The following is a 144,179-nucleotide window of genomic DNA, read 5'->3' as shown; positions in this document are numbered from 1 at the left end:
ATTTTAACGACATTTAGCATTCAATTATTTAAAAAATAAAAACCCATATAATTATCTGTAGAATATTGAGAATTAGAAGTGTGACATTATACATTTATTGCATGAATGTTCGGGAAATATGATTTTTCTTGGGGAATAAATTTTCCTATTTCCCGAACATTAATGCAATAAAAGTTTTGTTATACCGAACAATATAATTATGATTACAAAAACGTCGATTTCTTATTTTCTACTGATTTTTCGACTTAATGTCGAAAGCAATAACGTCGTGATTGTTTGTTGGGTTTTTTTTGTTGTTGTGTTATTGTCTCTCTTTTCTTTCATGAATTCGAATAAGATATTACATTGTATAAAATTGTTTTTTCTTGTGATATTAAAAAAAATTTAAATGATTAAATATTTTTGAATTGATTATGTTTGTCAACATCGTATGCTCATATTGGCTTTTTCATACCTTTGGAATGAAAAATCCCGGGATTTCCGAAAAGGTGAGACACAAAATTTACTCCCCGGGAGACACGACGTTTTGTTCGCCCTGTCACGTGACTCTCTAGACCAATCAGATGACGCGTCATATAGAATATCATACTGAGATATAATAATATATCAGGAACGATTAATATTTCATCAAGGGTATCGCTGAACAGCCGCTCTATTTCTATCAGTGTCATTGATATTGAATAGTTACCAGTTTCCGCAGATTTCGTTGAAATACGTGTATTCATCTATAATATCATAGTTACTGTATTGATAGTCATTGGCCACAATTTTTTGCATCCTTGCAACGTTAGGTGTCCTGAAAATTAAAATACCATAAATATCCTATAGCTAAGAGATGTCGTTCCTTAATTTGCCTCTAAATATCTTTTAAACACCCTCATCAGCCTTGTAAACTGAAACGATGTGGTGAATTTTTCGGTATTACTAGTAAGAGTTAAAAGTTTCAAAGAATACATTAGTATACTAAGTCTCAAACCGTGCGAAAAATTTTGTGCGCAATAAATCTAGTTCTCTATTATCCCTACCGCGAACCAAACGATACCGAACACTATTATGAGTAGCAATTTCAAAAATATTTAATGTCAAATTTTTATCTAGTAGCTGGATGTAACATTTCAAATCTATATAAAAAAATCTTACAGTTGTTTTCGATTTCTTTCTTCTGTTTTGGCATTTATTGGCATTTTTTCTTAATTGTTTGATATTTTATACCTTGAACTATAAAGAACAAGTCTGCAAGCATACTGAAATGTAAGTTAACGCATTGATTCTCCGCACTAAAGATAATAACATATAAAGAGCTCCGATATAGTGGCGTCTAGTTTTACAACAAGCCCTGTTGACGCCGTTCGAATAATTATATATTGGAAAAAAAGAGTTTAACTTTACGGAATAGAAAATGGCACAGTCTCCCCACGTTATTTAAAATTGTGATATATTTTTTTCCCCAAATTTTTCTTCGATTTTTGTTGTCTTTTAATCAAAACGATATCATAACAAACCAGAAAAAAAAAAATAAAAACTGATAAATTCCGCCCAGAAGTGCGTCTAGCAATTTCTCCTCTTGGCTGCCGCCGTTAAGATGGAATTATGGAATATTAAATAGTTGTGATAATTCTTCAAAATGTAAACCCGAAATCTCGCGCACTTACCATTTCCTTTTTTTTTTCCCTCCCCCCATTTTTAAGGCCAAGGTCGAAAGGAACAGCAAGTGCTTGGCATAATACTAGTGCACTCACCCCACGAGGCGAAAATCCATACAATTACAAAAATGTTACCCACCCCCAAATGTTCTGCCTCAAATGTGTACTTATGAACTAGAGTAACAAAATCATTTAATCAAGGATATTGTTTCCTATAGAACGACACATCGGAAAATACCAATTGCGAGGCATATTCATAAGCAGACTGAAATATTATACACGTGTAAACTATTAAAATAAATGCTTATTTAACGATCATATTTATAAATGACGTACTTCTCCCTTGTGTTAATAAACTTAATTTAAAACTTTTAATAAAAACTTGCTATTTCATTGTTAAAATGCTAATTAAACGAAGTTCGTACACTGAAATTTACCCCCCCCCCCCCCCACTCCAAAAAAAAAAATCGAAGGCCATAGACAATCAAGCCAGTATATATATATATATATATATATATATATATATATATATATATATATATATATATATATATATATATATATATATATATATATATATCACCTATTCTTTGAGTTTCCAGGATACACCAAAGCTTATCTTTGAGTCCGCAGCGTGAATACGGTAGATTCATTAGATTTCTTCTTCACCACAGGACTAAGTGCGCTCATTACAATATCGAATGCACAGATGCATAAGTGATTTAAGCGGCCTCACGGTGGAGCACAAATGAGAAGGAAAACTATCAATATTTTACGTAGCAATGGTAATTTACAGCATACTCAAATGTTCATGATTTCGTGTGATTTTTAAAGTGATTTTTTTTTTGTGGATTTTTTTTGCAGTAATGTTTATTTCTGCTTTTTCATTTTCTTAATCATTTTTGCATTGGAAATGAAGGGGGAGGGGGGCAGATAGGGACAGCTGGTTACTCTCTCTCTCTCTCTCTCTCTCTTCTCTCTCTCTCTCTCTCTCTCTCTCTCTCTCTCTCTCTCTCTCTCTCTCTCTCTCTCTCTCTCTCTCTCTCTCTCTCTCTCTCTCTCTCTCAAACCATACGTTCTGCTCTTTGAAGATTGCTTTCTTCAGATGTTTTTCATTTTAAACTGCACAGAAATTGCCACTTGAAATATATCTCCCAAAAACAACAACGATATTTCACTTATACAATCTGTTGTCGAGTTTAATAGCATTAACACACAAAAAAATAGAATCTAGTTATAGATAATAACAATAAAACGCAAAAGTTAATATTTTTGAAACATACAAGCATCATCAACCACTTGTTTGATGGCACAAATGCCGCTTATATATATATAAGAGTTTATCTAGTTTATTTATATGTGCAAAGTGATCATTTTGATAAATGTGTGTGATATATGAAGTCGAAGAAATTCGTATAGGATCGATTCCAAACGTAAAAGCTCATTCCTTTTGAACACATATTTTGAATAAATCAAAGAAATTGCGAAAGGGTTCTTACAAGTACAAGTACAAGTAACTGGTTGTTCTTTAAATCAATCGTATTTCTTATTATCTAACAATTGGGACATTCGATTGTTTAAGTTTTTGATCAACATTAAGTATTACATGTATTTAGGAATGAAAATTAAGCTTTTCAGTTTGAGTATATTTCTAAATCTGTGTACAGAACTCTTCTTCTAATGGAGATCAATATGGTCTATAAAATGGCCACGACCATCCAGCCCCTTTAAATGCTTGGTTAACTTTATAGTCTACGATTGTAAGGATTTGCACTACTTTCCAACGTTCGTATGTTGACTGTCATCGCTTCAAGCATTGAAATTCGTTGACTGAATTCAGCTGGGATTTTTTTTTGCTATCATACTAGCATGAATTAAATATTGACGAATATATGGAGCACAGACCCATTCCTTACAAAATAATCGGCATTCAAATCGTAATTTAAATTCACAAACAACGTTTTTTTAAAAAAAAAAACAAAAAAAAAAAACTTCTTTGTATTACTATGCATTAGTTTTCTTATCAATATATTTCAGGTACTAATCGTTTTTTACATGCTAACTAGGCATCGTTGACAACAATTGTTTGATAGAAATGTGTTTTTTTTTTTTTTTCATTTTCATTTTCTTATCTCTCCTATACTATAGGGATATAATGCGACATATTCTTTAAATTTTTTTAAAATTTTCGTACTTTTTTTATCCTTCCCCCCTTCATCCTCTAATAACAAGATAAAACACGATCCCTGGGGTTTTTGTGCTTAAGGATCGCCTCTGTCTTTAAGTTAGTGTTTACCACCACTTACATTTCCATTCTTCAACAAAGTACAAAAATCTCATATCCGAGACGTGTCAACTTATTTGAGGCGATGATTTCTGTGCGCAAATACATAACGTAGATCCATCGGTTGCAAGACAGGCAACGTTCTATAAATGCCATAAGATGATGGATGAGGCCTAACCCGCACATTGCTTTGTATTGCTTACAGTTTTAATATCATTGTAAAGCTTTCAGCAAGTAATTTTTTAACTGATTGCACAAGTCATTAGTTTCACGTCCTTTAAGTGATCTATACGCGCTTAAACTAAAAAAAAAAAAAATGAAGACGAAAGCATTACTAAAGGGGGCTTTCGTTTTTTACTTCCTGAACCAAATTTTATTTATTGTATGAAAACTACGATTGTAAGATTAAGATTAGTATTTATCTGACGATTTATTTTTGATGAACGTCGACGTCTGTTGCAATCTCAGAAAATACTCGCCCCCTTTATATTAAAAAAAAAAGCTCGAGGACAGGGCATATGACTTTCAGTGTTTATGTGTGTGCGAAGGAGAGAGGCTGAAGAGAATTAAAATTACATCTACCAAAAGCTAATAAATGTACCTATAGTCGAGATTTATATCTATACAAGTCAGGGCAGATATGTCGTAGATTTCTTTTTACACTTTCTTTGTTTTCACATAATTGTAATACCGTTTTTCAGCAACGGAATTAAAACATATATATATATATATATATATATATATATATATATATATATATATATATATATATATATATATATATATATATATATATATATATATATATATATATATATATATATATATATACACACAAGTCAATACAGATACATGTATGTCGTACATTTCTGTTTACACTTTCTGTGTTGTCAACATATTTGTAATACTGTTTCTCTGCAAAGGAATTAAAACATGTAAATACATAATTCCGATACTGAAATGATACGCTTTATTTTTCCCGGGTTACAATTGTAGGTCACACTACTGACCCCCCCCCCCCATATTCATTAATGTACATGTAAGTTTTAATTGCTTAATGTGTTAAATAGATCAAAGAGGGCAAGATTTACACGTAACGACCGCTATGTGTATGTAATGGATGGATGATATATATATATTTTTAAACTTTCTAAGATTGTGCAAATTATAACCTAAATAAATACATGTAAAATGATAGCTGCATGTCTGTAGCTCCAGCTCTGAAAAAATTCGGATGGACGACCTGGTCAACCATATTCATATTCTATCCCCAAACTGCGAATATTTTGCTAATTTGACATATGTACAGTTTATTTACCTTATATTTTTCATAATCAAACAATTTACTGTTATTTAAGTGACTTTTTTCAGGTGTGTTATTCCACCTAAATTTTCTCAGAGTCGAGTCATGCATGTTTTGAGAGCTTGTAGAGAGATGTGTTGGTCGTGATTTGGAGTGAGTCAATCTTTCCGTCCGCTAGATGTCGTCAAACCGGATACATATAATTTATAATTATAAAGTCTTAAAAAGGCTTGATCATGAAATCACTCAATAATTTTTGCCCGAATAAATCATAGCTGAATGAATTAAGTATTTTACGAACTTTAAATTACAGGTGGGAGTATGCATGAATGTAAACAACATAAACGTGACGATAAACCACTAATTAAGTAATCTACATTTACATGTAAAATGTCAATTCAGACATAAAATGTTGATCACAGTGAATACAAACATATCAAGAAATCACCACTTATATATAACCGTTCATTTAAGGAGTGCGCATGCGATAATTTATGTGTCAGGCGTGTTTAACCAAGATGACTAAATTTTCATTCATTATGTAAGATATTCTCAGTTAATATGGATTCACTAGCGCTAGGGTGATAAAAATAGCCCTATGTAATATTTTTTTCCTTAGAAATAATTGCACTTCCATATACATGTAAGCATATAGCTGCAGACAGTGGAAGAAAAATTGATTATGATAAACAAAGCACAACAATATTCACAGTATTGAATGGACACTAAATACATATATTTACATTCTACTGTGTTTTTCCATTAAATTCTGTGAGCTTCAAATGCCTCTAAATGCAACAAGTAGTCAAAGGTCAAATTGACGAGTTTTATTATGACGTCACAAACGTTGAACGCTGTAAACTGCAACGTCACAAGCGAAAATCAAAGTTCACGCTTGTGGCTGTTACTGTGGCTCTTCCATTAATATTAACTTACCCTTAGGATAAGATAGGAATTTTAAGGTATAAATCACATTTGCAGACAAGGCAAGAAGTTAAAAAAATGTAAATATAAGCATTAAATCATGATTTTTTGAAGTATACACTCTCATAACTGCAGCGGTGTGTGCATACAAATTTTCATAACGCACTAACGCGCGTTACTCAATTTGTATGCACACACAGCTGCAGTTATGAGAGTGTATACTTCAAAACATCATGATTCAATGCTATAGTATGTGAATAACAAGGGCGTGTATGATTGAAGTTAAAAAAATATCTGCATTGACGTTGAAAATAAAACATTAACATATTGTATTTTTCTGCTAAAACTCTTATTAGACCCCTGCTGGTTTTCACCGGAGGGGACTATAGCTTTCCTCTGCGTCCGTCAGTCCGTCCGTTTGTCTGTCCGTCCGTCTGTCCACACTTTCCACACTTTTTTTCTTTATGAGTTTGAGGAATAATATGAAATTTGCTGAACAGCTTCAAAATGTCAAACCAAACTACAGATCAAGATCAAGTTTACACTTTTGTAGCGTCTGGTTGACATATTTTCGAGAATATTATTTTTCTAAATTCCAATTTTTTAATGTTCGGGTTCGATATTCTGCATAACAGTATTTCCACAAACCGGTAGGGGACTTGTATTGCTTATGCAATACTCTCAGAATGCTTGTTAAGTTTTTATTTTCTCTTTATTTGACTGGAAGAGTTAACGGTCTTTCGGGGACATAAATTAATACATTTTTTTTCTTTTTCTTTGAAAGACAATGCATGTAATATACCATGCAGTGTCGTTGATAAATTTTCTGGACCAGTTATTTGACTCAATATAAATTTATAGCATTATATTTATTTTTATCTCCGTCAAGATAATATAATTAATATCAACTTTTATAACTCATATATCAGTAACAAGTTTTTCTTGTGCCATTAAAAGATTACTCCTTAATTCAGAGTTTCGTGACTTACTGGACCAGTTATCGGCTGTACGTCAAATAATACCAACTATTTTTTTTCCCTTGATTCATTAACCCATTATACATGTACATATTAATATACATGTAGTATCGTGTCGGATATTCGTACGCTATACCCTGTTCTATAAGCGTACGTGTAATTGTATTGATCAATTTCGGCCTGGTATTACATTGGTACTGTATTGCATATATTTTCCACACACAATAACATTTGTAATGTATACATGTTTCTGTGCTTTTCAGCTGCATCAAAGATCATTTTCTGTAGACTTTTGAGAATTTTCATTTTTCAGCCCCTGTTGATATTAAGTCATTGCAAGATAGAAATTCGTTGCTGAAGTCATCTTGTATTATAAAGTCATTTGATCACTGCTTGTAAATCAACATATTGTCATTTCTATACTTTAAATATTTTAATGCTTTAAAGTCAAACAACATCTTGATTTGCAGAGAAAGCGGCTTCTCTTACACAGAAATGAAATTGTTTCACCTGTTACTTTTATGCCATACAACCAGGACTTCAAATTTGTTGAGACATTGAGGACTTGTTGACCTATGGTTTTCCTATCATATCATAACCTGCTTATTCTAGGGCTGGTACGGCAGAGCGCCCCCCCCCCCCTCCAATAAAAAAAACCAAACAAACAAAACAAAAAACAAAAACGTAATAGACAAACAGAATATGCATGCGAAAGTTCTTCTCCATTTTACGCTAAATATTTTCCACTTTCTCTGTTTATTAGTGTATGTTTGTAACTGCTTCTAAATTATCTTTCAAAGACATTTTACTCTCAGGATTTAATCATGGAGACGCACAATGATCACAATGATTTTTAGACTTCAATCTTCACTGTATTGTGGAATATCGTCCGAGGGATTTTCTATGTCTTTACAAGTATTGCAACATGTGTTTTCTTCTTGCAGGATAGAAATACAATAGTTTTCCCCTCTCTATCTCTTTTTTTCGATAACTTCGTAATATATTTATGCTATGTGCACGAATCACAGGTATTACGTAACTTTGAATAGAAAACTCAAACAATTTTCTTGTGGGGAAAAAATACATCATATATACACAACGGCCGCTATGAGATAACCGATTCTTGAAAACGACATTTTTCTTTACCAAGTTCTGATTTAAGAAAAAAAATATAAAAATTTGCCATGGTTAACTAAAACCATATATTTTTTAATATACAATTGTAAAATTGTTCCAGAGAGTATAAAAAATGCCTTTTTAACGAAATGCATAACGTACATAACAGGCACTCCTCTCGGAAAGACGTGGGAAAATCGCCATGTTGATTTTACTTTAACCCTTAGACTAACACTTTTGCTCGAACTCTTCAATTTGCGATGTAGGGTTACTGCCAAAGGCTGGTTGTTACATCGTTGGATCTCAAAAAGTTTATAATCCACACCACTGATTTTCTACGATACAAATGTAAAGTCTTGAGAAAGTCCAAAGAGGTGCGTGCAGATAGTCTATTAGCAAGAATCATTTTTTTTTTACTATAAGAAAAGTTGTTTATATTATTAAGAAAGAGTTAGCAACAGCTGTTGACTTCTTGAAATAAAAATGTTTAAATGATTAATCGCGCAAAGTAGCGCCGTTGGACTAATAACATTTGTATAATGTAACAAAAAAAGAATTAATTTTTGATTTATAACAAAAACATTTATTCACAAATTCATGAAATATGCACAGGTGTTATATTCCGTTTTGGGTAAGTCCCTTGAGATGAATATTTTTTGGTGCTGAACGGAAGTGGCGAAGAAACCCGAGGTGATGCGAACCTCGGTGGCGAAGATAACCGACTACTTGGCGGAGGATGAATATGCAACGAAGGAACACGGGAAACGTTTGTCGTAAGGTGTAAATTGGTTCCATATTTCAGAGCCATGTAAATGGATGTTGTTGACCCAATCAATGAAAGACATGTCCCGACGCAACCAATGGTGAAAGACCACGATAGCTCCATGTCGTACAAGGCGGACCACTTTGGAATCATATCGTACGATATCGAGTCAAACGATCCTGCGTACAGGCAAAGTGCGAACAGATTGAACACAACTGCAAAATAAAATTGTACGTAGATTATTGCAAGCCAATGTGATCGGTAGAAATGCGAGAAAGAATGATACGCAAAAAAAAAAACTGTAGGAGGAGTTGTCTGTACAATGAGGGTACCCTATATACAATATTTTGCCAAAAAATGACTGCCGGTAAGTTAAAAAGCTGGTATTTTTTATCATAAATTATCAGAAATCAAACTCCTAGCAATATGCACATCTCTAATACATGTTCAATTGATCAGCAAAAGAACAATTTCCAATCTAGAAAACTGTAGGAGGAGTTGTCTGTACAATGAGGGTACCCTTTATGCAATATTTTGCCAAAAAAATGACTACCGGTAAGTTCAAAAGCTGGTATTTTTTTCATAAATTACTAGAAATCAAAATCCTAGCAATATGCACACCTCTGATATATGTACAACTGATCTGCAAAAGAACAATCTCCTATCTTGAAAACTGTAGGAAGAGTTATCCGTACAAAGAGGGTACCCGTTTGGCAGCCGCCCGCCCGCCATTTTCAACATTTTAATAACCGGATTTTTCCGTTGGAAAACCCGGTTAAAAATGTATTTTAAATGACTTTAAATCATGATTACAAATTAAATCCCAAACTGCTCTCTACAATACGCTCTTGTGTGATTTCATTATTCTATTTTACTTTACGAAAAGTATAATTTACAAAGCAAAGTCATTAGTTTCTTGTACTTCCCAACCTATAAATTTATTAATTTTAAAATTTGCAAATGTCATTGAAAAGCCATGGCTCTTATTATACTCATTAAAGGTAATGGCTTTTATAATGATATTTTAAAATATGGTTTGAGAAAAGTGTCTGCATTTAAGAAGCATATTTTTTTTTATATTCTGTGCTATGTTAGCGTACCCTCTGATAAGCAAACGATGTAACATTTAATTTTTATCAACAATTTCTTTTAAGTTACCTAAATGAAATTGCGCAACTTTTATATTATATACCGGTATATACTTCAGAGCTTGATGAGAATAAATCATGAATTCTTTATAAGAGAGCCAAGAGCTTAAAAAAAATGAGAGATATTCATTTAAAGCTTCGTGTATAGAACGCCTAGGGATCGCGACTTCATTAGAAACTTCATTATTTTGGCGTTTTATTATTCTTCTATTCAAACATTAGCACGCAATACATGTATAGCTCACAAAGGAACTTGTCCTTGGGATAGAAAAATGGAATTTTCAGTACAGATAAGATGCTTATTATACAAGATGCGAAACGTGTAAAATAATTAGCAATTCAATTAGAAATGGCTTTGGAGAGATTCTTTGCATTTTACATTTTTTAACGAAAGTGAATAGTTAAATACAACGATGAAAGCATTTGGAAGGAGTCGATTCCTAAGGGATTGAATGATTAAGCTTTAGCTATTTTTATTTAATTATGAAAAGCATTAAAAATTTCAACTGTTCTCAAAAATTGAACATTCTTTCTTCACCGGAAAACAACCATGCAGTAATCGCTTTTGATAACTTTTCTTTCACAAAATCAGATTGAGTTATCTCCCTTTTGTTAGAGCAACAATATTTACAGCTTGTTCTGGCAATTTGTTAACATTCCAGAAATTCGATGGAAAGAAAATTAAATCAATTCATTTTTTAAATTCAATTTTATGCTAGATATAATGGTTAATAAAACTATGCGGCTTGGAAAAAAATAAAAACGATGTTTGCCACCCATAAAACGGCCATAGATCACTCACGCTTTTTGGCTGTAGATATAATATGTATGCATGTATACAGTGAATTGATAGTGAACTTTAAGACCCAGGATATAAACTGTGCACATGGCGCCAAAAACTCGTTATATGCTGGTCTACGTATCTCGCCACTGGTGCATATTTAAGGGGAGGTTCGACGGGTGAATTTTTTAAAATTGACAAATAACCGAGTTTTGTGACCATTAGATAAAGTAAACAAACACACACTTCCCAATTCTAAATTACGAAGCAATGAAATGTCTACAAAATGGAGAGAATGGGGACGGAGTTTCATTACCTTTAGATTCGTGCTCGGTAGAACGCTATAATTATTTGAATGGAGTTGGAGTACTAGAATTTTCATACCTACATGTATATATCGGTATGTTAAATTTCATTTGTACACTTTAATTGTAGCGAGGCACTTACCAGATATCAAACACAGGGTCCCCGCTTTCTGGGTCCAGAGACGTGCTTTCTTTTTGCTCTGGAAGAGCGAGAGAATGGACCAGGCCACGGCAAGGATAAGTAAGGATAACCCCACGGTGAACAGAGAGCTACAGGCAAACGTCATTACTAAGGAGAGAGAGAGAGAGAAAAAAATCTTAGTCTTTGTAAAACTCAAATAAAAACTTAAATAATTTTCAATAGATAAATGTAAAATGCAATCTAATTGATAATTATAGCTTATCTCAGAGGAGCAAGTCTAATTTTAATTAGATTCACGGTATATATACATTTATATAAAAAAGGGTATCCTTAATTCAGTATTTATTCATTATCAAGAATTATTCAATTTGGTATGATCTTTAATCTTAAAATCTAAGTCTACTGATATCTAAAATATTAATGCCTTGCAAGCGCACAACCAAATATGCATTGATTTGTATGACAAATATAAAAAAAACTAGAGCAAAGCTCGTTGCAAAGCAACGAGTGGGTCTTCCGGTAATGTCAAAAGTAAAGCTAGAAGTTCCTGTAAGAAGCAGGGTTCTTAAACCAACAAACATAAGCAACTAAGACAAAAAAATCGAATTATTCTTGGTACGAGTTAACAAAATCCTAATTATTCCAAGTACGAATTACCAAACCTTATCGATTTCAAGAACAACTTAGCAAAAACAAATCCGAATGTGTAAAAGTACGATTTAACAATTATCGAATAATTTTAGGTACGAGTTAATTTAACTCTGAACATAAAACTATTTTCTTAACCAAGAATGTGGAATCAAAATTTCCGGAAAAATCAATTTTTAAACCCCTTTATCTCTGTATTGCATCGTCCGATATTAGAACGAATTTCAATTTTAAATTATGAATAATAAGCTCTTATTTTCTGCTTTATGATTAATAACAAATTATCGCTAAAAAAATAATTTATTATGAAAAGACTTTGTGGCCCTTTTGGCCCCTTATTTGAGGGGTCAGCCCCTTTTTCTTGATATCGAATGAAAGGTCTTGTAAATATAAACATATTTGTTCAACAAGTATTCACGAATTGTTGACTGTTCTAGAGATATCTGAACAATTGTGTTTTAGGGGCCGACCCTTAAACTCCTTACCAGGGCCACTAACATAAATGTTTTAGATACCATATCGTTAAGAACATTTTTGAGCAACTTTTCTTCTACAATGCTTTTCAAAATATGTCTCCCTCTCCCTATATTAAAGATCAAAGTTTTGGACAAATGGCCCCTTGAAACCCCTAATTACGTATCATATGACATAGGTATGGTACCGTATAGATAAACAGATCTACAATGAACATTTTTGGTTCTATAATTGATAACAAATTATTTTTCAGTAAAGAGTTATTGTAAAAAGACTTTACAGCCCTCTTGGCCCCTTATTTAAGGGCAAGCCCTTTTTTCTTGATATCAAATAAAAGGTCTTGTAAATATAAACACTATTTGTTCAACAAGTGTTCAGAAATTGTTGACCGTTCTAAAGATATCTAAACAAATGTGATTTAGGGGCCGACCCTTAAAATCCTTAATGGGGCTATCAACAAAAATTATTCAGGTAGCATATTGTTAAGAACACTATTCTAAGCAATTTTTGTTCTATAATGCTTGTCAAAATATTTCTCCTTTTCTAGATATTAAAGATCAAAGTTTCGGACTACTGGCCCCTTAAAACCCCTAGTTACGTAACATATAACTTAGGCATGGTACTGTTTAGATAAACAGATGTACAATGAACATTTTTGGTTCTATAATTGATAACAAAATATTTTTCAGTAAAGAGTTATTGCAAGAATACTTTAGAGCCCTCTTGGCCCCTTATTTGAGGGGCCAGTCCCTTTTTCTTGATATCAAACAAAAGATCCAAATAATCTGAACAACTTTTGCATTACATGTCTTAACAAAATATTTACACATTAAAAGCTAGGGCCGAAAATGTGCGAAAATTTCGTGAAAAAATTGGTGCCAATTTTTGAGCTCGGGCGAGCTTCGCCGCCTTGCGCATTTTTCAAAATATACAATAAAGCGGATCATCTACAGACATTCATCTATTATCCCTGAAAATTTCACGTTTCTATCGCAATTAGTTTTTGAGAAGCTACGTGGACAAATTGGTCTTTAAAAATTCACTAAATCCTCAAAATCTCAAACCCGAAGTGACGTCATCAGCGAGAATTTTTTTAATATCAAGTACTTTTAATGCTCAATACGTCCTGTAAATTTCATGCAAATCGGTCGAGTAGTTCACGAGAAATAGCGTTCGAAAAAAGTCAGAAAAAAAATAAAATAATAATAAGGACTAGAGCAAAGCTCGTTGCAAAGCAACGAGTGGGTCTTCCGTTGATGTTGAAAGTAAAGCTAAAAGTTCCTGTAAGAAGAAGTGTTTTAAACTTATAACAGGAGACACGAAAACAAAAAGATTACAAAAATCGAATAATTCTTGGTACGACTTAACATAATCCGAATGGTTTTAAGTACGAGTTAACAAAAACCATCATGATTTCATGAACAACAACAAAAAAATCCGAATATGTTAAAGTACGACTTAGCAGTTAATTTTTAGGTACGAGTTGATTTAACCAAGAATTTAACACTATTTTCTTAACCAAGAATTTGAGGGGCCAGCCCCTTTTATTTGGTATCAGTTAAAAGGTCTTGCAAATATAAACATATTTTGTTCAACAAGTGTTCAGGAATTGTTAACCTCTCTCGAGATATCTGAACAACTGTGTATTAGGGGCCGACCCTTAAACTCCCTACCGGGGCTACCAACAACAAAATTTTAGTTTTCGTATTGTTGAGAACATTATTTTGAACAACTTTTGTTCTACAATGCTATTCAAAATATTTCTCCTTTTTCTGATATTAATGATCAATTTTTTAAAATTCTGGCCCCTTGAAACCCCTAATTACGTAACATATGACTTAGCTATGGTACTGTATAGATAAACAGCTGTACAGTGAACATTTTTGCTTCTATAATTAATAACAAAATATTGTTCAGTAAAGAGTTATTGTAAGAAGACTTTAGAGCCCTCTTGGTTCCTTATTTGAGGGGTCAGACCCTTTTTCTTGATATCAAATTAAAGGTCTTGCAAATATAAACATATTTTGTTCAACAAGTGTTCACGAATTGTTAACTGTTCTCGAGATATCTGTATAAATGTGTTTTAGGGGCCGACCCTTTAACTCCTTACTGGGGCCACCAACAACAAAATTTTAGTTGTCATATTGTTTAGGACATTATTTTGAACAACTTTCGTTCTACGTTGCCTTTCAAAATATTTCTTCTTTTCCTGATATTAATGATCAATTTTTCGAACTTCTGGCCCCTTGAAACACTTTATTACGTAACATTTGATTTAGATATGGTACTGTATAGATAAACAGTTGTACAATAAACAATTTTTCTTCTATAATTAATAACAAAATATTTTTCAGTAAAGAGTTATTATAAAAAGACTTTAGAGCCCTCTTGGCCCCTAATATGAGGGGCCAGCCCCTTTTTCTTGATATCAAATTAAAAGGTCTTGTAAATATAAAAATATTTTGTTCAACAAGTGTTCACGAATTGTTAACTGTTCTCGAGACATCTGTATAAATGTGTTTTAGGGGCCGATCCTTTAACTCCTTACTGGGGCCACTAACAACAAAATTTTAGTTATCATATTATTTAGGACATTATTTTGAACGACTTTCGTTCTACATTGCCTTTCAAAATATTTCTCTTTTTTCCAATATTAATGATCAAAGTTTTGAACTTCTGGCCCCTTAAAACCCCTAATTACGTAACATATGACTTAAGTATGGTACTGTATAGATAAACAGTTGTACAATGAACATTTTTGCTTCTATAATTAATAACAAATTATTGTTACGTAAAGAGTTATTGTAAGAAGACATTAGAGCCCTCTTGGCACCTAATATGAGAAGCCAGTGCCTTTTTCTTGATATCACATGAAAGGTCTTGCAAATATAACCATCTTTTGCATTACATGTCTTAACAAAATATTTATACATCAAAAGATATTACAGAAAATGTGCGAAAATTTCATGGACAAAATTGGTGCTAATTTTCAGGTTCAGGCGATCTTCAAAGCCTTGCACAATTTCCATTAGTGAAGGCAATGGGGTACATTTACATACATTCATATACAATCCGTGAAAATTTCAAGCTTCTATCTTGATTAGTTTCATAGGAGATGCGTGGACAAAATGACCCTTAAAAATTTACAAAATCGTCAATTTCTGAAACCGGAAGTGAAGTCATAAGTTCAAAGTTTGATAACCTCGAGTATTTACGATACCAAAAAAGTTCTAAAAATTTCGTGAAAATCGGTTGAATACTTTTTGAGATATAAGCCACCAAAAAAGTCAGAGGAAGAATAATAATAATGAACTAGAGCAAAGCTCGTTGCAAAGCAACGAGTGGGTCTTCCGGTGGTGTCGAGAGTAAAGATAGAAGTTCCTGTAAGAAGCAGAGTTCTAAAACCAACTACAAAGAAAATTTAAAAAAAAGTATTTTTAAAAAATCGAATAATTCTTAGTACGACTTAACAATGTCTGAATGATTTCAAGAACGAATTAACAAAAACCTTTACAATTTCTAGAACGACTTAATAAAAAGAAGTCCCGAATGTCTTCAAGTACGAATTAACAATTTCCGAATTATTCTAGGTACGAGTTAATTTAACTTTTAACAGGACACTATTTTCTTAACCAAGAACGTGGAATTAAAATTTCCGGAAAACTCAATTTTTCAATCCCAATATTTTTGTAATGCATCATCCGATTTTAAAATGGATTTCAGCTTTAAATTAAGCTTAATAAAAGCTCATTTGTTGCTTTATGATTTATATCAGATTATTGGTCAGAAAAGAGCTATTTTGAAAAGACTTAATAGCCCGTCTGGCCCTAATTTTAGGGGTTGGCCCCTTTTCTTGATATCAAATAAAAGGTCTCGCTAATATAAACATATTTTGTTCTACAAATGTTCACGAATGGTTAACCGTTATCGAGATATCGAAACAACTGTATTTTAGGGGCCGACCCTTTAACTCTTTACCGACGCCACTAACAACAAAATTTATGGTATCATATTGTTCAGAACATTATTCTAAACAACTTTTGTTCTACGTTGCTTTTAAAAATTTTTCTCCTTTTTCAGATATCAATGGTCAAAGTTTTGAATTCTGGCCCCTTGAAACCCCTAATTACGTAATATATGACTTAGGTATGATACTGTATAGATAAACAGCCCAACAATGAACATTTTTGCTTCTATAATTAATAGCAAATTATTATTCAGTAAAGAGTTATTGTAAAAAGACTTTACAGCCCTCTTGGCCCCTAATTTGAGGGGCCTGCCCCTTTTTCTTGATTTTAAACGAAAGTCCGTGTAATTTCAAACAACTTTTGCATTACATGTTATAACAAATTATTTATACATCAAAAGATATCACAGAAAATGTGCAAAAATTTCGTGAAAAAATTTGGTGCCAATTTTCAGGTTCAGGCGAGCTTTGAGGCCTTTACAAATTTTCATCATTGGAAGCATGGGGGTACATCTACATACATTCATCTACAATCCCTGAAAATTTTAAGCTTCTATCTTGATTAGTTTCGGAGTAGATGCGTGGACAAAATGACCCTTAAAAATTTACAAAATCGTCAATATCTGAAACAGGAAGTGACGTCATCAAATGAAAAATTATCAATATGTAGCGCCGATCATGCTCTGTCCGTCCTGATAATTTTGTGCGAATCGGTTGGATAGTTTTTGAGAAATAGCGCTCCAAAAAAGTCAGAAAAAGAAAAAAAAGAATAACTAGAGCAAAGCTCGTTGCAAAGCAACGAGTGGGTCTTCCGTTAATGTCGGAAGTAAAGCTGGGAGTTCCTGTAAGAAGCAGAGCTCTTGAACCAATAACAAGAGTAACTAAAATAAGAAGATGAAAAAATCGAATTATTCCTGGTACGACTTAACAAAATCCGAATGATTTTAAGTACGACTTAACAAAACCCTTCCTGATTTCAAGAACGACTTAACAAAAAAAATCCGAATGTGTTCAAGTACGACTTAACAATTATTTTTGGTACGAGTTAACTTTACTTTGAACATTACGCTATTTTTTAAACCAAGGACGCGGAAACAAAATTTCCGGAAAAATCAATTTTTAAACCCCGATATCTCTTTAATGCATTGTCCGATTTTAAAACGGATTTCAGTGTTAGATTCAGCTTGATAGGCTCTATAAATCACATATTCATTTTTGATTTAATCAGAAAATTCATTTTTTCGAAAAATTTGTTTCACTTCCGGTTTCGACCGGAAGTGACAGATTTTTATTTCCAGTCTTATTGCACATGAAAATTGCCAAATTCATAACCACAGAAAATTTCAAGACTGTATCTTAAAGCGGTTTTGAGAAATGTCGCGGACAAAATGACTTTTTTTAAAGTTTAAAAATGACGTAACGTCAAAACGGAAGTGACGTTGTTATGGAAACTTTAACATCTTTGAGGCATTCTAATTGCACATAATCCCTGAAAGTTTCCTTTAAATACGTTGAATTATTTTTGAGTTATGAAGCCGAAAAGGAGTCAGAAAAAAAAGAAAAAGAAAAAAAATAATAATAAAAAGAAACCGAAGAATAACAAGAGGGTCTTCCGTTGGAAACGGAAGACCCTAATAAAGAAAAAGAAACCGTAGAATAACAAGAGGGTCTTCCGTTGGAAACGGAAGACCCTAAAAAGAATCCGAAAAAAACCAAAAGGGTCTTCCGTTGCAAACGGAAGACCCTAAAAAGAATCAATAGAATAACAAGAGGGTCTTCCGTCGGAAACGGAAGACCCTAATGAAAATAACTTTGATCGAAGCGACATCGTATTGATCGAAATGAAACATGATTTGGTTTCGGATTGTTCTCACTTCGTTCAGTTTATAATATACAGTTACCTTGATATGTAATGAATACTTAATATATAAGAATATAAATTACTCTTACATAAAAACAAAACATATAAAAAAATATTTACCAAAAAAACCCCCTGAAAAATAGCATGTAGTAAATGTGAATGATACTGTTGGCGTTTTATGGTAAATAAAATTTAAGGCATTTACAAAATATTCAGTTATTCATTTTGAATAAAAAAGGGCCAATGGACCCGAATGGTCACCCGAATATAATGTAGACAGCTCTGGGAAAAACCCATACTGATAGAATTCAATATCAAATGCCTTGTTTTATTGACTTTTGGGATGGAAATGCGTGGATTGTATTATAACCAGGACATTTATTTTTACATATTGAAAACACAGAATGTTACAAGCAACCAGAAAGCGTGTCTCTATAGAGAAACACCGAGGATCGTCACCCTTGGCTAGCGAAGATGCCTATCCACAAACCCAGTTTGCCACAATCATAGATATTCGGCAGTACTAGTAGACTAATTTTTAAAACCATTCATACAAAGAGTACAAACTATGACCAGTTGAGCCAAACAATCTTGTTCTTTAAATGTTGAGAAAAATGAAAGAAGCTTTTAAACAAGATTTTTTTTCTTCAATTTTTCCAGTATAAACCCAAAATTTATAAATAAAAGTCTTTTATGGGAGCGAGTGTTGAATCTCACAATTTATATTCCCTTTGAACACACATGGTAGTCATCAAATTTAGTCAAGATCGTCATACCGACTATTATTTGTTTACGAGAAGGATATGAAACTGGTAAAAAAAAAAAGGTTTAATAAAATTGAACGACGAGGAGGCAACAGATCACCTTTTACACCTGTTACACTGGACTGGGTTGCTCAAAACACGGGATAACTTTGACCAGTGGTTACCGTCTTCCAAGGTATGAAGCGTTGAAATTACTTACTGTTTCTGGGTTGTACATCATGTGAACATTTACATATGCATTTATTTTATAGGTTGAAATAGTCTTCCGCGCAAGGGAGATAATTTTCTGGTGATCGTTTTTACATACGGTACGACCTAAATCTTAAAAAAGTAAGAAAACGAAAAAAAAACCACAATTATAATGGCTATTAATGAAATTCGGGCTTATTTTTTCAGTACAACTAGTTGAGATCAATATTCTATGATATCTATTAAAATTGTTTCAATTTCTTCATTCTTTTTGTTTTGTTGAATATGCAAATGAAATAAAATGTGAAATTTTATACGGAATGGCTTATATCTGTAAACAAATTTGAATATTAGATACGGTAAAACTAATACATGTATCAGTATAAAACAGATGCAGAATGCAGTTGCATTAACTTTGATTTTATTAATATATAATAAACGACCCTTCCTAAGATCTCTCTTTACCTACTATAGTCGATCTCAACTAACAATGTTTTCACGTTGTACACATTTCTCAATTTTAGGCACGCACGCTTATAAAAGGCACACATTTTTAAAAATGTCCACAGGCCATGCATGGCATGTATAAGAAGGCGACATTTATGTAAAAAAAAAATTTAATTTTCTTTGATAACTTATTAGATTTAAAAGTTTGCTCCAAAGACGGTAAGCTTTTTTAAAAAAAAAAATTGCTAAACTTGTTAACTTTTAAGCAACAAAATTTAACGAGTGGTCAAACGTTAAACACTATATAAGAGATTTAAATGGAGAATAAATTTAACCAGTGGTTTGAGCAATCCGGCCCAGATGCCTTAAAAAACGAGAATACAAAATTTCTTAACCCCCTCCCCTTCCTCCTCCTCAATCAACTACTATCCCCCAACCCTCAAGCTACGTACAATGTAAGATAACATAGTCAACTAATTCAAATCCCAATTATCGAACTTTGGTCTTATTAGTATATATAGGGAGATTACCAACCAATACATTGAAATTTGGTTTAATATTCTCTAAAAGCTGAATTTCCACATCAATTAATTTTGCGTGAAATTTAATCCTAAACGAGATTTATGACTACAGATTATTTCTGGGTTTTTATATGTATGCACTTTCTCTTTTATAAACAAAAATATGTCTATCGGCACGCTTTATTGAATTTCTTTTTCATCAATGATGTCGATAACTGCTAAATGGGTGTCACTTTATATGTACTTTTAAAAAACGGGCGAATATATTAATTTTACATATCTTAAACTTTGTTATAGATTTAAATTCCAAAATCTATTGAAATTAATTGTATTGAAAAAATTTCCTTGTGCGTCGACAGTTTCACAAATATTAATTTATATATAATAATTTACTATCTTTTTTATACGAATACCAACAATCATATCATTAATACTTCATCTTTGAATTGAAAAGAAGCGCGCGCGCGCGCGCGCGCGCGCGAGAGAGAGAGAGAGAGAGAGATGTATCTTGTGGAGAGAGAGAGAGAGAGAGAGAGAGAGAGAGAGAGAGAGAGAGAGAGAGAGAGAGAGAGAGAGAGAAATAGGTGAATCTTGTGTTTGTGGAGAGAGAGAGAGAGAGAGAGAGAGAGAGAGAGAGAGAGAGAGAGAGAGAGAGAGAGAGTATTAACTCGTAATCAGTTCAAATACCAAATATTATATCAAACAAGAACTAGACAATTATATTTTTTAATTAGCATATGATTTCCTTTATACATGTTAGCATACGTGTATTGTATATTACATGTATCCAACTAATCAACTGCAAAATACCCGGCGCCCGTCATCAGAGATTATACTAGATCTAATAAAATGTTAGGGATTAACACTGGTCTCTGCAGGTTTGTCTCTATGCTTCTACAGATAGCTTGTACAGGCGATGCATAAGGAGGAGAGGGGTGGTAATAACTTGAATAACATGGACTAAAAAATGATTTTACTTTTTTAGATATGTAGATAGCGAAATAATAAGAATTAATTCGTTAATAATAATTATCTTTTGTCGGACTTCTTTTTATTTATTTTTTTATTTTTTTTTTTGGCTGTAGTGTACTGATTCGAATTACCCGAAAGTGATCCGCACTGCACAATGTCATAAGCTGTCACAGGAACGTTAACCCCTGTCAAAATAGCTTAATATTGCTTAAAGATAAAAATATTTTGTGATACAAATATCTTCCCTGACATAATCAACTTTTTGTTGATACCACCCCCCCCCCAAAAAAAAAAATTAAAATAATAATTAACATGTAATTCAACTACTTTGCAGCCAATTTGTAAAAAAGTGATTTGGAATACTCTTAATGGCAGCACAGCTGTGATTGGTTTGTTTTCTGTTTTTTTTTAAAATAATAAATCAAAATAGTATCTCTGTTTTTCAAGAAAGTTGTTGATGTAATCTTCGCGTGGTAGGTGGGGGCATTATATTACAGTGTAATTGGCCAGTAATAGATGCTAATTGTACATGTAACCATCGATTTCTGTTATGAAATGTTCATCCTTTTTTTTATATTAATAATATTGATTAAAGGTGCTAATTGTCATGATAAAATTTTGTTATGAAAAATACTTAATTAATTTTGTTATTACATGACATCCCAAATTAAAATTCTCTGTTTAGAATTTTGAAATCGTATTTAATCATGTTCATGAAGATCAATTCGTTTTTCAAGATGTACTAGATGTACCGATTATAGAAAATCGAAAACTTACTACATATTTGTAGCCATCTTTTTTACAAATGAAATTTAGTTTACCATCGGATAACAGAAATATAATTTATATGTTTTATATTTAAAAAAAAATGTTTGTAACTTAAAGAAAGAAAATGTAATTTTTAGCCCCATAAGCCACACTTGATGTGTTAGAAAATGTTTTTAAGAGCACCGGATGGTCGTAGCCATTTTAGACTATATTTCCCTCCTTTAGACGAAGAGCTCTGTATGAACAGATTCAGACTTCTGGGTTCATTAATTATTGCGCGAGTTACAAGTCTGCCGTAAATATTGTTAAAGGAGTGAGCTGTCATCGAAAATAGTACAATGGGTTGATTTTTTTTAAGGATGGATGGTCAACGAAGTAAGCACCATATCTATCGTTAGTTAGCCTTTTAAAAAATATGATAATTTTGGCCAGAAACTATTATATAGTAAAGAAAAAAACCAAATATTTTCGCTAACACGTTAAAACAATTTAATTTTGTCTGTGAGTTTCATCATGAAATTAGAAATATAATCAAGACTGTAAATTGAAAATTTCAAGCTTAAGAAGGTTGAAAGTCCACGAATATGATCCCGCAAAGGGGGGAGTGGAAAGGGGGGGAGGGGGGGGGACTACACAGTTTGTGGTATGGGCGGAACTTACATTAGCTCTATGCTTGACATCAGTTCTTTCACTCTAGATTGCTCTTGATCTTATCCTATATCCAGTATAAATACTTACACGGCAAATGACTGCGCCCGCTGAAGTGGAAACAGTTCCTATCGGTGTCCAAAGGACTGAGGCCCAGACACATTTTCCACAGGCCTACATTGCACACCTTATCCTTCGACCAATGAGCGGTGCTGAAACTGACCATGTTTATTACTAACCCAATCAACATGAATATCGGCCCCGGAAGAAAATAAATCAAGTTTTTAGTTTCCATCGAAATTGAATCCTTTCATATCTTTTCTCTTCTTCTTCTTCTTTAACCGTCACATTTTTCAGTCCCAAGTATTACACGGTTTATATTAATAACTCTCCATTATCCTTTTCCTTTAGACGAAATTAATTTCTCTCTCTCGATTCTTTGCGTGAAGCATGAAAATTCATATCTGCAATAGTGTTAGTATGTTGTCCCCTGAGTTGTATTATTAATTTTCCCTTGGACGCAAGCCGCTGTTTTTGTGTATTCACAATCAAGCACCTCTCCGTAATTAAAACTTCTTTTGATAAATGCCCAGGCGATGATAATTCTTATCTCATTTTTCAGATATTTAATCCTTTAAACTCTTGGCGTAATAGTCAACACAAAAGCATTCATAAAGACCCGGTAAAAGTGACATGGCTCGAACATTTGTGGTCTTATCAACTTTTCGCTCTAATATCGCAACTTCTTTTACAACATGTCGACAAGAGACAAGGTATCATTGCTGACATTTCCCAACTACAGAAAAGAAACTTTTCGCTTTAAAAATTACAACCTGGAAAATGGGGCCGCCACGGCAAAAGCGGGACATTAAATACTTATAAATTACATACCCCGCGAAACTGTTTAAAGCATTCTTGAGATCGAGAAGTCGAAAATGTGAATATTTGTTTTTTGTCTGTTGTGAACCTTGGCCCCGATACCCAGTATTTGTAGCTGGTTTTGTGATCCACGCTGAAGTGTTGTAGGTACAGTAGATAATATCCACAGGTAATAACATGTGATTCAACATACATAAAAAGAGGCGATTTATTTTTTTTTCCTTAAATTCGGTTACCAAAAAATTATGAAACTGATACATCGGGTGATTTTTAAATTGAGTCCCGTCTGACATTCTGTCAATTTAAATTTTGGTGGACTGGTTTTTTTAAATTATTATTTTAATGATGATTTTTTTTTTCTTCTCGCGGTGATTTCAAATAATTGTTTCTAACCTTACGTTTAGGAACGCTGGTCACGACAAAATCTACTCGAAGATAGACCAAGGCAAAAATCACGCAGTGGAGAAATGTAACTAAGTGCAATCTATGAGACACTGCACCAAATTAGAGATTTGAAACAAGATATTTTAACTTCTGATTTGTCACAAAACGTCAATGTTTACTGGAATGCAAAAAACCCAAACCTTGACTTGGATATACAGGAGGATAATCGACACACATACATTGACAGATCTTTAAGCAAATAGCACACAAAAAAACTTCAGATAAGATCCAATTGGCATTTTAACTTCATTCATGAGAATCGATGATAGCATTTGCAGGTCGGCCGATCCGTGAAAAAGCCACGCTGAATGGTCTAAACAATGATGGGGTGCAATCGTTGACAACGCGGTGTGTTGAATTCGAAAGAAGAGGGTGTCTCAAGCCGGCGCATACTTGTCAATTACTGCGATCGATATTTCATAGTTCAATTTAATAAAAATTGATAAAAATCAGTCACCATTTGTTTGTTTGGCTCCTACATGTGCAGGGACTCGAGGCGCATAGATTAGAGTTGGGTTGTTCGGTATAAAATATTACAGAAATGGTTTTAAAAGAAGTAAATTTAAGTTTTTGAGCAACATCTTCATAGAATACTTGCAATCCAGCGTATGAAATAACGTTCGTAGGTGTAAGAAGATTCGTAAATGGTCTTGCACTCGTAAAAATATTACACTATTGATATGTACATGTGCTTGTGAATTTATAGTTTTATAGAAAATATACGCGAATATTTTTTTTATTCATATTGAAGGAAAACAATGAGAAATTAAATTTTAAAATCAACAAAATTTGAAAGTCAAATCAAGAAGACATTTATATTGTTACAAGTACTTGTCTAAATTGTCAACAGAAAATCAAGTGACGGGGTGAATGGAAGGTAAACCTCAGCGTTGTGCCAATTTTATTTAATGTTGAGCTTTAATCGTTTATCTAACACTTCAGGGGATTAGGGCCGACTTTCTTTGAACAGTATGCAGTGTGATGTAGGTCGATGTTCATGCATTCTTGATTCATGACAGTGTGTGATTTTGTGATTTTTTTTTTTTTGGTTCTTTATACATTCGGCTATTTGATGAGTTTGAAGTGTACAAAATAGAAATAATAATGAGGGTTTTTTTTATAGCTCTGCTCAATCAGACTGTTTATAAATCTGCACAGTGCACGTATAACTTATAGAACTTGTAACTCTTGTTGATGTACATGTACCAGCTAGCTCTATGGAGTTTTGATTAAATAAAGATATTAAGTTGAGATATGCTTAAATTCTCTAGGCTTTGATGTTACTTTTTCCGGGGTGGAGGTGTACGTGTGTGATTCGTTTCAAAAATCAATTTAAGAATGTTTTATTGTTTTATTTATGGTTTTTATGGAAATATGATTGTATCAAAATTAGCATACGATATTTATATTTCATCTCAATTTTATTTCTTTTTTTATTCTTTTATACGCAAATACTAGTTCACGCGCTTATCTCTATAATATGCTATAATATTACCTTAAAGATAGCATGTAAATACGATACAATTCATTACCTGATTTAATCATTTATTTTAAAAAATTACCAAGAGGATATATATTCTACATGTAGATTTAGCATACTTCTGTATGCATTTTTGATCATCAAATCCAAATCAGGTTAATGCAAATCTTACAATTATATACTGGATTGATAACTTCCTGAAATTTGAACATTTTTCTGTTATAATTATGAAAGGCATTAAAATTCACTCTGAAACTAGGCGTCTCGTATATATAGAAATGTATTTATTGAAGGTATTACAACACGTGTTTCGATCGAACACGTGTTTAACTGGTGTTTGTTATGAAGACTAACCAATTTGATTGGTTATTATATTTATAGAAAACCTGTTCTACAGGTATTCTCGTAAGGTACGCACGATTTGGTAAAGAATTGAGTTTTAAGTCATTCGAAGGCTCTCTCTCAGTGCAAGCAGACGTTTCTTAGCATTTACCTATGGCTAATACAGACCACGAGGAAGATATATTAATGGAAGAAGATACTGCTCATAGGCCTCCAGAACAGAATACGGCTAACGCATTCGCTTTGACCGACGCAGTTAAGCTGCTTTCTACGGCCATTTCTACACAATTTCAACAATTAACGGAGAAGTTACAAGAAGATAACAAATCTTCAGCACAGCAACTTTCTAAGAAATTCAAAGAAAATATAGCTGGAAAACTGAAGTACGAAGGGAATAAGGTACAATATTTGTTCAATGAAGAAATATTAGATGAACTTGAAAAACTCAAAGATTTGTCTAAATACAATGAAAATGTTGTCAAAAGAATTAATGATAAACTTAAAACTAGACAAAAGTATATTAGGATGGCAGACGGGTCACCTGCAGGGTGGAAAACGGTTCAGGAATACCAATGCAATGATATCGCTGACGACTCGGACGACGAGAAAAAGATCAGGAGTGCCGAGAACAGAGCTCTCAGGAACAGTAAACAGAAAAAGTCACGCTTCCAACCGTACTTCAAACCCGTACCCTCTGCTGCTGCCGGTTCTGCTGCTCAGTTGTCTGCCCTTGCTCTACAACATACCAACACTCTGCAGACCAATGCTGGTGCCTCGAACTCGTTCAACCAGCCCTTTCGATCAGGTAGTAGACGTACCCCACAGCCCAGCGACGTCTGCTACAGGTGCTTCCAGACTGGGCATTGGAAGACCAGATGTCCCCTCAACATCTCCACAAGTTCAAATCCCAAGTGATCTTGATGATAAGTATATATTATCTGTAGATATGTTCGAACGAATAACAAATAATGAGATAATGAATGAGCATTGCAAGTTATTATCTATCATAGAATCAAATCAATCATGCACAGGTGTAAAAAATAGTTTACAAAATCATTATGAATTTTGGAGAAAGATAGGCGCATTTGAAGATATCTTGAGATTGATCAAAACTGGTTATAACATTCCTTTTGCAGTTAACCCACCGAGGATTTATTTGAAAAATAATAAGTCAGCTTTACAGAATTTTTCTTTTGTTACAGAAAGCATCGGAGACTTAGTAAAATCGGGTTGCGTCATACAAGTTCCTTTCAGACCATTTGTTGTAAGTCCATTGAGCGTTGCAGAAAACAGAGAAAAGAAGCGTTTGATTTTAGATTTGAGTATGTTAAATGGTTTTCTGAAAAAAGAAAAGATAAAGTTTGAGGATCACAAACTGGCTTTACAATATTTTGAGAACAATTGTTTCTGTATCAAATTTGATCTTAAATCTGGTTACCACCATATAGATATTTGTAAGGAATGTCAAACATTCCTTGGTTTTGAGTGGAAAGGGGAATACTATTGCTTTACAGTACTTCCATTTGGTTTGTCTACAGCCCCGTATATATTTACTAAGTGTCTAAGAGCTATGGTTAAGTATTGGAGATCTAACAATATAAAAATTGTTCTGTATTTAGATGACGGGCTAGCTATGGCAGAATCATTTGAGGAATGTCAGAGAATTTCCAGTTTTATCAAATCATCACTAGAGGATGCTGGATTATTAATTAATCAAGAAAAATCTATTTTCAGTCCAGTTCAAGATATTGAATGGTTAGGGATCAGATGGAATTCAGTAAGATTTAGCATTTCCATTCCAGAAAGAAGAATTCAAGATGTTGAGTCTACTATTGTTCAGTTTCTTTCAGATTTACCAAAAGTTTCAGCTAGGGCGCTGGCCAGAGTTGCTGGGAAAATAATTTCATTGCAACCTGTCTTTGGTAATATTTGTAGACTAATGACAAGATACTGCTATATGGAAATAGTTTTCAGAGTGTCATGGGATAATACACTGAATTTCAAGTTTGCTACAAAATCAATAAACGAATTAAAGTTCTGGTTAATACATTTTCGAAAATACAATAACAAAAAACTAACAGTAACGGAAAGAGAAAGTACGATAGTTTATTCAGATGCTAGCGCTGTAGGCGTTGGGGCATTTACTGTGGGTGTGGATGAAAAGTGTTTTCATCAAATGTGGAATGAAAATGAAATGAGCAAAAGTTCGACATGGCGAGAAATGAAAGCCATAGAATTGGCCTTGATATCATTTAACGAACTGTTATTTAACAAATGCGTCAAATGGTTTACAGATAACCAGAGCTGTGTGAATATTTTGCAGTCGGGCAGCATGAAAGCAGATTTACAAGAAATAGCATTTAATATATTCTTGTTTTGCAGGGAGCACAACATTTCAGTCGACATTCAGTGGATCCCCAGAGACAAAAATCAGAAAGCTGATTATTTAAGCAAACTTGTTGATTATGAAGACTGGGGAGTGTCTCAAGATTTTTTCAGTTTCATTGATTCTTTATATGGTCCACATTCCGTTGACAGATTTGCTAATTCAAAAAACAAAAAATTGCCTAGATTTAATTCGTTGTTTTGGAATCCGGCTACGGAAGCTGTAAATTCATTTACTCAAGACTGGAGAACAGAAAACAATTGGTTAGTTCCGCCCATTTATTTAGTGACAAAAACCATTAAATATCTCATTAATAGCAAAGCGTTGGGAACCCTGATTGTACCAAAATGGAGATCTGCTTCTTTTTGGCCTTACATTTATAAAGATAAATATTCTACTTATGAATATATCACAGATATCTTAGAGTTCAGTGACGCATCAGGAATTTACGTGCAAGGTCAGAACAAATCCACGGTTTTTGGTTCTAACCGATTTGTATCTCCAGTATTGGCTTTAAGACTTGATGCAAGGTTTTTGTGATATAATGATACATATATCATAGGACGTGTATATATACAGCAGGACCTGGTACTCTAAGAATGGTACTGCAGACGTTGATGTAAATATATAGTTTGAGGCCCTGGTACATATTTGTACTGCAGATGTTTGATATATTCTAATTTTAAGGCCCTGGTACATATTTGTATTGCAGATGTTTGATATATTCTAATTTAAGGTCCTGGTACATAATTGTACTGCAGATGTTTGTTTTATTTTATTTAAGATTCAGGTACATAATTGTATTGCAGTTGTTTAGTTAATGTGCATTAATTAGAATAACCTTGATATTCAAGATATTTTGATTGAACAGTTTCTTTTAACTGGTTATTTGTCTTGTACATTTTGCAGAATTATTTTCGGTCGGCAGGTGGACGTCTTTATTTGACAGCGCTCAGGATTCATCTCTTTTGAAGCTTGCGGAGTCCTTACCGAATTACTGCCTAAAATCAAAAGCCGAAAATACAGTAAAGAAATATAGGTACGCATTCAAAAACTTTTCCAAGTGGTGTAAAACATTTAAACCAACCATCGATCATTTACCAGCCTCCGATGTACATGTCGCATTATATTTAGCTCATCTCGCAAACACTTTTGATTCCTCTTCGAAGATAGAAGAAGCTACTCATGCAATCACATGGGCTCATGACATGGCTGGATTCCCTAATCCTTGTGATTCCACCTTTGTTAAGTTTGTGAAAGAAGGTTGTATCAGAGAACATAGTCACCCTGTCGTTAAGAAAGAACCGATTTCATCAGATATATTGTCTGCTGTTGTTGAAAAGTTTGGGAAGAGTGATGCAACACTATATGACCTTCGAACCTGTTGTATTTTTCTTTTAGGATATGCAGGTTTTATGCGTTTTTCAGAAATTGTAAACATAAGAAGGTCACAATTAGTTTTTAGTGACTCTCATCTAACATTGTTTATTACAAAAAGCAACACAGACGTTTACAAACAAGGTTCTTCTCTATGTATATCTAAAACGAATTCTTCTACTTGTCCTGTATCTATGCTTCTCCGATATTTACTTTTATCAGACATTGATGAAAGGTCGGAAGACTTTATTTTTAGGCAAGTTACATTTTGCAAGAAAAATAACTCATACAAGCTTAGAAATAATAAACAACCTTTGTCATATACAAGAGTACGAGAATTAGTGTTGTCTACATTGGACAGTCTAGGCTTAGATTCAAAGAAATATGGTGTTCATAGTTTGAGGTCGGGTGGGGCAACTGCTGCAGCCGCAGCAGGTGTCAGCGATCGTCTTTTTAAAAAACACGGGCGTTGGAAATCTGAAAATGCCAAAGATGGTTATGTGCACGAAAACTTACAAGTTAAACTGTCTGTTACCAAACAACTTGGGTTATAATTCAAATGTCTTTCTTTATCGTCGAACTGCACTTCTGAGAGCGCTTCTGCATCTATATACGTGTTGTTATTTATTTTATAAATTATTTATGTTCGTTTGAGTGTTAACGAATAAGAACATAAATGTATTTATTGAAGGTATTACAACACGTGTTTCGATCGAACACGTGTTTAACTGGTGTTTGTTATGAAGACTAACCAATTTGATTGGTTATTATATTTATAGAAAACCTGTTCTACAGGTATTCTCGTAAGGTACGCACGATTTGGTAAAGAATTGAGTTTTAAGTCATTCGAAGGCTCTCTCTCAGTGCAAGCAGACGTTTCCCCACCCACCCGCCCTCAAAGATAGTCATAAATGTTTGGTTTTATGAAAAATATATGCATAAATATTTTGCTAATATGTGTTGTTTTGTTTTTGTAGAGAAAAAGAACACAAGAAAATTGAATTATGTGATTGTATACATGTAATAATTAAACTGCACTTCTGAGAGCGCTTCTGCATCTATATACGTGTTGTTATTTATTTTATAAATTATTTATGTTCGTTTGAGTGTTAACGAATAAGAACATAACGGTTGTTTTGCTCTTCAGATTTATAACACTTCAAAATACGAACGATAATTCACGTTCAGTAAACGTAGAAGAATACAATTTGAGAGACTTATCTGCCCTTTGTTCTTGAAAAACTTAACATGTTATATAAACCAGAGAAGTTAATCAGCTCACGAGCGGCAACCATACATAACAGAGAGCGAGATGAAATGTCTAATTTTAATTAGATTGCCTGCAATGTATATCTGGTTTTGTTGGATGTAAAATGATATTTTGTTTATTGTGTCCGAAAATATTGATCTATCAATGTACTATATCATTTAAATCACTTTTGGGGGGTTTGGGGGGGGGGGGGGGTTGCCTCGCCTTCTTTGGACTTAACCGACCCCGCAAATTTATGTAAACAGTCAGTAACAAAATGTATCATTAAGTGTGTCGCTCATATCAATAACTATATATATATATATATATATATATATATATATATATATATATATATATATATATATATATATATATATATATATATATATTAATTTACCAGTTCCATAAACATGTAAATAATAATTTGCTGTCCTTTCTAGATTAAACAACACCTGCTGTCCTTTAACCAGCACACACATGTGCAGGCGCGCATGAGAATAAAATTGGTGAGTAGAACAGGTTTTAGACAGGTGTTAATCAGGTATTCACTTCTAGCCACCACGCGTCAGGAGTAAATAAAAATTTTATTTCTTATAGTATCTTTATGTAAAATATATACCATATATGTTGTGAGGTCTGTCCACAGCCTCCCTGCATCCAGCGGTACCTGCATGACAACAGACACAGGTTTTCTAGAGTTTTTATATTGCGATTTTTATCGTTATATCTCTATTTTTTCCTGGCCAGCCCTGATGCATTGTGTAAAGGGGGATATTTTTTATGACTGATATTTATTTTTGATGTTTATCGGTATATTTAATAAATCAAAGGCGTCCAGCAACCACGGCTGGCTGTCAGGCATTTTGATGTTTGTGTTTGTTTTTTAATGTAAGTAGTAAAGTTAATACAAAACGCATAATTATAGATGTACACGTTTTGTCATGTTATCTTTGCTTTAATACAGGCAGCAGTGTTGCTAGGGAACATGCTATAGAGTTTATCACAAATTGATGGAAGCTTATGGGTACTACAGTAGAAGCTGTGTATAACTTTTGATCATGAGGGGAGGGGTTTACATCGGCATAGTTTCACCTGTATTGTTTTCTCTCCCATTCCTTCCAAAGTAAAAGAGTTGGGACGCAAACTCAAATACAATGTATGTATGGGCAGTGCAGGTACGGTAGAGACATTGGCTTATATGGCTACTCTGTTGGTCCATATCCTGATGGTGAGTACGTATAATGGGACAGCAACAAATGCTACAACCTGTGGGGGAAAGACTAAAACCTTGGAATGCCAATCAGTCGTTTGTATAATGTACGTAATGTGGTTTCATCAATATTACAGTTGAATACCAATTTTCGAGGATTGTTAAGTTGATCGCCGAAATTAAATGTTCATTGAAGTGTAATTTTTGCTGACATTTGGTATTGATAGGATCATTTGCCACAAATTTACGTATCCTTGAAACTGTGATTTGCATTGAATCTACCAAAACTGAAACCCGCGAATATTAATGAAACCACAGTAACTGGCCTATTATACATGTAACTCTGATTCTTTTAAAAGTGTGTTGACCTTCGAGTGTATATAAGCAGTAGGCTTGTGTCACAGTGATCAGACAGGTTAGCTACTGAAAGACTAGTGCATATAGTATAATGTAGGTGGGCATTGTAGGCCCTGCAGACATCGTGTTGCCTGGATTTGAGTTCACATGTACATGTACTTAAGGAGTCAATCTAATAACTATGATTTCTACTGCCATGGGAATTGGGTACATGTAGGTGACTAAAATTAAGGTATCACCATTTGCAATCCAAACAAATTACATTTCGGGGGGGGGGGGGGGTGATAGATGAAAGTATCTTTAATTTGGTGATGATGGTAAAAATTCTAACTTTTATCAGAGCTTACAATTGTAATTTGATTTCATTGCTAAGTAACATTTCCTTATCCTGCTATACAGCATATCATCCATGTTCTGATCATGATCTGTTGGTTTGATTTCTCTGCTTTCCCTTCTTTCTTCCTGCCAAGTTGTGGGTTAGTCATGATCCTCTACCTCCTAAAAAAGAAGAATTGCACGCTAGTACCCCACGCCTTATGCATAATTTTTGTATCAAGATTACGAAATATGCCTGTTGCATATATGCCAAAATAAAATTAAATACCTCTATGTAATATGGATCCGAAGGCGACGTGCAACAGCATCAACAGCGCAGGTCCATCACGTTCACCTTAAATATGGTCCAGCTATTCTAAATACAAAACACAACAATGATGGATGCATGCATTATGCATAATTAACAGCAAAAGCAGCTAGTGACTGGTATATTTCTGACGACTTCTTTAATTTAATCTATAAATATGAGGTGTTTTTATCATAAGTTTTCTCCTCTGTAAAAACATGTGACACTTTAGTTTGCATCACTTGATTAGTTGGTACGAAGACCAAGTCTAGTCCAATTTTCTTGAGAACTTTTTGTTGAACAGGCATAAATGTATATCTATCTGTACATGTCGACTAATTGGAGAGGTTCAGTAGACCAACGGGTACGTGTTCTTGTACGTATAGGTCACAGGGGCCAAGCCCGTTTTGACATTAATTTCAATGTAACCATAAATGCACCTGCAGCCAATCAGCGGTAAAACACATCTATGACATTCAAAATTCAAACATAGTACACCTCTGATGTTACTTGATGAGAGACCCAGTCTCCATACCTGTCTGGGGATTTATCTGTCTCCGTGGTCGAACATAAGTACTATCAAATGATACATTCCTATTCAAGGATGATGGAGTACAAGTATCAGCTGGGCTGTATAAAGTACTTTTCTCAAAATTATTGGCTTTACCATGTATAACACTGGGAGTTGAGTTCTGAACAGTATCATGACCTACCCTACATGCATATTATATTTTGATATCGCAAAATATTTAATCCTGGTTTAAAATATAATGCAATTTTCTGAACCCGGATTCAATACTTATGTCTTTTACTAATTAGCAATTTTTCATGGACTCATTGACAACTAAAATTGTTAATTAGTAAAAGACACTTATAATATTTTGAACAACCCCCTCCAAAAACAAATAAATATGAGAGGGTGCCTTTTTTTGGCCTCAGGGTTCTATATTTTATTTGGGGGGGGGGGGGGGTGTCAATGTTACGCGGGATACAAAATATTGTTTGCCTCGGACTAGAATGTCTCGACGTCATTGGATGAATCGCGTCACGTGATTGCCTTATAAATTTCTTTACACAGCGGGCGTTAAAATTTATACGGCAACATGGCGGACGTAACGTTATTTGAGCTGATTTTTTACACAAACGTTCAACCATACCTTTAATTTTTAAGCCCCAAAATATTTTAGAGTGACTCCCCTTTTGCCCGTGACGTAATGAAACGATCCTATAATGGCATCCAGGTTTGCACAGACGACTGACGAGAAAGGTACAAAATTAGATCATAAGCCTATGAATTTAATTGGCATATATTATCTTTTGTTGTTTACATATCAAATTTAGGGTCCTCGACAAAACAAAACACTTATTAGGTTTGTTACTGACTGACTATTTACAGAAATTTGTGGGGTCGGTAGAGTCTCGGCGGAGCCTCGCCTTCTATGGACTCTACCGACCCCACAAATTTCTGTAAACAGTCAGTAACAAGCCTAATAAGTAATCATACACCGGTATGACTGCGGTATTACACCGACAGAGTTCAAACGTTTTTGTCAATGTCTCAAAAAGGGCTTTCTTCATTTATCTCCATTCCTGAAACACAAATATACACTCGTTAAACTATTAGGGTATAATAGGATTCTAAGAAAAAAGATCAAGCTGATGCAATCCCCCCAAAACTTCACATCGACTTTGATTAAGTGATGACCACTCTAAAAATGAATCTGATAAAAAAAAAAAAAGAGAGCCAGAAACTAATTCTCCTGGAAGAGAGCTGTTGGGGGACATAGAGGGCAGACTTCAAGAAGACATCGTAAGTGCCGACCACAACAGTCATTTCTTTAACTGCCTTAAAGATATTTTAATCAATTGAATTCTTTCGTTGTCTTCCTTTCATAATTAATTTTTTTTTAATTTTTTTTTTTTAATACAGAGGTTTACTCCTATAAAAAAAAAGGCGATCAACACAGATCGATTCTCTGTTAGACATCAGCAAAGCAGACGTCACCCACCGTGACAAAAACGGTAAATTAATTCCTAAAAAAGGTTAAGAAACTTCAAGACTTTCATAAATTTTATTAATCTAATGTTAAAAATCAGAAAAGAGATGAAATAACAGATCACAGTTATTCAAAACACCTCGATAAATTAGAAACAAAGAGGAAATTCATGAGGACTTTCTGGTGGCCAACTCGGAAACAAAAATATACAACAATAATGAATGCACATTGGGCCGTCGTGTCGTTGAAATTCAACATATGGCTGACCAAATGGTATGTCAACAGTGCGGCACATTGCTTCATATCCGGGACATAATTTCCGAAAAACTTTATGGATTGGCAAGCGTGTTTACGCTATTGTGCCGTTCTTGCAACACCACTAGAAAAATTTCAAGTGGAAAGAGAGATGGCTGTGGAGGATTCGAGATCAACTACAAAGTCACGATAGGTACGTCAATCAAGTACACGATAAACGTATATTTATAACTTACCCTCTGAAGACTAACCCTCTTTAATTATCTCATAATATATATTTTCCGTAATCTGTAGTAGGGGTTAGCCTACAGATCATTTTGTCCTTGGGCACATCCATTCCAGGTCCGTTTGACGGTTATGAGTACTCAAAAAAACAACAACATTGAATTAGAATATTGCCACTTTTCTTACATATTTTCTGCCAAGTCGATTCTCCATATGACCCACTCAGAATAATGAAAATATTAAAGCTTTCAAATTTTAAATTGCTGATAACGGTAATTTATGTATAAATATACGCTTATATACTGAGGTTTTTCTTGCCGGATAATTATGCCAGTGCCAAGGTGGCATTGTTCTACATATATATTTTTGCAAAAAAATATACACGTACATATTGCATTGAATATTTTCGTTAATTTAACAGTTCACATCACATTACAAAACGATTTAAATTATTAAATTATTTTCCTGTTTTATTTCTTTAACAGAGAAAAAAACCCGGATAAGCTCTCAGAGTTAAAGTTGAAACTTAGAGTTTATCAATAACTGGTATGTATGTTTTGTGCTATGTTTTTACCAGTTAACCCAACATATCAGAATTTTTTTTTTTGGCTCTTATCATTGTTCATGTTTTGTTAATATTCTCGTAAATGAATTGATACTAAATACAACAAAGCCGCCGTTCATCTTTTTTCTGTTCCAAGAATATGTTTAAAATGTGTATATTTAAAAAAACTGTTGACTATTTTTTCATTTTCAGGAGAACCTTCGCAAAGAAGTACTTGCCGACAACCTTTACAGAACAGAACAGTCGAATACCGCAATGTATAGTAATATTCATATTGTCATGAAGAAAAAAACATGCATGTAGCAAGTGAATTGAATGTACAAAGCCTGTAAAAATAGTCTATAAAAATTGTTTGTTGAAAACTCGCCAAAAAAAGCATGAATTTTCTGGCCCAACTTGCAATTATACCTTACTTTTAACATCTGAAAATGCTTCTAATTGTTTCATGCATTTATCTATCATTACCAGGTTATAAACAACATGAGTACGAGTGGATTTGAGCACAAATTGGTTGTTATCGGTTGACGAATAATGTACGAGTTAACTAAAAGTTATCTTTTTGACAACCAGAGGGCGTTGTGGTAGATTTTCCCGTAGATTATGAAAAACTCAAAAAGTCTATGTGAACTTGAGAATGGCCAATTTAAATCCAACTTTAGGAGACGCAATGATCCCGGTGATGTGTAAAAAGTAGTATGGCATCGTCTTCAGTGAACGAAGAAGAGGGGACACGTCTCTCTGAGAATATTTTGAAGTTCTCAAGAGACTCCGTTCAATTTGGGTTTTTGAGACTTGGAAAATATTGTAATGCCAGTGACAGTTATTCGTTTACGAATGCAACGTGCAACATTCGTTGTATAAAGGACGAAAGAGACGGTGTTGCGTTAGTTAGAAACTTTGACGACGTGTTCAGTCGTGGAGTAGAAGTATTGAAGAAGCTAAAGAGTGGGGATGGGACTGCCTTGAAACAACACGACAAAAATGCTGTTAAAATTTTGAATGCCTTTCTAAAAGAAAAAGGTAAATGTGTATTGTGTTTCTAAGCAATTTTGAAATCTCTCTCTCTCTCTCTCTCTCTCTCTCTCTCTCTCTCTCTCTCTCTCTCTCTCTCTCTATATATATATATTTTAGATCCAGACTGGCAGTGCCTCACAGTCCACCTTTCAAAAGAGAATAAGTGTTTTTTAGAACTCTCTAAATCTTATCACAGCAGGTTTCATTGAGACTGAAAAAATTTGACTGGGGACTGCTAGAGAAGCCAGTCAATTTTTTTTTATAGTCTTGATGAATCTTGCTGAGATTACAGAGCACTCCAGTAGAGTACATACAATTTTTTTTCAGTATTAGTTCTATATAACCCTGTGAATTTCTGAAACATTTTAAAAAATTAACAAGACTTAACAACATGGGTTGACATTGCATATGATATAGGACATTTACGAAATAGATCATCGACACACCGTATTGTGGACATTTACGTAACCAAGCTTTAAGCCTACAATAATGCTATTAATTTCACTACACTCTGCTTAGTTAGAATAATCTAACTGTGTCTTGGAACAGGCCTATACCACATGCAGTTAAAATGCATCTCATATACCTGTAATGTAGCAAAAAATTTGCAGAATCGTTCTAAAACGATTTTGGAGAAAATTAATGAAGCTGCGTTGAAAATAACAGTCAAATAATTCATAACAAACCATTTTGAAGCTGTTACAGTAAATCCCTTTAATCTAAAAATTCAATTCATATATAATTAAGGCTGTTTAAAATTAATTCTACGTTTAACGTAACCTGCGTGCGTAGGTTTCGGCAAAATTGTCGTTTTGAAAAAACAAATCCGGATTTGAAAAAATCTTATTCGAGATTGTTTAATGTCGTTTGTCAAGTCACAGAGCCGGAACCAACTTCCACCCAAAAAGGCAAAAACGAGGTTTGTTGTATATTTAAGTGATCCATCAACAACTGAAATGACTACCCATTTTATTTAACAAAAACTCAGAATGTGTTACTGTACGGTTAAGTTATTTTTGCATTTTTTAAGAAGGGGAAAGCTTAAGCAATTTCTTACCACCGCTGTACTGAAATATAAAAAGAGTTAAAAAATTATACCTTTCTCCATAGACTTCAATATTAGCTTGAAGATGTGAGAAATTTGTTCCTTTTTAACTTTTGTTCAATTTCAAAGGTGAATGACCCTATAAAATCATACAAAGATTTCAGTGTTCGAACTACCAATATTTGGTTTTAAAAATAATAATTGTGGATGTAATACCTTGAAGTGAAGCACTGCATTAAGTCAGCATAATTTACTGATGTAGATAAGAGTTTTGACATGATAGTGACTGCAAATCCCTTTCATTTGAAATGTATCTACATTTTTAATAACATGTTGTTCAGGAATAATAATTCATTCATTCACAATATATAAAAGGAAGAAACTAACAGGTGGCCCAGCTAAAGTGGAAGAATGGAGAGAAGTGGAATACACTTGTAGGGTGGCATTATTTCAAGAACCCTGTCTTGAGTTCTTAGAAGTAGGTACAGTGTATCTTACAACACAACTCTCAGTCTGATATATTACATGTAAATTTTAAAATGTTTCATTATGAAAATGTATGAAATAATATCATTATTTTGATTGTAGATAATCTGTGAACCACATGTGTTGTGCAACATTTTCCCTGAAAAGAAAAATTTTTCCTTTCGGTTGCTTTGTTGATGTAAATCCATTGGATGTACCACTTACTGTGCTTGCAAGTCACTCCACTTCTCGTCCAGTATACCGGTACATGATGTACCCACAGAAAGGATATAAACATAAATTACACTAAAGTATATGCTTTGAAAATGCAAAAATTAACATGGACTCAATCTTACCATATGTATTATATGACAGTGTTGATGTATTGAGAACTGAATGGGTGACTTTCAATAAATACACACTTGTTTGATATTTCTTTTTGTTTATTTTTTTCCTCCCTCCTTGTAGGTTTTAAATTTTCATGTTACGTTAAACGTAGAATTAATTTTAAACAGCCTAATGAAGATTTCAACACTTTTTTACTCGAATTTACACACCATTGTTGATATTTGAAACTCTCGTGAATTTTCATATTAAATGCAGTTAGAGTTATCTCCAATATTTTCTTTGATGAACAGCATATAAGACAAATTTTTAATGAAAATTTACCCATATTTGTAAAATCGTTTCTGAGTTTATCCATCCAAATGTAATATTGTGGAAACATAAACTAAAGAGCCACCCGTGATTTAGCATGAATGTAATGCGCATGCGCATGATTGTAAAATAAAAAAAATCCAGATGATTTCCAGATTTTTTAAAGGAATTTTCATTGATTATTAAAATAGCGAACCTTGATTGAAATTTTTTTTTTTTTAAATTGGTAATCTTCAAGTACCAATGATGTTTAAAATATATAAAACAAAAGACAGTACTCTTCCGAATTTCTCGGTATTAAAGCCCCAAAATTTGAGTCTATTATTTAGATAAAGAAGTATAGATTCAAAAGACCATTGGGGCCTAATCTGATTGAAATCAGATCCTTTGATCCACTCCTGATCTATGTGAGTGGATCAATATGATCAAAAGATCTGATTTTAATCAGATTGCATTGGGCCTAGCACAATTTATTTTTATTTTGGGTTTAAACAGAGAAAATAGGTTTTATTTTGTTGAAAGAGAATAAGTTCATTTGAAACTCACACATGTACAGTAGGACCCACCAGCCAACTCGGTACATAAGGCAAAGTTAAGCTAAATGTTGTGTGCTCAATCTAGTGGATCTACATAATCATGATAATCGGGGTGGGAAATTACAGTCTGCCTGACTGCCCAAGATGGTCTGTTTCTTAAACGGGCAGGGGCGAAACCTCAAAAGACAGCCCAGTAGTCAGGCTATTTTTTACAGCCAGTTCCTATTATTAAACTGACAATTTCTTCTTTTTTTAGTCAAATTACATGTAGTTAAGATATAGAAATTGTATTCTATTCCCTCATTGGTTCATATAAATGTTATTATAGCCAACCAGCGTCCGCAATACAAATTTTGTTTGGCAATATTTGTAACAAATGGAGCAACGTGCAAGGTGATTTGCAAGTTTCTGGGATTGTCTACTCCCAAAAGTGTCCCTTGATTGACGCTAAAGACATAAACAAAACTTATGACCAAAACAAAAGAAGAAAAATAGAATTTACATGGCTGATAAGAGGTGAAACACATATGGGAAGCTGTATTGTAAACAATGTTGTGGTGTATTATGTATAAACCATTAGCAGTTAAAAAAGAATAAATAAATAAATAATTTTTAATCACATTTATTATAATCACACTGATGTTTTTCGTATTCCGATCCCATTATTGTCCCTTTCCAATCTTTAAAATTGTTGGGGCCTGTACTTGTCATACAAATGTAAATAAGCATTACTTATAGTACATTCATCGAAATGAAACTTTTTAATATCAAGATTGGCAGATTTTGAGCAGGGCTGGTAATTTTTAAAAGTAGCCAGCCCTGTGGTTGACTGCTATTTTCAGTGAATTTTCAACCCTGTCATAATGACGTCTTGTTTCATATGTAAAGCAAGTTTTTATCCTTGGATATGGCTGAAGAAAGGTACATGTATATGATTTTAAGAAATTTTTATTTCTTCTTTCAATGCTAATCAGTATCATATATACATGTATATATATGTATGCTGATGAATTGAAATTTTTGCTACTTTATTCAACATCTGAAAAATTGATTCCTTGGTTTTGATATTTTTATTTTCCATTTATAAATGAAAGCTGGTTTCTTGTTTGAGATGATCTCTCATCAAGGTAAGTTTTATAAAGTTTAATTACACGTATTTTATGATATTTTAGAATTACATGAAAAAAGCCTGAAAAAAGTTTTGGATCGGAATCAGAGAGATGGAGAGAGTTCCAGTCCAAATAGTAGCAGAGAAATTGAGATGACAGTTGCACTTGCAGAACATTTGCTAGGACAACTCTCACCAGGGCAGTTGTATGTTATTGACTCAAGTTTTAAAAGCAACGGAAAATGTAGCTGTGGTGAGGATCATTGCAAATCAAGTCCAAAATATGGAAGCAATGGGATAGGTAAAAATATATATTATATATATTCAAAAATCTTATTCTTGGTATCAGATATAAAATTAATCAGTCCAAAACTAGTGCCAATTTTTTGTGCGCCATAGATTGCAAATTTTTTACATGTATGGAACTGCCACTTGCATGTCATTATACCAAATTTTTACAGACTGAGAGCTACAGTTCTATAAATTTGTCTAATGCTGTAAATTTCTTATTTTATGCTAGTACTTAATTCTGCGATTTGCTGTTTTGTATCATATAGCGAGAATGTAAAATTGTGATCACCGATTTTTGTTATAATTTTCTGTAGTTCAAAACAGTCTGAAAAATTAAAAGCGAGATTTTATATATGATGTTGTGAATTAAAACTTCCTGTCACCTTATCCTTTATTTAAATTGTTATACCCCCTTCCCCCCCCCCCCCCCCCCCACCCCCCCCCAAAAATGAAGTTTTTAGGGGTTATATTGGAATTACCCTATTGGTCTACCCATCTGTCTTTTTGTCTGTCCGTCTTGTCAGTTGCAACTGCTGTCCGGATTTTTTTGTACGAAACACTGGGTGTACTATTCTGAATTTTTTACAGATGTTAATTATAATTATTAGTTGTGAAACTGATTTTATATTTAAATCAGATAATTGTAGATTTTCTTCATCTTTCTGTTAGTAAATGCTAATAATACATTGTACTTATTATTTGAAATAAGAGTTACTGTTAGTGCTCAAGATTTATACCTTTGTGGGCAACAGTATTTGATTTGTGGAAGAGTTTAAAAACAAATATCATTCTAAGCACAGAATACTGTAAGTCGTTTTAATTCCACGGTGTTAAAATTTCATGATTTCTCAAAAATAACCAATCGCTATGGTTTTATTTTCACGCTTCAAGAAAACCAGTTGATCAAAGTAATAGCATTAACACATTTTAAATACTTAAGTTATTATTTACGATGGGTTTAATTTTGCGGAAAAACGATAAATCGCGAACATAGTGAAATTAAAACCATCGTTATTATTTGCCAATCTACAGTATTATATCAAATTAATAAAGATGTAACTGTACTCTCAATGATGGATTTCACAGGTCATGAAGAAGTTTGGCATGGGTCTGTTGACATAATTTTGGGGTCTGATGAGGGCATCACTCCAGAGAGCAGTATATCATCAACAGTTGAATTAGTCGTAACCACTGAAGATGAAGATGAATATGAATCGGATGAAGCCCAATATACAACACCAATTAAGAAGATAAAAGATGGTAAGGAATAAGTTTCTGTCTATAAAGCATACGTACCATCCATCAAAATGCAATTATATGAACAAAACTTTTTAAAAAAAAAACCACTCCTTTTTAGCTCATCCGAAACCGAAGGTTCAAATGTGTTTTTCTGATCACCTGTTGTCCCTAGTCCATCCATCTGTCCATCCACCTAAACTTAGTACAAAAGATCAATATGGAAAAGGAAATCTTTATTGTGAACATAAAGGGCAAAACTCTTTTTTTAAAAAGAGATAATTCTGAAAAGAAGGTGTGTGTCTTTTAAAAAATCTTTGCAAGAACTGCTGTACCAGAAATGCAAATATTTATACAAAAGCTTGTATAAATAGTGAAGATTCTTAATTGTAAAAATTGTGACCCCCTGAACTTATACTATGACCCCAAGAGGGATTCAAAGTTTAACATAGGCATTTATATGGGAAATGTTTAAAAATCTTCTTCTTAAGAACTACAATGCTTCAATTTGTGAGATTACCATGCAAGCGTCCGAAGGTGATGTAGACTCTAAATTGTAAAAATCATGACACCAACACTTATACTGATGCCCCAAGAGGGGTTCAAAATTTAAAATAGAAATGTATAGGGGAAATATTTAAAATTTTCTTCTCAAGAACTGCATTGCTACAATTTGTAATATTATTATGCAAGCATACAAAGATAGTGCAGATTCTAAATTGCTAAAACTGTGACCCAAGAACAAATACTGGAGCCCGCTGCAAAAGGTATTGAAGTTTAACATAGAAACATATACGGAAAATGTTTAAAAATCTCTTCCTCTCTCTTTCAAGAACTTCAATGCTTTAAATTATGATAGTATTATGCAATCATCCTCTATTCTTTAATTAATGATATTACTATGCAATCATCCTGAGATAGTGTAGATCCTAAATCTTAAAAAGTCATCTAAAAACAATTTGGTTAGAGAAGCTGTAAATAAAGGGAAAGCAATCTGAGATAGTGTAGATTCAAGATTGTTCAAAGTCACGATCTTTGTAGGTAGGTTGGGGCAACACTGGAGGCTCAATAATCTGTAATACTTATTTTCAAAAACTTGTTATTATGTTATGTTATAATTTGTAGTATGAAAAGTACTTATATGCAAGCATATGAAATAGGTATACACATATAAACAATTGTTTAAGATCTTCTATTTGTTGCTCAGGTGAGCAGTGTGGCCCATGGGTCTCTTGTTTACTCAATCACTTCACTCAGAAGAGGTGAGATTTGGTAAATGTAATAGGTTTGTTAATATGTTTTAATGACCAATAAGACATTTTATACTCCATGTAACAAGTTGCAGGGGTTAAAAGCTATTGACTTCTCCATCAACCTTAAGAAAAAAATCCAAAATTCAGATTTCATTTATTGGTTTATGCACAATATACAATAATATACATCAAATAACTTGCTTCAGATATGGAACCTGATCCTAATTATCCATTATCCAGGTGCAAAGCAAAAAAAAAACCCAAATACACCTTAGACTTTCATCACTGATGTTAATAAATATCGGTAAATAACATAGAGCTAGCTTTTGGTGCAAAGCTTGATCTTGATTATGATGAGATATGGTCATAATGAACTGTATGGAGGCTGGGTTGTCAACAAATTAACAATCATATCCTCATGCATATATCTTGGATTTTTATGTGTGATTTTTGAAGCTACAGTGTATTAGTATAAACTATCATTTAGAAAAGAAAAAAAATGACACACATTTATTTATGTTTTGAAATTTGAATATTTTCCCATATGTATAACTTTTTTTATAGAACTCTTCTTTTAAAGGAGTTTATGATAGTATAAAAATGGTCACGACCATCTAGCCCTCTTATTTTTAATTTAAAAAAAAAACCCACCACAACTCAGACTTTCTTGGCGATGTTGCTGTGAATGAATAACATAGAATTACAAAATATATAGCTTTGGATGCAGACCTTGATCTTTTTTCTTTAATTTTTTGTTGTTGATTTTTTTTAGTCTTTACATAACTAAAACTTCCTTAGGCCATTAGAAATTAATCACTTGGTTCTTAAGGCCAATTTTTTTAAAAACAGTTGCGGCCGGGCGTGGCACATTTTTCTTTTTATCTCATGAAAAAAGAATGCAGGTTTTATTTATTTTTATTTTAACAGACTACGATTCTTATGAAAATCCCGAAAAAGCAATGATTGAAAGCTAATAAATGTATTGGTTTTGCATGTAGATTTATAAGCTCAAACTAAATGAAGTAAAAAAATTATCATGTTCTTCAGGAAACACCACAGCTATGAGTCTTGAGAAAGCCCTATGATTAAGCATTATGAGATATTAAGTAAAGTACAAGCTGCAGAAACTCTCCTCCTACATGTATTCGAAGTTAAGAAATGTCCTTCCTCATATCTAAACTAAAGTCATCCATGTTGCGATAATAACTTGAACACAGTGTCTTGTAACTAGATTTGGAGGCCATTTGTAATAATTTAGTCTGGATCGATCATCACAATGTTTGCAATAATGTTCTTTATTAAAGTCAAGCGTTTTACTAACTTGAGTATCTAGAATGCGGTCCTAAATCTGGTATCAAATTTTCAGATTTTAAGTGCATTGTAGAGAAATTTTATTTTATTCATTTACTGATAAAAAAAAAAAAAGCAATGCACAATTGAATCAGATGTGAGCAAGCCTTTAAACCATGGAATTAATTTTTCATGGCCTTCGATCATTGACGTGGCCATTATTATATGATGCATCATACAATACTGATATTATATAAAATTATGTTAATAAAATGAGGTATTTGATCACTGATCATGAATATGAAATGTAATCAGTGTTTGGTTTTTGATATTTTTTGTAGACACCCATTTGGAAGATTCTGATGTATCACCTGGTGGAAGAATGAAGCAGACGGCTATAAGAGCGGTGAACCAATCTGTGGCAGAAACATTTGTCTTTGCAATGATTCAAGAAGCGTGTTATCCAAATTTTCAGAATCATTTAATACCCAATATTGCGATTGACTCTCAAAGTGGCCATTTTAGAATTTTGATGTATGATGCAAAAAATGATGTTTTTCTCTGTAGTGTGCTGGTGCCAATCTTTAATGGCAGCCGTCTACACATGACATCTGTGATCATTCTTTGGATGGTCCTCCATTATAGGATATTTTGTTCAGGAATTCAGGATGACCCAAATAAGCTTAAGCAAGTTAAATGCCAGTTCAAAGAAAAGGTTGCAGAAAAATGGGAGATCTATTCAAGGTCATTGAAGTTCTGTGTGAGTAGATTTCCACCAGTAAAAAAAGATTCAGATTTCTTTCCTACAAATGAGATGTTATATTTTGGCTATAAGTTTTAAGCACTATTATGCACTTGGAGCTATTATTTTGTTTATTTTGTAAAGGCCAAGTAATGCTTTTCAGAACAAATAATTTTTTGGTCATTCATTCCATTTCAACTCATAATGGATTGCTGCAAGATGTTTCATTTAAACCTACATGTATAACACACCAAGGCTGTGCAGACAAACTGAACACTATGCGTTAGTGTGGTAATCAGTTTGTCTGCACAGCCTTGGTGAGTCAGGGATATGAAACATACATTGAACAGCCATACTAACATGCTATTTAGTTCGCTTCTGCAACAAAGAAAAATATGTTTTATTAACAAATAGATATGAATTAATTAAAGATTATAGTTCAGAAGCACATTTCAAATTGGTTGTGCAAGTTTGAATGTTCATTTAATCTTGCAATAATAAATTATTCAAAACGTATGATGACATTTATATTTGTGCTCATTCACCATGAAAAGACTATGTGTGTTTACAGGAAATTGAAAATCACAGATTTTTGATGCAAACAGAAGGGGAAATATACACTGAATGTAAATATTGCTATTTGGCCCTTACTTGGTTACAAGTCAAGTTTAAATTTGCAAAAATGCACTTCATTATTCCATATGTGCATTGAGTTTAGGTTAAACTGAAAATCAAAATAGAAAGGAAAACACTTAAAATGGGATATTATCAATGTTATGTTTTAAACTTATAATGAAGTGCCTTATACTAAATTTCAGTTTGTCCTGTTAAGGTCAGACGACACGTTCCTCAAAAATCTTTTTTGTATCTCCTCGTAATAAAGAGTTCCAAGAAAACCCATTAATTTTATAATTACTTTAAAACTTGGATTTGGTGGTATGTCTAAATGGTCGAGTGGTTAGAACCTTGGTCGCTCACAGCCAAAAGCGTATAGGTTGTCGAGGTCGTGAGTTCAAAGCCCCGCCCCAGCGGAAATATTGTTCTAATATAGTGAATTTTGCTGTGCTGTAGATGTATTTATTTTTATATCAGCAATCCAAGTGTATTTTCAAGAAGATTATATAGGATATTGCATACTCTAGTATTTTGCAGAAATGCCTGGTAAGGTACCCTAATTTTTTGCAAGAAAGCTTGTCAAAGTAGTAGTAAACCATTAACAAATTCCTGGAAAAAGTTATCTAAAATTGAGGAACGTGTCGTCTCACCTAAACAGGATCATGATGACAAGTTTAAAAAATCAATACAGGGGCAGGATTGGGTTTAGAACAGGTCCTAAAAATTAAATGGTCATTACCAATTTGACTAGAACAGAGGAAAGACAACAGATGGAACCAACTCATTAAAAAAAATCATTTTAATTGGAGCCATAAATGTGTTTTTAGTAAATATCTTAAATTATAAAATATATTGTTGCATTTTTGACAGTAAATTCTGTCTGTAGGATGTTTTATACTCCTTTAAATGGAGGGGTGGAATCACCATGCCCATCTGTCTTCTGTCAGTTCACATGTGTGTGTTTAAGGACATTTTTAGCTCACCTGAGCTGTTCTGATTACTCTTTGTCCAGCATCCATCTGTCAGTCCGTCCATCTGTCTGTTGATCGAAAAACTTTTCACATTTTTTACCTCATCTTCAGAACCACTGGGAAGAAGTTGGTATTTTTCAAAAATCTTTTCAAAAACCATTTGTCCATAAAAGCTTTAACTTGTGTGGAAGGATCCTCAGGTAGTGTAGATTCAAGTTTGTTCAAATCATGATCCCCATGGGGGTAGGGTGGGGCCGCAATGAGGAGGGGGGGGGGGGTTCAAATTTTTTACATACTAGGAATACTGGTATATATAGAATTTTTTTTTTCAAAAACCATTTGAGCAGAAATTTTTAAAGATGTAACTGGTGTGGAAATCAATAATCCTCAGGTAGTGTAGTTTCAAGTTTATGATCCCTGGGGGTATGGTGGGGCTACAGTAGGGGGTTATAATTTTACAGAGGAATATACAGAGAAAAACATTTAAAAACCTTCCTCTCAAAAACCAATTGGCCAAAAAAGCTGAAACTTGTGTGAAAACATCATCAGATAGGTAGATTTAAGTTTAATCAAATCATGATCCTCAAGGGTACACGTAGGATGAAGCCGCAACATGGGAGGGGGGGGGGGGCAACTTTTACATTGTAATATATATAGAAAAATTTTCTCCTCAAAAACCATATGGCCAGAAAAGCTTAAATTTGTTTGGAAGCATCCTCAGGTAGTGTTTAAGAAAATTGAAGTTTGTTCAAATCATAAATCCCGGGGGTAGGTGGTGGGGGCACAATGGAGGGGGTAAAATTTTACATTGGGAAAAGTCCCCCCCCCCCCCAAAAAAAAATTCAACTCTAATAATACATGTATATGGTATTGCTCATATGCAAGCTTCTTGACATACTGTTGTTTCTCAGTTTTTTAGATTATGGCTCTGGACAATTAATGGTACCCACAAGGGCTCAAACTCTGATGTAGATTTATATATTTATAAGCAATTGTTTAAAATCTTCTTGAGAACTGCGGTGTCTGATATGTGATATGACTTTGAAATCATCCTCTTTCAAAAAGTGGCTCAATGCTTAACATAAGAATATTTGTAGAAAAAATTATCAAAAAAACCCTTTTATACAGTATCTATTCATAGACTATTACATTGCCGAGATATTTTTTATACGATTCCATTGTTGCTCAGGTGAGTAATGTAGCCCATGGGCCACTTGTTATTTAGATTGGTCGTTTAAGTTACTCAGGCGTATCGAAAGTTACCTGGGTACACGTACGCGATGAAGGGGAATTCAGGGCCATCTTGTACATTTGAGGATCAAACTGTAAACATTTCTTGAACTGGCTTCTTTCTGTTTGAAACTGTTGTCAAAAGATAAAAAGCAATAAATCTTTTGTTTATCATGTTGTTTGGTATGCAAATTACGCATATAAGAACAGGACAATACCTCTTAATCACCTAGAGCAGCTGTAGAACTGCGCAGGTTTTGCATCAATTGCGTCGTGTTGCTATATTACGACCAATATTATGATAAAACCTTTTGCATTTCCAACATTTTTTACCAATCCCACGTCCAAAAGAAACCAAATAACGGTTATAATTCGAAAAATGTGCAGAATTTATCGATGAAATGTGTGCCTAGATTTTTGCCGAATCTACATCTTAAGCGTCGATTTTTTAATTGTCTTAAATAAAAAATATACATATAAATTTCAATCAAAATGTAAAGTGTAATATACCAAAATACAGCGACATTTCAAATACGGGAGCGTGGAGGATCTAATAAGCTCGCCGATACGAAGTCAGGGCGAGCTTATGCTATACCCCTGGCGTCGGTGTCGGCGTCCGGACCTGGTTAAAATTTTTGTTGCTGGACCTGTATCTAAGTTATTACTCGTCTTATCTTCACCAAACTTGCATGGATGATGCATCTGGACCTACTTATGGACCTGAAGGACTTGGATGCTGAATCTGAATCCTGAATTTCAGATGCTGGAGGAGGTTAAGGTTTTTAGAGCTGGTTAAAGTTTTTGGAGCAGGTGCCCTCTGATGAATATATCTTAGTTATTGCTGGTCCTAACGTCACCAAACTTGCATGGATGTTGGGTCTTATGATACTGATGCATCAGACAGGCATGAATGCTGAATCTGAGCCACATGTTTCCGATAGTGGATGAGGTTTATTTTTTGGAACAGGTCACATGTTTTATAAATATATAAATAGCTTGCATAGTTAATTTAACTAGAATATAAATGATTCGTATAGGTAGCTTCAGATGCAGAGCCTCCATTATCAAGGATTGTGTCAATGCACTTTGAAAAAATTACGCACTTAAAAATGTTGATGTACATGTACATTCATAACGCACTTTGAAAATTTTTTCAAAGTGTATTAAATTTTGGACAAAATCAACGCACTTTGAATTTTTTTCAAAGTGCATTAAATTTTGAACCAAGTTAACCCACTTTGAAAAAAATTTTCAAAGTGCGTTATGAAGGCACATGTACATCAACATTTTTTAGCATCGACACTCTTTATGCACTTTGAAAAAAAAAAATTATATCACAAATTCTGGAACTGAATTTCTAATTTGTTGATAGTATGATGATTTGTTAACACTCTAGAATCTAATTTACCGTATTCAGTACGGGGATGGCGGATGGGGGTTAACCAAAGATACATATCAAATACCATCATTTAATTGACAACAAAATGAAGGTCCCCTGTCTCTCATTTTTCCTTCGAAAACATATGATATTCAGCAACTTTGGGTAAACATTTAAGATCGGAAAAAGAAATATGCTTTGTATAAGAACATGAAGTGTTATTGAAAAAATGAGCTGGCCGAATAATTTCTCCATTGGTATGTTAAAGAACCTATGTGTTTTAATAGTAACCCTCTTTTCGTATTCTAATCAAATAAATCACTTCAATAAGATAATATTAACGTTAACGAACATTAAATTATTATAAACTTAAAAATAAGCATTAGGATGTGTGTTAATTTTCTCGCACTGATCTTATAAAAGATCATATTGTTTTTGATAAACAGAACTAAGGTATCCTTTTCACATCATATTTGGAATAAGCCAGTTGAAATAATTTATACATCGATTTCTATTATTTATATCTATAAATCATATTCGTTCGGGTATACTAGATAAGAAGTAATTTTGCAGCATACTCAAAAAAGGAAACGCAGTTGCTAAGCGATGAAGTTTATGTCATGTTTGGAAAATTCAAACTTCCCGAATTGTTCTTTCTGTGTAAATTGTCGATATTGTCGTATTAGAAAAGAAAAAAAAATGCTCATCTTGAAACTGTTTATCAAGTTAGCTGAGAATGTTAGCTGCAATGAGTTCTTTTTTTTTTCTTTTCTGATCACAATTTGTCCGTTGTCTGTCGTTGTTGTCGTCGTCGTTGTATACTTTTCACATTTTCATCTACTTCTCAAGAACCACTGGGCAGATTTCAACCAAATTTGGCACAAAGCACCACTAGGTGAAGGGGATTCAAGTTTGTTCAAATGAAGGGCCACGCCCTCTTTAAAGTGGAGATATTTGAGAATTATTGAAAATTTGTTGGTATTTTTCAAAAATCTTATTCTCAAAAACTATTCAGCCTGAAAAGCTTAAACGTGTGTGGAGGCATTCTCAGGTAGTGTAGATTTAAGTTTGTTCAAATCATGGTACCCGGGGTTAGGGAGGGGCCACAAGAGGGGGTCAAGTTTTACATATGAATATATAGAGAAAATCTTTTAAAAAATTCTTTTAAAAACTATTTGGCCAAGAAAGCTCAAATTGGCGTGTAACCATTCTCAGATAATGTAGATTCAAGTTTGTTCAAATCATGGTCCCTGGGGGTAGGGCGGGGCCACAATGGGAGATACATTTTTATATATAGAGAAAATCTTTAAAATCTTCTTCTCAAAACTATTAGGCCAGGAAGGCCCAAATTTGAGTGAAAGCTTCCCCAGATCGTTTAGAATCAAGTTTGTTTAAATAATAGTCAAGAGGTATGGTGAGGCCACAATGGGGGATGAATATTTACATAGGAATATATAGAGAAAATCTGTAAAAATCTTCTTTTTAAAGATTATTTGGCCAGAAAAATCTTAAACTTGTGTAGAGGCATCCTTGGGTAGTGTAAATTCAAGTTTGCAAAATCACAGTCCCTAGTGATAGGGCAGGGCCGTGATGGCGGTTTGAATTTTTACATAGCAATATATAGAGAAAATCTTTAAAAAAAAAATTCTGGGAAAGTTTTCGGTCCAAAACTCAGGACTGTGAAAGCACAGGTTATGCAGATTTAAGTTTGATGAAACCATGATTCCCTAGAGAAAAGTGTGGCCACGAAATGTGTGGGGGGGGGGTATATAGGAATAGAGAAAAATCTTCTTACAGGTACAACAACATAAAGGGCTTGGTATTTACCCCAAAAAGAGGTGGATAAAAATTGGAAGATTTTCAATTTCTATTGTTCTTAGTTGTCAAGATATTTTGATACTGTAATGCTAATTTGATCAGAATTAAGGCAATTGTTGCTCAGGTGAGCGATGTGGTCCCTAGGCCTCTTGTTTAAATTTTGGTTGGTTTTTTTATATAACAAAACAAATGTTGACTGTGTTTTCGGGCAACATTGCCTACATGTATATTAGCCCACTTGGGGCGAAAATATCGCCCTCCGCTTCGCGTCGGGCAGTATTTCATCCCTCGGGGGCTAATATAATCAATGTTGCCCTCAACCTCAGTCAATATTTGTATAATATTGTATCATATATATAATGTATTATGACATTTTATTATGTGATCAAATACAATAATGTAAAACACGACAAAATGTCATATTATGTGTTACAATATCATACCTCATCGTTATTTATTACAGATCCACTGTTGCCCGAGACACAGTCAACAACTATTTTGTTATACCCCTTCTAATCAATAACACGTTTCGCTGAATGTGACGTCACCGGTCAACAGTCTTTTTTTACAGTCGATTTTAACATCTCCAATCTAACAGTTCCAGTCCAACAGTCAAAATGCAGGACTTTTTTTCGTATAGAGTTTTGCAGGGGTATAACAATGTATCTTATAATACCATATGAAATGAACATATTATTATCATACAACTTGTGCATTGTGTCAAAACAGTATCCATGACTATCCAAGATCTTAAAGTATTATTTTCATATAATATGATAAAAGTGGTCTCAGAAAGTGATACCTCATAAGATGAGGTGAGCTTTGTAATCTGTGATTACTTATGTTTTTAATTTGCAAATTATGTTCAATAATTTTAAGAACAGAAATATATATTGAAATTATTTACAACATTGGATTGTACTACTTATCATGATTTTACGAAAATATTGCTAAATAAACACTACATAGACATTCTCTGCAAGTAAAATATCCGTTAACTGAACGGTTTAGAACATACATAAAAAAAAAATTCACCTATTTATTTACTGTTGCTGTTTTTGAAAATATCAGATGAAATAAGCTTATTAATAAGTAGTATGGGTTTAAAAACCAAACATTTTTGGTCCAAATATATTTTGACAAAGTTCTGGCGCTTCCTGAAGAAGGGCCTGCCTAATAGTATCTACAGTGATTCCATATTCTATTCTCTGCTCCAGTGGAATCTGTTCAGCGAAGTATCCAATATCCATGAAGAATTTAGGTAACCCTCCCTGTAGCATTACAGCAAGGGCCAATCCATGAGTTGTCATGGCAATACCCGGGGCACCAGAGGCTCCATGCTGCATGAAACAGTTCAAGCCTACAATACCTTCGTTCTGAAGTATTGAGTACGCATCGTCAACCCATTCAACTGGTTTTCCAGTAAACTGCAAAACGTTTTTGAGTTGGACTCTGTTGTTTTGAATCCAGGCAATAGAGTTTTCAACTCGTTTTGATTGCAAATTAAGAACTCTCACTTTTGGTTCTATAGTCTTTAAATTGTGACTTGGATGACCATACCCTATGAACGTCAAGGACGAATCTGTTGTAGGGTGACAAAATTCAGTGAATGGTGGTGGGAGGTTACAATAATCAAAGACCATCAATTCCAGTACACACACATCTTTAACTACGTCAATGTATTGTATCTTACGCAAGGAAAACAACTTATTGGACTCCTTTATTTTCCCTTTAAACTCAATGTAGACGTTCTCGTCCAATAGTCTCGATTCATCATGTGCAGAAAATTCGCTGCATCGACCAGGACAAGCTATAAAAATTTTTAACAAATCCATTTTAATTAAAATTAAACAACAATCACTTCTAATTGATTAGTAACGAAGATTTTAAATAATGTGTCACGATTCTCTAAAAAATCTAGCATTGGATTAATCTTAAGTATTTTAATTTGAAGGGATTTGTTATCTTTAAGTGTGGGAAACTTAAAACTGTATTTGCCACCAACCTATGATTTCTAATACGTGATGCGCAGCAGACAGTACAGATGCATTGCCTACACGGAAGACGGTGGAGATTTGCAATGGAGAATGCAGACATCCAACTGACTGACTACATTTCTGAAGATTCTCCCAAACATCTACTGTTAGTGTAGAGTCCACAAAACGTTTGAATCTATTTTCGCTATGCTTCATTGCTTTGTCTGCAACAGTACTTAGTTCGTTTATATTTGTATGGTACATTAAACAAGAAGCTTATTTTCTCATTATGTCTCTACGTCATTACAATGTTGTTTTCCAATATATATTTATATATTTTATTTCGAACATCATTTAGTAGTGACAGAAATATATAATTATATTATCTATAAATTGACGCAGATAAAGAAAATATCAGAACACATCAAATACAGTGTAACATTATACAAACTGTCATTAACAAACTGTCTTAGTACGTTACTGCATGTCTGTTACCTTTTTCAATAAACGGAAAGCTTGAAATATCATCATACGGATCAGGTGATTCTGGGGGAGTGGAAAACAAGTCCAATTCTAAATCTGAAACACAAAGACTGTTGTACATGTACTGTTCTATATAAATGCAAAATATAGTATAATTTCAAAGCGCGCACGCTGATCTGAAATTCTCTGTATACCTTTAAAATGTGGTTTATAAATCTCAACCTGCAAAATAGAGAAAAGTAGAGAGTAAGAAGGAAGAAATAGGTTCAATTTTATTCCTTTATTTTGGCCCGTTCAAAATTATTTTTTAAGTTATCACAATACACAAGATGTACAAGAATACCTACATGTACGAATAAGAAACCCCTACTTACAACCCCAATAGACATTAGAGTAGTTGTGACGTCATCAAAAGTGCATTTTCCGTAGCGGTATTGTTTAAGGTCAAGATCTAGTAAATGGGATAGTCTACAAATTCCTGAGATATAATTTTTTTTATGATGCTTTATAGTAACCGCTTTGGTTTACTGGTGTACTGGGGCTTGGTTTTAAGATAAACACGATGAAAAGTCGTGTTTGAACTGTCATTTTCTATGACCTGTGAAGGAGACAAGCTTAAAATCTCGGAGGGTTTTTTTCTTACTAATTTTGACAAACAAAATATATCCAGAGTGCTTACAGTCTATCTACAATGATTATTAGAATCTTCTTTAAATGATATTGATAATATTCAACGGAATTATTTTTATAGGATTTTAAATGGAATGTCAAGAAAATGCTTTACTTTGTAGAAAATTCTTTAAATTATATATAAACAAATGAACAAGATATATCAAATCTGTGTTGAAGTCATAAGCTCTTCAAAGACATTTTGAAAGACGTTCTTGATGAACGATAATTATTTTTTTTGTGTTAAACTTGATACTCTATCATTCCTAACACAATCCCATCCATTGGTAAGGTTTCATAGACATAGGTATGCAACTGTTCAATGGGCCAACTGCCGTCACCATTTTCATAGAAAGGTTTTAGCAACAGATGATAATCGACTCTTCTCCGATTTTGTTTTACAGAGGAACTACAAGTCTAGCACTTTCGATACCTCTGGAATAGTTTTCTACTGTAACTATGTATTAAAAGCCCCTACTTCTTCTTTAGTGAAATTTGTCGCTAAACCCGTAGATAACAATGCACCTAACCAATCAAAAGACAAAAGAAGTCAATACATTATGAAGAGGAACCTACTATATCCGCTATAGACAGATACATACTAAGATACCCCCGAGGTCGCACGAGAGTGGGGGAGGATGAGCGACCTAACCAGGAGGATTACACGGATACGACTACCAACCGTCAAAGGACTGAGATGAACACGATTAACGGATCAATTTGCAGTTGTGGAAAGACTCTGAAGAACGCAAGGGGGCTGAAGATTCATATGGCAAAGATGGGGTGCAGACCAAATCAACAGCTGGCACAACGCACAGGGCAACCTGATGAGACGGAGGAGGAGGTGGTCCAGGACTCAGACCAAAGTGACCACAGCGTCCAAGTGCCAGACAGCGAGGAAGTCGACCAGCAGGTTCCAGAGGATCACAGCCAGGCGATGCCAGAGCCCAGTATTGATACAAAATCTGGAGAACGGAAGCAGAAAATCAGGTGGCCACCTAATAACAACAAAGCAGATTGGGATCAATTTGATTTTGATGTAGATTCAATCCTGAACACATCATTGGCTGGAGGAATAGACAAAAAGGTGGAGGCCATGGCCACAATAATGTACAATGTGGGAAAGGAGAGATTCGGTTTGGAAGAGGTCAGGCAGAAACAACAGAAATCAACTGGGCACAGAAATAGACGACAACAGGAAAGAGCGTCGATAAGGAGAGATTTGAGGCAGTTGTCAAAGAGATACAGAGTCGCACCCGAAGAGGAAAGAGCAGCTTTGGCGGAGCTAAGACAAGGCATGAGAGAACGACTGAAGATACTGAACAGGGCAGAAAGGAGCAGGAAGAGGAGGAAAGAGAGGGCCAGAGCAAGAGCAAGGTTTACAGCAAACCCATTTCAATTTACATCAAAGCTGTTAGGGAAGAAAAGCTCAGGAAAGCTGCTGGCTGAGAAAGCAGAAGTGGAAAACCATCTAAAAGAAGTCCACAGTGATGAGAAGAGGGATGAAGAATTGCCTGAGCAACCCAAACTTATTCAAGTATGTGAACCAGAACACATCTTCGATGAAAGCGAACCTATGGCCAAAGAGGTGAGAGATGTCATCCAGAAAGCAAGAGCAGCATCAGCGCCAGGACCAAATGGTATTCCATATAAAGTTTACAAGAACTGCCCAAGGCTGACAAGACGTCTATGGAAACATATCCGGGTCATTTGGAGAAGAGGTCGCCTGGCAGACAGCTGGAATCAGGCAGAGGGCTGCTACATCCCCAAGGAGGAGAATTCCAAGAACCTGTCGCAGTTCCGAACTATATCACTCTTGAACGTAGAAGGGAAGATCTTGCTCTCAGTAATGGCTAACCGCATGACAAGATACATGTTGGACAACAACTATGTGGACATAGCAGTGCAGAAAGGGGGAGTCCCAGGTGTATCAGGCTGCATTGAGCACACAAGCGTTCTCACTCAAATTATTAGGGAGGCCAGAGAAGGAAAAGGGGAGTTAGCTGTTATTTGGTTAGATCTTGCCAATGCCTATGGATCAATGCCACATAAACTTGTGCAGCTAACCTTGGAGAAGTATCATGTTCCAGCAAAGACAAGACATCTATTAGAGGAATATTTCAACAGACTGGAGTTGAGATTCTCCATTGGAGATTACACAACCTCATGGCAACGACTAGAAGTTGGTATAGTCACTGGCTGTACAATCTCAGTCATACTATTCGCAGCAGCTATGAACCTACTGGTGAAATCAACAGAGAAGATGAGTAGAGGCCCATGGATGAGAGCAGGCATACGTCAACCACCAGTGCGTGCATTCATGGATGATATGACAATCAGTACTAAGACTGCAATTGAAGCAAGATGGACGCTCAAAGAAATAGAAGAGCTTATCAGTTGGGCTAGGATGAAAATCAAACCATCAAAGTCTAGAAGTCTGGTGCTGAAGAAAGGAAGGGTGACAAACTACGACTTCCAGCTTGGACAGGAGATAATCCCATCAGTCTCGGAGAAGCCAGTGAAATGCCTGGGGAAGTATTTTGATGACACACTGAGGGACACCAAGAACACAACCAACACTGTAGAACAACTACAACAGTGGATGGAGGCAATAGACAAAAGTGGACTGCCAGGAAAATACAAAACCTGGATATACCAGCATGGAGTACTCCCTCGGATTTTGTGGCCTTTGCAGGTGTACGATGTACCAATGTCCCGGGTAGAAGCTATGGAGCGCCTGACTACAAAATTCCTTCGCCGATGGCTAGCAATACTACAGTGCTTTAGTAGCGTGGGACTCTACAGTGTAGGGACTAAACTACAATTACCGCTATCATCTCTTGTCGAAGAATACAAGGTTACCAAAGTGCGACAACATCTAACACTTAGAGACAGTAAAGATGAGAAGGTGCGCGGAGCCAGGGTGAATCTAGAAGCAGGCAGGAAGTGGTCTGTTCAAGACACAGTCCGGGAAGCAGAGTTACGCCAGAAGCAAGCAGACATTGTGGGAAATGTAGCAGTCGGAAGACTGGGCCTGGGAACAATTACATCAACCAGATGGAGAACAGCAGGCAAAGGAGTGCAAAGGAAGCTAGTGCAAAAGGAAGTCCGGGTGATGGAGGAAGACTCAAGAATGGTTAAAGCAGTAGGCATGAAGAAACAAGGAAGCTGGATGAATTGGGAAGCAGTAAGGCAGAGGAAAGTGACCTGGAATGACATATGGTCGATGGAGCCAAACAGATTGCAGTTTCTCCTAAGATCAGTATATGATGTGCTACCAAGTCCAACAAATTTGGCAGTATGGGGCTTAACTGAGGACCCAAATTGCAAACTTTGTGGAAAACCAGCAAATTTGGAGCATATATTGTCATCATGCTCCGTAGCATTGTCTGAAGGCCGATATACATGGTGGCATGACCAGATACTTTCGGTGCTTGCAGACTCTCTCGAAAAAGCCAGGAAGAGACCACCACCAAAGGACAAGCGGCTCAAGTTCATCAACTTTGTAAGAGCAGGAGAGAGGGAGAAGACAGGCAGCACTGGGGAGGGTAGAGGACTTCTTGGCACGGCAGGAGACTGGCAAATGCGAGCTGACCTGAAAACCAGAATGCAATTCCCAACGGAAGTAGCATCCACCAACAAGCGACCTGACATAGTGATCTGGTCTCCGTCAAGTAGGCAAGTCATTATAGTGGAGCTGACAGTTCCTTGGGAGGAGAGAATGGAAGACGCATATGAGCGGAAAATGGGGAAATATCAGGAGCTTGTGGCAGATTGTCAGGAGAGAGGGTGGAGAGTATGGTGTTTCCCAGTGGAGGTTGGCACGCGGGGCTTTGTTGGACAATCCTTGTGGCGAGCCCTGAGAGTCATCGGAGTTATTGGGTTAGAGAGAAGACAGCTCATAGGGCGACTAAGCAGAGAGGCAGAAATAGCATCGCTATGGTTGTGGAGAAGAAGAGAGGGACAGTGGGGAAGACAGTGAGAGACAATTGTGAATGTAAGATCATTTCACAGGCGGATAGCTGGATGGTCCCGGGCTGGGAGCTGATCACCCCAGTCGGCGCACCTCTGGAGGTTGTAGTGGACAGCGCCGAAACAACCGAGGAAGGAGGATCCACCTGATGACGGGATCATCACGCATCTATACCACCAAGATGTTTACAGGTACTTGGATATATACATGTATAAATTCGAGTTAATTGAATAGGACAAAATACATGTACAATGACGACGTTCGGTTTTTGGCCGGTAAAAGTTCTTTTGAGTTAAATAGTAGCTAGATATACAGACAATATCGATGACATCACTCAGAGATATTTTGTTTGTTCTAGACCGTAAAATATGCAGGTTTTGACAGTAGTTCAAAAAAGCACTTCTGTATATAAAGAAATGTCCCGAGATTCAACAAAAGTGTTAGTCTACACATCCAGCCACCAGAATCTCTTCAGAGATTATTCTTTATCATAATGCATCATTTTAACCACTGAGTTTGAATTATTTCCCAGAAATTTTTAAAAAGACCATAATTAAGAAATCCCAGATTGTGGTATACGCGGCAAACCTAATTGTCTTGCTATAGATTGTTTTAAAAAAATGTATTTGATGTTGGTTGTCTAGAAACATATATACAATGTAACTATATATACATGATCCAATGAAATATGAAGTCGTAATTGTTGCAGACATTTAGATAAGGCAAGCAAGATAACTGCGTTCTATCTAGAACGCAGTTCGCAATTCAAAATTTAGAATTCATACTTGGGGCCGGCTTGCCTTATATGCAATTGAATAGTGAACTGCGTTCTATCTAGAACGCAGTTCGCAATTCAAAATTTAGAATTCATACTTGGGGCCCGCTTGCCTTATATGCAATTGAATAGTGAACTGCGTTCTATAGAACGCAGTTCTCAATTCAAAATTTAGTGCGATTGAATAGTGAACTGCGTTCTATCTAGAACGCAGTTCGCAATTCAAAATTTAGAATTCATATTTGGGGCCCGCTTGCCTTATATGCAATTGAACAGTGAACTGCGTTCTATAGAACGCAGTTCTCAATTCAAAATTTAGTGCGATTGAATAGTGAACTGCGTTCTATCTAAAACGCAGTTCGCAATTCAAAATTTAGAATTCATACTTGGGGCCCGCTTGCCTTATATGCAATTGAATAGTGAACTGCGTTCTATAGAACGCAGTTCGCAATTCAAAATTTAGAATTCATACTTGGGGCCCGCTTGCCTTATATGCAATTGAATAGTGAACTGCGTTCTATCTAGAACGCAGTTCGCAATTCAAAATTTAGAATTCATACTTGGGGCCCGCTTGCCTTATATGCAATTGAATAGTGAACTGCGTTCTATAGAACGCAGTTCGCAATTCAAAATTTAGTGCGATTGAATAGTGAACTGCGTTCTAGATAGAACGCAGTTTGCAATTCAAAATTTAGAATTCATATTTAGGGCCCGCTTGCCTTATATGCAATTGAATAGTGAACTGCGTTCTATCTAGAACGCAGTTCGCAATTCAAATTGTCGATTAGTTAACTGCGTTCTAACTAGAACGCAATTCGCAATTCAAAATTTAGAATTCATATTTGAGGCCCGATTGCCTTATATGCAATTGAATAGTGAACTGCGTTCTATCTAGAAAGCAATTCGCAATTCAAAATTTAGAATTCATATTTGGGACCTGAATTTTTCAGGGGCATCTACTAGTGGTATTTCACTACCACTGTTAAAATATGGTGATGCAGTTATCTATAGTTTCTGAGAATCGGGCTTATATGCAATTGAATACTGTGGTTTCATTAATATTCAAGGGCATCAATTTTCGTGGATAAAGTGAAAATCACAATATCAAGTATACGTAAATAAGTGGCCAATGAACCTATCAATACAAAATGTTAATTAAAATTGCACTTCAATGAATATTTAATTTCGTGGATCAACTAAACAATGATCCACGAAATTCATATCCTTATCTAGTGACACACTAGTAACTATATTTTTATTCATCTGCACTGATAATAAATGAAAATAATATATATATTTCAAAATACATTTTATTTATTTTTTATCCATGCTTGCGTGCATGCATATTTCAGCATGCGCAGTCTAATATTTCCGGACACGACTTCCTACTAGACTGTGAAACTTGCAAAGTTGCGTTAGCGCGACGGCGTGTTAAGCAAAGTTGTGTTAGCGCGACGGCGTGTTGTGCAAAGATCCACGAAATTCATATCCTTATCTAGTGACACACTAGTAACTATATTTTTATTCATATGCACTGATAATAAATGAAAATAATATATATATTTCAAAGTACATTTTATTTATTTTTTATCTATGCTTGCGTGTATGCATATTTCAGCATGCACAGTCTAATATTTCCGGACACGACTTCCTACTAGACTGTGAAACTTGCAAAGTTGTGTTAGCGCGACGGCGTGTTGTGCAAAGTTGTGTTAGCACGACGGCGTGTTGTGCAAAGTTGTGTTAGCGCGACGGCGTGTTGTGCAAAGTTGCGTTAGCGCGACGGTGTGTTGTGTACATGTGTTAGCGCAATGTCTCGTTTATCTGAACGCGATGTCGCGCTAATGCAAATTGCCCTATCCAGACACCATACAGATCTCAAAAACTATAGATTACTGCATCACCAAATTCCACAGTGGTAGTGAAATACCACTAGTAGATGCCCCTGAAAATTTCGGGCCCCTAAAATGAATTGCGAACTGCGTTCTAGAACGCAGTTCACTATTCAATTGCATATAAGGCAATCGGGCCCCAAAAATAAATTCTAAATTTTGAATCGCGAACTGCATTCTAGATAGAACGCAGTTCACTAATCAATTGCATATAAGGCAAGCGGGCCCCAAATATGAATTCTAGATTTTGAATTGCGAACTGCGTTCTAGATAGAACGCAGTTCACTATTCAATTGCATATAAGGCAAGCGGGCCCCAAGTATGAATTCTAAATTTTGAATTGCGAACTGCGTTCTAGATAGAACGCAGTTCACTATTCAATCGCACTAAATTTTGAATTGCGAACTGCGTTCTATAGAACGCAGTTCACTATTCAATTGCGAACTGCGAACTGCGTTCAAAAACCGATTGCGGATAATTTTTCCTTCAATGTGATAGTTTCATCGTTTATTGTATATAATAAAATTCCAACCCTGATCCTTTAAAACCCCTTTGTTATCAATTATCATGCAGTAGCTTCACTTTTACAATGACACAGCTTCTATTTAGCTTATTGAATAAGGTTTGTCTGTGTGCAAACGCGTTTTTATGGTGTTTTTCTTTAATTTGAATTAAAAGTACAAGCTCAAATAGCGATTGAAATTTTCTTGGACTTTTCCAAAGACTCACCCCTTAAGTTACTGTTTAACAAATGACGCTGAGTCAGTAATGTTCATTTGAGAGAGAGAGAGAGAGAGAGAGAGAGAGAGAGAATTTACTGATAGTTCTTTTTTCATTTCATCAGGAGAATGGGCTATCCTAAATTTGTACGCTAAATTATGATTTCTTTGGTAAATTTAGCCTAATTTAATAAGCAGTACTTGTAAATTTACTGGTTTTGTTTTAGATAACGCGTTCACATTTTATTTTATCCTAAATTGGCTAATTACACTGATTAATTACATTATTCTTATCATAAAAATATATAAATAAAAATTATTTAAGATAAACTCAAACATGGAAAACTTTCAAACATGTTCAAACTGCTTTAATAGAGAAGTGAGACTAAAAGTTGGCTATCTACCTTCTTCCACCACTGACGTAGATTGTGGTGTGTAAGTGGGTGGGGTGTTAGCGTTCTCTGGCTGCAACAGTATTTGATATCGTGTTTGAAAATGTCGTCTGCAAGAACAGGCATTGAATCCTGTGGTTCAATTATTTCACACTGGATATATTCAAGAGGCTTCATACTTTCCTGGTGAAATGTCTTAAATATTTCTTCGATACAATCGTACAAGAAAAGACGCACAGAATTCCCTACTTCACCAAAAGATTCCTGAGATTCGTTTTCAGTTCGAAAAAGCATTGCCTGTATCATATTGTCTTTGCAGTAAATAACCGCACAACAAGATGTCGTTACTCTGAGACAAACAAGTCCTCTGTACAAAATGGGTCTCCCTCCTAAGTGATAGATGTCTGTCCATTTAGACACACATGCTGCAACGACTTTGTCCATGATTGGGTCGGGCACAAACGCTTCCCTGAATTTCAAACAATATGCACATGATTTATGAATACTGTTGTTGTTGTCTTTGAAAAAGGATGCTAATTAAGTAGTGTATAATTGTCTTTTCAGGAGACTTGGGACTATCCAGTAAGAAGGCATTTTTGCAATAAGATTCAACTCTTCCATGCTTTGTAACACACGTTCTCCATTATAGACAAGTTGTTTATCACCGCAAACTTTGAATATTTCCTTAGCAAAGTCGGCAGTAAGTTTTCCCTCTTCATGCAGTAATTTCCACTTACTTCGGATGATATGGTTTTCAAATCGTTCATGGCCACTAGGAATTGTAATCAGTTGCTTAAAGGCATTTACAATCCACTGTGGATCAACAAAGACGTAATTTCTCAGGTTCTCTGATCCAGAAAAGAACATGATAAAACCTTTCAGGTGAAAATGTTCCAACACTCCTGCGATGTTATGTAGAGTTAACTCTGACATTTCGCAGTTCCTCAAGTAATCGCGCAATTCTTCAATTGTTATGATTTTAACTTTTTGACTTTTCAATAAGGACATTTCCCTTTCCACTGCTAGCCATTGAAGTGGAATTTCTTTTTCCCAATTGGGTTGATTTTGAGCTGAGTCAACTATACAGTCTTTAAGCTTATCTATTTCAGGATCGTAAAATAAAAATGTATTGTCAATGACGAATTTCCCGCGAATAAAAGAAGAATCAATCCCTTGCAACTCTTGTAGTGTGAGAACATCTGCCAGGTAGCTATGAGCAACTTCTCTCTTTTCCTCTTCAGTCTGTCAAGTTGAAATAAATTATATTTTGTATGATTTTTGTCGCATTTTCCTTCTTTGCGGGCATTAAGGTAGACTAGTACAGAACACATAAGCTAAAATTGTTCTAAAGTTCAATTTTTTTCTGAAATTTGATATTTTGTTTTTTGAAATGAAATCTATAAATATGTAAATTAAAATTTAAAAAAAATCCGACCTGACAATTTTTGTCCACATCACCTTAAACCTACAATTCGAATCTCCTTTCAGTGGAGTGTAAAATAAGATAGTAATTGTTAGTATTTTCTATGCGAATAAGGTACTTATCAAAATATTAAAATTGTTTGTACTGTTATTTATACAGGAGACTTTTTGTTATTACAGACACTGAAATAAATTCTAACTTGTAATTGAAGGTAATTTCTGATGTAATATAATGTAAAAATAGCACTTGTATATCATCTTTTAAGACGAATATTTACAACACTTAACGGTCTTTAAAAAGAAAGTGTTTTGTTTGAATTTAAATAAAATTTTGCAGTATCATTGTCATGACCCGGTTATAAAAATATACAAAATAATGAAAATTTGACCGTAGTTTATAGATTAATTGAGGTTTAAGTATATTATACGGAGACAAAAATTGATAAAAATTCTAAATGATGTCATCATATTTGACCTTTGGTCTTTTGATATGACCTTGAAATTTCATGGGAATAAAGTCCAAACAATTGTGATGGTTGTTTTTAAATTTTAGGTCATTTCTATGAACGGAACACAAGTTATACGTTTTTAAATCAATGATAGAAGGCTACGTTGCACAAAAATCAAATGAACACCATTCAAATGTTGGTTTCGAAATTATCAAAACACGCTGTATCTTTTATAATGTATTTTTTCTGCCTTGTGTAATTGTTGAGTATGATTTATATTATTTTCTTATGATAATGTATTAAATTTAACTTTAACATTATATTAAGCCATTATTTTGTGTATTTCAGTAAATATTTCATATATTCATTATCACAGGTGTTTCATATTACCTTAAATATATAGCTTAGAAGAAATTAAGTATTACCTTCCCAGTTAGCTTGTCCTTATGAGTGACAACGAATATCACCGGAGGCAGGCGAAATCCACTGCTTTCGTCTTCATCCCTGATTTTAGCGTAAGTCAAAATTGATCTTAACCAAAATCTCGCCTTTTCTGTAAAAACGATTAATTTTTATTTATTGTAATTTCAATACTAAATGCAATTGTTTAACAAAAATAGAAAATCAAATAACTTGCCTATTTCTGCAACATTGTTGGTCTCTGTGTTGCTCAAATCAATAACAATTAAATAGAGTGCATCAGGCGACAAGAAGACATGATGTGTCGCATAAAAAACCTCTTCCCCCGCAAAATCCCACATCGACAAATGTGCCGCGTTAACGGGAATAGTAACATTTGCCTCTATTTCAAAATTTATCTTTATGTTTTCTTCTATTACTTTGGATTTGCATGTTTTATGACCATCCTCAGTTGTTGAATATTTTCTCTCCAATGGTGTAATTTCATTTTTTGTACCGTTGCCATGGTCAATATTCTTATTGTCACAACCATCATGAAAATTTTCAGACATTCCATCAGCATTGTCGATAGCAAAAATACATGGTTTATTTTCTTCTGATGTCGATTTAAGATTATTTAAATCTTCAAAATGTTTTACCCCCGATGCAATTTTGATCCTGCTGTTTTCTATGGAATCGCCTGCAAAAAACCCCCCATTGGATACATTTATTGATAATGATAATATGGAGTCTCAAAAGTTAAAAAGACGAGACTATTTTTAAACCTACCCTCTACGTCAATGGTCCACTTTTTTGTTTCAAGATCAACGATGAATTTCTCAATGTACACATCGATTCCCTCTGTGCTTCGTATGCTTGTTATGTTTTCTCCCAAAAATCGTTTGCAAAGAGTTGTTTTTCCTGCGCCTTTATGCCCCACAAACATGACGCGAATTGTTCTGTCTAATGTGCTGCCCTCTGTCAGCGCTTGCAGGTACAACTTCTCTGGCTCTGTGCCATGGCGGGAAGGCTTTTTCCAGTCTCCTGCAAAAAGTGCTCCAACTCATTCTTGCTACTTTATTTTCATTATTACGAGCATTTCAAATTTACTTGATTGACTTTATTATCGTTATTTTCAGACTATAAAACACTCCAACCACAGGAATTACACAACGTAAAATTATAAAGAGAAGTATTTGATATCTGATCATATAGTTTGAAAATTTGAGGTTGTCAAAACAATTTTAATTGTTTAACCCTGTATGTCTCTATGAAAAACTGAAACTGATTAAACAAGTTTTGTATTTTAGTAAGCAAAAGTATTTAGAAAACGGCCGAATGTGGTAATAATGATTAATTCCACCACATTTGTAGTGTGAAGAAGTTATTTTAGTTAATTTACTTATCATTCTGTCTAACATTCCAAGGGTTTTTTTTAGAATAAAAATAAATCTTAATAAGTTGTGAATTCGCCAAAATACTTATTCGTAAATTTGCCATACCTTTAATTTTTAGATATTCATAAACAATTTCAGCTTGGCGACGTACGTGCAAGTCATCGTGTTTTGAGAGGATGCTGACTTCACTGATAACATCGTCATAATATTGGTTCTATCAATCAGAAGAGCGAAATCTTGTAGGTTAAATAAGTCAGGTTGTTGTATTATTTGACTATAATTGTACATTTTTGCTTACCTGAAAAATCATTTTTCCCACTTTGAAAGTACACATTGACTTCATCATCTGAAGAGTGAAAAGTTTTTCGTCCAAATCAGACTTTTTTAAAACTTCCAAAACTTGAAGTGCAAGATCTTCTTTCTTCATTCTAGCTATGACTTCTTGGTTTTCTCTCAGGCGATACACTTTGGAAAAGGCATCAAACATTTCACGGATTTCAGTCAAATGTCCGACTTTGGAGCAAATATTAACGAAGCGGCTTCCATTAGCAATGGCCTTTTTTATTAGGTCAAGAAAATAAGTCATGAAGTCTATATCAATTTTCAACAAATGGTAGTCCTCTTCATGCAGTATGTGCGACAACGTTAGAAATGTGGCCATTTTGATTTCTACAAAAAAAAAACTAGAATCATAGTGTCCCGACCATGGCCTGAGACATTATTAGATAGTCCATTAACACATTTACCGATGAAAGATATTAATTATTATTTATTGAGAGTATCATTATAATTTGTTTGATTTTTCAAAAACCTGGTCCAAGAGCCACATTGATCATCAGGGTCAAATATCAAAATTGATACAAAATATCTGGACAATTATTGTACAGTAAATCTCTTAATTTTTTCTTCACATATTCATAAATGTATGTTAAACATTCATTTGAGCCTCTTCTTTTTTCAGTTATTTTGTTTTCAATAATTTAGAAGAAATACTTTATTATGGTGGTTTAATAGATTATATTTACATTCAGTGTATATTCTAATGTTGGCATTGGAAATTTGAGACGTTCAATTTTCAATAACACACACGGGTTATGAGCAAATGTGAAAGTCGAACACGCGTTTTGACTAGATTTATTATTGTACGACTAAATAAAACGAACATAACCATTTAGATGTGCACTTTTGATAAATAATAGTTAATCATATGTTTAATATCGTCAATCATCAATATATGATTTTTTTCATTATAACCAACATTATGGATTATTTTCATTCAAGTAAACATCACCTAAACTAAATCTACACTACTATTCAATATGATAAATGGATTTTTAAGCAAAGTTTTCTGAGCAGTAGATGTGTCTTATGAACTACAGATTACCAACTATGTGTAAAATAAAGTACTTTTCGAATCGCTTCTTTGGCGAATGTTTCCAATAATGGTATGGGCATTTGCTTTATAAAAGGCAGTCTTCATACGGTTTGTCCTTGCGCACTGTTGTAGACAATTCAAGCTCGAAAATAGCAGATAGTTGCCGTCCTACAAAGCAGTAACAACACATGAAGAATCCTTACTTATTAAAACGAAGCACTTCTGATGAATGTAATTAAAATATATCAATAGAATACCAGTTTTTAAAAAATCAAAAATTGATTAATTACATTCCAGGTTGAGAAAGGCGTCTCTGTGAGATTTCTCAGGTCTGACAGAAGATAGTTTATGTAACAAGTCTCCGTTATCTGCAAAGCAAAGCGTTTACTGGCATAAGCGAACCTCCACAGTAGCCTTCTGATGAGATAGATGAGCTTCCAACCATCATCAGTGTCGTCCTTCTGACTACATTGTTCGAGCATATCATTTGTGACGCATGTAATCTTCAACTCTTCATATACCAACTTGTAAAGCATGGATAAAACATGGCCAAATCTGTGTGTAAGAATTAATCTTTATATTTTAGATAAGATATGTGTTTGCTGAAAGTCTTGCCAAGGAGTTGTCAAAATGTATTTAGATGAGTTGGATAAAGACGCATGACGGAAATAAAATGATTTACTTCTATTTTAACCAAAGCATTATGTTTAATGACGCTTGGCATGATTTTTTTTTTTGGGGGGGGGGGGGGGGTGTAATCTGACAGGACAAGAGGAATAATTCAATGAGCAACGTAACGTCGCTAAATTACCTTTTCGTACTCAGATATTCGGATAGCTCAAATAGTTCACGTTTGCTGGTCGTCGCGTCCTTACTGATTGTCATAACTCCTAAAAGCCTGAGATATAAGGAAGGATAATCCGATCTTAGCCGTGTCTCGACGATCAAATTTCGACATGAATCCACAGCAGCCTCTATATTTTCTGACCCATCTACAAAATAAATTCTGAATAACAAGAATGGCGTTGATACTTCTGGAGAGAAAAGTTTATCTAGCAAGAAAGAACCAATTTTTGCTAAGAAAATTTTCGTCATTCTGTTTCATCTGAGTATCTTTTCTTTTTTTTCAATCTCATTATTCTACAGGCCAGTGGAAAATTGAAGTTCCATACCCCTGACACCTGCTCCTACCTGTTAAAATGATGTCATGTTTCATTCATATATTATAACACCCTTCGCTATAAATATAAGCCAAATATGTTGCGTGTCTTCTGTACGTATGAATGCGCATAGATATATTCATTTCTAATAGTGATTTGGTCTTCAAGAAAGAAACGAAAGAATATGCGAATGCTATTTTAATTCTGAGGAATATTTTTTTTTCATTTTCTTTTCAGATAGTTCATTGTATAAAAAGATATGTGTTTCAAATCTCAGAAAAAACTTAAAACACATGTAGTATATAAGTGGTCATCAATGAAGACTTAATAATTATCAGAACATAACGTGTACTTATGTACATCAAGTAAAACGAGATGAGGTATCATAAAATTGGAGAACGAATAAATCATTTTGAAGGTTAAGTTTACATGTACATGTATTCATCACATGTACTATTATTCATAACTTTCATGTTTGTGTTTACCCAAAATCATATTTGCAATAAAGCTATTCATGTAGAAATCGTTATTAAATTTGGTAAAAATAAATATTACATACCAATGGCCGAGTTCTTCAAGTAAAACAACCACTGCTTCCCCTGCGAAAAGTCCGATGTACTCCATTCCAAATCCCCTACCCTAAACTTCTGGTAGTACAGGGGCCAACCTTTGCCATCTATGCTTACTCCTTTCAGTGGGATCTTTTTAGTGTAAAAGTTTTGTCTCCAGTCCCTTGCAAGAATGTATCGTATAAATAAATGCACAGAAATGCGCGTGTACTATGTACATACATACATGTATATAGACATAACTTTAATAATTTTTGTTTAGTAATAAGGAAAGATTGCCAATAAAAAGACATTGTATATACATGTACTGTAGAAACGTGTTTGGGTATGAAATCGAAGATAAACACAACGTCATATATCTCAAAGAATTCCTTTTCAAATATATTTGTATATACAAATTAAATTGTCTGGTATGTTTAAAGTGAAGAGTTTTAATTGGGTATAATTACTTGTAGTAGTGTAAATATCCATTGCTCAGGACACACCAATATCTTGTAGGAATAAGGACATTTTCATGTAGGTAAAGCCATCCTGAATATCGAGGAAATTTTAGACTATTTATCCAGCATTTGTCTTCGTCCTCCGACATTTCGAACAAATGTATTTCTCAGAATATTTCGAAGAACTGTACCTAACAAAAAAATTGATGAAAGAAATTTAATATAATTACATTGCACATCTAACCGAACCATATTTGGTTTTTTAAACTTATTTGTCCTTGACAACGATATCCATCAAAACCTTCGTCATCCGTATCAATTTACTGTGTATTTATCAACTTTATGCATATACGAATGTTTTGATATACAACTGAGTACAGACTGAAGTAATATCAAGAATGTTGGACGCGGTTTGCTGAGTGTTATTCTCAAATTCTATTGTTTGAGCTATTCCGAATAATCATGCGATATGCAATTCTTGGAAGGTTATTTTTACTTTTATCAGTAGCTTATTATTGTACATCATACGAAATACCCGCACATGACACTATTCGCCGACAGTCATCATTAACAACCTTGAGAAGTTGGTGTAATGTTAATAACATGTAAATACGCGACATTGTACAAAAAACCAATATGGTCAAATTTAATGAACTCGCCATTTTTATTGAAGAAGTTTGTGTTCTGAGCACGCTGCTTAATTTGTTTTAGTTAAGAAATAATTGGTATCACATAAATCATACAATTTGTAACTTTTATACTTTAAATTTTGACAACACATCACAATGAAGACTGCATTACCATATTTTCGGTATCGTGCAGTTTGAGCTATGTGTATACCTATACATAGATGAACATGAAGCACATACTAAGTCTACATGTCAGTTGTTTTATTTTTGCAAGTGAGTGACATGACAAAATTGTTATTTTTAATTTGATGAAAAATATATGTTGGCTAAATTAAAAAAAATTAGATATTTACACACATTGATGCAAAACAGTTTTCGAAGAATTACATGTATAATTATGTTGTTTAGGTGATTTATGAAAATAACTACATGTATTACATAAAACACAAAGAATTAAATTGGATTTTGTCTAATTATTATTTTTCGATTCCTTACTACTCAACTAAATATTACAAACTATTGCCTTAACGCTAATTCCTGTACCGAAGTGAACTGCAATACACAAAAGCAGTGTATCTAAATATAACGCATATATACATCGTGTCCAGGCAGAAATATTTTCAGTTAACCACACAATTTTCATACATATTTTTACAGAGCTTACAGTCAAGATGTTAAACGTAACTTGGAATACCCCCAGACAACTGAGAGAAATATTTCGCTTACCGTTTAGTCCCAGTTTTCGTATTTGATTTATAAACGACAATCGCGTGACTGCGATATGCAGTATTTGATCCCCTTCTACAATCATAATACTAATATTTACATGTATATAGAAGACTTGACCACTTACCTGACTTATAGATTTTGATATTAAAAGCATTTCAATTGAGTGTCCCGATGATAAAAATTAGTATACGTCATTGGTTAACACCATACCTTTTAAAAATAAAACAAAATAAACGGAAGTCTCGTTACAATTGCTAATGTGGGCTTTCCGACTGATAAGATAAAATATGATGAAATTATCTGAGATATTAACCTAATAAAACGATATATGTTATTTATTTGCATTATTCTTTTACTGGTGTTTCAAAAAGGCTATCAATTAAATCATTATTTAATATTATTAAATATTTTTTAGTCATATTTACGAGATTTTATTGCTAACTTAAAAGTAAGATCTGTCCAAACCTTTGGTAACTTAAAATATTGGTAGATTAAAGCTGAATACGACTCGTAAAAGACATATTTCTTTATCGTCGCCCTATCCTTACAAACCTTATTAAAGCCTCTGATTTCTTTAAGATAGGTCGAAGTATTTCTCCTTCACAGTCCATGCCTGTGGTGATGTTGCAAAAACGCGAGAAAAAAAACCAGTTATATTAAGTTTCTCACTTGAAAAGTGAAAGATTTTTCTCTGTTGTATTTTATTATGATGTTGTCTCATTAACGTTTACTTTGTATCGTATCCTCTCCTTTACATAACGGATAAAAATGAGACTTATTGTGAATCAGTTTTATGCAGTTCTAGTTTGCGTGGATTCTAAAATAGATCACAATGCCTGATTCAGTATACGCAGTTTGATTTTTTATTTCAATATCTCTGTACTTTATCCAAAGCAAAACTTATCATTTGCGTTTCTTTGAATTTATTCTAGTTTGTAGAATATCTGTTTGGGAAGGAGAGATAAGGGTTTGGGACATTTCTCCTGTAACCAATTTGCTGGTAATTGAATCTGTATCTTTGATTGACACCTCCCCGTTATCAAAGATCATAAGTGTATAATCATTATACTATCAACTTGCTGCAGGTCTGTAGCTCCCGATCTGAAAAATTTCAGATGGACGACCTGGGAGCTACAGTGCCTCCCATCGTAAAAATCTGCAAGTTACGACACACACAAAATTTTGTAACATAAATGGTAAATGAAAATGGGTGATGAGTACCGAGAGACACTCTGAAGTCGCTAACGCCCGATTCTTTGATTGTTCCGAGTATCTCAGATCACGTGATCAAAGGGTATAAATACGAGATGCCGTGAGTCAGCAGTCAGTCGCAGTGTAGACGCTGAAGTGAATACTTCAAGGTAAGCTTATTGTTCGTAAGTCAATATTGCTCAGCGATTTGCAGAACAATAATCCTGTCGTATAGAAGCAACTTGTCTTCGTGAGCGTTGCTTAGATTCAGCGAGTTGACATTTGTTATCAGTTACGAGGGTGCTTCGTGGGGTTGCTTTGAAGTGACCGACAGAAGCGACGGGTTGTTTGAAGCGACCGATATAAGCGACGGGTCGCTTGAAGTGACTGATAGAAGCGACGGGGTGTGTCGGAGCGACGCATAGAGTGCGGCTAGGGCCCATACATTCAAATATTTATAATTAAGTGAGTTTTGAATCAATAAACGCTAGGCAAGCGATAAGGAAAATTATTATATATCTTAAACTATTATCATAAAAATCAAACACCTCAGCAAGGTATCTGAGGGGACCCATTATAATTATTAGCGTGTTTAGGCAGACACGTTACAAAATTTGGCGCCCACGTTGGGACCACGTTTGATTGTATGATTTTTGTCCATTAAAGTTTTTAAATAATAATCTCGTGTTTTTATTGTAAAAATGGCATTGGAAAATATTACCGAGGAAATAGAGAGAATTGAAGCGGAGCTTGAGGAGCTTAACAGGACGACGTTTGAACACTCGATGAAACTTAGAGAGGATATAAAACAGCAGACCTCGACTCCAGCACATCAAACTGTTCGGAAAAGCGACTCTGGAATTATGTCTGAAGGTCCAACAGAAATCAGATTCAAAAGAAGAGAATATAACCAAATGTATGACCCTGAATATCCAGAGGATCTCGATTTAACGGCATCGCCGAGGTTTCGTGAGAAGAATCGAATAGAAGTAAGGGAAAATGAACCGCGAATTACTGTCAGGCGACAACGACCGCTTGAAGCGCCCACAGAAAGAGATGAGGGAGGATATAAAAATCCCGGTACTTCTTTTAAGAAGCCATCCAACTATATAAAGCCAGCGACTTTTGATGGCAGCGCTTCGTGGCTAGATTACAAATCGCATTTTGAAGCGTGTGCAGCCTTGAATGGGTGGACAGACAGGGAAAAAGGTCTCTACTTAGCAGTGTCCTTAAGAGGAAACGCCCAGGGAGTGTTAGGCAACCTTGCTGGCGAATTAGGTAGAAACTACAATGAACTTGTAAGGGCTTTAGAGGATCGCTTTGCACCTGCAAATCAAACAGAGCTATATAGAGTTCAATTGAGAGAACGTAGACAGAAAGCAACAGAGACGCTCCCAGAATTGGGCCAGACAATAAGGAGATTGGCACATTTAGCTTATCCAACGGCACCGAATGACGTGAGGGAAACGCTCGCAAAGGAACAATTCATTGATGCTTTGGTGGATGCGGATATGCGCCTTAGAATCAAACAGGCCAGACCACAGAGTCTAAACGATGCAATAAGGCTTGCAGTAGAGTTAGAGGCTTTCATAAAGTCAGATTTCGGGAGAATAGAACAGAAGTCACACTTGCGTGTGGCTAATGGTGACTCCTCCAGAAATGATGATGCCGACAACACCGATGAATTGACGAAGTGTCTAAAAAGCTTACAGAGCTCTTTGAATGATCTAAAATCAGAAATACGAGAGATGAGAAAGCCTGATGATTCAAGGCGATCAGCCCAAAATGGCAGTAAGCAAAGACACTTGCCGAAAACAATAAAATGTTACAATTGCCATGAAGAAGGACACATAAGCAGACAATGTCCATCAAAGCAAAAGAATAGAAAACGTCCAGTAGAAAGCAACTATGGTCCTAAAGCGCCACGTCCTGCATCAGTTAGTGCAGCAAAAACTAGACCAGAGGAAGAAGTTAAGCAACCTTCAGTGGCATTTAATAGACCGAGTGAGGCCGGAATGTATGCCGTTGTCTGCATAGGCGGAACTGAGATAAAAATGTTGGTAGATACAGGAGCAACTGTTACTTTGCTTTCGGAGAGAGCTTATAACAAAGTTCAACAATCAAATGACACCTCTGCTATAGACAAAGTAAAGCAAGAGATTATGACCGCTGAAGGCAGATCTTTGAAGGTGTTAGGAAAGATCGTGGCCAATATTCAATTGGGTGATAGGGAATATCTTTCACAAATAGTAATATCAGACATTACTGTGGATGGAATCATTGGCTTAGATTTCATGACTGAACATAAATGTTCGTTAGATATACCTAACAAGGTATTAAGCATCGGCGGAAAGAAACACTCGTTGTTGCTCGAAGGTACGCTAGGATGTTACAGAGTTGTTGCTTCAGAATCGTTCGTTGTTCCAGCTAGAAGTGAAATCATCACAACTTGTGCCAGACGGGGTAAACTTTCGCAGTGGTTTGGGGATCGTAGAGCCAAGGGACTGTTTGATTACGACAAATAGAAGTCTGGTGGGGGGGACTTTAGTAAACAATGAAACTAGAGTACCTGTTCGGTTTATGAATCTTTCACAAGATCCTCAAACTATTTATAAAGGGACTAACATTGGACAACTTTGTCCAGTCGAAAAAGTGTTAGAGACTACAAAAGCGACCGACCACCAAATGACTTGGTCAAGGGAACTTGAAACTCTGAGTGAAGTCACGAAATACAGGTTGAATCAAGAGCAAAGAAAGTCAGTGGATAAGCTTATTGAGAACTATGCCTTTTTGTTTGCTAGTTCAGATAACGATCTCGGGAGAACAAACGTAGTCAAACATAGAATTGACACTGGAGATGCCCGTCCTATAAAGCAACCACCAAGGCGACTGCCAGTCCACATGAGGGAAGAGGCAGATAAATTAGTAGACGATATGCTACGGCGAAATGTCATAGAGCCGTCTTCGAGTCCATGGGCCTCTGGGGTTGTTCTTGTCAAGAAGAAAGACGGTTCTACACGCTTCTGTGTAGATTTCCGGCGTTTAAATTCGGCAACGTTAAAAGATGCGTACCCTTTGCCACGCATTGATGACATGCTCGATAGTCTGAGCGGTGCGTCATGGTTTTCAACTCTCGATTTGTGCATGGGCTACTGGCAAGTAGAAATGGAGCCTGATGATAAGCCGAAAACAGCCTTCGCGACAAGAAAAGGTTTATTTCAATTTCGGGTAATGCCGTTTGGTCTCTGCAATGCTGGAGCAACATTCGAGAGGCTTATGGAAACCGTACTTGCCGGGTTGAACTGGGAAATTTGTTTGATTTACTTAGATAATATTATTGTCATCAGCAAAACATTCGAAGAGATGGTAGAGAATCTTTCAAAAGTGTTTGGTCGGTTGGCTGGCGCTGGACTAAAATTGAAAGCGAAGAAGTGTTCTTTGTTCTCTAGGTCTGTAGAATATCTTGGGCATGTCATATCCGACAAAGGAATAACTACAGACAGCAAGAAAGTAGAGGTAATCAAAACAATGAAAGCACCAGCCAATGTCAGCGAACTTCGCTCATTCTTGGGCATATGCGGATATTACAGGAAGTTTGTTAAAAACTTTGCCGGTATTGCAAAACCCTTACACAAATTGACAGAGAAGAACAACACTGATTCTTTTACATGGAGTACAGATTGTCAAACTGCCTTCGATCAACTGAAAACCGCCCTGATAAGCGCCCCAGTACTTGCACATCCCGACTTTAACAAGTCGTTTATATTGGACACCGACGCAAGTAATTTTGGTTTCCACGACAGGTTATCCTGTCTAGCGCAAACTTACGTCGAAAACGCTGACGATTTGGAATCCCTACGTAAGGAGAACGCTCAGCTCCGAGAAGAGGTACAACTACTCAAATCTATAGTCATAAGTTTAGATCGCAAAGTATCTCAAAACCAAAACGACATTGTCGATTTGAAGTCAAGATCCATGAAATACAACCTCATGATCCACAATTTAGCAGAGGAAGACGGAGAGAACCTCTTTGTCAAAATACCAAAACTAATAAAAGAACACTTTGGAATAAATACCGAATTCAGCAACATCCACAGGAATGGTTGGAACAAACAAGACAAGACAAGACAAGACAAGCCACGCTCTATCACAGGCAAACTCATTAACTTTTCTGATAAAGAGAAAATTTTGAGCGCACAACGAGAGAGGAAAGACAGAACCCCGAAACTGCCATTTTTCATAACCCCACAACAACCCATTCAAATAACTGAAAACCGCAAAAAGTTGATCGAGGTGAGTAACAAGTACAAAGAAGATAACGTCCGCACACGTATCCTGGGAAATAAACTTGTTTTCCAAAACGGAACAGTCTATCGAGACAAAGTCATGAAACCAAGAGCAGAAGACATCCTCCTGATAGACGATGACGAGAAACAGAAGACCGAGTCCCTAGAAGTCGTGAGTAGTGATCCGGTTACTGAAGCAGGTAACAAATTTACCGCAACAGCTGCCGCAGTCAATACTTACGCGAACATCCGAGCCTTCTACAAGAAAGTAGTGAGCGTCCCAGACTGCGCCAGAGCGGATCACAACATTCTTGTGTACCGATTTCGAGATAAATCTGGCCTGATCCACGAGGACTACCAGGATGATGGCGAATACGGCGCTGGTCGCAAAATACTCGGTGCCTTGCGCGACAACAACATAGAGAACGCGGCCGTCGTTGTCACTAGACTCTTTGCAAAACACGTTGGATTGCGGCGCTTCTCCATTATGGAAAATGTAGCGATTGATGCACTGCGCAAACTGAGTGATTAATTGGTATACTTTACTTGGGTGAGATACTGACAAAACTATTACTTTATTTTTGTCTACTTAATTGTATTCACATGCACTTCTATTGCACAAACCAGACTTCGAATGCCTCGTGCTGATATTTAAATCTTATTTATTTATTATTTTATTTACATACTTATATTATTTATATGTATATATATACATATATATACATAATCTTGTATCGATACAGGTATCATTTATTTAAGTTTATCATTAATCCGGGATTTTTAGTTCCCCATCTATACCTACTCGGTCTGCCTTTTCGGATATCCGAGCTTCTATTTTTGGTTTTTTTTTATAGTCATGTTGATGTTTCCGATATTGAGTATACACATGTTTTGTGTTCTGTAACGGCATACACATTTATCAGGAATATTGAATTGGTAAAGCTCAAATAAATATTCAACACGACATTATCAAGTAAGTCGCAGAGCTACATTTAAAATGTGTCATATACATTTTGTTGTAAATATTCTCTTCTTGTTAATTTTTCTTTCCATCTCTTTTTGCACCCCCTTTCCGTTTTTGTTTGTATTGGTTCAATGTCTGGTATGTAGACATATTATCCTCAACATTTATGCATTTATTCAATATTTTTTAGTAAAGAAAACACACAACAATATCTATGAATCAGAATCTTAATTTTTCTCTACTTTCTTTAAATGTCAATGGTCTAGGAGCTACCTTAAAAAGAAACTGTGTCTTTAATTGGTTAAAGTTAAACTACAAAAATCATTTTGTTTTTTTACAAGAAACCCATACCACACCAAGTGTTGTCCCCACGTGGGAAAAAGAGTGGGGTTCCAGAATATTGTTCTCACATGGTTTATCAAATAAATGTGGTGTAGCAATCTTAACACCTCAAAATTTAGATTTTAAAGTTACGGATACATTCACTGATGAGGAAGGACGATTTTTAAAACTAACTATAAACATCAATGAGACCCTCTTTTATTTTATCAATATATATGCACCAACTAAAGATCATAAAACTAAACAAAATCAGTTTCTTGATTTCATGTTGAATCATTTGTCTGAAATTTGTGATGAAAATATTTTAATAGGAGGAGACTTTAATATCACTTTAAACCCAGAATTTGACAAAAAAGGAGGTACCAGTGAACCACATTCTACTTATAGAGAAAATCTAAAAGGTTTTATGGACACGCACGATTTAGTAGATATCTGGAGAAGCCAGCATCATGATGCTAAGTTATTTACCTATTTTCAAAAGAAACCGATTATTTTATCAAGAATAGATTTTTGGCTAGTTCCATCTTTCTTATCCCCTTTTATAAAAGCAGACATTAAACACTCAATTAGATCAGATCATAGTCTTATCTTATTGCAAATTAATAGTGCTTCAAATTCTAAGAGAGGGCCAGGCTTTTGGAAATTTAATGCCTCCTTACTGGAAGATAATGTTTTTGTAAATCACATGCATGAAAATATAAATACTCTAAAGCAAAAATATAAAGACATGGAAGATAAACATCTTAAATGGGATTCTATAAAATGTGAACTCCGAGGAATTATAATTAAATACTCAAAAATAAAAGCTGGGAAAGAAAGAGAAAGGGAAAAAGAACTAAATAAAAAACTTGAATCACAAACGCAGTTGATTGTTTTACAACCCTCACCTAAAAATCTCAATCAGTACCAAGAATGGAAAAATGAATTAGAAGAGATATATAACAGTAAAACTAAAGGTATCATGTTAAGATCTCATGCAAAATGGTGCGAAGAAGGAGAAAAATCAACAAAATATTTTCTATCCCTTGAGAAAAGAAATTATAAAAATAAGCGTATAGATAAACTTGTAGTAAACAATACAATTCTGACAGATATAAAAGTTATACTAGAAGAAGAAAAAACTTATTATCAGAATTTATATAAATCATCTGAAATAAATGTAACTAAAAATGAATTAACCTTTTTCAATAATTTAAATATTCCTAGAATATCTGAACAAGAGACAAAGAAATGTGAAGGTGAAATTAAGGAATCAGAATGTCTTAAAATTCTATCCGACTTCAAACTTAATAAAACCCCAGGAACCGATGGCTTTCAGGTAGAGTTTTATAAATATTTTTGGAGTGATATCAAAGACTTAGTTCTTGAAAGTATAAATTTCTCCATTAAAAAAAAGTGTATGTCATATGATCAAAGAAAGGGTGTCATCACTCTAGTACCCAAAAAGGATAAAGACAGAACTAATTTAAAAAACTGGAGGCCTATATCCCTTCTAAATTTTGACTATAAATTAGTGGCAAAGGTGTTAGCTAACAGAATCATTGACAGTTTACCAAAATTAATTGATCCTGATCAAACAGGTTATATAAAAGAAAGGTTTATTGGTGAAAATATCAGAACTATTTCAGACCTTATTGCATATACAAATTTGAAAAATATCCCAGGCTTGATTTTACTAGTAGACTTTGAAAAAGCTTTTGATACAGTTGAGTGGTATTACTTAGAAAAAGTTCTTAGTATATTTGGGTTTGGAAATAGTTTTAAGTCATGGGTCAAAATTTTATATACTGATATTTCTAGCTGTATAATTAATGATGGATACACCTCAAATTTTTTCAATTTAAGTAGAGGAGTAAGACAAGGCTGCCCTCTATCACCATACTTATTCGTATTATGTGTAGAAATTTTAGCAATAGCAATAAGACAAAATAAAAACATAAGAGGTATCAAAATAGGTGAAACTGAATTTAAAATCAGTCAACTTGCTGATGATACAACTTGTTTTCTTAGTGATGAAGAGTCAGGTTATGAAGTTCTCAACATTATGCAAAGGTTTTATAAATTATCTGGACTAAAAATAAATTTGAATAAAACAGAAGCAATCTGGATAGGATCAAAAAGAAATTATAAACCAGGCACTCTGCCAGTAAAATGGTCCAGAGGGGAATTTTTCTCCTTAGGTGTTTGGTTCAATAGTGAAAATGAAAATAACGCTGTCGACAAAAATTTAAAAACCAAATTAGAGGATTTAAAAGTAACCCTTAATCTTTGGAAAATGCGTAATCTATCACTTTTAGGGAAAATTTTAATTGTGAAAACATTAGCATTGTCAAAACTTGTATTCCTAGCCTCTGTCATTCCAATACCAGAAAACATAATTAATGTAGTACAAAAAGAAATAAATAAATTTATATGGAATTCGGAGATCCCTAAAATAAAATATACTATTAGCTGTCAAAAGTTAGCTGATGGTGGACTAAAAGCTCCAAATTTTGAAATTCAAGTTAAATCACTTCAAATAAATTGGATCAAAAGATTTTTTAGTGAGAGTGATGCAAAATGGAAAAAATTAATAAATGCTTTTTTTAGTAAAATAGAAATTACTGATCTTCTCTTAACAAGATGTAGCCTGCCAAGTTTTCCAGCAAAGTTACCTACCTTTTATTATAATATAATTACTTCTTGGAAAATATTTAGAAATTGTATGAATGAAATCAGTATAAACCCACCCATTTTTACAGAATGCTTGTGGTTTAACAATTTTATATGCATCGACAATAAATCAATCTTTTTTTCTGAATGGTATAAAAATGGTATAATGTTTTTTAAAGATATTATTAACAATGATGGTTCTTTCTTAACCTTAGATGAGTTTTACGAAAAATTTAAATTTAAACCCTCTTTTCTTCAATACAACAGTCTTCTTTCCTCTATCCCAAATAACTGGAAAAAACATGTCAAAGACAAAACACATCCTCCCCATAGCGAAGGGAATATAATGCACTCCTTGTCTGTTCAAGGAAAACTTATACCATTAAGTGAATTAAAATGTAAAGATGCATATTGGATTTTAATTAACAGTTGTAAGGAAATTACTCTCTGTATTCAAAAATGGTCAGAAATATTTGAAGTAGAAATTCCAGTCTCTGATTATAAAAAGATATTTAATTTACCTTTTCAGTGTTGCACACAAACTAACGCACAATCTCTTCAGCTCAAAATATTACACAGAATCATAGTACACAACAAGTCGCTTTTTAATATGAAATTGATTCCAAGTCCGAACTGTAACACAGACAACTGTAATGAAATTGACACTATACATCATAGATATTTCCAATGTAAAAGCATACAAATTTTCTGGAAAGATCTAATTTATTGGTGGCAACAACATATAGAAAATGTCAATCACTTAACAATGCAAGATGTCATATTTGGTATTTACAAAGTAAAAAATGTTCCACTAAATTATTGTATTTTACTTGGAAAATGCTTTATACATCTAATTCATTCAAAATCTCCTGGCAAACAAATTGAGTTCATTGCTTTTAAAAATTTTCTAAGAAACAAACTTCATGCGAAAGAAAATTATCTTTGTTCGAAGAATCAAATGCACATTTTTTACAAATTATGGCAGCCAATATTAGTTAACTTATAAACTGTAGCCTTTCAGTATTATATGGATTGTCTTGATTGTTTGAAGATTGCTGATCAATGCTTTCTACCATGTTAAAAACTAAGATGCATGTATATTTTAGATCCATGTTAATATTTTAGCTCCATGTCCAAAGTACTCGTATATTGATCTGTTTCCATGCTATTTATCATTTATTCTATTGTGAAACGTTTTGAATTATGTTCTAAAAATATATGTACCATAATTGTTGAGCCAATAAAATATTCACTCACAAAAAAAAAAAAAAAAAAAAAAAAAAAAAAAAAATTTTGCAATGGGGGCTGTGTTATCACAGGTTCATGAAGGTAAAGAGAGGGTAATTGCTTATGCTAGCAAAGTTCTATCAAAGTCGGAAAGGCAATATTGCGTGACAAGGAAAGAACTCCTGGCTGTGGTGTATTTCACAAAGTATTTTAAGCATTACCTCTATGGGAGGAAATTCATTCTGCGGACAGATCATAGCTCATTAAGATGGTTGACTACTTTCAAGAATCCCGAGGGTCAATTAGCTCGGTGGCTTGAAGTGTTGTCTACCTTCGATATGGAAATACAACACAGACCAGGAAAGCAACATCTGAACGCAGACGCTTTAAGTCGTCTACCCTGTAGGCAATGCGGCTATGATATTGATGATGACAAAGAGCCGCATGTTCGAAGGGCAAAAGCAGATGGTAAAGATTTAGCTTTTGACGAACCTTACATAAAGACAATACAAGATAATGACAAAGAGCTTAAATTAGTCAAAGAATGGATGGGCAAGGAAAAGAAGCCAAAGTTTCGCGAGATCTCTAGTCAAAGCGTATTTTTACGATCCCTATGGTCACAGTTAGATATACTTACTATAGAGAACAATTTGGTTTGCAGACGAGTAAAAGACACGGACACAGGATTGGAGAATTTACAAGTTGTTGTACCTATGTCGGAAAGAAGGCGCATCTTGCTGGATTGTCATGACAAAAGAACAGCGGGTCACTTGGGGATAAATAAAACGATAGCTAGGATACGAAGTAAGTTTTATTGGCCCGGCCTGAACATGTATGTTCGAAGATACGTGAACGGGTGCGAGGTTTGTGGGAAAAGAAAACCTTCGTTCGCTGGACAGAGAGCGCCGATGCAGATTGTGCAGAGTGGGTTTCCAATGGATAGGTTAGCAACGGACATAATGGGTGAATTGCCCGTGACAGATTCAGGGAATAAGTATATTCTCGTGGTATCCGATTATTTTACTCGTTGGACAGAATGCTTCGCTATGCCGAACATGGAGGCTAAAACAGTGGCCCAGATAATAGTGGAGGAGGTTATAGTAAGATTGGGGGTACCATACACTATCCATTCGGACCAAGGGCGTCAGTATGAGAGTGAACTGTTTAAGGAGGTATGCAACCTTTTGCAAGTAGAGAAAACTCATACTACACCTTACCATCCATAATCCGATGGTATGGTGGAACGGTTTAACAGAACACTGGAGGCCATGTTAAGTTCATGTGTAAACCAAAACCACACCGATTGGGACAAGCAGCTACCATACCTCATGATGGCGTACAGATCGGCGGAACACGATACTACTGGGTTCAGTCCAAATTATCTTTTGCTCGGTAGAGAAGCAACTACCCCGTTAGATCTCGTATACGAAATGGAAGTGCAACGAAAACCTATTCCACAAAATCGATGGGCGTGGTTGCTCCAAGAGAGACTGGAGCAAGCTCATCGCATCGTACGAGAAAACACAAAAGCAGAAATGTTGCGACAGAAGCGTTACCACGACAGAAAGTTAAAGTGGCAGATATTTTCCCCCGGAGATAAAGTTTACGTTTATTTTCCGCGAAGAAAATTAGGTACATCGCCAAAACTAACAAGCTTTTGGCAGGGCCCGTTTTTGGTCCTCGAAAAGTGCTCGGAATGCACGTACAAAGTTTCGTGTGGAAGCAAAGGTTCTCCTCAAGTGATACATGTAGATAGAATGAGGTTGGTTAAATCTCAGATTTTGACTAATGAAGAGGAGGTCCCTAAGTTAGAGTCAAATTTCGATGAAAGAGAATCTGGTGATCAGATAGATGATGAAAATGATAACAAGTTGGGTTTGATTAATATTGAAGCTGAACAAGAGTTACCGCAAAGATCTGTTAGAAACAGACGCGCTCCTGCTTATTTGTCAGACTATGTGTTAGGTTTTGATTAATTTTGAATTGTTGTTTTATATGCCTGTGAGTTAAAAGTATTCATTTCTCGGACTAGTAAATATATTAAATTGGTTTTTGTATCCTTTCAGAATCAAACCCATGGCTAATACCAAGTTAACTAAAGCGAAGCAACAGGAAGGATGTCCTTTCTGTGACAAGCCAGTAAACGAGCCTTGGCAAGATCATGTTATCTTATGCTCAGGCCAAAAACACAAATGTCTGACGTGTGGAGTTCGTTTTAAGAAGAACAGCTATCTTCTAAAACACATGAAGAGACACGCTCAACCAGCTACAGTAACGCCACCGGCGAAAAAGCAGAAGTTAAGTCCCTCTCAGTCTGCAGAGAAAGCTCCAGAAAGGATCGAATCCACGTTCACGACACCAGGTTTAGAAGAAGATGACAGCCCAAGTGAATGGGAAACGCAAGATCCTGGCAACCTGGAAGAAGTTCTATTGGGATCGTGTAGTGGGACAGATGAAGAGGAAGAGTCAATGGCAAAAGATGAAGACAATGATCTAGAAATCGGAAGAATAGTGAGGAAGAAAACTCAACCTGTCTTGTTCACTGGTCGCAGATCCGAAGAAACCAATCGAGATCAGAAAGTTCGTAACGAAAATAGCAATCTGGGGCCATCTACAAGGGATGTAGCCGTGCAAACAGAACCAATTTTGTATGTACACACCACGAAGAAAGTAACAACCAAGTGGGAGAATGGAGTGAAAGTAAAGGTGATTGAGAAGAAAAAGAGCCTGAATATGGTGTAGACACAGTGGGTTTGTTGTACGAAAATGGTAGATAACCATTTCTTGTTGTGGAAAACTTTTTGTTAAAAAATATTGTTAAAAATAATCTACGATCATTGTAAATAAGAAAAATTGTACACACTGCTTGTTTGTTTTTATTCCTGGATTCAAGCGAGGACGCTTGAGACGGAGGCGTGGGTAATGTAACATAAATGGTAAATGAAAATGGGTGATGAGTACCGAGAGACACTCTGAAGTCGCTAACGCCTGATTCTTTGATTGTTCCGAGTATCTCAGATCACGTGATCAAAGGGTATAAATACGAGATGCCGTGAGTCAGCAGTCAGTCGCAGTGTAGACGCTGAAGTGAATACTTCAAGGTAAGCTTATTGTTCGTAAGTCAATATTGCTCAGCGATTTGCAGAACAATAATCCTGTCGTATAGAAGCAACTTGTCTTCGTGAGCGTTGCTTAGATTCAGCGAGTTGACATTTGTTATCAGTTACGAGGGTGCTTCGTGGGGTTGCTTTGAAGTGACCGACAGAAGCGACGGGTTGTTTGAAGCGACCGATATAAGCGACGGGTCGCTTGAAGTGACTGATAGAAGCGACGGGGTGTGTCGGAGCGACGCATAGAGTGCGGCTAGGGCCCATACATTCAAATATTTATAATTAAGTGAGTTTTGAATCAATAAACGCTAGGCAAGCGATAAGGAAAATTATTATATATCTTAAACTATAATCATAAAAATCAAACACCTCAGCAAGGTATCTGAGGGGACCCATTATAATTATTAGCGTGTTTAGGCAGACACGTTACAATTTCGATAGATTTGGACTGATTAACCTTATTTCCGAACATATTCTATACAAATATTTAATTCCAAAATATTCCTCGGACATTTTACTACAGATATGAAGACTTTACTTGCCTCTGATATTCTTTTAAACACACCAGCCCCGTAAAAAGAAGTGGTGCATTTTGTTTACATGTTAAAATGGCGACTCTCGATCTCGACGTGAATTTAACATACTTCAATTTCAGAGGTCGGTTAGCGTGTTTAAGAGAAAGTTATAGGCAAGTACAGTACCGATATCAAAAGTAAATTGACTGAAGAATTTAATGGTACTTATTTATTCAATAGAATCTGCGAGAAAATAAAGTTAATCCAAAACTAGCGCAAATTTGTGTGCAACGTAAATTGCAGGATTTTACTATGGGAGGCACTGCTGCTCCCAGGTCGTTCATCTAAATTTTTTCAGACCGGTTGCGACAAACCTGCAGTTAGCTATCAACTTAATGAATTAGAAATCGAATCTCAGAATATGTGACTTTTTTTCAAAATGCGTTTAGTGTTTCGATATTCAAAAAAAATAATGACGTACCTTCATAACGCACTATGATTTTTTTTCAAAGTTGTTCGTTAACTTAATCCGACGTTCAACCTACTTTGATTTTTTTTTTCAAATTCAGAGTAACATTTGTAATTCTGAGAAAATCATACAATTTAATATGAAGAAATTAACAAGCATTAATTTTTTTAATTCAATGAAACAATTTACAAAAGCATCATATACCTTGAGCAAAGCTCGTTGCAAAGCAACGAGTAGGTCTTCTATTGCAGCAGCTTGGCAAAAAAGAACGACTTGCTAATGACGATTTTTTAATGTAAATAAATGTATTAGTTGTGTATGATTTTAATAAACAGAAATACTTGTTAATTGACTCAGTCAATTTATAATTTAATTGTTCATGATTAAAAAAGAGTTTTTAATCGAACGTTGATCTTAAATAAGCAAACCAACCACCAAAACATCCATGTTCTGTTTCAACAGTTTAATCCATAAACATGAATAAGGATTTGCAGCCCTCCCCCTTCCATTACCGCATCTTATCTTTTGGAAACCCCATCTCAATTACAATAGAGGGTGTGCCCGACTGTTAAGGTATGTGTTTCTGTCTTTTCAAAGAAGTAAAATCTTAAAGTAGCGAATCTAAGGAGGGGGTTAAGAGACGAGAAAGAAAGAAAGAAAAAAAGAAAAAAGAGAAAGAAAGAAAGAAAAACCGTTTGAGGTGGGGACGGGGAGGAAGAGGTTTTATCTTTCCAGATACAAGTAATGTAACAAAACATTCTGTCAATCAGATATGTGAAACATTAAATAAAAACCCACATCCTCATTTAAGCCACTGGCCCAAATAAATTGTCTATTATAATAAGTCGGAAAATGTTTTGGCAGTTTTTGTACTTATCAGTAAAATGATTTCGTGGATTTTGTTGTTAATTTGTCAATGATGCACGAAATAAATGTTTATTGAAGTGCAATTTCCAATTTTTGCAAGTGATTTGATATGATCATTGGTTGATAATTAATAGATCCTTAGAACTGCGCTTTTTACTAATTCTACAAAATTTGAACGCACATTACTATTCGCAACAATATAGGGGTTTTATGTAAATGTATTTTGGATCGTGGACTTTGATTTCAAGAAGCCCCTCATTTTTTCTTGATATTTTATGCTAGAAGTTTATTCTGAGGATTATAGAGTTGGTATCTCAATGTTCAAACTTCTATTTAACCCTTTCGATAGAAAAGAAATATTATAATAATAACTTTATTCTTCGAAAGGGTAATCTAAATATTTTGCGGTGGTATATTAGAATCAATTTCCGACTCCTCGTTTTTAAAAAAACTATTTTTTTAAAAAGAATTTTGACCAAGAAAACTGATTAATGCAATTATTCAATAAATAATTCTTCAAATAATGCAAATTAATCAAACACATTATATTAATGGGAACACAAATATTGAGGCTAATTCAATGTTTCGCATTTCTCTTTAACATTTCAAAAATTTAGGAGCTTCCGAAGGTTTTGACCCCTCCCATACCAGGACTTCGTCCTGAACATCTCCAGGCGGCCCTCAATTCTCATGCCTCCAAAAAACGCCCATGCATACATGCTCTTTCTTCAACTAATATTGTCCTCAAACACATAAACACATAAACACAATAAACCAATCCAATTTATAAAATCAGAAAAGTTACTGAAAATAAAAAATGCTTTTGTAATAATTGGTGCTTATACAATGTCTAGAAACTTGCCGACGTGGCATTTGCCTCATAATGTGCCTTTTATGCAAAATCAGTAGATAGTACATTGTAACCAAATATCGAGCTCAATACTTTCCTGGCAGGACAATAAACATTAAAAATCTATATCTTTGTATTGGGCTGGTGTTCACCATTGAATTTACAGAATAAAGGTAACTTTTATAAGACGACAAACACATGCGTTTTCACTGTCATTCAAAATTGACGCAAATTTCAACTTGTATAGCTTTAAACGTAATAAGGTGATGGAACATCGGAAGCCACCAGAATTCAAGGAAGATGATGCAAAAATGTCTTCATTGTAAGATTATATTTCAATTACTATTTGCTCTAAATCTTTCTATATATATTTGAACTTATGTAAATCATGTACCATATAGTTCGGATAAAGCATATCAACAAATAGCAGCCAACATGAAGTATTGCAAAACCCTTAGTAAACATGCATACACCAGTTCGTTTTGTTTCCTGCACATAAGAGCTGATCACAAAGAATTGATTAATGATCGTCATATGACGGGGCATTCAATGACAACGTTAACGTCACGCACGCCTGTGTCGTCTGCTAGAATCTTTAAAATTGTCTTTCAGTCTTCTATTTGTGGACATTCACATCATCTATTCTTCTTATGATCATCAGGCCGTCACGTATTGGCACCAAAATCTAGCGAACAAAAACATATGCATGCGATCATGAAAATAGCATTAGGCCTACCTTCTTTAAAAGCATAGATTGTAAAAACAGAGGTAAGAGCATTATCAGGATTTGCTGTTCCTTTACTTCCGGGCGAGCTGATTCACTTGAACAATTTTTTAAACCGGGTTTTCCAAAGGAAAAATGCGGTAATATAAATCACCGTAAACAACCCCTAACACGGGGAGTCGACAAAAAGTAGGGGAGTCGATCCAACGCATGGGGGAGTCGATTTTCTTCGCTTCGGAGACGGAAGGAATTTAGGTCACGCCTTTTGTAGGTATTTATAAGAATTTCTTTCCAAAAAACATATCCCTGACGGAAGACAGCGATAGTCAAACTTTGTGTCGGTCATTGGTCCGAGTTCTCTATGCATCTAGTAGTCTAAAACACTTCGTAACTATTTGACAGATTTCAAATTCACGGTGATCGGGTGGTCAAAATATGCATGATTTGTAAAATATACGACTTGCTTTGGGTTACAGACAGTTGAAACAGTGGAGCAAATGATTAAACTTATAAGTGCAATGAACAAATCTTAACAAATCATAGGAAAAAATGAATAATCAGGACATTTTCTGTTCAGATGTAATGGTAACGTAGGGGGAGTCGATTTTCGGAAAACTTGTTTACGGTGTAAATGGTGAAAATGGTGGGTAGGAAATATATACAATGAAATGCTTCCTTTGATGATTTATGCGGGTTATGAAGGTAGCGATCATTGTTAAAAATAAAAATATACTCCAAGAAAAAAACATATTTCCCCAGGGCATCGCCCGAGGGAAATTTGTTTTTCTGGGGGAATAAATCTTCATATTCCCTGAACATTAAAAATTGTTTGATTGTTTGATTTCCTCTGTTACTGTCTCACTTTTCTTTCATAATTTCGAATCATACAATGTAGATAGCTAAGTTGGTTTTTGTGATATATAGAGATTAATGATGATTAAATATTTTTGATTCAATCATACTTGTCTACATCATATGCTCATATCGGCTTTTTCATTCCGTCGCGTGACTTTCTAGACCAATCATAATAGAATAATCATATTGAGACATAATAATAAATAATGCCGCATCCCTGTTTCTTCTTGGGCGGCATGTTCTCTCGCTTTCAACTATGTCTACTGAAGAGCGTCGGAAATGGGCGGTATATATACCCCTCTGACTCGCACGAGCATTCGTACCATAGAACGCAAGATCGCACGTCCAATCGCATTGGCGCACGTTCAATCGTCCGATCATCTGGTTTCTCGCGCGATCCTATCGCATTATCTTTCAACAGCCGCTTTCATTGTACAACAGTCGCATATAGACGCAAGGTATATCGCAAGATTTAATGCGCTTAGATTGTGCGAATTTCGTACGAATACTTTTTCAAATGCAACAGTTTACGATTCATAATTATCTAATTTCATCGGTCGCACGAATATTCAGTTGCTTCTGCTCGTGCACCGATTGTGAAAGGGGCTTTATATAAATTCTGCAATGTCGCCACCTTCATATTCCGTATAAATCACTAAAGAAAGCATTTTATTGTTAAAATAAATAACAATGCAAAAGAAATTCAAGGTTATAACTTTGCCCATGCGACTGCATTTAAAAAAAATAATAAAAGCAGTCATGCGCACTCGAACTGTACTTTGTCTCATATGATTTCATTTAAAAAATTAACACGTCTTCGACTCTTCGTTGTAAAGTATAAAATTGTAATGATAGATTTGGAGCAGTATGATAAAATAGAACCTTGTGAACATTTCCATCCTCTCTGACAATGTCGTTGAAACTGGTAATCCCTTCTCCTGCCTTGCCCATGTACCCTTCCTTAGTGTAAGGATCTCCAAAAAATAGGGCGTTGTCCACCAGTATCATCCCTTTGGGTGCTAGAAGCCCTAGTTCCCATATCATCTGCAAAACGAACGGTCAGTTCTACTAGGTGCGGATCTAGAATTTAGCAATGGAGTGGGCGAGTTTTTCGATAATGGTACATTTATTTATTCACCAAATGTTCATTATTATATAAATAGTGCCTGTTTGCGAGGGTAACAGTTGAAATTGACACGAGACCGAGAAAACCATTGTCAACCGACGCGAAGCGGAGGTTGACAATGGTTTTCGAAGGGTGTCAATTTCAACTGTTATCCTACCAAACAGGCACTATTTATTTTATTATACTGATTGTCTTAATTTTAAAGAAAACTTTACTGCTTTTACATAGGAATAACGTAAATTCTACGGCAAACCGTACACGCATAATTTTCGCGCATGTAACAATTTGTAATGTTACCCGTTGCTAAGTGCGTTGCTAACGCTGAGGGTAATAGAACGGATTATGGACTGCGTCTAAACCAATCAGATTTCAATGTTTAACATGAAAGTATAACAAATTATATTAGCTACATGTCAAACATGTTTCCCCTCGAGTAAACAGTTTTGACGGAAACAGTGCATTGAAGAGAGTATAATTACGGAATTGCTAAAGGAATTGCCAATATAACAAACAATTACGAATTGTTAGATTTGTGTTTTCCTTGGAAATGTGTCTCTTTGCAGCAAAATATAATAATTTCAGACAGGTGTTAAATGTTTTAAGAAATAAAGATAATAATTTTTCTATTGATCGACGTATCAAAGAAAAAATTGACCGGAAAACTTCATTATTAGTTTTCCGGTCAATTTTTTCTTCGTTTTGTCGATCAATAGAAAATTAATTATCTTCATTTCTTATCATTTAATAAAACATTTTCAAATAAAAAAAAATGTGAAGTGTCATTGATAAAAAATGTAAATAATGTAAATGAAGCGGCGCGTATACGAATAAAATTCAATACAAAACAACAACAGCAACAATATTCAAAATGGATGCGCCTTCAGCTGATGCAGAGCTATTGAGCTGAATTTAACGGATTAAACACAAATAGTGAGTTAGAATCTGAACCAGGTGAATTGAAAACGAAAGGAAAATACATGCGATAGCTTGTGATATTATTCTCTGTGCAGAAAAACTTTTAATAAAACTAGTTTTCATATGAGATCGCTGGAATATGTAACTCGACATAACCATCCACGGAGAGGCGAACGTGGACGAAACAGTTGATATGTCGACAAAGAATAGTATGTATAAGCGACTTTTGTATACGGTGTGGTAACCAGATAGACAGTGATGTACTTAAATGGTATATCTGCGCCGAAGGAGTTGATGCATTACTCATAGCTTTTTTACGATGTTTATTCTGATTACCAATCATCTATGTGTGTTAATTTAAAAATTATCGTTACCAAATTTGAACAGCAGTGTTACCGTGAAAGTGTATAGGCCTATATGTTCGTAATAATATTCCTGGAAAAGGAACAGCCAGCCTCGCAGTAATGTTGATTGATCTCAGGCAGATGAATTCGTGAGAAGACGCTTAATTTTCTTTTTCCTGAATCAAATAATGTTTTTTTTTTATTTTTGAAGGTTCAACTTTCATGTTTATAAAGTTGTATTTTGTTTGCTGACAATAAAACAGCTAGGCACAACTTAAAGAGACAATACAGCTGAAAACACATGTGTGAATAACTTCAGATTTACCTATTGTATAGTTAGGAAATAAGAAATAACGTTTATTGTAATAGTTGAAATACATGAAAATCCCTTTCACATACTTAATTAACGTAATTATGAGCTTCCGGAAATTCAAGGGTCGTACAAACCGGAATTATCTTATATCGTTTATTTGTACCACGTGGACTTTGATTGACAGTAATTGACACGTGCTGAAAACTACAAGATCTTTGTCCCACTACGGTCATCATGGAAAACGAGGTTAAAGCGATTCTCTAAATGAAACACATCCTTTCTTACTCGATAATTTATAAATGGTTTACCAATTCAGGTTCATTTTAAAATGAATAGACATATATATGTCAAATAACCCCTCAAGGGGCCTCATTTATAAAAATAAATTTAGGTTGTAGCAACTCCTATGATAAACACGAAAAATACATGCTTACAAAATAATAATTGTGGTTATTTTAAAATTACATAGGAGAAGTAGAAAAGACATATTTTTATCATCAAACCTGTCCAGGAGATTCTTCGCGAGCCCTGCATGTGTTTTGTTTACAGTAAGTGTGCATGCGTAATAGTATAGAAGGCTGAACCCCGAACACGTTGCGATGTATTTATGTGATAGGTTATGTATACGTAATTATTAATTTTAATGAAATAATTAGATTTATTGCATGGAGAACTTTGTAATTTTCTGAAAGTTTATACATTCATGAGTAGTACAAAAATACCGAACCCGATCGGAAAATTTTTTCAAGTCGGTTTTTTTATAAGATGCGCCGTACTGTCTCTTTAACATTTTGTTGACAGTGTTTATTTTGGAAATTCCCGTTCTATAAATAGTGTTAGATCAAAGAAATTTTTCGACCAATCAGAAGCACCAATATCTCATCAAACAAATAAATATTAAATGATAAAAGCATCATCGTTGTTCTTAAAAAAATATTGAAGCTGAAAATCATCTTTGTAGACATTTGTTGTTTATTTTTAATAAGATGAAAATAATGAGTGGGCCTTAGTACAATAGAGCGACATGCCTGCCAATACATTGATTTGAATTATGGCTTTTGAACATATCATGTGACAACATTTTTCAGTTAAGATTATTCATCAGACAAGTGAGTAAGGTCATGAAACGTCATGCGAAATTAATTCACGCTTAGTAAACGACAATCGTTTATAATGGAGAAGACAAATTAATTTTTTTAAAGTTTTGAGGCTAAAATGAAGGGAACTGAAAATTTTAGTTATATATATTTCATATTAGAGGTAAATATGTCAAAGATTAAGTATATGCAAAAATAAGTGTAAAATTCGGTTATTAATTTTTTGTTCATCTACTGAGGGGCCATATGGCACAATATAATTTGAACGCCCATATAAAGCCAGTGTTGCTCAGGTGAGCAATGTGGCCCATGGGCCTCAATTTGTTAAGATTCATTATCTCAAAAAAAGTATTGTTGGGAAGAGCAGGGTTCAGAATATAAACTTGATTATACATATCAAACCTGGTAAAAAATTATATATGAATTCTGTGGATTGTTAGACTAAGACTTTCACTGTTTTGCATTTGTGTGTACTCGCGCTTATATACAATAACACAAAAGTTTCATGACTCGCATGTAAACAAAAAAAAAGGTACCTATAAGACTAACGTGACTAAACACATGAATGCATTTGTATGCGGACCTCGTCTAAGACTTGCATGCAACGACAACTTGCACTCTGCGCCATAAAGTAACATGAGGCCTATTCAAAGCAAAATGAATGGTTTCTTGATGAATTTTGAGTCGTCGAAGGATTAAATTGCTGTTCATGAATTACCTTTACAGCCAGTAAAAAAAGATTAAAAGTGATCTTCACCTTGTAATAAACACTGTAGTTTTCTTTGTCTGCATCTATGAAAATCAGATCGAACTGCATCTTCTTGTCGGCGAGCGCTCTCATTGACTCCCTGGCATCACCTTGAATATCATGCAAATGCATTAAATGCTCACAAAAATCAAGAATAATATGGCCCAATTCTCCCCAATAAAAATATGACACATTGATTGGTTTAAAGGTGATAAACAATTAGAAAAACAACGCTATCCATATATAGGTACATTATGATAAATAGTGTACACATGCCAAATACAAATAGTACCTAACATGATATCAACTTTTTTCCCACATTCTGTTTTATCCAAAAGTGACCTTGCAAGATCAGCAATATAAGGGTCAAGTTCACAAGACACCACTTTCCCGTCTTCCGGTATGCTTTCCGCAAGCGCCAAAGCCGTACATCCGGTGAACAGACCTAGTTCCAGGACACGCCTAGCGTTACCCAAGCTTGATAAGGATCGCAGAAACTGTGCTAGAAAAAAAATGCGATGTCAGATACCATATATGCGTAAACAAGCGTATTAGTGGATATATATAAAGGGAATTGGCAAGGTTTGGAAATAATGGAACGTTTTAAATAACCTTCTATCTTAGGTTTAGCTTTGCAAATTCTGGAAATTCTACCCAATTTTCATATTTCAATCACACATTTTATCTGACTGGATATTTTAATTAAATATCTTCTTTTTTTTAAATTAAAACAAAGCATTCACCGCATTTAAGTTTTTTTTCCCACAAAATCTACCGTTCATTGACACAGTGTATCGTTTAACTTCTGTTAGAAACTTCAGCAAAGAATTGTTCCTGTTGAATTAATTATAATTGTGATAGTATTAAAATAAAATCTTTTATAAATATTCATTCCTTTATCTTGTTCATTGATAGTTTTGTTAGAATATTAAATACAAACATATATTGAATAACCTTTAGTTCTTTTGAAATTCTAACATAATTTGCCTGCGTAAAGTTGTATCCTGTCATTTCCTTAGATCCTTGACACTTTTTCAGCCAACAGTAGACTTTCTGTAAAATTATCTAATTTTACCTCGTTTTACCTATGTAAGTCCGAGCAATTATAAACTGTACTCATGTTTTAGGTGATTTATTCAATTTATCTGAACAACAGCATTTGCCTCTCAAGGTCATTGCCCTATTTATCACCACACTCTAATCTGCTTTTCTACCGTTTAAATACATGTTTCAGTAGCAGAAAAAGACTCCAAAGTCAAAGGTTATATGAAGGATACGAAATATGAGCAAATCGTACTATGATTGAAACACTAAGAGTTGAACAGTCAATTGAATAATTTTTAAAGAATCTTAAAGGTAAATATTAAAGAGTTTTTAACAGCCAATTTGGTAGAAAGACATTACATTGTTGATATGAATTTCCATAATTGGTGTGCGTGTCTACATCATAAAAGTGAATGTGAGTTTCACACAGGAAACATGACGACTTCTCAGCAATATCATTTTCCAAATCGTACCTTCTAAATTTCCTGACATCATCAGGGTAGTTGGGACATAACTAAGCTTTCCTTGTTCAAATGCATCTTTCCATTGGTGATGTAGCGTAGCTTCCATGAGTCTCAAAAGATCCTCGCTAGGTTTTGTTGATTGGTCTTCACAGTAGTCCGCTCGGACCTTTGTATTTATCAGCCATATTAAGTGGCAATCAAAATGAGATTACATATAGTTTTTTTTTTAAACAATTCATTTTATTTTAATTTTGGGGGATTTTTACAATTCTTAAAAGATTACTTTTGCTTCGCGTCGGGTAATATTTCATATCTCGGGGGCTGACATATTCAAATGAATGTTGCCCTCAACCCCAGTCAGCGTACTACATGTAGTATATCAATTTAGTTACGAATTAGGAAAATTCTATGGAGTTTCTGCATGTGAATTTTATTTGCCTCGCTTTTTCTGGACTTTAAAGACTCTGTGTTTTTTTTTTAATGTCAAGGACCAGTACTTTTTGTATAGAAAGGAGTTCCTCCACAATGATTCTGTGAAAATGTTACTATCTGTAACCATGTCGTGTTATATATGAATTTTACTAGCATTCTAGTTCAAGGCATATCTATGTCATGTTGTAAATTTTGAATTTACTGGGTGGGTGTAAATTCAAAATTTACAACATGACATCTAACTATAAATGACCCCCACCACCCAAAACAAAATCACCAACCGACGTTTCTGTATTATATGTGAACCAGCATGAAGCACAGATGCTATCTATAATGGATTTAGATGATTTTATACGTTACAATAAAAATTTTATTTAAATTCAAAAAAGCAATATTTTTTTAAAATTATTTTCTGTTATGCTAATCAGTGTTTAGACATCGATTATTAAAAAAAAGTTATTTGACATGAATTAGATTAGATTAGATATGAATCGGTGGGCAACTATCAAATAAGCAAAATAGAACCGTATCATATCATACAATGTATACATGCATTTAACCGCCAAGAATTAACTATACATGATTAACAATCATTTATGACACATTTATCTGATCTAATTTTTTTAAAATTTCATACATGTACAAAATTATACATGCATATGGAATTTCTCAAATAAACTATTAGAAAGAGGGGAAATACTGTAACATAACACCTAGTTAAGATTATTAAATTAAATCTTGCAAAGATAACGTCTAAATTCTGACAATATGCACACAAGACAAATTAAGAAATGAAACACACAGTAAAATGATATCAATTAACACCGTAAATATGTTTCAGTTAAGGCTATATGTTTTTTATGATATGACATTCACTTCTTTTTTTTAGATCTCGTGTCTGCAAAGATCAAAACAGACACTTCAACCAAAAATTATTTCCATATATTTTAATAAAATCAACGTTCGAACTCGCTCGCAAAAACTAAATAAATCGAGTGGTTTCTTTTCATATCGCTTTCCCTCTTTTTCCTATCCCTTTCATTTTCATCCATGAAAGAAGCTACTGTTAATATTGATGAAATAAAAAAAATCGCACCACTCACCTTAAGCAAATCAATAATGGCGTCTATCTCAGCTCTGATTTTTGGTGACACATTCTCTTCTGTTGCCATCTCCTTAAGCTTATGTAGCCGTCTGTAAGCTGGCTCCAGAATCATGTAATTCTGTCTACGCGCCATTCCGATTCATAAAATACGCAACATGGACTGAACTCGTTCTATGAGACAAGTTTTCGAGTACTGAGTTTTATATGTGTGTGTTCCCCTTTAAACCTGTCGTATCGATTATTTTTGTCTGCAACAGCAAGCGTTGTTGCTACTCAATCTTGTTTCTTTTTTTTTTCTTTTTTTTTTGGGGGGGGGGGGGTGATTTTAATCAACTCTCCTATGCAGTTACTCTGGCAAACCGGAAGTGAAACAGTGTTTGAACCTAAGCACAACTCTTCACCGCTAACAAGACTTAATACTTTTAAGTACTATAAAATAATCGATAATATCGATATAATGTAATCAGAAGCATTGTTTTTCAAGGAAACTTATTTATAAATACCTTGAAAATTGTCAGATTTTAAATGGTACAAACAATTTAGATATGTTTGGTAGTTGTATGTATTCCTATGCTCAAGCTCAAGATTGCTTGGATACAATTTTTCCGAAACTTTTCGAATGCTGATACATAATGCATCGTTTAGTTTGTAGTTCATTAAAAAACTTAGAAGAAAATGTGCGTAATTACTCAAATATACATATAGCTATAAGAAATTACTTGCCATGCAAAATTTCATATCTTTGATTTTAAAACGAGCAATATACAAAATCAACTCCTGTCAGTACTTTGATTTTCTTTTTCTTTTTTACTTTTTTGGCCTATATAATGCTCTGATGCAAAAGAAGGTTGGATTTTTTAAAATTATATTTTATACAATTTTACATGTTTTGGTTTCTTCAAATATAATTGTGTTTTTGATTTTAACGTAAAAGTGTTACATTTAGCGTTAAAAATATCCACATAATTATCTTCGTGAAAATTGCTATCTCAACACTAAGTTTAAAACTATTTCAAATTGAATACTAAAGATTTTTTATGTATGTCAGAATTGGATACTAAAAGGTCGTTTCTGTGAATTGCAAACCTAACAGTTATGCTTATTTAATCCAAACCCTCCTATTCTTTGACAAAATGACGCGTACAAAACAAGATAAACTGATTCAATGTGTTCATAGATGATATCATCGACCAAAAAAATTCAACAATTGATTAAAACTACTACCAATACCACACATATGTAAACAATAACAAGACCGAAGTTTTGTTTACAGAACAAAGAATTTTGAACTTTGGATCTTGTTTGTAACCCGATACAGTAAAACGTTTAGTACGAATTCTGATAAAACGATTTACGGATATAGCGAACTGATTTTTAGTCCTGTAAAGATTAATATTAACGAAATTTAACACTTTTATAACGAATTACTTTACAGTTTGAAAAAAGTTTTATTACCTTTAAACATAAAAGTTTGAATGAATCTATTTTCACATAAATTCTTTAATTCACAATCAGATTATTTAAAGTATCAAAAATCTAACCCTCAATTAGCAAAAAATGTAGTCTGGTGAAAGAAAACATGTATATAGTGAATTTGCTGTAGTAATTGTTACGAATTCGTTATACGGATATAACGAGTTACGGATATTACGAAGTAAATACATTGGCCCATAGGGCTTCGCTATAGCCGAGTTATACTGTACATGTATATGACTTTCAAATTTTGACAAATCATTAAAAATACCCGTGTTTATCATTCTAGATACAAAAAATAAAGGATACAAAACTTGAAAAGTTTAAATCGTTTCCAAGTCCTAATTTTGTTGCTTTCGGTAAAAAATATCTTTTTTTTTAATAAAAAAAGTCAATGAGTAAAACTGTTGCTTCTTTACATTAATAAAACATTTCTGGAACTAATAAGAAAGGACCAATCCTGTAAGATTACAACAGATATACCAGTGATTGCGCAAAAGATACCAAGGACATGAATTTTTTATTTCTTCTTCCTCTCAGTGAAAGAATCTTTTGAAGGTGATGATTTTCGCTGTTCAACATAAAGGGAAAACATTCCATTGAAATCTTAGATTTGGTTTAACACGAAAAACCAATTCTGGGATTGATGAAAAAAATGTGACTACGGCCCGTATAAAAGAGCCGAGTTAAGTCAAAAGTCAATTGATGTGCGCGCGAATGTCTGAAATTCTTGTTCTTTCGTGTCACTCCAAACTGAAAAAATATATATTACTACCTTTGACGAATTGTGGTTTTTAAAAGTTTCCATCCGGATAGAATAATAAGAGTACAGCATGTTACTATTTTGTAAAAATTCTGGACTGTAACAATTTTTAAAACATGGCAATAGGTTTTTTAAAGTGTTAATAAATCTAAAATTTACATTAGTAAAAATAGTACCAAAGATGAACAAATAAATACATGTAAACATTAATATACTGTAAACTATATTACATATACATGTAAATTAACATTTTGAATTCGAATATAATTAAGTTTGACTTTTGTAAGCACCAGCTGGTCAATTCGATCAAATCTATATTGGAATATTTTATTTCACATCCTTAGCAATAATTCAAACAATTTTGCCGTCTTCATTTCTTTAAGTTAATATCGTTTATTCAGCTTTAAGAGAGAGAGAGAGAGAGAGAGAGAGAGAGAGAGCACTATGACAGCTTTATTGAATTACATCGGCCTGTATGAGTTAGAGAGGGAGAGAGAAAGAGAAGAGAGGACAGTGACACATTTATTGAGTATATCGGCTAACAAATTCAAGGTCGTTGAGAATACAAATCTTTTTATGTTCGCAATTAGTTACGATAAACAACGGATGTTTTAAACATTCTCAAGCCATTTAATTCTTTAATTGCTACGTTTTCATCCCTCTTAAACAGTTTTGTTTTGGATTTGTTAGCAATTTCAACAACCATTTTTTTATAACAAAAGTGCAGAACACAAAAACCAAAACCAATACCGAATTAGTCTGCTGGAGAAGTAAATGACTTTGCCGGATTATGTATCAAAAGAATGCTGTCGGTGCCGATTTGTTCTCATCGATGAAATCGGAAATCGTTTAAATAGAAAATGAAATTACTAGTCTTTTCATTAGATATTGGTCCAAAATTGATGCATGTATGTACCCTTTAAGTGCTAGCAAATTGATTTCATTTTTAAAATTTGTTATTTTCATTTGTCAAAAATAAGGTTGATTAAAACCAAGAAATGTATTCCTGGGACAGTGTTTTAACCCTTAAATACAAATTTATTTAGATTAATCAGCTTCTTTTAAATTAATCTTCAGCTTTTCGCCGCAACTTTGTTTTTTAAAACTAAACAAAAATCCCAGGGACCGCAAAGTTCGTGTTTCTGTAAGACAATCATACAGCCACATCTGCCATCGCACAGAAGCTACATCACATGCAGCTTATCGACTCAGTGTGATCAAAAATCTGTTATCACGGTGAAGGATTTTTTTTTTTAAAATTTAAGTCCTAAAAATTTTACATTTTGCCAAGAGGATTGGAATTAATTATTCTAACAAGTTAAGAAAATAAATATAGAGAAGTAATGCGCAATACATGATGCGTACATGTAACATGTGTACGGGGGAAGGAGCATTTAATGGATCTTAAAACAAATTTTGGCAGTCAGACTGAAGCCAGCCCTTTGTACTGACTTCGTTTAGGGTCCTTACAATAAAGTGATTAATTAGTAGGGGCTGGATTTAGTCAGACTGACATTTTGGAAGATTACTTTGTCAACTAACATTGCATAGTACATGTATTTCGAGCGGTACTAACACCACTAAGAAAATGATGTCCATGACATATAATACACCGATCAATACTTTGAATGATAACTCATTCTGTAGTATCCCCAATCAAAATACACTGATTTGCCTATAAGTTATATATAAAAGCAGAACTGTACAGGCATGCAGCAACCATTTTTCTTCAAATTACATATTTACATGTAAAAAATGTTGCACCCCCCGCACACACACACTTTTTGGGGAGTATGTAAAAAATTGAAAAGAAAATAAGGAAACTAAGAGTGAAATTGAAGTTTTGGAAAGATATACTACAGCCCCCCCCCCCCCACCTCTTCGGTGTTAGGATTTTGAAGATTTTTTTGGAAAACATTTTATTCCCTTTTTTTTTCTTGTCAAGATTTTTAGGATGAGTCAAAAACGATGCTACGTGCTTGTTGTAACTCTACGAAACATTTTGAGTTTTGATATAAACTACTTTTTAAAGACTGTTATGGCACTCCATATAACTGGGTTATCTTGCTCCTCTCTTGTTTACAATGGCTTTATTATCATCTGATTGCTTATGATTATATACATGTAACGGACGGAAACCCGAACTGATAAATTAAAGTATAAACAAAAGGTAATCACATGACATGGAAAATGGCGGCAACATCCGCCTCCAAGGAATCTAGGCAGGAGCATCTTTACAAAATCTTGGTCATCGGAGAATTTGGAGTCGGTGCGTAACTTCTTTCATCACATGTTAGGTGTTAGTCTTGGGTGGTAAAATTCAAGACTTTATGCAGTGTTTTAACGAAGATTCAGCTAAGCTAAGATTGTATGTAGCTTAATTAATTCGTTTGGTATCTTGAAAATGACATAGTATTACATTGTATTGCTTTTCAATAAAAGTAAAAAGAGGATGGGATGATTTTAGTAAAATGCGACACACAACAAAATTTAATTCTTTTAGGTGCATGTATTGATGTATTTATTTATATCACACAAGTGTTTGAAATTGTAAAACAATTAACCTTTATCATTTATTCATTTTTAGACATTATGTACATGTATTAATATGAAAGTATGTATATTTGTCTGTATCACATGTATACTTTCTGCATACCAGCTAGCTGAGAATGATTTTTATCATTGTTAATATGTGGAAAAATGAATTTATTTCTTACATAGAAATATTTGACATATTTGTGAGAAAATGAACATGTAGGGGGGCTCATGAAGCAAGAAACGCGGCCTATTTAATAAAATCAAATTGAATGAATTAATAATAAAATCAAATATTTTCATTTCACAGGAAAGACATCGATTATTCGTCGCTACACGGAAGGTATTGTATGAAATGAAATCTACATATAAAACAATTATAAGCACGTTATGCTATAAATCAACAATGACCGTGTCATAAACTAGGTCATTCAATCAATAATCTTTTGACCTTGACTGATGATTTGACTCTTATCTTATTTGTATTTCATTGATGATTAAGTGAAGTTTCTATGACTTTTTGTAGCTATTAATTTGTGGCTATACATTTTTGCAAACAATTAATTTTTTATGCTTTTTAATGATAAAATATTGCAAACAATATCAAATACAAAATATATACTCAGATGTATAGATTACTGAGTATATCTTAGCTAGATTACAGTGAGTGATAAAACAAATAGATATAACACAACTATGTACATGTATAATACATGTATGTATCTTAACTTAAAAAAGATAGCATATTGATATACGTACATTTTATGTTTATGTATTGATTTTTACATATATCAAATCGTAAAATTCGTTCATTAAAAATGCAAAAAATCACATGTTTTAGATCTTTTTTTTTACTGTGTTTTAGCGTAACTAACGTTGAATAACTTTTTAGGAATTTGAACTCTTTTTGTAAATAAATATGATTTAGACTAAGTGTTAATTTAATGTTACTGCAATATGCATTTCCATAAAATCATTGTAAATAATTGTACTTTGTTTGCGTGATTTAAGTAGTCCGAGTATCGCACTACGTCATAATACGGATTTTACAATATTGGTTCGACTTTTACAAAGCGTTTTAGATACCCGGTATTGATTTTGCTTTACATCGCTGTTGTAAACAATGGCAATAATAAGCAATTAGAACAGTAATATATGTATTCTATGATAGATAGAAATAATTAATGTTAAGAAACTCGATTCTGTTAAAGTAAAATGAAAAACGAAGTTTCTGATTATCCAGGATCTGAGGTATGCTTAATATATCTTCTTTGTTTTGAACCCCCCCCCACCCCCCCAAATTTTTCTTTTCTTTTACTAAAACCGGTTTAAATTTAGAGACAGAAGCTATTTCGAATTTAATCAATCGTCAACTAATTAATGTTTAAATGATATCTAACATTGTTGACAGATCTAGGCAGAAAACTGTAGCAAAATGTGATTTTAACGGATTTTTTCGTCAGGGTCTACTTGGTTTAGAGCTTATAGCGTGAAAAGTAATCCGTCAACATATAATTTATTTTACCAAATCTTTTTTCTAAGATGTCAATCTATAGAATAAACACCATGAATTTAAGTTTGAGTCCATAAAAAAGTAAAAAAAAATTACCAAATGTTATACTAGCATTGCATTTTTTGAATTCTATTTTGATACATCAGGTCCATAATGTATACTTACTTACAAAAATTTGGGCAAAATTATTGATGAGATATGGCTTAAATAAATATTTATACTCTATTTTGTATGTTCAGTTCTAATTTTCCCAAAATTGGTAATTATTTTTAGGAAAAACGGACGACTGGCAAATTTCATAATTGTCAATAATTTTTGCAAGGGGGTACACCCGTCTGAGAGGTGATAACAAACAAACTAGCATGTAAACATACATATTTTCTTTTGTATATGTATTGCTAGAATGTATATTTATCATTTAAAGCTAAGCTTTTAATGATTGAGCCCATTTAGTGCCGAGTATAGGACTACCTTAAATCTTTTGTGAACTTTACCAGGCCGAAGCCAGTAGCACTTTAAAAAAAGTTATATGTTTTAAATCTTTGGACACTGGTGTCATTTTGAATTTTCCTTTCGTTTAACAAATACTATTTCTCGCCATGTCTTGTTGCAATTATGTACATTTCAAACAGATGTTTTATTTGTTGTTAATTTCTTAAATACCCTGTTTCCTTTCAAGGTTCTTTTTCTCCGAACTACAAACTCACAATCGGTGTCGATTTCGCTCTAAAACTTGTAAACTGGAGCGATAACACCAAAATAAATCTACAGCTATGGTAAGTTTCGTTAATTAGATCGCGAGTCATTGTATACTGTAAAAAATATCAAAGAAATTTATACAACGGGATATTTACCTACTACATGTATATACGTCTTAAAAATCATCTCTTGGTAGGAATAAACATCATCGTAGTAATTTCGGACAAACTTTGTTATATTCATTTGTATGAGCACAAAATAATATAAATATCTTATTATAAGACAGTCTTTTGTATTATTTTCAGGGACATTGCAGGTCACGAAAGATTTGGACACATGACAAGAGTGTACTACAAATATGCGTGGGTCTCTCTCTCTCTCTCTCTCTCTCTCTCTCTCTCTCTCTCTCTCTCTCTCTCTCTCTCTCTCTCTCTCTCATTAGATACAGTTCGTATTCAGGAAACCTTACACAACGAACTGTCATTAGTGTTTGTTCTATTTCAGGATAGCAGCCATAATAGTATTTGATCTCTCTCGGTTCGTATCAAATTTTCTCTTTTGATTAATTAATTCTTTGGATCTCTGAAACACGATATCAAAAATTGTACAAAAAATCAAGTCATTCTGAAAAACTATATAGTACAAAAAAAAATTGCTGTTTGCATCGAAAATATGCACTAGAACATTTAAAAAACTAGAGCATTAAAAAGTGCATGATAATTCTTTCTAACCGTTCTGTTGCACAGTGCTTCATGTGATCAAGGAATCTAGATTACATTGTAATTAAAATGTGATGACCCTACTATGTTATTATGGATTTTTTTCATTGTTTATTTTTTTTATATATAGCCCTGCGACCTTTGATTCCGTCTCAAAAGTAAGTATGAAAAGATCTATACAAAACAGGAATATGGTGCTTTCAAAAATATATATTTATTATTCACATTTTTTTTCCATTTTTCGTATTCTATGTAGTGGTTAGGTGACGTTAACTCGAAAGTGATGTTAGCCAATGAACAATCAGTTCCGGTGCTTCTACTGGCAAACAAGGTAACGTCAGCCTTATACGTGTCGGTTATGAGTGTATTTGCAACAACAACCCCCCCCCCCCAGCACCACACACACACACACACACACACACACACTAAAACTTGATCTATCGACCGACGCAAAGCTAATGGTATAATAAATGAATAAATGGAATTATAGTACAACCTCTTGACCTCTTTACAACATGATCGTTAGAATACGAGCACAAGTGTCTAATTCATACGTGCTTTATATCATCAAGACATCACTGAGGCATCATTATGCATTATTATACTTTCATGTTAAATACTGAAATCTGATTGGTTTAGACGCAGTTGGTAATCCGTTCTATTACCCTCAAAGTTAGCAACACACTTAGCAACGGGTAACACTTTATAAATAGTGCCTGTTTGGGAGGGTAACAGTTGAAATTGACACCCCGAGAAAACCATTGTCAACCGACGCGAAGCGGAGGTTGACAATGGTTTTCGAGGGGTGTCAATTTCAACTGTTATCCTCCCAAACAGGCACTATTCGAGGGGTGTCAATTTCAACTGTTATCCTCCCAAACAGGCACTATTTATTTTGTTATACTGAATGTCTTTTTTAAAATTTTTAAGAAAATTTTACTGCTTTTATATAGGAATAACGTGAATTCTACAGCGAACCGTACGCGCATAATTTTCGCGCATGTAACATTTTTTATTGTTATACTTTCATGTTAAATACTGAAATCTGATTGGTTAAGACGCAGTTAATAATATTTACTATTACCCTCAGCGTTAGCAACGCACTTGGCAACGGGTAACATTAAAAAATGTTACATGCGCGAAAATTATGCGCGTACGGTTCGCTGTAGAATTCACGTTATTCCTATATAAAAGCAGTAAAATTTTCTTAAAAATTTTAAAAAACACATTCAGTATAACAAAATAAATAGTGCCTGTTTGGGAGGATAACAGTTGAAATTGACACCCCTCGAAAACCATTGTCAACCTCCGCTTCGCGTCGGTTGACAATGGTTTTCTCGGGGTGTCAATTTCAACTGTTACCCTCCCAAACAGGCACTATTTATATAATGTTACCCGTTGCCAAGTGCGTTGCTAACGCTGAGGGTAATAGTAAATATTATTAACTGCGTCTTAACCAATCAGATTTCAGTATTTAACATGAAAGTATAACAAAACGAATTGTTACATGCACGTAAATTATGCGCGTACGGTTCGCCGTAGAATTCACTTCATTTCTATATAAAAGCAGTAAAATAAGACATTCAGTATAATAAAATAAATAGTGCCTGTTTGGGAGGGTAACTGTTGAAATTGACACCCCTCGAAAACCATTGTGAACCTCCGCTTCGCGTTGGTTGACAATAGTTTTCTCGGGATGTCAATTTCAACAGTTTTGTCTTATTATAAGATAACATCTAATCTACAGGATGGGAAAAAAAATTATTTTAAAATTGCATGTTCATTGAACTCTTTTTTCTTTATGTTGAATGTGTCAGGTAAATTCGAGATAAGTTTTAATTTAAAGTAAAATGACATCATTTTTATATACGTACTTGATAAGGTTTTCGTTTGTTGTACTGCGTTTTTTGTTTTTATTTTCCGGACGACATTACAGGGTTTCTTACTATAAATAAAAACTTTGTCAACTTCAAGACCTCGTAAAAATTAGTATTAGTTTTATACACTTTCTTTCTTGAATTATTATTTTGTTGTAATTTGAATTAATTTTTCTTTAAAGTGCGATCTGACAGATGTTCATATAGATACCAACCGTTTAAATCGTTTCTGCGAGGAGAACTCGATAATTGGCTGGTTTCCAACATCTGCAAAAAACAATGAAAATATAGGTGAGGGGATTTTCTAAAGAAAGAATTGTTCTATGAAGACCACTTAACGCTAGCAGAAGATGAAAATACAATTATGAAAAAAAAAAAGTAATTGTTTGATGGCACAGACTACACCGTGCTCTTTTTTCCTGTCTTGTTAATATAAATTTCGTAAACAACTTCAACAATGCTATGAATCAAAAGTAATCACTCGTTATATGCAGTTGGCTCAGTCTGAAAATGTTGAGATAAATTCCAAAGAAATGGAATGTTTATGATCATAGGCGTCGGAACGGGGGGGGGGGGGGGGCTAGGGGGGCTTAGCCCCCCCCCCCCCCCCAACACTTTTTTTTACAAAGTTAGACCTAACCATTAGTCAATAACAGGCACATAGCATAATAGGGGCTTCAGCCCCCCCCCCCCCCACTTTTTCTCGTAGTAAACATAATTGATCTGAAATTGACCTTGAAAACATATTGAAATATTGAAAAGTTGGAGATATAGGTATTTCCCCCCCCCCCCCCCCTACGGATTAGGAATTTCATAATTTGGGGGAACAAATTTGGTAGGTAAAAATGTTGTATTGAACTATAGGACTATAGACTTGAAAACATATTGAAATATTGAAAATTTGGAGTTAAAGGTATCCCCCCCCCCCCCCCCCCCCCCCCCACGGATTAGGATTTTCATGATTTTGGAAATTGGGTTTTGTCCAGATTTCTGAGGATGAGTCTAACCCCCCCCCCCCCCTCCACCCCCCCCCCCTCCCCACCCCCACTTTGAATTTGCTTCCGACCCACTGATGATCATTTATGACAATGCATATATACGGATAACAATATAGACACGAGTGTTTACTGCTGACTGGAGTGAATTTAGTTATTAATTCATTTTAAAAAAGTTCCCCAAGTACTTTCTGTGCTTAAAATTTAAACTGTTTGGTGCGATAAAAACAGATTTTAGAGTTGTGTAAATTATTCTTGTTTATTAGCACCCTCAACAAAAGTTAAAATCATTAAGTTATACAAATTACATGCATGTATGCAATGTGCTGTGTTTAGCTTGCACTTCATTTTATTTTATATTTTCTTTGAAAGACGAAGCAATGAAATTTCTGATCGAAAAAATTCTGGAACTTCCTTCCGAAAGTCAGCAACCTTCGGAACACATTTCGCTTTCTATGTCAGTCAAGAAGCCACAGTTTGATGACTCGTTTGAAATGGACAAAGAAACCCCGAAGCCCAAAGATCAATGTTGTAGTTGATACTAGTGTACTTAGAATGTGACTTTTATAAATGAAGCTTTTCTGAAGAATACATTTGACTTTAAATAGACACAGAAACTCCAAAGCATCAATACCAGCGTTAAAGCTGATATTAAGCTTTCTGAAACTGTAACCTTAAAATGGCTGGATGGTCAACAAATTACCAAATTACAGATATGCCATGAATATTCATAAAAAAATATGATATATTTGTCAATAAACTACCGCATATCCGGTTTTTTCGCGTGTCACAAACTTTGCAAAATTAGCTAGGGGAAATGAGTAATTTTTTTGGTTAATTTGCGTCAGTCATTTTTCGCGGTTTCAAAAGTTATTAAAACAAAAATTACCTGATAAAATTTTTGCGTATTCAATAAGTGATCCTGGGAAAAGCGAAAATTAGATCACCGCGAAAATCACCGGATATACTGTATATATAAAATATTGAAATGTTATAGCTTTAAACTTTTAATTGTTTTTCTTAATACAGAGCTCTTTTTTTCAAGGAGGTATATACAACAGTTTAAAAATGGCCGGGACCATTCAGCCCCCTGAAATTGTTACATTAATGTGGCTTTTCTTAATAATAGATACAATGTACTCGAGAATCTTTGATTTTTGTGTGACGTTTCATATACGTTTGCGTGTATAAGGACAAGTCAAGCATGTAATATTCCAGAAATGGGTTTGAGAGACAAAGACTGTGAGTTTTGTTTTTAATAGTATGATTATTGAAGGTTTATATGTATACATACATATTAATGCTACATGATATCATGATCTCAGTCTACATGTGCATGTATGAAAACTGTTTATGAAAATGTTTAAATGAACATTGTTACATTTAATATGTAACGTTAATGTTTAAAAACATCAATTGTTAAAATAATCATCACTATTGTACACGTATTATGTTCGTGAATAAAGTGTTATTTCTAAATACATATTAAAAAAAAATTTAAATGTGATTATATCTTATTTTTAGATTTTTGCGTTTAGATAATTGTACTTGCAAAGTATGGGGGTTTGGGGGGGGGGTTAAGGTTTTTTTTTGGTGCATGCAAATGCAGTTAGGTTATTTAACCTAATCTTTAGAATATCTTATCAATTGCAAAAGGTCTGCTAGGGTAACAGGTATGATTTATAAATATTTGCACATATATAGACCTGTTTCACTGTTACAGTAATATATTAACATCCACTTAATATTTCTAGCTATAGTTCCAGAATATCGTAAAAGTCGAATTCGTCCCTATTTCGTTCAACTTTTAGAATTTACATACATGTACGTTCAGTTACAGTTTCGCCCCGAAATCATCCGCCCTCAGAATCATGAAGCTATATCAGACTAAAGTCAAAAGAAGGTGTTGCAGTTCCTATGCTTATTTTCCCTAAAGGAGTTGCAGATAAAATGGAAAAATTAAAGTTACAGAACTTGATGTAATTCCTTTTTTTATTTTTTTATTATTTTTTTTTGCTTGCAACGTTGTATATAAAGCAGGGTAGAATTTTAACTGGAAAGTTTATGTAAACTTTTATAAGAACATTATATAGAATTGAAAATGGTTACACAGACAAAATGTGGCAGATTTCACGCTTTATAAAAGGGGAATCCTCATTGTTGTAAAAAAAAAAACTGCCTCCTTGAAACAAAGTTAATTTAATCTTAACGTTCAGAGTAAGACAATTTCTTGAAAACTGCTTTTTTCCGATTTTTGTTTCATAGAGGCATATTTTTGAAAAGAAGATGGGGGAATAAGATGGCGCAACTGCCCATTTGGTTTAGTCGTAAAATGCAATTTCAAATTCAACATTTTTTCAATTAAATATTTTGAAATGTTATAATACAAGTTTACAAAAGGGTAATTTTTTATTATGTTCACTTTGAAATATTAAAAAAAAAAAACGATAAGAAAAATTAATAAATCCTTAAGTTTTGGTGGTATCGAACCCACAACTTAAAAAACCCAGTTCTATAAATTTACCTAATGTCTGGTGCTCTAACCACTGAGCCATTTCATTCACAACAAAGTGCGTTGTTTAAATGCTATATGAGACATTGGCCACGAATTTACGGACTTGTATTATTTTACTAAAACGTTCAATTGTTGGGCTACAAAATGACATTTTAAAAGTATAGTGGGTCATCTCTCCACATTTTTGTTGATGGAAATCGGTTTAAATTCCATTGAACCGCATTTAGCCCATGACAAAAATATGGAGCTCAGACCCACTTTATGAAAGAAAAGGCATTGAAGTTATAAAAATGACACTATTTGGAGGTTTTGACACGCATACGCCAGTTTAAATTAACCTATTACATGTATTTTAAAATATCTAAGGGTTACAAACCGGTGTTAGGTTAAATATACACTGTTTTTGATAATTATTGAAAAAATTATCAGATTTAGTGATATTTTAATTTTGCGGTATCTAATCATTCCTCATATGGGCATTTTACACGCCTTGTTCACCCATCTTCTTTATCTTTTGGGAAAAAAAATCATTAATACCTTTGAAATGTAAGAACTCTTTGTTAAATTCCCATTTAAAAGTCACGTCTAGGTTAGTGGAGTGGTAAGGCAGAGAGAATAGGATGTAATCATGACCAACTTTTTTTGATAGAGGGTTCGAATCCCAGAAGAGTTGGAATCTTTTTATACATATTTCTTTTAATCGCATGAAAAGGTAATGTACCGGTATATAGAAAATTTAAAAATGTCAGAATAAAGTTACAGTATTTAATCGCTTGTCAATGTAATATTTTGCACGCGTGCTTAATTTTTTTTTCTCAAGATTTCTTGCTGTGTCCGTGTAAAGTCCCCATTATAAACTTGAATTATAAATATTCAAAGGATTTTAAAACATTGTACGCATATATGTAAAAAGTTGATTTTTGTTTTTCCTTTTTTGTGAAATAAGCGGGTACGCCGATTTTAGAAATACATGTACACATGTAAAGAAATCAATAAAAAAGTATGAATCGCTAATGAAGCAGTACGTTAATGAAAATATGTACGGATAAATTTGTTCAACCTTTTTTTTTTTTATCACATGTCAAAAAATTCTAATTGCACACAGATATGAAAATCACGTGAAACTGAACTACAATGTAACCGTTTGTTTCCTATAAACATAATTCTTTCCTGGTTTCTTTGGCGTAAAGTCAAATTCTCAATTCCGGGTTCGTTGCATTTTCTTCAATTTTTCCTTCATTTATTGATGTTCTGCAAAAAATGAATATTATTCATTGAATGACAATTCTTAATGCGTATTCAGCTTTTTAAGAGTGTAGACCAGATGTATTATGTGCGCCATATACATTTGTTTAAATCGTTTTACACCGTGCACCATTGAAACAAACAATCGAGGTCACCAAAAATTTAATCTAGAACATAAAAAGGAACATGAAGCTAAAAATAGAAGTACCGCGTCATGCCGTGGAATACCCGAGAGATCAATCAGAACTCCTTAGATTTATCCTACTCAAAGTGTATGCGACACCCGAGGAGCTCCGAATAGTTGAGCGAATATAAACTCAGTGTTATCCCTTCTCCCAACTCCAGTGAACTCAAACATTCGATATGGCTAGTGAGAAGTTTATGATTTTAGACCCTGCTTATAGAAAGCTACAGAAACTTAAGGAATTGGTTAGAGAAGAAAATGCCTCATCTAAAATTAGCGCTGAGATTGGTGAAGTTATTGATCTATTGAAGGTACGTATGACAGCAGCATGTATATCTTATTTCAAATTTCATGGATTAATTTCTGTTAATTCATTCACTTTGCGCCAGATATATTACAAAGGATTTTTTTGAATTGTGAATTGTAGAAAAGTTTATATTCAAAACTGCTCCTGTGCATACTTTGCAAATAAATAGAGGGGGTGTAAGTTTACATTTTTAAAAAGTAATATTTAAAGTTGTAACTAACATTTAATCATAAAAAAAGATAAACTTGAAACAAATTGCTTTTACTGCAGAAAATCTTACCTCATTGTCAATTCTAACTGATGCAACATATTGGCTATTCTCTGCAGGCTCGTTACGATTATTGCGAGGGGATCACATCCGACCCTAGCAAGGATCTCCAACAACTCATGCATTCCACGTTTCACCACCAGTGGCAGAATGATCACGCCGAAGGAAAGTTGTCAAGAGTCCCCAGTACAGTACCGTCAACGCGGATCCCGTATTTTCCGCGCACCCCCGCGGTCCAAATTGCAACGCGGTTTAAAACAGGTGTCTCAGGTAAAACCGCGTACCCCCGCGGTAGAGTTGTCCAGCAAATCAACACCGCCGCGGTCTTGACGATAAATTACAGGTGAACAAAAGTATCGAACTGAAACGCGAGTTATCTCCCTCGACTAAAAAAAAATTGACAGCTACACGACCTTACATGTATACATGTATATATCATTTTAATTAATGGAACGATCTAGAATAACATACGATATGTATATATTTTTAAAATGTTAAATTTACAGAGTGTGTTTAAAATCATTCATCAATGCTTCCTCATTTAGATACTTGACAGTGTATTTTTACATTCCATTCAAATTGACATAACAAATTCAAAAATTGATAAGTATGCGTGGCAGTCGGATTATAATTTTTGTTTATTCAGTCTTGTTAAACTGTGAACAAGTAATGAAAGTTTCCTATTTAATCTACGTAAACTGCATACCGGGTAAATTAAATTGATGACATGCTTTTGCCGATCTATATATGTCCGTGCGATCGAGTTTCAACAAACTTTCAAACAGTTTGCAATTGTAATATAGAAAACAATAAGTACACATTTAAATGTATTTATCATATTTGTATTTTGTGTGTATTTTATGTTCTTAATCAACTTCATCATAGGCAAGGTTTTCTGTATAAATGATATAATTCACGATCTGGAAAACAGTTACTTATTATATAAGAATATTCGCAAAGCGGTTTATGGCAATTAAAGGTCGCGAGGATATTTTTCAGGTTAACATCAGAGTTCTATTGTTAATATTAAAATAATTGTTGTAACTACTGACTTTAACTAGATTATTTAAGGTGTTATTCTTTACAAGAAATGGAATGAGGTTGTTACATCACAAAACAACATGGGAAGTTGTACATGTTATTAAATGCATACATCTCGAGTTACTTTTAAAACATTCAAATGCCAACTATTTTGTACACATTTCCTTTATTGTGTATATCAATTATAAGTCGCGATCATTTCCTGTGTATAGTGATTAACAAACCCAGGGTAGAAAAAGGCATGCCCTTGGGGTTTTCACACCTATTCAAGACAAAAGAAAATCTCCAAATTGCGTACGGCTTCGTCTAACCGTACAACTATCTTACAGAGGAGGCTTCTTGATTTAGTGTCGCCGATCTTGATTTTATCTACGATCTTTATCAGTTTATATGTGTGAGAGAGAGAGAGAGAGAGAGAGAGAGAGAGAGAGAAAGAGAGAGAGAGAGAGAGGTAATGCTCTTTAGCCCCCCCCCCCCCACGACGCCACTGCATTCAATTCAAATATACTAATATGAAATATTCCTAAGTTTAGTATTCATGAAAAAATAGGGACCGTATACATTGTGATTGAATCTAATATGCAGTTTCTGTCTGAGTGCTTCACCTGTCAATCAAATCAGCCCGCGAGCTGCACCACGAGCTCCTTTCTTGATAAAGGAAAACAGTTTCGTTCTATTAGTTTTAAGGTACAGGAAAAAAAGAAGTTTTTCTAACAATAAAGTATTTAAACACTGTTAATGATGTTTAATTTAATGTTTGACACTGTGTTTGTGAAGTTTAGTCGTACACAACGTTATTTAAAAAGAAAACTAATTCTCTCTCTCTCTCTCTCTCTCTCTTTATTTCGGGGGAAGAGACAAGTTAAACACCTTTTACAGTTTAAGAAGGCAGTAAAATGAAACAATTATTTATTGTTACTGTTAGATAAATTGTTTGATATACGGGTAAAATTCCTGGATGTCACTTGTTGCAAGGAATATCCACCTGCCTCATACCCGTGTATTCTGTGCGTTCAAGCGAAGAGTAATTTCCTGTCTGTGCGATGGTTTCACGCCTTTGTGTAAAACAATTGGGACAAATACAGTACATTTTGACAGTCATTAAAACGTTGGAAAGGGGAGGGGGGGGGTAGAAAAAACGTTATAATTCGCAACTGATACGACATATGTGTAGTAGCTTCATATTCAACACACATAAAATGATATCAATATCTTTTTATATTTTAAGGGTAAAGTAAAATTTTCATATTTTGCCGTTGATCGTATGGTATACGTACACCGTGTAGCGTGTGCTTGTCACGGACTAGGTTAATTGTCTTGAGTATTGACACACTCTCTCTCTCTCTCTCTCTCTCTCTCTCTCTCTCTCTCTCTCTCTCTCGTTTAGTCTATATTGAAGGTTTCAGGTTTTTGCGGAGGGGGGTGCATCTTAAACACGTTTAAAAGTTAAACAGATAACAGTAAAATGAATAACTATTTATTGTTATTACTGTTAGTAAAATTGTTTGAAAAACATGAAATTCCTGATGGTCACTCGTTACACGGATTATTCACCTGTCTCATATACATGTACATGTACCGGTGTATTCTGTGCGTTCAAGCGTGGAGTGATTTCCCGTCAATGCGATGATTTCACACCTTTGTGTTAAACAATTGGGACTGAAGTCAAGTACAATTTACATGTACTTTGACAGTCATTAAAACGTTGAAGAAGTGGAGGGGGCGGTTACGAAAAACGGTATTCGCAGCAGATACTACATGTACATTTGTGTTGTAGCTTCATATTGAACTCGCATAAAATTATATCAATATAACTTAGTATTTTAAGGGTTGAGTAAAATTGTCATATCATGCCGTTGACCATAGGTAAACTTTCTCCGTGTAGCATGTGCCTGTCACGGACTAGATTAATTGTCTTGAGCATCGAGAGAGTGTCGTAAAATGAGCTACAAACTGATATGGATTAAAAGCATTTTTGTAGTCGGAACTGTATAAATCATTAAAAAATCGAAAAATAATATATTATAGTTCTTACCCTCTCCTTCATGTAGATTATATTATAAAAATGATTAAATATTTTTGAAATAAAAGGTATATCAACAGTTACAAATGTACATGAAAATTATTACGGGTGCAGATGATTCTTTAATTAAAATATCTCTAAAATAATTGATAAGGAGTTTTGAAAACGTGCATTAAAAATACGTAATCATTTTATGTGAAATAAAAACAATACATCAGACATGGCCAGTATAGAATGACTCTCAGTGTTAGGTGGCCGTCTTAATGTCTAATAGCATACAGGTTAAAATCTTCTATCACCTTGTTCAACGGTAGGTCACACCGCCGCGGTTTAAACATGGCTGCAACGAGGACCGCGATGAATTAACCGCGATGGTGTAACGCGGAAAGGATTAAATAACCGCGGGGGGAGCGCGGTCAAATACGGGATCCGCGTTGACGGTACTGTACAATGATGATGTCTGGGAAGTTAGAAGGTATATACATATAGAGTGTGTACTTTTATTTTGTTTTCTTGCGTTGAATAAATCTTACAGTTAATTGTTTTTACATTGACCGTAGATTTATCTTTTTCAAATGACAAGTGAAAAATTTCGATAACTAAGAATTGGCAGAGAATTATTTGATTAGCGGTAACAGTCTTATGCTAGTATTTTAGTATATTACAATATCTACATTCTTAATGCATTTCAAAGCGAAATAAATTTTTAAATAGTTCAAAATACAAAAATTATAATTCTTTTTTTTTATTTGTGAAACAAACCATTATCTTTTATGAAAGATTTGATCCAAATATTTTTTAAAATGTCATGAAACAATACATGGTGAATGATATCTGCCTGATATTTTGAGGCTTTTCTCAAAATTTGGATCGAAATAGTATCTTCATATACCTTAACTTGCTGCCTAAAATTACAAAACACCTTCAGGTGAAAGTGTATTCAATGCGTATCAAAAAATACATGTATTATTTGTAGCGCAGTTTCTGCAATCGCTTACAAGCTTGTGTAACGCTGAGCGTGTCCTGGAACTAGGTCTGTTCACCGGATGTACGGCTTTGGCGTTTGCGGAAAGCATACCGGAAGACGGGAAAGTGGTGTCCTGTGAACTTGACCCTTACATTGCTGATCTTGCAAGGTCATTTCTAGATAAGACGTCCTGTGGGAAGAAAGTTGAAATCATGAAGGGTAAAATTGAAACTTGATATTTTGTTTCCAAAATTTGATGACTGGCTTACTCGCATGCTCTAAACGTTCACTTGATACGGGCTTTTTATTGTGATATTTTACGATTTTTTTTTTATTTTAATTCTAATATATAATAGGTCCCGCCAAATCATCTCTAGAGATTCTCGCAAAGAAGAAGGAACAGTTTGATATAATTTTCATAGATGCCGACAAAAAGGGTTATATCACCTACTACAAGGTAACAGATGAGTCATAAATGTACCTCAATCTAATCTACTTCATTCTGTAAATCAACTTTTATTGGCCAAGGATTTTATTTTGCGATTTACCGGGAATAATTTGGTTTGCGGTGACTGATTTTGCGGTCACGATGTAGACTGGAGAGAGAGAGAGAGAGAGAGAGAGAGAGAGAGAGAGAGAGAGAGAGAGAGAGAGAGAGAGAGAGAGAGAGAGAGAGAGAGAGAGAGAGAGAGAGAGAGAGAGAGAGAGAGAGAGTCAACGAGACTCCCGGGGATTCTTGTGACATTTTCTCGCACGCGTATTTACGGTCTGATTTTCTCGCACGCGTATTTACGGTCTGTGATACACAAAATGTTGTCAAATACACGGTAAATGTTAACTCTGTCTACATGATTTTGTACAAGGAGAGTCTGTTAGACAATAAGACCGTTTTTCTTCTGGATATAACAAGTAAAACTGTTTGAAAAATGTAGGGATCATTTATGGGGAATATGCGCTTACCATTTATATTACACTAAACACAATTCAAAACAAAAAGATCCAGAATATTAAATCCGGATTTAATAATTTCGTTCTCAAATTGACACAGTTGAAAAAACCACGAGGTAATTTTGTAGACGATATGGGATTTGGGACTTTTGGCGCCAAAGGGAACGATATTAGTGGACAACGTGCTCTTTCACGGGGATCCATACTCTAAGGAGGGACGCACGGGTGAAATTGGGCAGAGTATTATCAACTTCAATGAGATGGTCAGAAAGGACGACCGAGTCCACAAGGTACATGTATTGGTGTAAGGCTGTTATCGATAAACTAATCATTTAATGTATTTCATGTACTTAACATCAGGCACGTAGCATCGAGGGGGGGGGGGGGGGGTAGGGAAGGGGGCCTGCCCCCCCCCCACCCCACTTTTTCTCGCAGCAAATATTTTTTTTAAAATTTAAATGAGCGTGGAATTCGCCCCCGTCTTTTTGGGGAGCATATAAAATTGTAACTGTAAAGGAGATAAAGAACAGTGAAATTTATGTTATATGAAGTTATACATGCTATATCCCCCCACCCCGGATAAGGATTATCATGGTTTTGAGAAGTCGACTTTTTTTTGCTCGTCGATCAAGATTTGTTGGATGAGTTTAACCCCCTTTCAAAAACGATGCTACGTACCTGTTTGACGGCTGGATATGGTATTTATATATGTACATGTAATCATTGGCACTCTCCACCTTAATCGGTGGTTAAAAAATTCCACCTCCCTTGCTGGAAAAATTTGATTTTATTGAATAGGGTTGACAATGTTTTAAAACTTAAGATCTAGATGGGTAGCGCCCATATACTAGTATGACTCCATTATATATTTAGACGAACAATGCTTTTTTACACTCCTATAATTAAGATGTGCAACATTGTGAATTTTGTGATCTTAATCATAATATTTTGTACGCGATCTTTCCTTAAATTCAAATGCAAACAATATCAATTTTATTTTTCTTTGTGAAACAAAAGAACTTGGTCTAAAAGTCTTAGCTTGTAGGATCCATCGAAAGAAAACAAAGAGTTTTAAATGTCTAGTATTTCGAATGATCAAATATTAAATAACTGCAAAGCACCCCCCTTCCGAAAAAGGAAATAATCTGGATCCGCTCATGTAGATTTGATTGATATGCTTCTTCACTTCCCTGGCCAAAAAAAAGTGCCAAAAAGGAAAAATTTACTCAACACAATATCATCATTATCTTCATTAAAGCTGCATGGTCCGATATTTTTCGCTTTTACTGTATCAAATAATTTTCCATAAAACCAAATATCTTAGAAAGTTAAAGACTTTTGCCTAATATCACCAGCAGAATCGGTCTCCTTTCAAAGTTCGAAATATTCAAAGTAAATAAAAAAAATTCTTTTTCGGCAACCCCCCCCCCCCCCCAAAAAAAACAAGCCAATCTGCATCATGGGAACGTTTCAATCGTAACTACTCGGTCATTTCTGTTGGCGAAAAATAACTAGTTACGATTGGGGAACGTTTAGAAAAGGTAACCGTTTGGTTTCGTTCCCCTAATAATTAGATTTATTCCACATGCATGTTATGCATCGATTGTTAGCAAAACACCTCCGAATTATAAGTGAACAAAATGTACACGTTTACTTTTGATTTGCCAAAAGATTATTACCTTTACTTATAGCGATGCCAAAGTCGTTATACAATAAAGCAGTCTCGACGTCAGAGGCAAATTATGATAAGAGGCGAAATAACGCGGTACTGTACATTATTTATTTTTTTTTAATTGAAATATGGCTTAATTGACCGTGAAAACTACTACAAGGCCTTATATTGTACATATACTTAGCATAGCCATCGTTTAAAAGCCTTCACCAAATTTGATATAAAATCGGACCACACAGCTTTAGTAAAATCCCCTCCGCCTTGTGTACCCGGATTCCTGCTCTTTGCGACTAACAGAGTTATCTCTCTTATTTTGACATTTACATCGTGTAACATTGTATCTGTAATCGCTAAACCTACAAAAAAAATAAACAAATTGGTGTGAATGCTTTTGACAAATTTTTATTGTACTATAGATAATGGTTCCCATTCGTGATGGCCTTATGATCATACGAAGAAAGGAGGATGTTGACAGACAGAAGTAAAGGAAAATACTCCACAGACCAATTCAATTCTCATAATAAACGACATACTATTAATATGATTAATTATTATTTGATTTAAATTCAATTAAATTTATCTTCTAAGAACATATTTCGTGTATTAAAACCACCGTTAAGTTATCATGTGACCTGATAGCAAATAAATTGATTCATTGATAATATTAAAATATTTCTTTTTCTTGTATTTAAAAAAATGATAGACGAAATCATGGTTTTTAAAATTGATATGCGCGTAAGTAATTATACAAGTACATTGTATTTAGTTACTGGTTTAGAGTAAAGAAAATGATCAAAGTTATAAATCATTGTCATATAATAAACATTGCATTTAAATGATACCCATATTTTAAATCGATCTTACTTTAAAACAACAAAATGTTTTCTGAGGTGATCCATACAGGACATGAAGGTAGCCACATTGTAATTAGCGGGTTATATATAATGAAATTTTTTCTGCAAACGTCGTCAACTTCATAGTCGCATGAATCATCAAAGATAACGTTTTATTGTCTATATATAGAAAAGGCCAGACGGAAATCTACACGCCCCGTTTATCGATTGGTCGAAATATACAGCGGCTAAAACTGACAAGAAAGTGACAGGACTGCAGTTGACACGCCCAGTTTATCGACTGGTCGAGACCTACAACTACCAAAGAAAAATCACGACTGCACGAAATAACCATGATGATGTCAGACTCAAAGTCTCACAGGAGACGATTTGGCTTTTTCCTATTAAATTATTGAATTAATCATAAATAGCACGTAAAGTAACTAAATTATTCTTAATGTTCATCAGTATGTTGATAAAAGAAACAGCCAACTTGAAGTCATCTTCATATACGGGAATTTAAGTCCGAGATCACCTTGGTTATTTCGTGCAGTTCGTGATTTTAAAGGTCATATGAAATGATATCCTGACCATATTGAGTTATATACGGGAGTGAGTTCATAAGTGCCTATTTAATAAGACTGACATTGTTTTTTGGATGTTTTATGCAAAATGTGAGCGCCAGAGTCGATCAAAATCACTTAATCGGGAAAACGAACATTGACTTACGCGGCTTACCTCCCTTGCTTATGACGTCAGTAAGACCCAATAGCCTTATAAAGCTATGTTGTGAATACAAATATCCAAGTCATTTTGCAGCATTTTAAAAGAAAACAAAATACTATTTTATATAAAAACTTGTATAATTATACAATAATTAACCATATCAGTATTTTTTCTCTCAAGAAATGAAATCATGCGCGTTTATATTTAATAGCGTGTACATATTCAGTTTCGAGACTGCACGGAGAATGAATGATTTTCTTTATAGATCCACATGCAAGTATAATATAATTTTAATATATGCGTGTATATATATGTTTTATTTCGATCTTTTTAATGAAATTGACAAATTCAAAAATAACTGATCGTTTTTTTCCCATTTGCACGTTCATGCAATTCATTAAGATTTTTTCCCAAACAACTTATAGCTAGGCCTCGTGGTGCCTCATTCGCTTCACGATTATATTGTTTGTTTCTCTTTCAAATTCACAAATAAGTTACCATTTTATTATTTTTAGTCTAAGAAAAATTTCTTCAAATGTTTAATTTGTTTTGAAACGTGTACTTGTATGTGCGGTGTTTTGATTTTACAACGTGTATGTGCGGTGTTTACTCACAGATCCCTTCTATCTCACTTTCTTCCGCAATGTTTTCTTTCGTTTTTTTATCATTATTGATGCTTGTATTTATTAACATCTGTTGATTATCTTCACATTCGTTCACACCCTTTTTTTTATCAAACAACCGATTTATTTTACCGATACATTTCTAAATCCTTAATTGCCATATTTCCGCGATCTAATTTAATAAAACGTTAATACAGGTGTACACAAAGTATTTTCTAATATAAAGATATTGCTACATGTATATATCAATAAGTCAGAAATAAAATTTAAGAATAATTTTGCGGCATTTTATAGCAGCTCTTAAATACAAACTATGTACACAATGCCTCAAACATTTTCATTGGTCTGCCTTATACTTTTTTATGTGATAAAATAAATCAAATCAATTAAAATGCTTTAATTCCCTTTAAATGTAGCTCAATCATTATACGTACCGAAGAAGAAAATGATGTTTCTATTTCAAAAGGATAAGGGTAATTCATTAATCAGCTGTTAATTTTGGAGCATTTCTTTCGTTAAATTTCCACTGCAGTATATACCGGATCTTCATCATGATTTTACTCTGGTGAGAAGCTGATATTAGATTTATTCATTAACGACCAATTAAAACTAAGTCATCTGTAGGCTACTACGAAATCAAATGATCTCATTTGAAAAGAAAGACACGTTCATGTATGCAAAAATTACTAAAATTTAATCGATAAACTACTGTAAAATTACACTAGTTTTGATGCATTGTTTACATCGGTGGGTCTTTGTGACGTCATAAATCCACAAAATCAAGAACGATAAGCGGGGAAGAATTTTTTCAGGTGCTCAGTTTTCACGGTAATTTCTCAGTAATGCAAAGGCAAAAAAATCTTGCATTACTTATTTTAACATTTGTTTATACCAAGCTTTATATTTATGAAAGAAAATCATAGTGTTAAAAATCGTTTCATATGACCTTTAAGGTTTCGACCAATCGATACCCTATAGTCTGTCCCAGAATATTTATGAAGCACATTAAGAGGATTTTTAATAAAAATACACATACCTATGAAAGAAGTGCAACTGAAATAGCTGAAACGGATAATTTCCAAGATAATTTCATTGGTACATGTACATTATAATCCTTCACCCAGAAAAAATCACAGGAACGAAAACAGATTCCTTACGGAAATCTATAATGGGGAATGTTTACATCTTATCTCCACTCGGAATACATCGCGCAATTTTTCAACGCTATTATCCGGGCTTGCTGCATTATAAAATCCCCGTATACATGACATTTTTTTAGCATTGTATTGAAACTAGGCTAACAGAGGCGTTTCGACAAAGATATCTTGGAAATTTTTCATACTTTTAAATGAACATAGTTTGCATCCTGACGTATTTATAAATATCAAGCAAGTAAGCAAAATGTAAGTCGAGGATATCTTGGGACAGAGTACAGTTTAGTTAGAAACGGACCGTGTTGATTTCAGTCCTGTCGGTTTCTATAAAGCTGTGATTTCTAATAGGTTTGCTTGATACATAAAGAAGAAAATACTTATTGAATGTAAAAATATTGAATTAAAACCTATTATCCAAGTTGAACGATAATGAATTTAAATACCCCTTTACTCTCTCTCTCTCTCTCTCTCTCTCTCTCTCTCTCTCTCTCTCTCTCTCTCTCTCTCTCTCTCTCTCTCTCTCTCTCTCTCTCTCTCTTGTAATCATCAATAAAAAAATCTGAAAAATAAAATGCATATAGAATGAATACAGTTTTTCGGAAGTTTTGAAAAAAGTTATTAACTGTAAATATTAGCAAAATTTGTTACTATTAATTGTATAGAAAAAAATAGAAAATATCATAAATAAACTAACATGTACATGTATATATTGTGCGTTCATGTATGCAATTTGTGATTTAAATAAAATAAGCATATTGCTTGAACTTTAAAAAATTGTGAATTGTCATATATCTTGTTTTATCTACATGTACCAACGCACGTATACAATCCCACATTTGGGGGTTGGGACTCCGGAGCGACATTTGAGGGGGCATGTATAAAGCGTTATAAATTAATTACATGTATAACGAAACTAGTGCAGGATTAACTTACGATGAAACACAATGATATTCACGCTTACTAGTCATGCTAATCGTTTCCTACCTACTACATACTAAAACAACATCTTACGACAGGTAAAATTGGTAGGGTACGTAGTTATTGGTCGAATTAGATCTGTATATCAACTTTGAATGTGATTTTTTCGCTGCTCCAATGCCGATGGGCAATTTCGTAAGATTTTGACCTTTCTCTGTTATCATAAGATATGGGCAACATTAACCACCCCCTCCCCCCATTCACTCGACTATATATAGAGGATAGCGGAATCAGCCGAGAATTGTCGATTTTTTGTGTAGAGCGTGGCGGAGTTCGCCGAGGATTGTCGATTGCCTAACAAGACCCGGATGGTGCGTCAGCCGGTCACGGACCAGACAAAAACGAAAGTTGATTGTGTTTGCGGTCATATATTCTTCAAGAGGATTTTTTCCTTTCATAATGCGACTGATCTGCATTGTGTGAGGTAAATTTATTTGTCTAGACTGTCACTTGTGTACTTGTTTATATTCAAACTTATAGTTTTGATAAGAGAAAATGATATGAAAAATCTGTAACGTTACGCAGGCATCTTGCCAAGACCGGTACAGGTATCTTACGTTTAATTCAATAAAGATATTTATGGTATAATTGGCTTTAAATTCCGTGTATCTACCTCTTAGAGCTGATCCTGTAAACAGAACAAAGTTTATTTGCGTTGCTTTGAATTGGATTTATCTCCCTTACACCTGTAAAGCTTCTTGAGATATTGCGTTTAAAGATTGAAATAATTCTTTTAAAATTTTTTACCTGACCCCCTAAGCTTACTGACATGTATTATAACATAGAAAAATCGAGACCAAATTTTTACATGTAGCTCTAAAATATCTTGTTTGCAGCAAGACATTTTTAAAACCTGGACAGCATCAGCCATGTAATATCATATAACATACTGTAATGTAAATAAATAATAAAGCTTTTATCGGTATCTTGTTTTGGGAAGTAAGTTTTTGGGGGAAAAGATATTTTATTGATCAGTTAAATATTGATGAGTTTGGCCACATTTACACCTACTATTGGTATCAAGTCGATCTTTGAAACAAAACTTTAAAGTGAATTTTGTAGGAGTCACCCCCACACACAAACACCCTCTTTAGGAGGCATAATAAGCATTTTCGATAGGATGATAAATATGACTGAGGTGAAATTAACGAAATTAACATTCAACTTGAAGATTGAGGTACCCCATTCCCTCCGATTATAATTTTGAAGATTTAGGAATTAGCCTTTTTTCTTTAAGCTTGTCATTATTTTTAGAATGATTCTGTCCCCTCCCCCTGTAAATGTAAAGCATACTTTTTTCATACAATGTAGATTAGCGACTTTAAAATCATATTTATATTAATACTGGATTGGACATCAGGTAAATTTTAGAATAGTGAAAGTATAAATGGTAGCTTGACGAGTTACTGATTGTCAGTCACTATCTGAAATATACATCAAGGGGGTCAATACCATACTCATATTCATCCTAATTGGCCAGGGATCCTACCACAGGCACCTGAATTTTTATCAATCAGTCGCTAAATAAGTAATATATCGAGAAATTCCACCCCTTCTATATATACATGTAAATAGTATGCATTGGGTAGAGTTTTTCGATATATGACTTATAGCTGATAAAAGTGCTTCGTATAAAATCTTTACCGGCATGTATTTAATGAACATTTCAGGAAATAAATTACGAAGTAAAACAATGTATCGGATATTCAATTCAATATTTTTGATTACTATTTTCACAGATTGTGCAGATGATGGAATCTAAAAATGAAGCCCAGCATGTCGTAGGATGTGATCTGTGTCAGCAACCAGTCTCGTTTTTCTGCAGACGATGCGGGGTCAATCTCTGTGACACTTGTATCGCAATACATGTACGTGTGAAATCTACAAACGTTCATGAAATTGTAGATTTCGCCAGCAAGGATGATGACGACACATGCCACTGTGATTCCCATCCCCAAAACGATTGTTCTGCATACTGCAAAACTTGCGATGCTCCGATATGCATCCTTTGCGTTTCTATCAAACACAGATCGCACGAAATGTCTGAGCTGTCAGATAAAATTGAAGAACTTTTAAAAGTTATCGCGAAGGAAAATGATCGACTTCAGTCATCCAAACATGAATTAGAAAGAATTCTGGATCACACGACGAAGCTGCTGTCCTCAATACCATCGATTTACAAACTGAGAAAAAATGAAGTTACAGCCCGGGGAGAAGAGTGGCACAAACAGATCGAGGAGACCGTGAATAAACTTCACCAGGAACTGGATGACATGCAAAAGGAACACGAGGCTGTACTACAGAAACAAAAGAAAGAGTTTCAGAAAATGATTGGAAAAGTGGATGAAATGAACGGGAAAACAATAAAATTGCAGAAATCAAAAAACGTCAAAGAAATGCAGACTTTTGTACCAGTGATTCAAAATCGAAAGAATTTAAATGAGGTTTCACAGTATTCGTTTCCAACATTTTATGAATGCAAAATAGATCCAAATTATTTACAAACTTATTTCGGATACGTTGAAAAAATGCAAGAGAAAAAAACTTCGCTCTTGGAAAATGAATTCAAAGAAAGTGAGTTATCGGGTAGAAGAATATTAGAGGGTCCAACAGTTATTTCTGTTATAGACACTGGGTTCCCTGCTGATGAAAAGAATGAAAACCGTCTGTATGACATGGCCGTTACCGACGATAACAAAGTGTGGATGGGAGGACGTAGCACAGAACTGAAGTTGTTTGATCTCCAGGGACACCTCCACCACACCGTCAGCATTACTGCCCGAGGCATGTTCATATGTATGTACAACAAACAAGTAGTGTACATTGATCAACGCAATAAAGCCGTGAGAATGATATCTGACACCGACACTGTGGTGACGATGTTCACTACCGGGGACTGGATGCCATACGGCGTCACAAGCGCCGCGTCCGGTGATCTACTGGTCTGTCTCCGCAAAGACGATCAGAACAAAGTCGTCCGATACAGCAGTACCTGTACCGTGCTCCAGGAAATCCAGTACGACTCGCAGTGTCAACCTCTGTACAAAAAGACGAATTACATCACCGAGAATATCAACGGGGACATCATTGTAACTGACTGGGATAAAAAAGCAGTCATTGCTGTCGATAGATTGGGCATATTCCGGTACTCGTACTCGGGTGTTACATATTCTACGGTAACCACTGATTTTGTAGGTCACGTCATCGTAACAGATTTAAGCTGGAACAAGATTCACATGTTAGACAGAGACGGGCGATTCCTGAGGTACATCATTCCTGAAGGAGGAATAAAAAATCCACGCGGTGCGTGTATCCTTGGTGACGGTGAGATGATGGTGGGAGAGTGTATGACCGGAATCACCAAAAGAATCAAATACTTAGAAGAAATATGATTTCTTTCGTTTGAGGGACGAATTAGACAGAAATCAATTTCTACTTGGTATAATAATGAATTAATTATCCGGATATATAAGGTTTTCATTCGAATACCTGTTTGTGTCACCTGGTTCTTAAGAACCGGTTTATTAGCAAGGCTATATAAAGAATTACTCAGGTGTTAAATACCAGTTTAGGACGACACGTACAGCGGAAAGTTTAAATTCGGCATGCAGAACGAGGAGATGTCGGGCGGGGCTCAGGCAGACATGCTACAAGCCATTCTCAACAAAATGAATGAACAGAAAATGGACATGGAGAATACTATGGCAATGCAACTTGATAATTTTAAAAGAGAATTACAGGGAGCAACTTCCTCCGTATCGTCTGAAGTGAAGAAGTTAAAGTCAGAACAAGCGATAGTCTGGAAACATCCAGGTAACAAAGATCAATTTGAACATAACGAGAAGATTATTGATACGTTGACGCAGGCTTCGTGGGCCTTGAATAACAATAAATATGATTATTGCAAGGAACTTATTCATGAATCAGTTGAACTTTGTAATAAACGTAACAAACTTATCAAAATGGCTGATGCATCACCTTGTGGGTGGAGTACAGTGAAAAATTATGTAACCAATCCATTGGCTGATGATTCGGATGACGAAAAACGAATGTTTAAAGCGGAAAATAAAGCCATGAAAGAAAAGAAAGAAAAGGAGAAGCAAAAAGAAAAACTGAAATCTAAGAGTAGCTATTCTAATGTTAGGAGCAGTGCTCCTTATTTTCCTTTTCCAGCTAGACAGCCTTTTCGTGGCCCAACGCCCTTTGGCTTCCCCATCATGCCAGCTGCATCCAGATTTCCCATTGGCTGTTTCCACTGCGGAAAACCCAATCACCAAAGAAAAGAATGCCCAGAGCTTAAGTCCGCTAAATAGAGAGGCTAAACAGTCTAAAGAATCATCTTTGATAAAAGATAAGTATTATGATGGAAAAAGTTGTGTTGATGAGTTTAACGAATGCTATGAGTATAAAGAAGGTGGCAAAGTCTCTGTTAGAGGGCGATTAAAATCAAATATTGAATTTTGGAAATGCATTGATGCTTGTCATTATATCATAGATACTATTCAGGATGGTTATAAAATACCTTTTTATTCTTTACCACAGCAGAGTTTTTCGCATAATAATAAATCTGCTTTACAGGAAGATGTTTTCGTGCAGGGAGCAATAATGGAGCTATTAGAAAACGGTTTGATATCCGAACAAAATACAGAGTTTTTGGTTACTAATCCTCTTTCTGTTTCAGTGAACTCCAGTGGGAAAAGAAGGCTTATATTAGATTTAAGGGAAGTTAATAAGCATGTATGGAAACAGTCTGTGAAATATGACGATATAAGAACCGCTCTTATGTATACAAATAAAAATAGTTGGTGTTTTAAATTTGACATCACAAGTGCATATCACCATATAGATATTTTTCCTGACCATAGAAAATATTTAGGATTTTCATGGAAATTTGGTGTTCAAGATCGATATTTCTGTTTTAATGTTTTGCCATTTGGTCTCACATCTGCGCCATATATTTTTACTAAACTCACACGACCCTTAGTTAAGAAATGGCGTAGAGAAGGTAAAACTGTACTTATGTATTTAGATGATGGGTTTGGCTGCCATAGTAAGTATGACGAAGCATGCAAAATATCCAAAGAGGTACAGTATGATTTAGTTTGTTCAGGTTTTGTGCCTAAAGTGGAAAAGTCCATGTGGATCCCTTGTCAAGTTATCGAGTATCTTGGTGTTGTTTTGGATTGTAATATGGGGGAAATTTACATTCCTGAAAAGCGTGTATTTAAGATTCAAAAAACAATTTTCAAAATTGAGCATTTTATGAACCAGAATTGCAGAATAAAGGTAAGACGACTAGCAAGTTTAGTTGGACAAATCATATCTATGTCTGTTGTTATCGGAAGTGTAGCCCAGTTAATGACCAAATGTCTTAGTATTGACATTGTGTCTGCTCCAACATGGAATAGCATGATTTTAATTTCTGAGGAAAGTAAAAAACAGATAAGTTTCTGGAAATCGTCTTTAGATATGTTGAATAGAAGGGATATGAAAGTTAAACCAAGTTCTAATCTGGTAGTGTACACAGATGCAAGTGATACTGGTTATGGCGGTTATTGCGTACGGACAAGTAAAAATGTTTCTCATGGTTTATGGGAAGAATCTGAGAGAATTATGAGTTCCACATGGAGAGAATTGGCCGCGGTGGATAGAGTTCTTCGGTCATTTGTACAATTTCTCAAAGGTGAGAATACAAAATGGTTTACAGACAACGCAAATGTTGTTTCCATTGTTCAAAAAGGGAGTATGAAAAATAACTTACAAGATCTTGCAATGAACATTTTTCAAATTTGTTTAGATTGGTATTGAAATTAAATGGATACCAAGAGAACTCAATGAGCAAGCAGATTATTTGAGCAGAATTGTCGACTTTGATGATTGGGGTATCGTGAAAACTGTTTTTGATGACCTATCACGGGAATGGGGTCCGTATGATATTGATTTATTTGCTTGTGATTACAATGCAAAGGTAGATAAATTTTGTTCCAGGTATTGGAATCCTTTTACGTATGCAGTTGATGCATTTACTATTAATTGGACAGGTTTGAATGCATGGATCGTACCGCCATTTTATCTTATTCCAAGAGTTTTGGAGAATTTGAACGAATGCAAAGGATATGGAACATTAGTAGTTCCGCTATGGGAATCATCAGCCTTTTGGCCAATTTTAATTTCTGAAGTTTACAGGTCACATATTGTAGATTGGAAGGATCTTCCAGTAGCAAAGGAGTTTTACACACGTGGTAAACTCGGATCTGGTATTTTTGGTAAAGAAGATTTAAAGTTTAGAATGCTTGCATTTGTTTTTGATTTCAGAGTTTGATTTCAAAATTGTTTTTCGGCAGTTTTAAATTCTTCAAAATAAACAAATTTTATTGATTAATTGGGAATTATTTCCCATAAACTTGTATGAGAAATATCAGGCAATTTGCGCTATGTTGTAATAGAGATAAATATTTTATCACTATGGATTTACTGAAGTTTCTTTCACCACATTTGTGGTTTGCCATTTGGCAAGTTTGGTTTTTTATCAAACTGATATCTTCATTTCTGAAGAAAATGTGCTGAATATCTTAATTAAGCTGATATGTAGATATAAATATATGTATTTTTATACATATTCGGTAGATAATTTCAAAGCGAAAAAATATTTATTGGTGTTCCTTTACAAATTTGTTTTTTCAGGTATTTGAAAGAGATTTGATTCAGTTGCCTTCAAAGTTGCGTGAAAAAGTGTATGCACTTCCTGGGATTATGCAAGCGTCACGAGCGGATTCAACTATAAACAAATATTGTAACAGTTTCCTGAGATTTAAGAAGTGGGCAAAAGAACAAGGAATCGAGGAAAGTGAATTATTTCCTTCAAAACCTTTACATGTATCTATTTATTTAGCATGCTTGGTTCAACGGGCAAACTCTCCATCCCCTATTGTTGACGCATTCTATGGAATCAAATGGGCTCATGATCTTGTGGGATTCAATTCTCCGACTGACAATCAGTTTGTTAAAAACATTATGGAAGGTGGGAAACGTATAGTGGCAAAACCTGTTCAAAAGAAAGAACCAATAACTGTTGAAAATTTACGTTGTATGTATTTGAAACTGTTTGAATGTAATAATCTTTATAATCAAAGAATCATTTGTATGGTCTTGTTGGCATTCGCTGGATTTTTACGTAGCAGCGAACTCATAAATATCAAGAGATCTGATATTCAATTTTTACCTGATCATATTGAAATATTCATCGAGTCTAGTAAGACTGATATCTACAGAGACGGTACAAGAGTTGTTATAGCAAGAACATTTTCATATATGTGTCCTGTTTCTAATTTTGAATTGTATCTTCGTTTAGCTGGGATTCAAGACGATTCAGATGAATATATATGTATTTTGTGCTATTTCGAAATCGGGAAGTGGTTACCGGTTGCGTAATCGTGAAAAGCCTCTGTCTTACACCAGGCTTCGTGAATTATTCATCGGAGCATTTACAGGAATTGTAGATAACATCAAAGTTTATGGACTTCACAGTTTGCGGTCAGGTGGAGCGACTGCGTCGGCAGTGAGGGGAATTCCGGACAGGATATTCAAGAGACATGGACGTTGGCGTTCGGAATCTGCTAAGGATGGATATGTCAAGGATCCGCTTAGTGAACGTTTAAGTGTTTCCAAAGAACTTGGTTTATAATAGTTGTAATCATGTTGTTTATTGATTATATTGTATCTTTTTGTATTGATTTTTCTGAATATATATGAAGTTGGATTACGTTATTATATCGTATATTAATAGTAGCATTAGTTCCCCGTTCTTTATATTTACATAGCTGCAGCGTGTCGTTGCTAATTCCACACAATGTGTTGTTATTTACTAGTATCATAGTATTCAGCTTTCATTTGGAAAGTAATGAATGGATTTAAAGGAGAAATATGATTTCTTTCGTTTGAGGGACGAATTAGACAGAAATCAATTTCTACTTGGTATAATAATGAATTAATTATCCGGATATATAAGGTTTTCATTCGAATACCTGTTTGTGTCACCTGGTTCTTAAGAACCGGTTTATTAGCAAGGCTATATAAAGAATTACTCAGGTGTTAAATACCAGTTTAGGACGACACGTACAGCGGAAAGTTTAAATTTTCAGAATTGTTTTATTAAAATAAATAAATCATGTGATCCAACTTTATGCCATAATTATGTGTGTGTACATTTAATATGCCAAATATTAAATAGCTGCAGCGTGTCGTTGCTAATTCCACACAATGTGTTGTTATTTACTAGTATCATAGTATTCAGCTTTCATTTGGAAAGTAATGAATGGATTTAAAGGAGAATGAAGGCACGTCTGTGTTATTTATCATTCTGTTACACAATATTATTATGCCTTCTGTCAGTTTGTCACTATATATTCAATACTCATATATTTTCGCATAGTATCAAAGGATTTATATAGCGTAAGCATACTATGCCGAAATAGAGCACAGCGAATATTTTTAACGAAAATCTGTCAAGCGCCGACAGCGGGATTCGAACTCACGACGCTAAAATCATTGATTCTAGCGTGAAGCCCAACGCGTTACCGCTACGCTAAATTAGCCGTTATAATGACAATCGGTATTTAGGTATATAAAACGTAGATATGTACGACTGACATCAAGCAATTAAAATTATTCATTTTTCCAAAAAAACTTCATTATTGACGGTAATTTTAAAGTTAAAGTTTCCTATAAACTTTTGAACAAATTGATTGAACATTTTTCAAAGAAATTGTACATGAGAATCACAAAAACGCTTTTTTAAATGACGCTTGATAAAGAATGTTCAAGAAAAAAAATTCAGAGATTTCGTCTGCTAAACATTTCGAGTTTTTTCGGTAAGGCCAAACGTCTCTCTATTTCTTGAAAAGAACATAAATCTTTGTTGACTTTTTATTGTACAACAACTTGTTGATTAAATAAACAATCAAATCAATTGATTACACGTAATTTGAAAAACAACAACAAACGCTTGCTTTTCCGGTGATTATTTTAAGGGACTTGTCAACACTCGAACGTCAGAGCTACTTATAGCAAAGCACGTCAGTATATTTAACAGTCGGCATAATAATAACAATAGTGTTGTGTTGTGCATGTACTATGCCTAAATAGTAGTCAGGGTTTGATACATAGTGCACTCGCCTCCGGCTCGTGCACCATGTATCAAACCCTGACTACTATTTAGGCATAGTACATGCACAACACAACACTATTATATAAATAGTATTGAGTAATCTATACTACTATATTAAAATAATAGACTTGAATTTTTAGTCTTTAATACCGACATAGGTGTCGGAACCGGGGGGGGGGGGGGGCTAGAGGGGGCTTAGCCCCCCCCCCCACCCCACTTTTTTTGCAAAGTTATACCTAACCATTAGAAACATAGCATGATAGAGGGTTCAGCCCCCCCACTTTTTCTCGCAGGAAAGATTATTGTTCCTAAATTTACCTTGAAAGATTGAGAAGTTGGATTCAGAAGCATACTAGCCCCCCCCCCCCCCCCCCCCCCCCCCCCCCGGATTAGGATTTCCATGATTTTGGGAATTACTTTTTTTCTCAATATTTCTGAGGATAAGTTTAGCCCCCCCCCCCCCCCCACTTTCAATTTGCTTCCGACGCCAGTGACCGATAAATCGGAAGAGTACTGTCTTTTGTTTTATATATTTTAAACATCATTGGTACTTGAAGATTACCAATTTGTTTTTATTTTTTCTCAATCAAGCTTCGCTAATTAATTATTAACAAAAATTCCTTAAAAAATTCCGGAAATCATCTGGGGTTTTTGGATTTTACATTCTTGCGCATGCGCATTACATTCACGCTAAATCACAAGACGATCGTATTTTATGTTTCCACAATATCACATTTGCATGGATAAACTCAGAAACGATAAAAGAAATGCGTGTAAACTTTTATTGGAAATTTGCTATATATTCTATTTATCAAAGAAAATACGGGAAGTAACTCTAACACGGTGCATTTACTATGAAAAATCCCCCTAAATCGTTTCGGAGCGATTCTGCAATTTTCTGCTACATTACGGGTATATGGGAGGCATTTTAACTGTGGTGAATGCCTGTCCCGAGACAAAAACTAACCAAAGTGTAGTAAAATTGATAGCATTATTATAGGTTGGTTATTTAAATGATATTATAATTAATAGCATTATTATAGCTTGGTTATTTAAATGTCAACACTATGGTGTGTTAAAATATCTATTTTGTAAATGTCCGATATCATATGCAATGTCAACCCGTGCACGCACGGGTAAAAGTCTAGTTGACATTTATGACTTTGACTTTTACTGTTTGTACAGCTATACTGCATATGTCAGTCTAGTATCCATATACAATGGAGTATAAGACTAAACTCATCCTATATTTAGACTGTAAAGCGAAAACCAACCAAAGAAACCAATCTAATGCCACAAAGCCGCTTAATCAATGATAAAATTTAGGCATCATTAAATGTTGCGATGTACAAAATATTCATATTGCACAAAATAAAACAATTGAATAATATTACTTGATTTCAGAATTTTTATATTAATACAAACCGATTTTTTTTAATGCAATATCAATCATACAGTAAATTCACTAATCTCAGTTCGGTACATGTAATCAAAATTTGATTCAATTTTATCCAAATTTTGTAACTGTAGAAATAGGTACATTACTAGGTAATCAGTCTGGAAGTGTTATCGTTGTGTGGTAACGGAGGAGGTAAAGAAATGTTAGTAAACCGACATTTAAATGATGATTATGTATATAGACATTTTATTTCATTTCAGACAAATAAATGTATATATAGTATGATAAACACAAGCTAAAAGGGCCTTGTAATATGCGAGAAATTCATATTCTTAAATTTTCTGTATAAAAATATTAACTTAGAGTACACAATTAAGAGGTATGATTCCATATAAACAATAAAATGCTTTCTTTGACGATTCATTTGGGATATGAAGGTAGCGACATTGCAGAAAAAATACAATGACCGCTACCTTCAACATAATCCGCATGAATCATCAAAGAAAGCATTTTATTGTTTATATCAACATCTTTCTTTTAACTAATGAATGAATTGATTATGAAAAGGAAATGAAATTCAATGAATTACTGTTAATGTACATAAGAAAAAGTCAAATCGTCTCCTGTGAGACTTTGATTCTATAACATCATCTTGATTATTTCGTTCCTTTCCTAATTTTTCTTAGGTCGCTGTAGGTTACGACTAATCGATAAACAGGGCGTGTCAATTTTAGGCGTGTCAGTTTCTTGTCAGTTTCAGTTGCTGTAGATTTCGACTAATCGATAAACAGGGCGTGTAGATTTCAGTCTGGCTGTTTCTATAGAGCCATGTTTTCGTAAGAAATAGAGGGAATAATACTTTGCAGAACAATTCTGATGTATATATTATTATACAGATAAGGCGCGCTGCATAAAAATAACAGTTAGACTTACAGTATTCTCGGAGTCCTATTATTTTAATTAAGACGAACTCCAATTATTCAAAATTACAACAAAGGCAAAAAAAAACATCCATTTTGACATCGTATTCTGGGCATTGTGACGTCATTTTTTCTCTTTTTCCTTGGCTTTTACTAATGACGGCTGTCAATTTTGTATGGCACAGTTAAACAATTATCTATACTACTATAGTAGTATTTTTTAGCTTTAATACCGGGAAATCGGAGGAGTACTGTCTTTTGTTTTATATATTTTTAACATCATTGGTACTTGGTGATTACCAATTTGTTTTTATATTTTCTCAATCAGGCTTTGCTAATTAATAATCAACGTAAATTCCTTTAAAAAATCCGGAAATCGTCTGAATTTCTCGGATTTTACAATCTTGCGCATGCGCATTACATTCAGGCTAAATCGGGGATGCTCTTTAGTTTATGTTTTTACAATATCACATTTGCATGGATAAACTCAAAAACGATAATACAAATACGTGTAAATTTTCAGTAAAAATATGCTATATATTCTGTTCGTGAAAGAAAAAATGGGAGATAACTCTAACTCAATGCGTTTAATATGAAAAATTCCGAGAGTTCTGAATGTCAACATGGTGTGCAAATTTGATGTATCTATTTCGCAAATGCCTGACATAATATGCAATTGTCAACCCGTGCACGCACGGATCAAAGTCTAGTAAGTAGTTATTATTTCAAATACTAATACTCGTCTTAGGATAAAAAGAACATTGATAACAAAACAATCAAGGAGGACAAACAGTTTCATCAACCCTCAAATAAATATTACAAGCGGGATTTTTTTCGCAATGATTATACATCTTGTTTAATTTGTCAACTGATACAAAACTTGAAAATATTTGGTCTAGAAGAATATTATTCATTAATAGACATTTACCAGCAGATGTGCGACAATGCTTTGAATTCAAGATTGAAATGAATTTCATTAGATCGAAGTGGCTGTAGTTCAAACTGTGGCGATATAACAATGATAACCGCATATGTTGCAGGTTTAGAAACGTCAACAGCGTGTCACTAATTGTGAATTCCATTCAAGATTGTAATAAAAATTTGACGGATCGAAAATGGCTTTAGTTAGGACATACGGTATGAATGTAACGGGGAAATGCTGACAATGATAACCGCGTATGTTGCAGGTGTAGAAACATGATCAGCGTGGACTGTACTTTAAAAAGGTATATTGTTACTAATTGTACTACATGTAGAAAAATTATAAAACAAAAAATATATATATCGATTAGTTTGAGAACAATTTTATTACATTTATCAAAGTTATACTTCAGTTAAATTGCTGAAACATGGCGGAGAGACGCGATGATAGAAGTTACTCGTTTGATCCCGTATATCGCCATCTTTTGAGGGCCAGGGATTTAAGTCAAAATGGCGACGTCCCTCGGGATCTGAAGGCTGAAATAAATAGGGCTATAGAGCTTTGTCAAGTAAGATACATACAATATGTAATATACATAGTGGAGTTCCAGTTTACATGTAAATGTTAAGTAAACTTATCTTGACATATATATAATACATAAACTTATATACTCGTTCATATGCGTCAAGGTTTAAATAAGGGATAGGGAGTCATTCTTTGAGTATTATGAGGTGATAATTTTGGTCGAGGCATGATCAAATCCAAGAAAGCTTGAAGATAATAGATTTGATCACGCTCCGACCAAAATGATCACCCTATAATATTCAAAAGAATGATTCCTTATTTATACTTTTATTTAAATAATTTTCCGCAATTGTACGTCGATTAAGTACATGTATTAGAAAATTGAAATATTTACGTGATTTTCATTTCTTTTAATTATACAAACCCCGCTTGCGCCACAACAATACACCATTTGAATTTATTGGTCTGAAGTCTTATCCCATAACAAGACACTAAAAAATGTAAATTCATCGTTTTTTCATCATCAAAGATTTATTCTGTTGACTCAAATCTAGTCTTATCTACATGGTAGTAAAATGTTAACCACATGGCGCATTCTTTTAATCTAAAGATTTTCAAAATAATATCTGTATCATTAGTTCAATAAATTCCATACTATATTGGGAAAAAAATCGGTCTTTTGAAGCAAAGATGGCAATATTGTGAAGACCAAACAACAAAGCCTAGTCCGGCCCTTGACCATCTGATTAAGGAAACATTCGCTTATCCGTGGGAAGATGCTCACAAAGAAGGCAAGGTGTCATACTACGCGACTCCCAGGATGTTGACTGGAAACGTTGAAGGTACAAGTACTTTAATTTAGTGTGACATCAACCGCAACTTCTTTTGCCTTTCCGGCAGAGCTCCATTTGTAGAAAAAAGTCCGAGGATATGCGATTGATGTAACAAACGTGAGTTTGAAAATGACCATCATTCACGCGTCATCACCTGGAATACGAGTGTTTACTGTTATTTTTTTAATGCCTGTACATACATGTTTATTTTGCAAGCCAACCAAACAATTTTCAATAAAGGCAATTTTAGTAAGAGTTATTTCCCGTCAGCCACCATGTTGGAGGTCAACAAGTCAAGACTCTTCATTATTCAACCCATTTATTAAGGTGGTATAGGGCATCTGTCGATATTAATGTGTGGATTAAAGTTCATTATAATTGAAATACTTTCACAAGATTAGAATTTTCAAATTGTTTTAAATTATTTATCCAAACAATAGCTTTTAAAAATATTTCAAGAGAAAAAATATGTATTCGAACTCGAACTAAACCCTCTAACCCACTGCTCTACGCTGGCAGGTGACAATTTTTAAAAAGAAACTATTTATAATTAATAAATAATAACACTTTACTTTATTGTTCATTTAGATAAACAATAATTCTATATATATATCTAAATATGTTTATTTCGATAAACAATACGTCACAACATGGAAGTGTCCCATACCATCTTAAACTTGCCGGGCAGTTTGATGAAGTTAACTCTGTTTTTCTTACGAATATAAATTATTAAGGGCTCCACTGCATTATAAATGCAATATTATAATAGCCTATATTTGTACCCAGTTATTTCTGCCAAAATCGTTTGTTATTGGTTGCTCAAAGAGGAAAATTCACGGCGGCTCGACCAGAGGAATTACTTTTACGAAAACTATCATTAAACCCTTTCCTATGTTTATACATGTAATACTGCGCCGGATAATTATGCCAGTGCCAAGTTGGCATTTTTGCACCCGTTTAAGCTGCATATATCGAAAAATTCAAATATGCCATATGATAGACCATTGCTTAAAGAGTTAACAACCACCTTTGTTATCATTGTATCTCACTTGTCAGGTGAGATATTTACCTTTCAAAAATAAATTCCTATAGGAAAATAATTTTTCCCATAGGAAAAATAATATTCCTATAGGTAATTTGAAATTTCCTATCGGGATACAAGAAATTCCTATAGGAATTTGAATTCAGATAGGATTTGATAAAATCCGATAGGAAAACTTAATATATAGCCTATAGGAAAACTATACTGAATCAAATTCCTACAATAAATACCATTCTCCTATAGGAAATATAATTTCTATAGGACCTTTAAAAAATCCTATAGGATTGTCAATAATTCCTGTAGGAGATTCAATTTTCCTATGGGAATTACCATTTTCCGATGGGATATTAATTTTTAAAGGTAAATAGCTCACCTGTCAGGTGAAATACACTAAAAACAAAAGTGGTTATATAATCTCTAGACAATGATCTATCATTTGGTATATATAGATTTTTCCGAAACTGCATCTTTTAAAAGCGGGTGCAAAATGCCACCTTGGCATTGGCATAATTATCCGGCACAGTGTTATGTAATCAATACGTGTATCTCACGTGATCGATTTAATATGCCTCCTAATGAGTAATAACATTAATTTAAGCCATTAAGATGTGCGAGATGGTAAGCGGTATAGAGACATGTATAGAATAAAGTCACGTACAACATTTTGAAATGCAGGGCATAAAATTATATTCTTGGTCAACTTAATTTTCATTTTTAAAGCGCTAAGCATAGCTCAGCGCTTTATTGTCGTTAGTCTTCTTCTTCCGGTGCAACGAATAACCGCCCCTATGAGCTGAAGTTTACATCATTTAAACTGGTTAGGAAACCAGTTTCAGGAGTTGCACTGGCTATAGTACGGGCGACTGTAAATTTAATGTACGGGGCTTACATACATCATTGCAGGGGCTGCCAAGCAGTGATGAGGAAATATATTGCGTATACAGAAACTGAAATGTAATATACATATATCTTTTATATACAAACAGAAGCTGGGTTTGCGCTTTTCAGTACTATCAGTACTTTGATTTTTATTTGCACATTTTTTAAACGGCGCATGTTTTTCATAAAAGATACATGCATTTAAATTGGTTATTTATGGAACCGTCTACTATTTCATGAGTTTAACTCCTTTTTTCATACTTGAAGCCCAGTTAATAAAACTTATAACAAGTGCCAGCAAGGCTAACATGGTCCTTGAAATTGGACTTTACACTGGTTGTTCATCACTTGCAATGGCGGAAGCCCTTCCTGAGAGCGGGAAAGTGGTCTCTTTGGAAATTGACAAAGGCATCGCGGATGTGGCAAGATCTTTTCTCAATAGATCACCAGTAGGGAATAAAATTGAAATTATGATAGGTTTGTATTGACAGTGCAGTTACCTGCAATTTTAAACGAGAATTAAACCATTTAATATCTTACCTTCGTGCCACGTAATTATTATAACAATGCCTCTTTATTTAAGTGCAAATTATCAAATTTTGAATATCTTTAGGACCAGCTTTAAACAGCCTGGAAATCTTGGCAGAAAAACAAATGAAATTTGATGTTATTTTCATCGATGCTGACAAGACGGGATACGTTCAATATTACAGGGTTAGTTTATAAGTTTATCATCCACCTTAACTTTGTACATAGTGTCCCAGAATATCTGATACCATTTTCTTTTGAATAACTTTAAATCAAATTTATAAATATTGTGATTGCCTATACATTAAAATGCATTTTCATATTGAACTTCCTGAGGGAAAAAAATGGAAATTCACAAACTGTTAGCACTGGCTAGTTTTGAAATGGTATTGAAGATTTTTATTTTTATTTGGTTTTTAGTACATCATATTCAAAATATAACACCAGTTTTTAAATTTTCAGATTATACGTGATTTATACATGACTTAATTTTAGTCTAGTCAGAGTTATCTCTCTTGAACCTCTATTTCGTAAGCCGAGTCATAAACATTCAATTGTTGCAGCTATCTCTATCATAGAATGTGAATTCTTATGTGAAATTCATGCATCAATGAAGTGTTCTTTTTTTTTTTTAAATACCAAACAGGTTTCAATATAGGTCAAGTAAAAATCATTTTATAGTTCAGTGTCAATTAACTCACAATTTTGTTGGAAAAAATTAGGACTAGATGTTTAATTTTTATTACCTACAATTTGTATTATATCAAAATAAATCTATATTAAACACAGACAATTTTTGAGAAAGATCTGCTAGCTTCGGAGGGAACGATCATTGTGGATAATGTTTTGAAAGATGGAGACCCGTACTCTGGAGAGGAATATGAATCGAACTCGGGAGCGATTTCAGAATTCAACGAAATGGTTCTCCGCGATAAAAATGTCCACAAGGTATATGTATGTTTGACCTATTGCACTGAGATTGTTGCTGAGTGTATATTTTTAAAATGTTTCGCACGTACACAGTGTTTGAGCAGCGACTTAGTTATGTTAAACAAAGGGATACAATACATATATATCGGTTTTATTTCTATAAGAGCAAATTATTAGAATGGCAAATCTTTCAAGAATCGCCACATGATTGATTTTGTAAAAGCTTTTGTTAATTTTGTGTCCATTTTAAAATAAAGACTTGGAGAATATTAAAGCTGTTGCACATTGACACTGTTAGCTTGTTTTACTGTAGGTGATGATTCCCGTGAGAGATGGAGTATACCTCATCAGGAGGATGAAGGACTGAGAGAAAGGCCAAGCACGCTGTACTGATTTATATATTAACAAATAAATTAATAGCATAATAAAAATAGCGCCTTGATAATAATAGTTAATAAAACTTAGTTAATAATTAATAAACTTTTACCTTTACACAAGATAAAATTAAGACCTCTACGTTTTGCAAAAGTGAAGTAAAACCCATGTGGCAGCATGTACATGAATGTGCTTAAACCAAAGAACGGGTTTGATAAAGGGGTTTTAATGAGCACAATAATGTAAGCAGCATCGCGCACTCATTGCGTAAGATGTATTTAATTTGATATTGGATGTACATTCAGATAATATCTGCATATTATGCTATCTGTAATCTGGAAGAAATGTTTATACTTGTTGTTATAACCATTACCAATGTCCAAATTACTAATATCGTTATTAATGATTGCGCCAATCAAAGAAAGGTCTTGTGACATTTTTTACAAAACAGAGAGTTAACGTCACAAACATTTGACGTTATTCCATAAGCATTTTTACCTGGTTTTTATAAATTCAACACGTTATTTTGGGTTAACTCTTAAATTTGGGTTAACTCTTAAAGATATAATGACAAATTCATTTTGGGGTTTTTTTTTGGTCTAATTTTATTTTAGATTGATCAAAATATGCTAGTTCAAATATTAGCTATATTTGAATAATTGTTGTAGAAATATTTAGTTATTAATTTTAGTGGATACGTGTTTTATTCTGTCACATCATATAGTTATTCATGAATATCTGATATTGCTTGATATCTAGACATAACGAATATTATTATATTTTAGCAATGACTATTGATTGTTTTCAACAATGTACAATTCATAAACTTAAAGGTACGTTGCACACATTATACAGTCACTGATTTTTTAAATCATTATTTGATGAACAATATTTGAAATGAACAATAAAAGGGACTAAAAAAATATCTGGTTGAACGAGCTCAAAAGCACACAGTCTTCACTTATATATCCCTCTTTATGAAAATAAAAGAGAATTCTGGATACAAACGTTTCAACGGACCCGACTCAAAAAAAGGGTCGGAAATATTTGCAAGCGGAGCAAGAGTATCATCATCTAGCGATGTCCAAAACCTTTACCAAAAAGCAAATTTGGACCCATATTCGGCATCAGCTGATCACAGAATTCTTGTATATCGGTTCTCTGACTCCTCAAGCAGGATCCAAGAAGGATACTATGACAATGGGGAGCATGGAGCGGGCAGGCGCTTACTACACTATATGAAAACAAATCAAATGCAGAATATAGCGGTGGTCATTACACGGCGGAGTGGTCACACGCGACTGGGTCCCGAGAGATTCAATCTAACTTCCTTGCGAAACCTATTGCGAATCCTTGCGAATATTTATATCGGATTTAAAAAAATAAAACTCCATAATTTTCTCGTACAATGTGAAGTGCAATGTATTTATTTACACGTGTGAACATTATACCAACTTTCAAATGTACAGTTAGCCCACCTAAAAAAAAATCCGGATTTATTATGTTCAACTATTTCATTCTTTTTTTAACTGCACATATAAAACATCCGGTTTGCTTTTATGGACCACTGGCACTGAAATTGCAAAAGTTGACGTTTACCTTGTGTCATAGTTATAGTGAGCATGTCTACACAAAGGTATTCTATCTTCTTCATACTTTCTCTTCTTTCACCCTCTTTGACATTACTATTTACCCAGAATTTGATTTGTTTGAATTACCTTATTATTTTCCACTTTTGCGATGTTAATTGTATTAAAGTTAAAAATAACCTGTCGATCGGCTCATGTCGTACATACTACATTAAGATACTTTCTGTAAACTGTCAAGGACTGAATGACGATAAAAAAAGAAAAGACGTTTTCCAGTATTACAGAAAACAAAACTGTAACATTCTTTGTCTGATACATTATTATTATTCTACTTATTATACAGAGGAAATTGAAAACAATATCAGAAACGAATTGGGTTTTGAAGTTGTATTTAACTCTTATGCATCTAATTCAAGAGGAATTGCAATACTTTTCAGCTGTAATTTTGAATATAATATATATGAGTGTGTGAAGGATGATAATGGGAATTTATTAGCTTTAGATATCAAAATTGAGAATAAAAGATTAACTTTAGCATGCATTTATGGACCTAATGAAGATTCCCCCACTTTTTATCAAACGCTATCAGACATAATAACAAGAATAAATAATGAAGAAATAATTATTGTAGGTGATTATAATTGGGTTATAGATACATCCAAAGATTATTTTAATCATTTGCATGTAAATAACCCTAAAGCAAGAGGAAAACTATTTAGAACTAATTAGTTATTTTGATTTAGCAGATATAATATCTGATATGAGAAAGTGTAATATATGCAGAGATGTATGTTTAGATAAACCTTTTATTCTGATAAATATCCAGATTTTTGTCACAACAACAAAAGGATCAAAAGCTATGTATGATGTATTAAATAGATCAGAAGTCATGCCAGGTGCTCGGGAAAAGTGGGGGGAAATCTTTGAAATTACTGACTTGCAATGGAAAAAGATATATTCTATCCCATTTTTTACTACCAATAGTGCCAAGTTACAATGGCTACAATATCGCATCAATCATAATATTTTAACAACAAATAGTATTATGTTTAAAATTGGGAAAGTTGATTCAAAATTATGTAATCTATGTCATAGTGAAGAGGAAACAATATGCCACCTAATGTGGAATTGCCCAACTGTACAGCAGCTTCTTAATAACTTCATAAACTTATGTCAAATAAAGAATATATATATTAAACTGAATCAAGATACTTTCTTGTTTGGAGAATACAAAGCTAAAGAAAATATTAGACAGAGCAATGTTATATTTATGCTAGTTAAGCAATACATATACAGAAGCAGATGCTTTTAAAGTAACTTATCAGTCCTTGGAGTACTACATGAGATTGAATCATATATTAAGGCAATAAAATACACTGCAGGTGTGGAAAATAAAATGAATGAATTTAATAACAGATGGGAAATATGGCAACATTTATTTACATAATTTTCTCTCTCTCTCTCTCTCTCTCTCTCTCTCTCTCTCTCTCTCTCTCTCTCTCTCTCTCTCTCTCTGAGATAAGTTTTTTTCAATTTATGTCATTTATCATTTATTGACAACTTTCATGCTTTGTCATTATGATAATTGTTCTTGTATGAAATTAATACATTCAAAAAAAGAACAACAAATCCTTTATTTTGGTAGTGTGTATACACGGTATATTCAATATATTATTTGCATACCTATGGTCATCAAAGCGGTCACGGTCTGGTATACATGTACGTATATCTATATTCTCTTTTGAGAAGTGGACAGGCAAAGCCTACATCCACTTCTCTTCGCAAGCCCTCATATTTTGATTCTGGAAAACGTGTAAATGTCGGAACCAAAGACGGTTTACACTTCGAGCCATGTTTCGACTCCAGTTTCACTGAATTTTCGTAACAGACCTATTATTTCTATATTTTAAACATAAATGCATTCATATATCACAAAAAAATCAACACTAACCCGCTGTCAAATCATTTTCGCAACTTCTACATCCCGTTAAATTTTGTGTATCACATTGTTTATCTAGGTCAGCGCAGATGAAATGTTTATGTTTCGGATAAAATTGGAAACCTATTTAAGACAATAATGACAAAAACGTAACTGAATCAACAGAGGTTGAGAAAATGATTTGAAAGCGGGTTAGTGGTGATTTGTTTGTGATATATGGATGCATTTATGTTTAAAATATAGAAATAATAGGTCTGTTACGAAAATTCAGTGAAACTGGAGTCAAAACATGGCTCGAAGT

At 34.2% G+C, this 144,179-nt stretch overlaps 10 protein-coding genes and 1 pseudogene across 11 annotated transcripts; 8 read left to right on the top strand and 3 right to left on the bottom strand.

Moving 5' to 3' along the window:
* Positions 1 to 8,802: 8,802 nt before the first annotated feature.
* Positions 8,803 to 23,026, bottom strand: LOC128177193 (uncharacterized). Its single transcript, XM_052843789.1, has 3 exons — positions 22,736 to 23,026; positions 11,387 to 11,533; positions 8,803 to 9,225 (listed from the first exon to the last, which is right to left on the bottom strand). Exons 1-3 carry the CDS (start codon positions 22,938 to 22,940, stop codon positions 8,843 to 8,845), a joined length of 735 nt encoding a protein of 244 aa, XP_052699749.1. The 5' UTR covers positions 22,941 to 23,026; the 3' UTR covers positions 8,803 to 8,842.
* Positions 23,027 to 36,596: 13,570 nt separating this feature from the next.
* On the top strand, positions 36,597 to 45,856 carry LOC128175141 (uncharacterized). The gene is made up of 4 exons (XM_052840564.1): positions 36,597 to 37,056; positions 40,926 to 41,162; positions 42,239 to 42,412; positions 45,273 to 45,856. Exons 1-4 carry the CDS (start codon positions 36,732 to 36,734, stop codon positions 45,770 to 45,772), a joined length of 1,236 nt encoding a protein of 411 aa, XP_052696524.1. The 5' UTR covers positions 36,597 to 36,731; the 3' UTR covers positions 45,773 to 45,856.
* Positions 45,857 to 52,744: 6,888 nt separating this feature from the next.
* On the bottom strand, positions 52,745 to 69,924 carry LOC128175146 (uncharacterized; annotated as a pseudogene).
* Positions 69,925 to 73,025: 3,101 nt separating this feature from the next.
* LOC128176807 (uncharacterized) lies at positions 73,026 to 74,849 on the top strand. The gene has a single exon (XM_052843355.1). It carries the CDS (start codon positions 73,026 to 73,028, stop codon positions 74,847 to 74,849), a length of 1,824 nt encoding a protein of 607 aa, XP_052699315.1.
* Positions 74,850 to 76,136: 1,287 nt separating this feature from the next.
* LOC128178880 (protein IMPACT homolog) lies at positions 76,137 to 81,188 on the top strand. Its single transcript, XM_052846269.1, has one exon. The coding sequence runs from the start codon at positions 76,300 to 76,302 to the stop codon at positions 77,140 to 77,142; it is 843 nt and encodes a 280-aa protein (XP_052702229.1). The 5' UTR covers positions 76,137 to 76,299; the 3' UTR covers positions 77,143 to 81,188.
* Positions 81,189 to 83,869: 2,681 nt separating this feature from the next.
* On the top strand, positions 83,870 to 84,579 carry LOC128179009 (transcription factor HIVEP3-like). Its single transcript, XM_052846473.1, has one exon. It carries the CDS (start codon positions 83,872 to 83,874, stop codon positions 84,535 to 84,537), a length of 666 nt encoding a protein of 221 aa, XP_052702433.1. The 5' UTR covers positions 83,870 to 83,871; the 3' UTR covers positions 84,538 to 84,579.
* Positions 84,580 to 88,177: 3,598 nt separating this feature from the next.
* On the bottom strand, positions 88,178 to 96,988 carry LOC128178197 (O-methyltransferase MdmC-like). The gene is made up of 6 exons (XM_052845247.1): positions 96,772 to 96,988; positions 95,246 to 95,402; positions 94,021 to 94,230; positions 93,738 to 93,838; positions 90,068 to 90,229; positions 88,178 to 88,291 (listed from the first exon to the last, which is right to left on the bottom strand). Exons 1-6 carry the CDS (start codon positions 96,904 to 96,906, stop codon positions 88,223 to 88,225), a joined length of 834 nt encoding a protein of 277 aa, XP_052701207.1. The 5' UTR covers positions 96,907 to 96,988; the 3' UTR covers positions 88,178 to 88,222.
* A 4,149-nt stretch (positions 96,989 to 101,137) lies between these two features.
* Positions 101,138 to 108,848, top strand: LOC128178958 (ras-related protein Rab-32B-like). Of its 2 annotated transcripts, XM_052846399.1 has the most exons (9): positions 101,141 to 101,278; positions 101,855 to 101,887; positions 103,737 to 103,833; positions 104,062 to 104,118; positions 104,261 to 104,293; positions 104,606 to 104,633; positions 104,732 to 104,806; positions 106,535 to 106,643; positions 107,720 to 108,848. In XM_052846399.1, the coding sequence occupies exons 1-9, from the start codon at positions 101,188 to 101,190 to the stop codon at positions 107,884 to 107,886; spliced, it is 690 nt and encodes a 229-aa protein (XP_052702359.1). In that variant the 5' UTR covers positions 101,141 to 101,187; the 3' UTR covers positions 107,887 to 108,848. The 2 variants fall into 2 exon arrangements, with proteins under 2 accessions (XP_052702360.1, XP_052702359.1); XM_052846400.1 differs by lacking the exon at positions 104,732 to 104,806 and having other exon boundaries at positions 101,138 to 101,278.
* A 2,571-nt stretch (positions 108,849 to 111,419) lies between these two features.
* LOC128175109 (O-methyltransferase MdmC-like) lies at positions 111,420 to 119,054 on the top strand. The gene is made up of 7 exons (XM_052840521.1): positions 111,420 to 111,602; positions 111,926 to 112,057; positions 115,381 to 115,405; positions 115,907 to 116,116; positions 116,254 to 116,354; positions 116,974 to 117,135; positions 118,934 to 119,054. Exons 1-7 carry the CDS (start codon positions 111,471 to 111,473, stop codon positions 119,000 to 119,002), a joined length of 831 nt encoding a protein of 276 aa, XP_052696481.1. The 5' UTR covers positions 111,420 to 111,470; the 3' UTR covers positions 119,003 to 119,054.
* A 4,070-nt stretch (positions 119,055 to 123,124) lies between these two features.
* On the top strand, positions 123,125 to 126,223 carry LOC128176806 (uncharacterized). Its single transcript, XM_052843354.1, has 2 exons — positions 123,125 to 123,255; positions 124,580 to 126,223. Exon 2 carries the CDS (start codon positions 124,580 to 124,582, stop codon positions 126,221 to 126,223), a length of 1,644 nt encoding a protein of 547 aa, XP_052699314.1. The 5' UTR covers positions 123,125 to 123,255.
* A 9,191-nt stretch (positions 126,224 to 135,414) lies between these two features.
* Positions 135,415 to 141,053, top strand: LOC128177993 (probable caffeoyl-CoA O-methyltransferase 1). The gene is made up of 7 exons (XM_052844942.1): positions 135,415 to 135,542; positions 135,651 to 135,806; positions 136,449 to 136,605; positions 138,785 to 138,994; positions 139,131 to 139,231; positions 139,835 to 139,993; positions 140,289 to 141,053. The coding sequence occupies exons 2-7, from the start codon at positions 135,666 to 135,668 to the stop codon at positions 140,340 to 140,342; spliced, it is 822 nt and encodes a 273-aa protein (XP_052700902.1). The 5' UTR covers positions 135,415 to 135,542; positions 135,651 to 135,665; the 3' UTR covers positions 140,343 to 141,053.
* The last annotated feature ends 3,126 nt before the right edge of the window (positions 141,054 to 144,179 follow it).

The sequence above is a fragment of the Crassostrea angulata genome, chromosome 3 (assembly GCF_025612915.1).
Source record: "Crassostrea angulata isolate pt1a10 chromosome 3, ASM2561291v2, whole genome shotgun sequence".
In the NCBI taxonomy this organism is placed as follows: Eukaryota; Metazoa; Mollusca; class Bivalvia; order Ostreida; family Ostreidae; genus Magallana; species Magallana angulata.
This window is presented reverse-complemented; position numbering and strand designations above follow the sequence as displayed.

What these genes read in the sequence shown, in the direction of transcription:
- LOC128177193 (XM_052843789.1), bottom strand. Translation starts at nt 22,940, where the DNA reads ATGGAAACTAAAAACTTGATTTATTTTCTTCCGGGGCCGATATTCATG. An exon ending in CGGGCGCAGTCATTTGCCGT is followed by an intron (nt 11,534 to 22,735) that starts GTAAGTATTTAT and finishes CTCTCTCCTTAG; the next exon opens with TAATGACGTTTGCCTGTAGC. An exon ending in GACCCTGTGTTTGATATCTG is followed by an intron (nt 9,226 to 11,386) that starts GTAAGTGCCTCG and finishes TTTATTTTGCAG; the next exon opens with TTGTGTTCAATCTGTTCGCA.
- LOC128175141 (XM_052840564.1), top strand. Translation starts at nt 36,732, where the DNA reads ATGGCATCGTCTTCAGTGAACGAAGAAGAGGGGACACGTCTCTCTGAG. An exon ending in ATATGGAAGCAATGGGATAG is followed by an intron (nt 41,163 to 42,238) that starts GTAAAAATATAT and finishes TGGATTTCACAG; the next exon opens with GTCATGAAGAAGTTTGGCAT. An exon ending in AATTAAGAAGATAAAAGATG is followed by an intron (nt 42,413 to 45,272) that starts GTAAGGAATAAG and finishes TATTTTTTGTAG; the next exon opens with ACACCCATTTGGAAGATTCT.
- LOC128176807 (XM_052843355.1), top strand. Translation starts at nt 73,026, where the DNA reads ATGGCATTGGAAAATATTACCGAGGAAATAGAGAGAATTGAAGCGGAG.
- LOC128178880 (XM_052846269.1), top strand. Translation starts at nt 76,300, where the DNA reads ATGAAATACAACCTCATGATCCACAATTTAGCAGAGGAAGACGGAGAG.
- LOC128179009 (XM_052846473.1), top strand. Translation starts at nt 83,872, where the DNA reads ATGGCTAATACCAAGTTAACTAAAGCGAAGCAACAGGAAGGATGTCCT.
- LOC128178197 (XM_052845247.1), bottom strand. Translation starts at nt 96,906, where the DNA reads ATGGCGCGTAGACAGAATTACATGATTCTGGAGCCAGCTTACAGACGG. An exon ending in CCATTATTGATTTGCTTAAG is followed by an intron (nt 95,403 to 96,771) that starts GTGAGTGGTGCG and finishes ATAAATACAAAG; the next exon opens with GTCCGAGCGGACTACTGTGA. An exon ending in GATGTCAGGAAATTTAGAAG is followed by an intron (nt 94,231 to 95,245) that starts GTACGATTTGGA and finishes TTTTTTTTCTAG; the next exon opens with CACAGTTTCTGCGATCCTTA.
- LOC128178958 (XM_052846399.1), top strand. Translation starts at nt 101,188, where the DNA reads ATGACATGGAAAATGGCGGCAACATCCGCCTCCAAGGAATCTAGGCAG. An exon ending in ATAGTATTTGATCTCTCTCG is followed by an intron (nt 104,294 to 104,605) that starts GTTCGTATCAAA and finishes TTTTATATATAG; the next exon opens with CCCTGCGACCTTTGATTCCG. An exon ending in TGCTTCTACTGGCAAACAAG is followed by an intron (nt 104,807 to 106,534) that starts GTAACGTCAGCC and finishes TTTTCTTTAAAG; the next exon opens with TGCGATCTGACAGATGTTCA.
- LOC128175109 (XM_052840521.1), top strand. Translation starts at nt 111,471, where the DNA reads ATGGCTAGTGAGAAGTTTATGATTTTAGACCCTGCTTATAGAAAGCTA. An exon ending in AAGTTATTGATCTATTGAAG is followed by an intron (nt 111,603 to 111,925) that starts GTACGTATGACA and finishes TATTCTCTGCAG; the next exon opens with GCTCGTTACGATTATTGCGA. An exon ending in AGGACGACCGAGTCCACAAG is followed by an intron (nt 117,136 to 118,933) that starts GTACATGTATTG and finishes ATTGTACTATAG; the next exon opens with ATAATGGTTCCCATTCGTGA.
- LOC128176806 (XM_052843354.1), top strand. Translation starts at nt 124,580, where the DNA reads ATGATGGAATCTAAAAATGAAGCCCAGCATGTCGTAGGATGTGATCTG.
- LOC128177993 (XM_052844942.1), top strand. Translation starts at nt 135,666, where the DNA reads ATGGCGGAGAGACGCGATGATAGAAGTTACTCGTTTGATCCCGTATAT. An exon ending in GGGCTATAGAGCTTTGTCAA is followed by an intron (nt 135,807 to 136,448) that starts GTAAGATACATA and finishes GGTCTTTTGAAG; the next exon opens with CAAAGATGGCAATATTGTGA. An exon ending in GATACGTTCAATATTACAGG is followed by an intron (nt 139,232 to 139,834) that starts GTTAGTTTATAA and finishes TATTAAACACAG; the next exon opens with ACAATTTTTGAGAAAGATCT.